General features: G+C 39.2%; 1 protein-coding gene across 1 annotated transcript; it reads right to left on the bottom strand.

Moving 5' to 3' along the window:
• Positions 1–76,674: 76,674 nt before the first annotated feature.
• COLEC10 (collectin subfamily member 10) lies at positions 76,675–118,509 on the bottom strand. Its single transcript, XM_084750688.1, has 6 exons — positions 118,182–118,509; positions 94,575–94,646; positions 91,897–91,968; positions 83,818–83,871; positions 82,316–82,411; positions 76,675–80,103 (listed from the first exon to the last, which is right to left on the bottom strand). The coding sequence occupies exons 1-6, from the start codon at positions 118,327–118,329 to the stop codon at positions 79,712–79,714; spliced, it is 834 nt and encodes a 277-aa protein (XP_084606814.1). The 5' UTR covers positions 118,330–118,509; the 3' UTR covers positions 76,675–79,711.
• Positions 118,510–144,179: the final 25,670 nt, after the last annotated feature.

The raw sequence follows: 144,179 nt of genomic DNA, 5'->3' as shown, positions 1-144,179 counted from the left end.
TTAATAGTGATGTTATATTTCCTCTTTGAAAGAGATCAAAATAAAACAGACCTGGATAAAAGGGAGACTGTTAACTTAAGTCAGTCTGTGTTTACATGAATTCAACCTGCAGAGCAAGCAGTTAACTTATGTTCTAATCCCACTACATGGGAATAGCTCTGAAACTGGCTGAGACATGAATGTCTAATCTGTTGTTTATAGAATCCCCGCAATTTATTATCAGATGCCATTCACTGTATGACATAAGTGAAGATTTACAGATGTCTTTCTTCTGCTCATACAAAGAGCAGAGAACCAGCCTTAATTGTTCTGTGCATCCTGCACACCTAATACATTCATAGTTTCAGGACTGTATAATGCTTGTCAGAAATTATATATTTTCAGAACAAAAGAACTGGACACTGATGCTGGATCAGACCCGACCAGAATCATTCCTCCAGCATGCTGAGATGCTGACATCCTGCATCCTTCATGTTCCAGCCCCAAATGCTTCGGTTGAGATTCCTCATCAGAAAAGGATAGCTTCAAAGAAGGCTCCTGATCCCAACTGGTCCAACATTTCAGACTGTCCCACACAAGACTTATATTAAGCCTGACATTTCTCAACATGTAGAGACTGGACCACAAATACAGTTCCTAGCTTGTTTAACCATGTTTTCCAATTTTATTTGGGGCCCCCACATAGGTATTATTTGTTCAAATCAGCCTAAAGAAACCTAAAGAGAAAGATACCTCGTTTCCCTTAAGAGGGGCTTGGTAAGTTTTGGTTGCTTTCTTGGGCAATAGATGTATATTGTCATTGAGAGGTATGGAGATAGGGGTTGAAAAGAAAGAAAGGGGAATATAGAAATATATAGGGATGGTAGGATAAAATGTAGATTATTGAATCTACTCCTCAACTTAAGGTCTTAATTGTTACTCACAAATAAGGTTAATTTTAATTCATTGATATACAATTTTGTATATTGATGCAAAATAAGTTTAATTTTGATACATTGAAATAGAATTCTAATTTAATATTGTTCTTAACACATTATATTTCTACTCTAATCTGAGGTATTATACACATACAACTCAATACATGGTTTACTTCCAATACTCTGATAGTGCTATTACAGACTGTTTAGGATAATTAAGTAATACAAGCCAATTGTTAGTTGATCAACTCATGATCATGTCAAACACTAGTATAATTTTGTCACAGGAATATACATTCTAGGTTTAATAGATAGGTATGATTCTACAGATAGATATGGTAAAAAATAGTTAGATATGGTCTTCAAAAACATCAGAGACTTACAGAATATGGCATTTAGACATGTTTTTATTATTTTAAGGATTCTTTGATAATAAGACAGATTAACTCCTGACAATACCCAGCCTACCTCAAAGAAGATGATGAGCACTGAAGAAACTCCTTGCAGAGATAGATGGCTTTGTGTGCGGCAAACAAGTCACTGGACAAAAATGTCCTTTTATCTGCTATAGATAAATTCTGCCTAAAATGGACAAGCTTGGATGCAGGAAGAGTTGATGGCCAGACTCCGCCAAGACTGGGTAAGCAAGTCCTCAATAGTTCCTGCTTAACAAATATGTCTGTCACATATATTGGGCCAGAAGGCTGAAGACGATGCGCCAATGTAATAGAGAGTTTTGGGTCACTGTTCAGGCAGCAAACCGTCATTTTTTTTTCAGTTTGGAAGCACTTCCTGTTTATCAACCTTCTAGTTTAGCGGGGGATCAGACATCAGTGATACAAGTATTTATTTTAAATTATCTTAAGCATCACGAAGCGTATTAGTCAGGGTTCTAAACTGCATGTAACAGAACTTGAATGTAGAATATATTTAAAATGTATTTAAAAAGAAATAAATTTTACTGAGACTTGTAGAAATCCACAGACTTATCATGTAGGGTAGAAAATCAAACTCAGAAAATGGTAGACAAAATAACAGATAGCTACAAAGGCAAAGTCACAAAGTCATTTGAAAATTCAACTACAGGGGTATTCTAACGCTGATGATATTTCCTTCTCTTTTGTTTCTTTTTTTATTACTCAAAGCCTTTACAGCCCAAGTTGGCCTAGAACTCACTGTATAGACCAGGCTGGCCTCAAACTCAATCTCTTCCTCCTGCCTCAGCCTGCTTAGAGCTGAAGTTGTGAGTGTGAACCACCACACCTACCCAGGACACTACTTTCTACTCCACTAATGACCAGAGTCTGCGACTTCCACTCTTGTCATAACTGGAGTCTTGATGCCACCACTGCACAGTCCCATCACCAGCCATGTCTCCATAAAATTGGAGGTTGGTGGAAATTTTGCCACCTCCTGGAAAATATATCCTCTTCCAACTATACTTCTGAGTGATGAGTTCTTACTCAAAGCCAGAAGCCAATTTACCCGATCTGCTAAAGCTGGTTTATGCACCTGTAGTCCGGCTGAAAGGACAATGAGGCACACGGGTCTCTGTTTTAGTCTTACATAATGAGAAATGGCTTCATGGCTCAGTGTAGCTTCAACTTTGAAAAGTTGGCCAGATAAACACTTGGTCTGTCTGCTGAGCTAGCTGCCAAGAAGACAATGGCAGATGTTCTTCACGTGGACAGTATGCAGATGTTTAGCTGGGTATCTTCATCCAATATGGGATCCTGTGGAAACCTTTAATCAGTAAATGAATTAGACCCAAAGATGAACAGAAGCTAATCAGAAGGGTAGAGGCAGCACTATTTTACAAAGTGTCTGGTAGATGTGTGCAAGAAGGTTCTGCACGCGCAGTGAGCATCTGTTGTGTGCTAAACATCATAATTATAAAAATCATACCTGAAAAACATAACATTAGTTTTATATCTTGGCACTTACCTGATTTTATCCTGTAGACAATTGTTTTAGTATACATGAAATAAAGAAACAGATTAATGGGGCTGGAGAGATAGCTCAGTTGTTCAGAGCACTGTCTGCTCTTCCGAAGGACCCGAGTTCAATCCCCAGCACACACATGGCAGCTCACAACTGTCTGTAACTCCAGATGCATGGGATCTGATTCCTACATACCAATGCACATAAAATAAAACTAAATAAAAATTTAAAAAGAAACAGATTAATGTTAATATAAAAATGTTTATACAAGGGAGAATGATTGTTGCTGAGAGTTTTACTGAAGAAAAGCCATTTCAAATGGCCAACCTTTTACTGAGCACTTTGTCACACCAAACGAGAGAAAGAAGTGTTTCCGTAGGGATTTGTACTACTAATGTTCTAAAGACTTAGGCATAACCAGATTCTACCTTCTTAGAAAATTATACTGTGATAGATATGGCCTATTAAGCCAATTCTCGTCTATTTATATTACATTTGTAAGTGTAGCCTCTAGGCAGATCGTAGCAGATTCGAGAAGCTTCTGACGATGTAACATTGTTCCTCTATTAGAACCATTTTAGGTTCACAGCAGAACCGAATGGAAGGTACGGAAGATTTCTCACATACCCTCCGGCTTCCACACCTCATTATCACCCTCAGCTTGTGGTTAACTTCAGAACTCAGCATCCCAGCTGTACATCCTGCGGATCTGGGCAAATTGTGTGAGGATTAATGTTCTCCACTGTAGTATCACACTGAGGAGATTTGCTGCCTTGAAAATAGTCTATGTGCTACCTGGGTGACCTTCTCTCCTCCAAGTGCTTGGCCAACCATTGATCTTATTCTATCGCTAAAATTTTGCCTTTTCTAGAATATCATACAATACAGAAGCCTCACAGATTGGCTTTCTTCTACAAATGATGTATGTTTAAGCTTTTCATAGCTTAATAATCTTTAGTTCTAGTGCTGAGTAACATTTTATTGTCTAGCTTACAGGTTATAAAAAAGAACTTGCTTAAAATATTGTTTGTAAAGGAGAAATACAATTTACTGAAAAATATGGTAAAATGATAAAAATACATAGCATGCGTCATACTACTTTTTAAAAATTGTATGTATGTGCATGTTTTGCTGCATAAATGTGCATGTTCCCTGGTGTGTGCCTGGAACATGCCTGGTGCTGGAGGAGTCAAGAGGGTATTGTGCTCTCTGGAACTGGAGTCACAAATGGTTATGAGGCATCTCCATTGGAAGAACAGCCAGCACACTCAGTGGCTGAATCATTTATCCAGAGCATCACACTGTTCTTTTTTAACCCAATCTTTCTTGAAGCACATGGTGCTTGAGGGGAGGGTGGTTAATATTCATATCTCACAAGCATAGGTCAATATCAGGTTTTATGTTATCAAAAAATTGTTAATTTGGAAGTGGATTGAGGAGGCAGGAAGAAAAGATATCAGAAGACCTATGTGACAGAGAGAATAAGAAGAAAGTTCTAGAAGGGTTAATCTGGGTGGGTTATTATTGTCTTGGAGAACTCAGGCTATGTGTAATGGAGAAGTAAGTATAAACTTGGCTAAGAATGATCTCACATAAACTGGGCAATATTGTTAGGATGCTAACTTTAAATGATAATAATAAGCAAATATGTTGATCCTCTTCCAACTTCTCTGCAACCTTTATGTTCATTGTCTTTACCTATCTTTGGGTTGTTACAATCTGTTTTACAGTGTGAATAATTGTTAGAAAGCAGACCTCTTTTTAATTCAACATATTCCATTACAGTAACTAGTCTGCTATGTACTCATTAAGTGGACTTATCCATTCTTTTCCCTAACATTGCGTCTGTTTCACAGACTTACACCGTCTCAAGGCTCCTCCCATGCTGAGTATTCACTACCCTTCTCTTTAAAGGCATCCTCACTTGAACATTAATGGGCTTCCTCTCCTTTTCTGTTTTTCACAATGGAGCCAATATTATCCAGATGCCCTTCTACCTACTCTACACGTCCACGTGACAGCTGAGTTTTGGTATTTGGTTACGAACTGGTTTGTTGGCTGTTATCACTAGTGGAGATCAAAATATCAGTTGCATGGGATTGAGATGAAAGTGTTTTTATAGTCTCAATTTCACACAATTGTTATTTTTATATCTACCAGTGAAAAGTGTTGGAAAAAAAAAAAGAGTTTTGGTGAAATCATGATACTAAATTTTACATATTGAATGAGCATTTACATCAATATAACTAATCAGCTATATATGATATATTTTGTTTATGGAATGCAAAGCATATATTATATATATAAAGATATATAAATAAATGTACATGCATCTATAAATGCTGCAGGCATATATATGTACACACACATGCACGTACATGCGCGCGAGTGCACACACACACACACACATATATGAAGAGAGAGACAGAGAGGGATAGAGAGAGACAGAGAGAGAGACAGAGAGACAGAGAGAGACAGAAAGAGAGGGAGAGAGAAGGGGCAATTGCTTGGCAATAGATTGTGACAGCTAAGCCAGCTGTTAAGTTAGAATTCCCAAGTTCCATCACGCATGTGACTGCAGGCAAATATGTTTACTGTACAGTGCCGTAGAGTTTGGGATAGAACCAACAACGTCTGTAAAAACTTTAATTAGTGAGTATTAGTATTTAATCAGGAAAGGAGGAACTTCATGGCTATTACGGAGTAAACGATAAAAATGAGGGTAGGAGGGAGAGAGGAGAGGATAATAGGTTTGAACGTAACCACTGTAAATGGATGAAGGAGGCAGGGGAAATAAGTAAAAATTAAGAGAACAAACAAGCTGCAACAGGACCAGTTCTTATTTAGGAAAATGCTCTTAGGCATTCAAATTAATCCAGCCATGGGAGGAACATGCAGAAGCAGAGCTATGAAAAAGATTATAAAAAAGCTGTTATGCAACCCTGCCTGGGGAAGCAACTAGGCAAGGCCTAGCTACTGTAGAAATGTATGGGAGGGGACGGGTAGCTATGGCTGCTGGCTCTGGGAGTTTGCTGTGGGGCGCTTTGTAGTATGTGTGCGGGAGTTGTATTCCCAGGTAAACTGTGGAAGAACTCCATCAGAGTCAATCTGGAGCTTAGATAAAACACAGCTATTTGGTGCAAACATACTCCAAACATTGATTCTTTGAAGGTAATTTCTGCGTAACTGAAGTTCACCTTTAACTCAACATTCTTATATTTGTATTTGCTGAATCTGGCAGCCCTATTCTGTGGTCAGTTTTGGTTAGTACAGCCAGTAGCGGGAACAAAGAACTAAGCACAGAAGAGGGAAAATCAAGAATAGACCAGAATTCTTGCCGGATAAGGTATTCCTTGCTAATATTTGCCTGGATGATCTATTTTATTTCTGATTTCTCAGGCATGTAGCTGACTAACTATGTCAGAATAGGCTCATATATATCACAGGGTAGGTGGTGCCTTAACTTCTGCCAGCAACGCCAGTTCTAGCAGATACTGGGGAATTCCCACAAAGACGGCGCCTTCCATTTCTCCAGCCTCCCCTCTCCTTCCTCTGTCTCCCTGCACCTTTCTCTTACCACACACATTTCATTCCTGTAAAGTTCACTACAATATCTTCCTTGGAACTGCACCTGCAAACGGTGTGACATGCTAACAACTTCAGGGCTATCTTAAGGTGGGCGCCAGTGGTTTGCTTGTTTACAGACTATTTCATCTTTTTGGAAACAGGCCTTTACGTCTCTCAGTGAGCCACAATTCCCTAGGTTTAGGCTACGCAGCTGCAGTGGATTAAAAGCGTGTTTCTGCCTGCAAGCTGGGAACACAGAGGAACCTACCAGTCTTCACATCGATCCATAACCCAGAACGAGTCAGTGAGAGGAAATCTCATGGCTCCATTGCTCCCACAAAGCTGCTACGCTAGGGTTTTCTTTATTTTTCTTTTTCAAATTTATTGTTTTACTTACTGTGTGTGAGTGTTTGGCTACATGCACCCATGTGTACATGTAACGTGTGTACACTTGTGCACCTGGGTCCTCAGAGGCCAGATTAAGGAGGTTGGATGCTCTGGATGGGGTGAGCTGCCATGTGGGTGCTAGGAACCAAACTACAGGTCCTCTGCAAGGACTACTTAGTCAATAAGCTGTCTCTCCAGTCCTTACCATTTTCTTTCTAATTTAGTGTGTGTATGTGCACATGCGTGTATCACAGCTTGTTTGGACCTCAGAAGACAAGTTTGATTTTGAGTTCTCACCTTCCATCCTGTTCAGACATAGTCTCTCTTCCCGTCTTTGTGGCTGTACTGTTTACTCCAGGCTAGCTGGCTAAATCTCTGCCTCCTCCTATCTTGCCGTAAGAGAGCTGAGATCACGGATGCGTATCATTGCATGTTGCCTTCTACATGAATTATAGGGATTGGACATCAGGCTAGTATGGCTTGCTTATCCATCTTCCCAGCCAAAGACATCCTTAAATCTGGGTATGCCCAAGGTCAGCTGATGGAGTTAGCTGTGCCAGAAAGCAAAGTCTATTCAGGGATAGAGAGTAGGGAAGGAACTTACGACATAAAGGCATTTGAGTTCTGAGATATACTGTTCTATTCATTGCTTACTACATTTCTCTTTGTCTGGACATGTTTGATTAGACACATATGTGAACCTAGACAAAGCGGGAGCCAAGACATTTACCTGACAGTGCTACAAGAAACTGGTAAAGACAAAACACCTGGTAGATTCACTGAATCACACTTAAATTTCCACAGTAAATTACTTACAAAAATGGAAAAAAGTAAGTCAAAGGTGTTGGGTTTCTGGCACATGTTTCAGAGGTATATAGCTATTTACAAATATATCAGGTTTGTATAATTGACATATAATCATTTGTATAGCAGAAACCTTAATAAGAAATGCAATGTAATATGATTTAAGGGTTGAAAGATACGCTCCCCACCCAGGAAAAGAAAGCAGATAGAGAACATATTTCCGCCAAAGTGAGATGAATGAAAACAGATATAGAGTTGCTGAGGAAATAATTATCAATAACAGCTAAGTTGTGTTCTACTTTGTACCTGACTCCATAAGAAACCAAAAGAGGCAAGGAAGGACAGTGTTTAGGCAAGTGGCCTGAGAGCCAATTCCCAGAAACTGTCTATCTCATGCTACTGGAGAAGTGTATGGTCTGTCAAAACTCTGCAAGGCTGAGTTCCAAGGCTTTGTTCATGTAGTACATGCCTGGACTCCAGAAAACCATGTTGTACCCCATAAGACCCCAGTGACAGATCCCTCATTGTGGATACATTTCTTTTCTTCTTCTTTTTAAACCATTGGTATAGGAATCTCCTTCTCAAAATTAGAAAATCATCCCACCTTATGATACAGCCTACTACTCAGCTCAGAAGCTAAACATTCTAGCTACTCATGAACTGTTAATTTGTAATCTTCCTTGCCACTGAGGCTAAAGGTAATGGATAGATATGTCTTACTAGATATGTCTGCTTTGGAGTTATCACAGACTTGAATGTGAGAGCACATGGTGCCATTCTGATAGGCTGGCCATTTGTGCCCTGATGTGCACATATCCAACGTGATTGGCTTCAACTGTTAGAGTTCCAGGGCCAGCTTCATTATCTGTGAAGCCAAACGCATACAGTGAGCCCAGTTGAGGCAGTAGTGTCCCCAGAGTGATTCATAGGGTTTTGGGTATGTTTCTTTCCAGCTTTACATTCTGATTCACTGAGCTACATCATGTGCTTTAATACAACAAGTTTATGCTTATAATACAGAGTTAATCCCTCAGAGGCAAATAAGAATCCTATAGATATATCTCCCAGGACAAAGGTTTCTTGGCTTGCTTCCCACCTACCTCTTAACATCTATGTTTACTACAATTAACCATAAGTATATGATTCTTGATTCTCAAACTCTTTAAGAACTACAGAAATGCATTTCTAAAACATATCTTGGGTAACGTGTATAAAATGGCATGCATCCATCCTAGTGTACAATTACTTTTCTATTGCAGTGATAAAACACCACGGCCAAGGCGACTTGTAGAAGAAAAGGTTTACTTGTCTTACCATTCCTGGGAGATGATAGTCCAGGGTGGGGGAGCAGAAGGAGCAGACAGCAGGAGCATCAAAGCAGAGCCCAATTCCAACTGCAAATGGGAGTCAGAGAGGTGGGGGTGGGGGCTGGGAGTGGGATAAGTGGTGGGGAGGGTCACTAAAACAGCAGATGGCTTTCAAAACCTCAAGCCTGCCCCTTGTGACATACTTCCTACTGCAAGGCCATGCCTCCTAAATCCACCCAAATAATGTCACCAACTGGGAACCCATTATTCAGATGCCAGAGCCTATGGAGTGGTCGGCATCTCATTCAAACTGAGCAAACACAGAAAACATAAGTGTGAACTATGGTTATGTATAGTCACAACAGTAGACATTTCTTTTCATTGAACTTGTTTTCCTCCATATATTTACATAATGATGCTAACAGTGTGCTGACAAACTCTCAAGGTGGTTAGTTTTATGTCAAGTTGACACAGCCTAGAGTCATCTGAAAGAGGGGAACCTCAATTGAGAAAATGCCTTCATAAGATGATGTTGTAGGCAAGCCTCTAGAACATATACTAATTGGTGCTGGATAGTTCTTATTAGTGCTGGATAGGGCTGAGGGCAGCCTCTTGCATATGGGCTGATGGTTCTGAGTTCTATAAGAAAGCAGGCTGAGCAAGGCAGAGGGAGCAAGCCAGCAAGTAGCAACTGTCCATGACCTCAGCATCAGTTCCTGTTTCCAGGTTCCTGCTCTGTTTGAGTTCTTCTCCTGACTTCCTGTGATGATGAACTGTGATGTGGAAGTGTAAACCAAATAAAACCTTTCCTCACTAAGTTGCTTTGCTCATGGTGTTTCGTTACAGCAATAGTAACCTTGGCTAAGACACCTCTTTCATTCTCTGTTAGGAGATACTATAAATATTTCTTGTGCTATTTTAACACATTCAGATAATTTTATTCTGGTTGTGTGTTCTAGACTCTTTTAAGTTTGTACTGTTATAAAAAACCTCTGATGTTAAATACCTTTATTAACAAGACCTTTTCCAAAAATCATTTTGTCAAGTAAAACTTTTCAAATAGCCATGACACACATGTGGACTTACTTCCCAGAGGGCCTTTCGTGAGCTGTGTATGTGGGCATGTATAGGGTCATTTGTGTTAGTCAGTTTTTATTGCTGGGATGAATCACTTGACAAAGTCAGTTCAGAGGTGAGTGCATAGTTGCCTGGCTCCATTCCTCTTCAGCCTGTGATGGAGCAAAGTTATCATGACATGGAGATGTGGCAGAAGGAAGCTGCTTGCCTCAGGCAGCTGGAGAGCAATAAAAAGAATTTCCAAGTCAAATACATTTCACTAAAAGGCATATCACCAATGAACCTGTCCAATTAAGAGTACCCCAATGTATTAATTTATTGATTAGGTCAAAGCTCTTATAATCAAATTCCTTCTTAGAAGCTTCACATTACATTGAGAACCAAGCCTTCAATACATGGGAAAAAAAACATGAAAACACTTCAGAAATTACTAACTCTATAGATTAAATTATATTTTAAGTAGATAAATAGGCATGAATGTAAAGAACAAAACTGTGTAACAAACAGATAAAAATATTGAAGTGTACTGTTAATAAAAACGTGTGGCACATGCCTTTAATCCCAGAACTCAAGAGTCAGAGGCAGGTAGATCTCTAAAAGTTAGAAGTCAGTCTATATAGTGAGTTCTAGGCCAGCTAAGGCTACATGGTGAAACCATGTCTCAAAAACAAGCAAGCAAAGTAAAAGGGCCAGTAAGAAAAATGAAAGTTGTACTGATATTTATGATTCTTTGAAATAAGGAATTCTAGAACTACTTGCTTTTCTTGCCTGTACCTGCCTGGAAAGAGAAATGCACATGATTTTTAAGTATTTAATCAGTCAAAACAGGTCATGTCTCAGGCCATACCTCTGAGGCTTTGGCCTATCTGCTCTTTTCTTCTTGTGAAATGACCTCGTGGGGTGTGGATTTGCTTCTTATTTTAAGTGTCTCCACTAAAGACAACATACTTGATGTTAGTGAGACATGAGTTTTAAGGCAACAGCTTCGCTTTTCCAGACCACATTTGTCTTTGGTGAAGAATGACACCCCCCTCCGATTGTCCCCTGTCTATGATGTAGGCCAGCATTTTTATTTGTTGTTATAAAAGAAACAAAGAAATCTCTTTGCATTGGTTGCTTCTACCAACTTCTCTTCTTGATGCACATTTGTCTGAATATGTGTTCTTTCTGTTTTTAAAATGTAATTTTACAAGTTTCTTCTTCCTTATTTGCTTCCTTCTTCCTTCCTTTCTCTTTTCTTCTTCTTCTTCTTCTTCTTCTTCTTCTTCTTCTTCTTCTTCTTCTTCTTCTTCTTCTTCTTCTTTTCTCTCTGTCTCTGTCTCTGTCTCTCTCTGTCTCTCTGTCTCTGTCTCTCTCTCTGTCTTTCTCTCTGTCTCTCTCTCTGTCTCTCTCTCTCTGTCTCTGTCTGTCTCTGTCTCTCTCTCTCTCTCTCTCTCTCTCTCTCTCTCTCTCTCTCTCTCTCTGCTTTTTCAAGAAAAGGTTTCTCTGTATAGCCTTGGCTATCCTGGACTCACTTTTTAGACCAGGCTGGCCTTGAACTCACAGAGATCCATCTGCCTCTGCTTCCCTGAGTGCTGGGATTAAAGATGTGTGCCCCCACACCTGGCTCCCTTCTCTCATTTTGAATGTTATTCTTTTATTATCATTCAAATTTTTGTTCTCATTTTCATTTCTAGGAATGGCTCCAAGCACTCCACCTTTAAGCTCTTGAATGTTTAACGTTTTTTGTTACCCATATTAGCAGCCTCTAGATCCTTTTTTAAAAAAAATTAATTTGTTTAGATTACATTTCAATTGTTATCCCATTACTTGTATCCTCCCATTCCTCCTTCCCTCCCACTTTTATCCTATTCCCCTCCCCTACGTCTATGACCGAGGTGTTTCTCCTCCCGCAATTTATGGTCATAGGCTATCAAGTCTCATCTTGGTAGTCTGCTTTTTCTTTCTTTGAGTGCCACCACGGGTCCTCGCCAAGGGGAGGCCATCAAATATGAGGCATGAGAGTTCATGTCAGAGTTAGTCCCTGCTCTCCACCCAACTGTGGAGAATGTCCTGTCCATTGGCTAGATCTGAGTAGGGGTTCGATGTTTACTACTTGTAATGTCCTTGGTTAGTGCAATAGTTTGAACAGACTCCCCTGGACCCTGATCCACCCATTACTATGTTCTTCTTGTAGGTTTCTAAGATCCTCTCTATCTTTCTATTTCCCCATCTCCTATATTTCTCTTACCAAGAATCCCAGTGTGATGTCCTCACATCTATCCCAATCTCCTGGTAAGTGAAGACTTTCATGGGACATGCCTTTTGGGCTAATGCCCAATTATAAGTGAGTATATACCATGTGATTCTTTCTGCTTCTGGGTTAACTCCCTCAGTATTATTGTTTCTAGTGCTATCCATTTGTCCACAAATTTTGGAATGTCCTTGTTTTTTAATAGCTGAGTAGTATTCCATAGTGTAAATGTACCATATCCAGGTAATACTTAGGCTCTTCTCCCCACCCCCTTTTATATGGAATCTCATGTATTTCAGGCTGGCTTCCAATTTCCTATGTAGTAAAGGATAACCTTGGCCTTCTGGACCTTCAGCATCCCTCTCCATAGGGCCAGGGTTATGGGGACATAGCACCACTCACAATTTGGTGCTTAGAACTGAACTCAGGACTTAGTGTAAACATTTTGCCAATGGAACTATATCCCAAACACAATGTTTACATTATTAAAAATAAGTTGCCAATGTTTAAATATGTAAGAGAGGCCGGAAAAGATGCCTTGGTGCTTAAGAACGACTATTGCTCTTCCAGGGGACCTGGGTTTCATTGCCAGCACCTACATGTTGTTTCACAACCATTTATCACTCCAATCCCAGGGTCTCCAATTCCCTCTTCTGGTCTCTGTGGGCATCAGACATGCCTGTGGCATATAGACATACATGCAGACAAAACACTCATATACATAAAATAATGTGATTTAAAATGGTGGGACTTTATTCACAGTATTACGGTTCAGCTTCTCCTTTCAAGAAAACCTAGGAAAATACTGGAACAACAGGCTGATATTCTTCTAAGTCAAGAATGCTGAACATAATAATGGTTGTCTGCCCCGTCAGGGTGGTCTTAGGCTCTTGGATATCTATTCAAAGAAAGAAAATATGGGTTCAGCCCTTGCCCCAGCTACACTGTAAAACTTGCTTCTACCTACTTGATAATTGTATATTCCTAGTGAATTTCTGTGGCATTAGGTGCCTTAATGATCTTTCTACAAAGTAGAGATAAGAATGCCCATCTTCTGAGGCTCTTGTAAGTGTTAAAAACACTTAGGAAACTATCTAGACTGGGGCCTGCATATATGTGTCAATGAACTTAGGCTTGCTATTGTTAGCCACCTGAACTTTGTAACAGTTGAGTTTACAGTGGGTGTTATAAAATCTGTAAATATGGCTTGAGGCTGCTCTGCTTCTCCCCTTCCTTTAGACAGGGTTTCTGTGTGCAGCCCTGGCTGTCTTAAAACTCACTCTTTAGACCAGTCTAGCCTCAAACTCAGAGATCTGCCTGATGGAAATCCTGTGTGTGTGTGTGTGTGTGTGTGTGTGTGTGTGTGTGTGTGTGTGTGTGTGTATACCATCATGCTTGCTGTTTCCTAATATAACACACACACACACACACAAACACACACACAAAGAGGGGGAAGAGAAGGAGAAATAGAGACAAGAGAGAAAGAAAGAAAGATAGATAGATAGATGATAGATAGATAGAGACAGAGAGAGACAGAGAGACAGAGACAGAGACAGAGACAGAAAGACAGAGAGACAGAGAGAGAGAAAGAGAGACAGAGTTGAAGAACCTCCTGGTGTCAGGATTGATGGTTCTAAGCTTCTAAGCAGACTGAGAGATGTCTGAGTGTTGTGTCTCCCACCAGTGCCCACCAGCCGCTCCTGGACTGTGAACTAAATTCAAAGGCAGAATATTTGTTTTCTATTTCTTCTGTCTTTATTATTTGAAAGGAAGGGCCATCAGGACTGATGATAAGCCAGGCATAGTGGCTCATGCCTTTAGTCTCAGCATTCTAGATGCAGGTGGATCTCTGTGAGTTTGAGTACACTCTGTTATGCACAGAACATTCCAGAACAGCTAGGGGTACCCAGAAAAACCCTTCTCGAAAGACAACACAAACACACCTCCCCTTCCACTAGTGAGTCGTAAGGTTAATCGCCTTCACTTCTCTAGATTTCATTTCTTTTCATGTCTTTCACTGTGAGCTCTTGTTTACCCTCTTCCTCCTCTCTCTTTTTCTCCCTCCCTCCCAACAGGCAATGGAACTCCATTCTCTGCAGTAATTACTTTGTAGCCTGAAACATGAGATTTGATCATTCGCATCTAATCTTGGACCAGGAAACACATTATGATTAGTTAACAAGTTATCTATATTAAAAAAAATACCAAGCTCAAACTATGCTATGCAGTTGGGGGTGCTACACAGGAGGTTTCAAATCAAATGTTTGCCTCACGGAAGACCCCCTCCCATTGTAAAAATCATGCAAGTCCCCTTTTCAGAGATGCTGAGATACTTTCTTCCATATAATAGTCTATAGTATGAGCAGCTCTGGGTGAGAAATAACTTCACTAGTCTCCTGAAGTTTAAAAGTATGCCATGTATCATGAAATCTCATTCTCTGTTTTGGCCTCTCTTTCTCTCTGTTTCTTTTTGTCTGTCTGCCTGTCTGTCAATTTTAACTATGTTCCAGCTTGAAGGGGAAAGGCAAGGCAAACAGCAGTTCAGAAATTCAGATTTGTAATTCTCTGTATTTCCTGACCTCAATTTACTCATACGCTTCCTTTTACTGTGTGTATTCCATTTGCAAGAAATGATTGGACTTAATTGGATCCTGGAACCTTAGTAAAAACAGAAAGCATCAATACTTTATCATGAGGATCTTTGTTATTTATTTTGGAATGTGTTTTGAAATACTTGATGGCACAGGAGGAGAAAACAGCACCCTCTAAAGGTTTCTCTTATAGGAGGGTCTGAGAAGGATTGACACGCCTTTGACTGGGGTGGAGGGCATCCAGGGCTTTGGAGACTAGATAGAGTTAGCTCTCCTGTGTGGTGATATTTGGCAGACAGAGAGTTGGGGAGAGGGACAAAATGGGCCTAAAATACTGAATGTAGGTGAGCTGTTTTGAGCTGGCTATAAACCAAAGAGGAAGTATACACAGGTGGGTAATCAGAAATCAGGAGGCTGCAGACACCCAAGGGCAAAGCAATATGAGAACTCACTCCAAAGTCTGACTGGGCAGGCAGCCATCAACCCAGAGTGCCACAGGGAGGGAAGGGCAGGGACAGCTGGGAAACCAGAAACTGGACAGGCTGCCTGAGCCCTGGCCCTATAACAAAAGACCTGGATAACAGACACCAAACCCTGTTTATGATGTAGTTGGAAAGGCATGAGCAAAGAATCTGTCCTCAGATCCCTCCCAAACCAGGCATGGTGACCCAAGACAGCTCTCTGTGACTCAGCCCCAGTGCCTGGCATACAGGAAGTGGAAATGTTACACGCAGAGGCAGAAGGTCTCTGTGCAGAACGGAGGTTTTACCTACCTTACTTCGTAAGGATCAAAATGAATACAGTAACAGTAGCAGTACAAAGCCAGCATGCCTTGGGGCAGGTGCTCTGTGAAGAATCGTTCTGCCATCTCCTTTTCAACAACATCTTCCACATTTACTTGTAATGGTTAACAGGAGTCGGAAAATAATAAAAGCAGTCGAAGGCCTGTCCTTCAGGGAGACTCATACTGACAGAGGTGGCAGGCATTTGCCCCAAGTTCATTCCCCAATTTTTTTTTTTGTATGTGTGCATTGGAAGTACAGCTGTGCAGTTTTGCTGGATGGTTGAAAACCTGTTTGCCTGCTTCCCCTTCTTTCTGTGTGCTCCCGGGTCTCCCTACCAAATCGGGGGAGCCAGAGATTGTGTCAGCTGACTGGAAAATCACAGCCCTGGCAGTTTCTCGCCTTCCTGTTTCTCAAGGCAACTTTCTGTTCTTTTTCTAAAGTACCTTTTGTGTGCACCTCACCTCCTTCACTATTGTCAGGATCGTCCCTCCCTCTCACCCTCCCTCCCTCCCTCCCTCCCTCCTTCCCTCCCTCCCTCCCTCCCTTCCTTCCATTTATGGAAGCTCTGCATCCTGCCTTTAGCTCAACTTCACAGACACTGCGCATCATCAGAAAACCTCCTCTTGTACATCTTGTATTTCAGCCTCTCAATTCTTTTTTTCCTTTAAGATCTAAATCTGTTCAGTGTCTTCTGACTTCTAACACAAGACTACAAAAAACAAAATGCCCCTACCATGATGCCTCCTCTTAGTTGAATGTTTCTTTCCTTCCCATTGCTAGAAACCTTTAGAAAGAGAAGCTTCTGTCACCTACTGTGCCAGTTTTATTCTTCACTCATTTCAACTCACATCCTTTGCTCACGATGAACATTTATTTATTTATTTATTTATTTATTTATTTATTTATTTATTTTATAACATATCACAATTTCTTATTGTGAGGCAAGATCTCACTATACAGCCGTGGCGGGCATGCAACTCACTTCATAGATGAGGATGGTCTTACACTTGAAATCATCCTCCTGTCTCTGCCTCCCACCAACACTGTTTAATCTGAGTTCCCCTGCTTTTCTCAATGTCTACAATTACTAAATAAAATAGTTCATTTCCCCCCCCTTTGTTTTTTTCTCTTCTGCTGCACTCATTTCTGTAACTCCCTTCCCTCCCACCCCATGCTCCTCCTCAATTGTCTTCGAACTTTGTTTTTTTTCATGGTTTCATTGCTGGTCTTTGTTTTTTGTTTTGCTTTGGTTGGTTTGTTTGTTTTAGTCAAGCCTTGTAAGTGAAGCCACTCATTTGCATACTTCTGAGTGCCTGAACCCAAATGAAAATATTCCAAACCTGATGTCATTTTGAACTTCTATATTTTAAACGACTATAGCTATCTACAGAGGATGCTCCACGTTTACCAGGTGAAGGTTTGTTCTCTGTTCTTATGTTCTGGAAGGAAAGTAGTTTAAGCAGAAATTCATTCAGCAAATCAAATCAAAATGAATAGTGTATTCCAGAGGAAGACTGGAGAAGGCTAACTCAAATGTGAGGAAGACCCCTTCAGGTTTGATGTTGTGGACTGTAAATCATTTTGATGAATGGTTATAAGGCAGGTGGCATATTTATTGTAGTAAGGCGATCCCTTTCCCCTCCAAACCATGGTGGACCAAATCTGCCTTTCAGATTTTCCCCCCAACAATCCTCTTGAAAATTCTGCAATGGGGAGGGAGTGCATTGGCTAATTTTATGTCAACTTGACACAAGCTAAAGTCATCAGAGAGAAGGGGGCCTCAAATGACAAAATGCCTCCATAAAAGCTGGCAGTAGACAGGCCTGTGACGGATTTTCCGAGTGGTTGGTGGGGGAGGACACAGCCCACTTTGGGTGGTACCAGCTTTGGCCTCGTGGTCCTAGGTTTTATAAGAAAGCATCCAGAGCAATCCAGGAAGAACAAGGCGGGAAGTCATACTCTCCATGGCCTCTGCACCAGCTCCTGCCTCCACGGTCCTGCCTTGCTTGGGTTCCTGTCCTGACTTCCTTCAGTGATGGACAGCGATGTGGAAGCGTAAGCTTAATAAACATAAACCCTTTCCTCCCCAAGTTGCTTTGGTCGTAGTGTTTCGTCACAGCAATAGTGACCCTAAGATGGGGAGAGTACAAATCACGACGCACACGATAGTATAATAGAGCTAAAGCGTGTCAGGGATGCACACCCTTCACTAGTGTGTTTGTGTGACAACTCAGAAAGTCCTGGACTCATGTTTTCTCACTCAGTAGACAGAGGCTAAGTGAAACTTCAAGAATGTGGGTGTTCTGACTTCCCTGAGACAGAACTTGCCAAGGTGCTGCTGCTGTTTCCTTGGCTTCATCATCCTGAATGTCTTGCCCACCTGGTCTTATATGGGCACGCCGGATTCAAAGTGTCCGAAACCAAACTCAAGTTTCCCATAATCCTATTTGTGTTAAATAGGTTGATGGACAACAACACCTTTACTTCAGTAGAACTTTCAGTAGAACTAGAGCAAGTCAGAAACCCTGCTTCTTAAAACGCCACCTGTGTTTATAAACGAGAAGGGGTGTGGCTCTGACAGGGGCCATATATACTTATTTCATTTGTAGTAGAACCCAGAATTAAAAAGAAAGAGTCGTTGCTTCCCAGGAACTCCTGTGTTATTTGTGTTGGATCTCACTGAATGAATCTCTTTACTGTCTTGCAGTCTGTTATCACCCCACTAATTACATATGTGGTCTTTGTTCTAGAAAAAAAACCATGGCCATGCTTACTGAGGAATTGGATTTCTCTTCTTCCGGTGCTCGTCCTTCTCATTTGTTTCTGGTTGGGGAGGCTTATGTTCTCTTCTCTTGGATCCAGGGGAGGATGTTTTTCCTTACTGTCCTTCACCTCGGATCTGCCCCCTTACCATTCTCCAAACTCGGAAATTCTGCTGATTTCAAAGCACTACACACGTTCCTTACTTTTTTAGCTACAGAGTTTTTGCCGAGAAAAAAAAAAATCCAAAGTCGCTGTTTAAGGAGTAGTGAGATTTGTTTCCCCCTAGTGACTATGATCTTTTGGTCTCAGCTTGCACACATTTATTCATTCTTCTTTTTTCCCCTAGTGACTATAATTTGTTGGTCCCAGCTTGTACCTATTCATTTATTTAAAATTTTTTAAATTTAATTTTTAAATTTATAAATTTTTTTTTGCTGGTTATTAATTGTTCATCTGACGAATTGGTTTTTTTTTTTTGTCTTTTTACAATTAATTTGCCAAAGTTGAATCAAGATCAGATAAACAAATTAAATAATTCTATTTCTCTTACAGAAATAAAAGTGGTTATTAATAGTCTCCCAAGCAAAAAAAGAAGCCCAGGGCCAGATGGTTTTAGCACAGAATTCTATCAGACCTTCAAAGAAAGAGCTAGTAACGACACTCTTCAAGCTATTCCACAAAATAGAAATGGATGGAACATTATCAAACTCCTTCTATGAGGCCACAGTCACCTTGATACCTAAACCTCACAAAGACCCAACAAAGAAAGAGAATTTCAGACCAATTTCTCTTATGAACATTGAAGCAAAAATACTCAATATTAAATTTTTAAAAATTTTATCTTGCAAGTAAGATACATCCTGCATTTTAAACTGTTAAATTTACTGTCACTGACTGTGTTCTTAGGAAATCACATTGTCATTTACTGACGGAATAATGTCAAGATCATGGTTGGAGAGGAAAATAACCCCAGTGAGAGATAAGTATAGTGACATTGCAAAGACGGCAGTTTATGTAGCTTCAGAAACTTTGTTAGTGACTCTAGGGTCAGTGCTTCACTTTATCTGGCTTTGGCGCTCATTTCACAGTGTGTTGTCTCCCCCTCTGAGAGCGGTCATGTGTGGAGAAACTCACTGCCAGCTCAGGCTTTGGCTAGTGCTAGTATTTTTCTCCTGCATCTGTTCTGGGGCCTTACAGAAAAGGCTCACCAGCATTATGAAAATTAATAGTCAATGAACCAAGCTCTTGCCAACCCAATCTCCACTCTAGTTGATAGATTCTCCTGCCTCGTGTCTGGAAAGCGTTTTAAATAATAATCAAAAATTGGTGTTTTCTATTTTTTTTTCAGTGTTTTTCTTGAGCCAAGTTGTGGTGGTTTGAAGGAAAATAGTCCCCATAGTCCCATAGGGAGTGGCACCATTAGGAAGGGTGGCCTTGCGGGAGTAGGTGTGGCTTTGTTGGAGGGAGTGTGTCACTAGGGTGTGGACTTTGAGGGTTTCAGAAGTTCTAGCCAGTTCACTTCCTGCTCCTGCGTATCCAGATGTAGAACTCTCAGCTCCATCTTCAGCACCATGTCTGCCTGCATGCTTCTCTCTACGATGCTAATGGGCTACACCTGTGAAGCCTTAAGCCAGCCCCAATGAAATATTTTCCTTATCAGAGCTGCCATGGTCATGGTGTCTTCTCAGCAACAGCACCCCAACTAAGACACAAGGTCTCTCTATTATGTAGCTCTGGCTGTCTTGGAACTCATGATGTAGGCAGGCTAGCCTTGAATTCACAGAGCGCTTCTTGCCTCTGTGCCACAGTGCCCATTGTGGCATTTTCATAATGTTTTCCTTGCTCTTGACTCCCCTCCCTACTGCACACTGCACCCAACCGTTTCTATCGTTTGTATCTTTGTGCCCATCACTAGTCTCTTTCAATTTTCATGCCATGTGTACTCTGCAGGGACCTAGGCCGGCCTGGGAACCACAACAGCAGTCTTGAAAACAGTGGTTATACCATTAGAGAAAATGAAATCCACTCCCCAGTAACCATTGACAGGTTGTATTGTAGTATACATGGTATTAACTGGAGCTAATTGTCTTGAACCTAGTAGATAACCACACATGTAGTGAAACACATTAACCGTCTATGTAAATCATTTTGTGAGAGACATCACATTTAAATGCACGTAAGGGTTTATTTGTGTGTATGTGTGTGTGTGTTGGGGTGTGTGTGGAATTAATACATCAAGAATCCTAGAACTAGGGGGTATAGAATAGGGACTTATTAATTCTGCTGATCAGTGTCCTTGAGCTGTTCCTTAAGCCCACCAAGCTTTCCTTCCAGTTCTTTCCCATGAAAGACAAATAGCATTTTTATTTTTATTTTTATTTTTTCTTTTTTTCTCTCTTTTATTAATTTATTCTTGTTACATCTCAATGGTTATCCCATCCCTTGTATCCTCCCATTCTTCCCTCCCTCCCATTTTCCCCTTATTCCCCTCCCCTATGACTGTTCCTGAGGGGGATTACCTCCCCCTGTATATGTTCATAGGGTATCAAGTCTTTTCTTGGTAACCTGCTGTCCTTCCTCTGAGTGCCACCAGGTCTCCCCCTCCAGGGGACATGGTCAAAGGTGAGGCACCAGAGTATGTGAGAAAGTAATATCCCACTCTCCATTCTACTGTGGAGAGTGGTCTGTCCATTGTGATCTGGGTAGGGGTTTAAGGTTTACCGCCTGTATTGTCCTTGGCTGGTGCCTTAGTTTGAGCGGGACCCCTGTGCCCAAATCTGCCTATCATAATGTTCTACTTGTAGGCTTCTAGGACCCTCTGGGTCCTTCTACTTTGCCTTTCTCCCATGATTCTCTCATCTAGAGTCCCACTAGAATGTCCTCCCCTCTATCTCAGTTTCCTGGTAAGTGAAGGCTTTCGTAGGACATGCCCCTTGGGCTAATAGGCAGATATAAGTGAGTATATACCATTTGAGTCTTTCTGCTTCTGGGTTAACTCACTCATTATGATCATTTCTAGTTCAATCCATTTATCCACAAATGTCGGGAATTCCTTGTTTTTAATAGCTGAATAGTATTCCATAGTGTATATGTACCACAGTTTCTTTATCCATTCTTCTACTGAGGGACACTTAGGCTGTTTCCAGGTTCTGGCTATTATGAATAAGGCTGCTATGAACATGGTTGAGCAAATTTTCTTGTTGTGTGCTGGAGCATCTTCTGGGTATATTCCAAGGAGTGGAATAGCTGGGTCTTGAGGAAGCCCTATTCCCATTTTTCTGAGATAGCACCAGATAGATTTCCAAAGTGGTTGTACTAGTTTGCATTCCCACCAGCAATGAAGGAGTGTTCCTCTCTCCCCACATCCTCGCCAGCATGTGGTGTCGCTTGAATTTTTGATCTTAGCCATTCTGATGGGTATAAGATGGAATCTCAGCGTTGTTTTGATTTGCATTTCCCTGATGATTAAGGAGGTTGAGCATTTCTTTAAGTGTTTCTCAGCCATTTGATATTCCTCTGTTGAGAATTCTCTGTTTAGTTCCAAGCCCCATTTCTCAATTGGGTTATTTGGTTTGGTGGTGTTTAATTTCTTGAGTTCTTTATATATTTTGGATATTAGACCTTTGTCCGATGTAGGGTTGGTGAAGATCTTTTCCCAGTTTGTAGGCTGTCACTTTGTTCTCTTGACAGTATCTCCTGCCTTACAGAAGCTTCTCAGCCTCATGAGGTCCCATTTATTAATTGTTGACATTAATGTCTGGGCTGTTGGTGTTCTGTTCAGGAAGTTGTCTCCTGTGCCAATATGTTCCAGGCTCTTCCCCACTTTTTCTTCTAAGTGACTTAGTGTCTCTGGTTTTATGTTGAGGTCTTTAATCCACTTGGATTTGAGTTTTGTACAAGGTGACAAATATGGGTCCAGTTGCATTTTTTTACACATAGACATCCAGTTAGACCAGCACCATTTGTTGAAGATGCTATCCCTTTTCCATTGAATGGATTTGGCTTCTTTGTCGAAAATCAAGTGACCATATGTTTGTGGATTCATATCTGGGTCTTCGATTCGATTCCACTGATCAACCAGCCTGTTGCTGTGCCAGTACCATGCTGTTTTAATTACTATTGCTTTATAGTACAGTTTGAGATCAGGTATGGAGACTCCTCTGGAGCACCTTTTATTATACAAGATTGTTTTAGCTATTCTGGGTTTTTGTTTTTCCATATGAAGTTCAGAATTGAACTTTCAATATCTTTAAAAAATTGTGTAGGTATTTTGATAGGGATTGCATTGAATCTGTAGATTGCTTTTGGTAGGATGGCCATTTTTACTATGTTAATTCTCCCGATCCATGAGCAAGGAAGATCATTCCATCTTCTCATGTCATCTTCAATCTCTTTCTTTAGAGTTTTAAAAATTTTTTCAAACAAGTCTTTCATTTGCTTAGTTAGAGTAACTCCTAAGTACTTTATATTGCTTGTGGCTAATGTGAAGGGTGTAGTTTTCCTAATTTCTTCCTCTGCAAGCTTGTCATTTGTGTATAGGAAGGCTACAGACTTTTTGGAGTTAATTTTGTATCCAGCCAATTTGCTGAAGGTGTTTATCAGCTGTAGGAGTTCTCTGGTGGAATTTTGAGGGTCACTTATGTAGACTATCATGTCATCTGCAAATAGGGATAATTTGACTTCCTCCTTTCCCATTTGAATACCCTTGATTTCCTTTTGTTGTCTTATTGCTCTGGCTAGAACTTCGAGTACTATATTGAAGAGATATGGAGAGAGTGGGCAGCCTTGCCTTGTTCCTGATTTTAGAGGAATTTCCTTGAATATCTCACCATTTAGTTTGATTTTGGCTATTGGTTTCCTATATATAGCCTTTATTATGTTGAGGAAAGTGCCTTGTATTCCCGATCTCTCTAAAACTTTAAACATGAATGGGTGTTGGATTTTATCAAATGCTTTCTCTGCATCTAAAGAGATGATCATGTGGTTTTTTATTTTCAGTTTGTTTATGTGGTGGATTACATTGATGGATTTCCATATATTAAACCATCCCTGCATGCCTGGAATGAAGCCTACTTGGTCATGATGAATGATATCTTTGCTGTGCTCTTGTATTCGTTTTGCAAGTATTTTATTTAGTATTTTTGCATCGATGTTCATCAGAGAAATTGGTCTGAAATTCTCTTTCTTTGTTGAGTCTTTGTTAGGTTTAGGTATCAATGAGACTATGGCCTCATAAAATGAATTTGGTAATGTTCCATCCCTTTCTATCTTTTGGAGTAGCTTGAAGAGTATTGGTATTAGCTCGCCCTTGAAGGTCTGGTAGAATTCTGCACTGAAGCCATCTGGCCCTGGGCTTTTTTTGGTTGGGAGACTATCAATGATTATTTCAATTTCTGTAGGGGAATGGGACTATTTAGCTTGTTTATCTGTTCTTCACTCAACTTTGGCAAGTGAAATTGATCAAGAAAATCGTCCATTTCCCTTAGATTTTCAAATTTTGTGGCATATATGCCTTCAAAGTAGGATCTTATGATTCTTTGTATTTCTTCAGTGTCTGTTGTTATGTCTCCCTTTTCCTTTCTGATTTTGTTGATTTCAATACTGTCTCTCTGCCTTTTAGTTAGTTTGGCTAATGGTTTGTCTATCTTGTTGACTTTCTCAAAGAACCCGCTTTTGGTTTTGTTGATTCTTTGGACTGTTTTCTTAGTTTCTAATTTGCTAATTTCACCCCTGAGTTTGATTATTTCCAGACGTCTACTCCTTTTGGGTGTTTCTGCTTCTTTTTTTTTCTAGGGCTTCCAGTTGTGTCGTTAAGGTGTTTATGTGCGATGCTTCCAATTTCTTTTTAAAGGCACTTAGTGCTATGAATTTTCCTCTTAGCACTGCTTTCAATGTATCCCACAAATTTGGTTATGTTGTTCCTTCATTTTCATTGAATTTCAGAAACTCCTTGATTTCTGACAAATAGCATTTTTAAAGACAGAATGGATCAAATAACTTTGCTTCTTTGCCTCTTCCACCGCTTGGTGTCATACTTCCAAAGAAATAGTTCTGTGATATAAATTATGTTCCCTGTGAACCATGCCCTGTATGCCTAGCCTTATCTTTTATCTCTTCTCCACTTGTATTATACTCTATGCCTATTAGTAACTCTGTGTGTGTGTGTGTGTGTGTGTGTGTGTGTGTGTGTGTGTGTAAGCTCAGAAACAACACTGAGTGGCTTTCTCAACTTCATCTCTATTTTTGAGACAGGTTCTCTCACTAAACCAGGCATTCACTAACTAATTAGGCTTGCAGGCTGGCAAGCCCTAGAGAGTCTCCTGTCTCTCCCTCCTCACTGCTGGAATTGCAAGTGTATGCTGCCTTGTCTAACTTTAACATGTGTGGTAGGGATCTGAACTAAGGACCTTGGGTATGGAAAGCATGCACTTTATTCACTGTACCATTTGCCCAGCTCCAGGGAAGCCTTTAAAAAAGTCTTTAAGTATGCTATAAATGCATGCTCCTCCCTCTGTGCCCACGTTAGTCTTGCAATAGGCTTGCCACTAGAACCAAGTTTTATACAATTCTTAATTAAGACATTCTTTAAAAAAGTCAAAAGTGAAAGCTCTAAAGGCTAAGATGTTTCATGTTTCAGTGACCCTTAAAGATGTGTAGGAAGTATTCCTGAAGCTATCTCTGGATCATCAGCTTTGTGAGGACAAGGTCTGCTGTGCCTTGTTCCTTAGACATCCACAAGCCTTTGCCTAGAATACAACACATTCAGTTATATGGATATACCCATACTAGACCATTGTCAAGTCCATATGACTTAACTAACGTTCTCAATGAATAGATGATGAACACACACACACACACACACACACACACACAGACAGACACACACACACAGACAGACACACACACACACACACACGTATATACAGAGAGAAAGGCGGGGGATTAAATAGGTGCTTGTAGGAATTCTATTCTTGTCTCCTGCTGTTATCTAACCAGAGAAATAAGGCAGATAAAATATAGGAGGATTATTACAACTAAAACCTCACATTCCCCCCACCAAGTTCTTGCCCTGGGAATGCAACATCCATGCCTGGAATATAAATAATGCCAGAGTTATGAAAATAGGAAGAGGGATACGTATCTTATATCAGAAAATATTTGGGTAGGATTAGCCCATTCATGCTGTCAAGATCCCCAGAGGTAGATGCTGTTTTTAATTCTCACTTTACTGATCAGGAAACAGAGAGAGAGAGAGAGAGAGAGAGAGAGAGAGAGAGAGAGAGAGAGAGAGAGAGAGAGAGAGAGATATTAAGTAGTTTTCTTAGGTTAGATTTCTTGGTAGTGGTCCAGATTCAGGCTTAGCAAGGCGATTCTAAAATCCACCCTCACTGCCTTTGCGAAACAACAGTCCTGATAGAAGCAGGGCTGGGCAGGTTGATGTAGGAGCCACTTTTGTCTGCCTGTGCTTGTTGGGATCAAAGATTTTTGAGCCATGTCATGCTTGGCAGTTAATATCTTGAAATCCATTACATTTTTGTGAGAAAACTGGCTGGTGAAGACTTTTGCTAAGAAAAAAAAAAAAAGCAGTAACTTACGCTTTCTGCAAAGACTGGAGCTAAAACTTCTTGCCAGAGCACAGGCATTTTATGAGACCTATAAACTTAAGTAGTTTGTGAAGGTCATGGGAAACAAGCAGAAAGAACGGGTTTAGTTAAAATACAGTAACACGGTGGCTCAGTGGTTGAGTCACTTGTTGCTCTTTCCAAGGATGCACCTTTTGCTTCCAGCACCCAAGTGCTGCTTCAGAGTCACTTGTAACTCCAGTTCCATCTGAATCCTTCTTCTGGCTTCCCCAGGGACTAGACACGCATGTGGTGCACATACCTACATGTAGTCCAAACAGACACGTACGTACATCTAAAGATATAACACTTTTGAATAATTAAAATGCCAACAATCCATTATGTGCACATAGCATATTAAAATGTCTTATCATATTTACCTTTAATAATTTGACATTATTAGTTTTCTGAAACTATCATTTTAATAAATCAAATATTCTGGTGCAAACATAGTAGGCAACTTTTGAATAATAATGTTGGTGGATATATCAGGGTCTTACTTGTAACTTGGATGTGGTAATAGAGAATTGAGGATAATTGATAATGGAGGCTGATGACTTAGTCTTTTGGGACAGTATGTGGATGCTGGTCCATTTCTCACTGCAAACGTTTGACATTAATTTCTAAAGTGATCATTCTTGTGCATTTTGCAGAACTTTTAAATATCAAGAGACCAACCTTACATGGTGAATGGAAGACATTGAAGGTGAGATGCTATCTTATCTCACCACAGAGTAATATCCTTTTTATTATTGAAAGTATCAGCAATATTCAGGCTCTCGTGCAGTGTGCAGTTGCAATTTACTTACTTTTCACTCTAGAAATAAGACAGATGGCAAAGGATACTGTGGATCTCCTCTTCCAAAATGAACAGCACTGCACAAGCTAAATGGAACTTTTGATTCAGTTCATCCAATAGTGGTCGGTGTTAAAGACAGCTATTCACAAGACACACTGGCAGTCACTGCAAATAGCTAAAGCTGCTGCTGTTTGCTGTTATTTAATGTATTCTTCTGGAGTGGCTCAAAAGCAGAATGGGCTGCTTCTGAGCATTCTACCAGGATGCAATTGTGTGAACAGTTGACAGTTGTCTATACTCATTGATTCATTCAAAATGAGTGAGTTTGGTACGTATTTATCATGGAGCTGTTCGGTCAATATGACTGCCATATAATCAGTTCAGTGGCTGTTCAGCAGTTAGTTAGAGTGCCGTCCATGTGCTAGGTGATGTCCTGAGGCAGGGGCCACAATGTAGAGCAGCCATACAGTCCCTGCTTTATTTCCAATGGAAAGGTAGTTCTAAAAAAAGGCACAGAGCCTAGGACCAAGTCTATTTCCAGGGCTGGATATTTTCTTATGCAAACTTTTTCTTCTTTTTCTTTACTCTATTCCTCACCCAGGATTATCTGTAATTTCACAATAAGGGATTCCCTTCCCCGTTCCCTGCAAAGTGCTATTGGCTGAGCACTAAGAAAAGATGGAAGGTATGACAATAGAGCGATCTCAATGTCTTCTTCAGGAGGTTGTTACAGACTACCACATCTGCAAATTTAGCAAAACTTACACTTTCTTTTAGGTAGTCCTGCCCAAACTGTCCTCAAAGTCAATTATCTCTTTCATTCCTTTTAAAAAATGCGTTTAATCACTTTACATCCTAATAGTAGCCCCCTCCCTCCTTTTCTCCTGGTCCCACTCTCATCCTCTTCCTCCCTCTCCCTCCTCTACCCCTCAGAAAAGGGGACCTTCCCCAGTACATGAAGTCACACCAGGACCGAGTGTATCTTCTTCCTCAATGGCCTGGAAAAGCAGCTTTGCCGGGGGGTGGGGGTCAGGGGCAGAGAAGTGATCGAAAAGCATGCAACAGAGTGCTTATCAGAGACAGGCATTGTTCCCCTTACTAGGGGAGCCACATGAAGATTAAGGTGCCAATGGAGTACCTAGGGGGCCTAGGTCCAGTCCACGCATGGTACTTGGTTGGTGCTTCAGTCTCTGCAAGGATCCTGGGTCTAGGGGTTAGTTGGCTCTATTGGTGTTTTTGTGGAACTCCTGTTACCTTCAAGTTCTTCTATTCTTCCTCCCCATCCTTTCACAAGACTACCTATGCTCTGCCCAATGTTTTCCTGGGAGTCTCAGCATCAGTTTGGATCCATTGATGGGTGGAGCCTCTCAGGTGACAGCTATGCTAAGATCCAGTCATCAAGCATAGCAGAGTGTCCTTAATAGTGTTAAGGGTTGGCTCACTCCCATGGTGTGGATCACAGTTTGGGCCAGGTGTTAGTTGGTTATTTTCTACATCTCTGATCTATCGTTATATCTGTATACCTTGTAAGCAGGGTAAATTTCAGGCAAAGTTTTTGTGGGTGGGTTGGAATTTCTCTCTCTCCTAAGACTCCTGTCTGGTGAGAGGGTGGCCTCTTCAGTCTTCATCACCCCTGCTTCTAGGGGTCTCAGCTCGAGTCACCTCCATGTCCTGCCAGGAGCCTACCCTGTCGTAGGTCTTCAGCTTGTCTCAGAGATGCCCCAACCCACGGTTTCTCTTCTCTGCAAGCCCTTTGTCCTCCCATCCCTGGTCTCCCTACATCCTCACCCTCATGCGCCTCCATATTCCCTCTCCTGTCCTGTTTTCTCTCTTTAACCACTTCCACTGTCTATTCTATTTAACCTTCTGAGTGAAATTCAAGCATCTTCCCTTGGACCCTACTTGTTACTAAGCTTCTTTGGGTCTATGAATTGTAGCATGTTATCCTGTACTATATGGCTAATATCCACTTATAAGTGAATACATACCATTTGTGTCTCTCTGGGTCTGGGTTGCCTCATTCAGGATGATCCTTTCTAGTTCCATCCATTTGCTTGCAAAATTTTATGATTTCCTTGTTTTTAATAGCTAAGGTACCCATTTTCTTTATGCAATTTTTGGTTGAGAAACATCTGGGTTGTTTCTAGTTTCTGGCTATTAAAAACAAAGTTGCTGTGAACATAGTTGAGCAAATGTCCTTGTGGTATGGTGGAGCACCTTTTGGGTATATGCTTAGGAGCAAGCTGTGCCTTGAGGTAGAGATATTCTAAATTTTTTTCTGAGGAAACACCAGATTGATTTCCAAAGTGACTGTACAACTTTGCACTCCTTTCTCTACATCCTCACCTAGATGTGCTGTCTCTTGAGTTTTTGATTTAATCATCTTGATGGTTGTGAGATGGAATCTCAGAGTCATTTTGATTTGCATTTATCTGATGAATAATGGCATTAAACATTTTTACGTGCTCCTCAGCCATTTGAGATTCTTGTGTTGAAAATTCTCTGTTTAGCTCTGTAGCCCATTTTAAAATTGGATTTTTAAAATTTCTTGAGTTCATTATATATGTTTTATATTAGCCCTTTGTAAGATATAGGGTTGGTGAAGATCTTTTAAAAATTTATAGTATATCATTTTGTTCTGTTGGTGATGTCCTTTGTCTTACAGAAGATTTTCAGTTTCAAGAGGTCCCATTTTTTATTGTTGGTCTTAGAGCTTGAGCTGTTGGTGTTCTGTTCAGAAAGTTATCTCCTGTGCCAATGAGTTCAAAGTTGGTTCCCACTTTCTCTTCTAATAGGTTTAATATATCTGGTTTTATATTGAAGTCTTTGATCCACTTGGATTTGAGTTTTGTTCAGGGTGATAAATATGAATCTATTTGCATTTTTCTATGTGTAGAGATTCAGTTAGACCAGGACCACTTATTAAAGATGCTTTCTTTGTTAAAAAAAATCAAGTGTCCTTAAGTGTGTGGGTCGATTTCTGGGTGTTCTATTTGATTCCATTGATCAACCAGTCTGTTTCTATGCCAATACCATGTAGTTTTTATTACTATTGTTCTGTAGTACACATTGAAGTTAGGGATGGAGATGCCTCTAGAAGTTCATTTATTGTACAATATTGTTTTAGCTATTCTGAGCTTTTTGTTTTTCCAAATAAAGTTGAGAATTTTTCTTTCAAAGTCAGTAAAGAATTGTTTTGGCATTTTGATGGAAATTGTATTGAATCTATAGATTGCTTTTGGTAAAATGGCCAGTTTTCCTATATTAATCCTACCAATCCATGAGCATGGGAAATCTTCCCATCTTCTGATTTTTTAAAATTACTTTTTTCAGAGACTTGAAGTTCTTGTCATAGAGGCATTCCATTGCTTGGTTAGAGTTACACTAAGATACTTTATATTGTGAAGGGTGTGGTTTCCCTAATTTCTTTCTCAACCTGTTTGTTATTTGTATGTGGGAGGGCTACTGATTTTTTGTTGTTGTTAATTTTGTATCCAGCCACTTTGCTGAAGGTGTTTATCAACTGTTAAGCGTTCTTTGGTAGAATTTTTTTGGGTCACAGCTCTGCATAGTAATACTTTGACTTTTTCTTTTCTAATTTGTATTCCCTTGATCTCCTTTAGTTTTCTTATTGCTCTAGCTAGAACTTCAAGTACTGTATTGAGATATGAAGATAGTGGGCATCCTTGGTTTCCCTGATTTTAGTGGAATTGCTTTGAGTTTCTCTCCATTTAATTTGATGTGGGCTATTAGCTTGCTGGATATATAGCCTTTATTATGCTTAAGTATGGGCCTTGTATCTCTCCATGTATCATGAAGTGGTGTTAGATTTTGTAAAAGGTATTTTGTGCATCTAACAAGATGATCATGTGTTTTTCTTTCAATTTGTTTATATGGTGGATTTCCTTAAATGATGTTTGTATGTTGAACCATCCCTTCATCCCTGGGATAAAGTTAACTTGATCATGGTGGAAGATGTATTTGGTGTGTTATTGGATTTGGTTTGTGAGTATTTCATTGCATATTTTTTTGCATCAATATTCATGAATAAAGTTGGTCTGAAGTTCTCTCTTTCTTTGTGGAGTCTTTGTGTAGTTCAGGTATCAGGGTGACTGTGGCTTCATAGAATGAATTTGGCAATCTTACTCCTGTTTTAATTTTGCAAAAATAGTTTGAGGAGTATTGGTATTAGCTCTTCTTTGAAAGTCTGATAGAATTCTCCACATCTGGTCCTGGCTTTTTTGGGGGGAGACTTTTAATGAGTGCTTCTATTTCCTTAGTGGTTATAGGACTGTTTTTCTTTTTTATCTGATCTTGATTTAACTTTGGTAGGTGAAATCTATCAAGAAAATAGTTCATTTCCTTTAGATTTTCCAGTTTTGTAGAATACAGGCTTTTGAAGTAAGATCTAATGATTCTTTGGATTTCCTTAGTGTTTGTTGTTATGTCTCCCTTTTCATTTCTGATTTTGTTAATTTGGATACTGTCACTTTTAGTTAGTTTGGCTAGGGGTTTGTCTAGCTTGCTGATTTTCTCAAAGAACCAACTCCTGCTTTCATTGATTTTTTTGTATTATTTTCTTTGTTTCTAAGTTATTTATTTCAGCCTTAAGTTTGATTATTCCTTTCCAGCTACTTGTCTTAGGTGTGTTTGCTTCCTATTGTTCTAGAACTTTTAGGGGTGTTTTAAAGTAGCTAGTATGAGAACTCTCTAATTTCTTCATGAAGGCTCTTAGTGCTATGAACTTTCCTCTTAGCACTGCTTTCATTGTGTCTCATAAGGTTGGGTATATTGTACCTTCATTTTCATTGAATTCTATAGAGTCTTTAATTTTTTAAAAATTTCATCCCTGATCTAGTTGTCATTGAGTAGAGAGTTGTTCAGTTTCCATGAGTTTGTAGGTTTTCTCTTGTTTCTGTTGTTGTTGAGGTCTAGGTATAATCCATGGTGGTCTGATGATATACAAGGGACTATTTTAATTTTCTTGTATCTGTTAAGGCTTGCTTTACATCCAAGCATATGGTCAGTTTTGGAGGTTCTGTGATGTGCTGAGTGAAATGGTCTGTAGATATGTGTTCATTTGATTCAATATGTCTGTTTTTCTCATCATTTTTTTGTTTGTTTGTTTAGTTTCTGTCTTGATGATTAGCCCATTGGTGAGAGTGGAGTGGTGACATCTCCTGCTATCAATGTGAGGGGTTCAATGTGTTATTTCAGCTTTAGTAATGTTTCCTCTACAAATGTGGTTGCATAGATGTTCAGAATTGTGACTCCATCTTGGTGGATTTTTCCTTCGATGAGTATGAAGTATGAGTATGCATCCTTCCTCATCTCCTTTGATTAACTTTGGCTGAAAGCCTATTTTATTAGATAGTTGCTGTTCCAGCTTTCTTCTAAGGTTTATTTGCTTTAAAAAACTTTTTCTAGTCCTTTACTCTGAGATACTATCTTTATTGCTTAGGTGTGTATCTTGTATGCAGCAGAGTGACGGATACTGTTTTTGCATCCATTCTGTTAGCCTGTGTCTTTTTATTGGGGAAATTGATTCCATTGATGTTGAGAGATATTAATGACCAATGATTGTTTATTCCTACTATTTTGATTTTGGTGGTTAAAGAGTGTATGTGGTGCGTGTGTGTGTGTGTGTGTGTGTGTGTGTGTGTATGTGTGCTTCCCTTCCTTTTGTTGATGTGGGGTTCTTTATTTCTTGTGTTTTCCTGTGTGTAGTTAGCCTTCTTGGGTTGGAACTTCCTTCCAGTATCTTCTGTAGGGCTGGATTTGTGGATAGATATTATTTAAACTTGTTTTTGTTGTGGAATATCTCCCTCTATGGTGGTTAAAAGTTTTTCTGGGTATAGTAGTCAGGGATGACATCTGTGGTCTCTTAGTGTCTGTAAGATATCTATCTGCTCATGCAATTCTAGCTTTTAGAGTCTCAGTTGAGAAGTCAGGTGTGATTCTGATAGGTCTGCCTTTATATGTGACTTGGATTTTTTTACTCACAGCCTTTAATATTCTTTCTTTGTTCTGTATATTTAGTGATTTAATTTTAATATGGCAGAAGAATTTTCTTTTCTGGTCCAATCTATTTGTTATTATTTACGCTTCTTGTATGCTTATCAACATCTCTTTCTTTAGGTTGGCAAAATTTTCTTCCCTGATTTTGTTGAAGATATTTTCTGGATCTTGGAGCTTGGAATCTTCTTCCTCTATTCCTATTATTCTTAGGTTGGATCTTTTCATAATGTCCCAGATTTTTTGAATGTTTTTTTTGTGTGTGTGTGTGTCAGGAACCTTTTAATTTAACATGTTCTTTTACTGACATATCAATTTCTTCAATTGCATCTTCTAAACCTGAGATTCTCTCTTCCATCTCTTTTATTCTGTTGGTGATTCTTGTGTCTGCAGTTCCCTTTCTGTTCTCTAGATTATCTATTTCCAGAATTGACTCAGTTTGTGTTTTCTTTATTGATTCTATTTACATTTCCAGATCTTGGACAGTTTTATTAAATTCCTTCACTTATTTACTTGTATTTTCCTATATTTCATTAAGGGGCTTATTCATTTCCATCACCTGTTTGATTGAATTTTCTTGTGTGTCTTTAAATGATTTATTAATTTCCTCTTTGAAGGCATCTATCATCTTCAGAAGGTTGGATTTAAGGTCTTCTGCTTCTTTTGCTTCAGCTGTGTCAGGGTGTCCAGGGCTTGCTGTAGTAGGATAGCTGGGTTCTGGTGATGCCATGTTGCACTGGCTCTTGTTGATTGTGTTCTTAAGCTGACCTTTAGCCATCTGGTTGTCCCTGGTGTTAGCTGCATGTTCCTGAGGCTGATAGGATTCCTCATGGAGCCAGGCAGAGCCTTGGGCCTGATAGTGGAGCTCACTGGAGGTGAGCTTTGAGGTTTCAAAAGCCCACACCATTTCCCCTAGTTACTTCTCTCCCCATGCCCTTCTCTTTGTCTCATGCTTGTAATCCCTTAATTTCTGCTCCAGCACATCGCTGCCCGCCTGCTGCTGTGCTTCCTGTTTTCACAGGAATGGACTCAGCTTCTGAAACTGTAAGCCCCCATAACTGTCTCTTCTATAAGTTGCCTTGGTTATCGTGTTTTGTCACAACAGCAGAAAAGTAACTAAGACAAGGTGACTTTGAACTATTGCAGATATTGCAGTGTTGACACAGAGGGTGAAAAAACATTCACACTAAGAATAAATGAAAGATGAGTGACAGCAACATTACTAAGTCTTTGAAAAGTCAAGAGACAATTGCCTTCTCAGTTCATATCCCTGTGTCAACATTCAGAAGTTACAAGGCCTTGAATAGTTAAAGCAACCCCCTTAATCCTCATTTGATCATCTGCATGATAATGGTAAGATAACAGGCTAAAATAATTTCATTTGCATTAAATAATTGATATCAAAGATTGTTGAAGAAGGTCTGTATACTGGAGATAGATTACTTAGGGCAAGTATATTTTTATGAGTGTGTGTATGTATGCTTTGGACTTCAATAAAAAGGAACAATAGTTGTGGGTATCAGTTTGTTTGACTAAATGATATTTATAAGTCAGAAATATATAATAAAATACTAGGAAAGTAAAGTGGAAAAATTAGCCAATATAATATTGAGTCAGACTAATTTGAGTCCTTGATTAAATTAGAATGTACTCATGTCCAAAAATAATATCAAGGTATTCTATATAAGCATTTTCTGTATAAGAAAATACCTGTTCTGTATCATTTCATTTTCCCATTGCTATTCAGAGAATGTTTTTAGTAACCAAATTTATATTTCAGATCTGGATACAATTCTGGACTTGGTGAGTATGAACAAATAGGAAAAGTGTCTCTGATTTTATTTTATTTTCTAGACCACATTTTTTCACAACTTAACGTAAGTTAAGCATAAGCTTAAATTAGTATTGGTTGTGTCCATATCATATTAATTCTTTCAAATGTCAGTACCTGGCTCAGTGAGTGCATCACAGATGCATGATTAAGTAACCAGAAAATTGGACAAGGGAAGAAAAGGAAAAGAAAAGACAAGTTTTCCCAGCGTGGATGTTTAGCACGGCACATGAGAACAATCGTGTAGGCTCCAGACCCTGCAGGTGAACTTAAATGCTGCATTGATGACTTTCAGACTGAAGTGTGCTCATAGCTACTTTACAAACTGTTCAGAGCTGACTTGTGACCTGTGCCTAGTGTTCACCATAGTTGTCACTTTTATATCTTGAGAATTGATTTAAAGTTTTGATCTGAGGAATACATCAAAGGTGGCCCACTATACTTGGATTGAAAGAAAGATGTGAGTGTGTATTCCTGAAGCCAAATGCAAGGTTATCACAGTGGATGGGTATTAAATATAAGATGATATAAAGGAGGGTTTCAACAGTATTCTCTGGGTCCAAGTGAGTACTGTGTCATCTTCTCTGTGTGGGATCATTTCTGGGCAACTGCTATTAAAATCCAATAGTATTTGATGAGGATCCAGGACCCAGGAATCCCAGGAATCCTCTACTCTCTGGATAAACCTTAGTGAGTTTTTAAAAAGGCATTATATCAAAGGGATAATCTTGGGAAAATATACTGCTCATTTCTAGAAGATTCCCCACCAAATCCCCATAGTGTCTTCAAGCTACATGATGCTATCAGAATACTGTCAGCGTGTACTGTGCTCAGCAGGATGGCTGGTCTCGTTGGCCTAATTTCTCTAGATCTACACCCTAATCTCAACACAGGATAGTGAATAAAACTGACCCAAAGGAAAGAAAGGAGAACATTTATTTATTTATCCTTGTACTAAAAAAAAACCCCAAAGTAATATGATCTAAATGTATTGGGCTTGGTTCTTGTAAAGCACTAAATCTCTTTTGTGCAGGAAAGTAAAGATGAGCCCTGTATACCACATGCTATTTCCTCACAGGCATACTCACAAATCCTGTCTGTTCCTTCATTGTTCCCTTTCCAAGTGGATACAAACAGGGTTTCAATTGCAACTCAGTCCCTACTATCTGTATCATTTTGATGCTATTATTTAATATTCCCCCAGTAGTCACTTGTTTAACTGGAATTGGAGAGCACTCACTTCACAGCAATTTAGGAGAGGAAATAAATGATTATAGAAGATATATCTGAATATTGGCTAATGTTCACATAGTCTTGATTCTCCCACAAACCTTCTTTCAGACATACCTGTTTCTTTTTCTTTCCACCCATCACTTTGGTATTAAATAAACTTGGTTACAAACAAAAAGCAGGGATCTAACAGGTTAAAAAGAAAGATTAACACACCGATGGTAAGATGCCAATTAGATATCTGTCCCTGTGTACTAGGGTTTCCTGGTCTGCCTGGAAGTCCTGACTTCCTGCTTGCAGAAATAGGTTCTGGACATTCATCTCTCTTTCTAGGAAATGGTCAGTATTCCGTAATCAATACATTAAGAATGTGACCAAAGAAATCTAAAGTGACATTGTGGCCTGATGTTATATAATAACAAAGGAGTTCTTCATTCAACCTGGCCATAGTGGGAATCCTGCCATGTGATTTTAATTCAGAGAAAGAGACAACAGGGGTCAGTCATATTCTGATGATGATGACACAGAATGCTTGAAGAGACCATGGTTCCTCTTTGTGGGAAATTCCTATGTAAGGAAAAAATGAACTCAGTGTGTGGAGAAGACAGACAGTGGATTTAGAATACAACGCGGTTTCCTTTCCAAGTCAGATCCTGTCTGGCATTTGCTCTTTTTGTTTTTTTGAGTATTCCAATTAATTTTTGTGTTTTTCCTTTGCTTTCCCTGGTTTATGGGTAGCTTGATGTTACTTTCACCTAGAAGAAAGGTTAGTTTAGAAGACAGTTTTTAAAAAGGAAGGGTCTCATAAACAGGCAAACAGGGGTGGTAGAATCTGTCTAGACAGAAGATCCTGCAGTTAGAGTTGATTCAGCTGTGGATACTGTTCTGGTCTAGCACCACTCAGAATTCAATTAGAGGGAATTGAAATTAAGGACAAGAGACAAGCTGGGAGCCAGGAAGATACCGAGGTGAAACTGGCTACCATGGTAAGGCAGCATCAAAAGTGACAAACACTGGCAGGCCTAGTGGCACATATAAACATTCCCAGCATTCAGGGTAGAGGGAATAAATAAAGTAGGTAGAGGCAGGAGGATCTTTGTGAGTTCGAGGCCACCCTGGTCTCACATAGTGAATTCTAGGGCATCCCAGGGTTACCTACAATGACGCTGTCTCAAAACAAACACAAATCAGAACAGAACAAAACAAAACAAAAACAACCAAGCAAACAGACGAACCTAATCAAAGCCAGTCTGCCTTTAATGAGAAGTGGATTCAACTCAGCAACTAAGTAGCTATGGCAACAGGGGTGATTATTAGGCACAGCTTTTAGCACAGACAAAGAAGTTCTGGTAGTAATACTCTATAGAGGCTAGCACCAAATGAATGTGCGATTGCTACTCTATCTGCAGAAAGAAATGTCGTTGTACTGGGTGATATGAGTGTGGATGGAATATTTTGCTACTCAAGACAATGAACCTACTCAAGGAATAGCATATTAATTATTCATATATGTTGTCTCTTGGTCCAATGTAGACAATTCACATTTGTGAATAAGCTCTTAGGTTAAAAAAAAAAAGTCCTAGCTAAGCTAAATTCTTATTTTAAGCAAACCAGTCACATAACATTTCAAATGTATACACTAATTTAACACTGAAGGGATTTTTCATTCTTCATCTATGTTCTGCATTTACCACAACGTTTCTTTAATCAAGAGTAGCCTCTATCCACTAGAGCTAAACATGAGTCAATTTATATGTAGCACTTCAGGAGCTATCTTATATGAAGAAAGACAAACCAATAAGCCCAAATAACCTTCCATAGGCATCTATAATCTTGAAAAGTTGAATATGCTGTTCAGGATATATAAGAATTCAAGGACTGGATGCAAGCCTATCTCATCCCAGAGGTGTGAATTTACTTTACTGTTTTGTCAGTTCTCAGATGTTCTGTTCACTTGTACTTAAAGTCAAATGATCTTAGGCTCTTCAGGTATGCCATTAGAACGTTCCACCCAGGGGCATGAGTTTACTAACCCAATATCAAGGATAGCTATGAGGAAAAGAATAACCATCATGTCTTGGATCAGAATGATCCTTTAGAGTTGAAAATTTTTTCCCACTTGTTCCTATATGTAAGCCTTATTACAATCCTGAAAAAAGAGAATTATAGATTAGGGGTTAGCAAAACACCATTAGTAATGTATGTTTTTAAAAGGTTTATCCAGTCTTGTTAGGGACATTAAATAACTTGCCCAAGGTCCTATGGGAAGACTCCATTATGAAGCTAGGGCCTGTATTCCATTCTTATATTTTCCTTTCTAAAATGCTACAGCAGCTACACAGCAGAACACCATGTCTGTCCTTGAATGAGCTGTCTGAAATAACCTGTAAATGAGAGTAACAAAGCCACTTCAGGCACTTTGCAAGCATGATGCTGCATAACTGGCCCAGTGTTGAATTTCTTGAGACTGTTTCAGAAAGCAAAGCTCATAATGTAATTCAGATAGTTTCTTATTAATAGAGGTCCAGTGCGCTCCCCATTGCACCACAGGAAAACCTCGGTTTCTCAGTTACTCGGCATAAAACTTTTCTTGGATCTTATTATTTTGCTGATAAGGGACAGACAGACATTGCTCACTGCCTATTTGGTAAGTTAGCTACAACTGTTAGCTCAACCTACCCAGCAAAATTCATTTCTCTTACAGTCAGCTGAAGTATATATAGGTCAGAGAAAAAGTTTTGAGTCTTATTTTTGCATGAATAAGTCAGGAAAGATATTTAAAATCATGAGCATGAATATTTTATTTCATTTTCAGAATTATCATTATATATAATATATGAAATATATAGTTATTATATTTATAATTGTATGTTTTGCTTTATTGAGAAAATCCTAGGCTGGAAATCTTCTAGAAACTAAAGACAATCATACAGTACCAAGTTATACTTTTGCCTCAATTTTGGATAATTTGGGAAAGAACAAAATGCATTCAACCTTGTCAGAAATACAATTTTCTCTGTTATTCAACACTGGAGAATTTTAGAATGGTCTTATAATTTCATAAAGGAACAAAGCAGAGAACCAGTAAGACAACTAACTAGTCTGTCTCATAAATAACTACAAGGAAACAAATTGTTTTTAGTCATTCAATTTCAATATACCAACTCATCTTTCTAAATTAGGAAGTTTTAGTTATGCATGAGAACTGCTTGAATGAGGAAAAGGCTAGAGTTAACACTTTTTTCATATGGTTTTATATGCTTATAAACTCTAAATAATAATAAAAATGAAGCGCTCATTCGCTTTATACCAAAGCATGTTGAAGAGCAGCGTTCAGCAGCCACCAGTGTCTAAGATTTATGATAATACACTCATGATAATTTTAGTGCTGCTTAGAGAATTCTTTAATGGGTGTATGCTCTCTTCCAATAACTTGAATCGGCAAGAAGATAAAGAACGGCTTGTCGGGATAGTCTTGTTTTAACGGTTGCTTCCAACATAAGCTCACACTGTCTGCAGAGTTATTTGCGTGGGCTTCTCAGCTCAGGCAGTGTATGTGAATCCACCTTTGATTTATTACTTCATTGTAGAGTTGTTAACTGGACTAATTACAAGAATGCAAAGCTTTAAAAAATCCTCTCATAATGGCTGTTGGCTTTGCTCCATTGCCGTGTTGAAATGTGCAGTAAACTTTCCAAACACATCTCATATTTTCAGCACAGTAGCCTTCATACCTAACCTCATCTTAATGTAGAAAATCTAAGCCTTTCATCTATCAAGACAGACACTCTCTCTAGTCACAGAATGATGTTGGTAAAACACTACAGCCGTGCACATTGAGTGTACATGGTTGTTAGAGGAATTTTTTTTTCACAGACATTGGATCCATCTTCATGGCCTTGAGGTGGGTGTCTCTCAGTGGAAACCATCCCAGTTCTGGCACTACATCTTGGAATGAGATTTGTGTGGGTTAGACTCCAAATGTTCATAAAGTTGCCTAGCTACCACATTTCATCAGAGGAGAGACTGAGAATTTTGACAACATTTAGCTGAGCAGGAAGCTAACCAGTCCTCTGTTCACAAGTAAGTGGTAGGGAGCGTGTAGTTTTCACCTCTGTGTCCTCTCAGAATGAGGCTGACTGGTGCAAACACTTAGCTGTGTAGTGCTTTCCCCCTACTCCCAACTCATACCAGTACTCAGCAACATTCTGTTTAAAATATGGATCAAGGTCTAATGTGACAGGTCAATAGACAAATACTTTTGAATTATTTGATATCCAGGGACAATGCAGGGGATTATGATATCAAGGCATGTGAACTCTGATTCCAGGGAATGGGGACAGCACAGGCACATTCATCATGGGGGGCTCACTCACCTGAGGCACAGAAAAATGAAGGTCCTTAAAGACAGGAACCTCAAGAAATAGAACAGAGAATGTTGATGAATATCAAGGAAACAAAGGTTGAGAAGACAACTGCTTGGGAGGAGAGCGACATAACTCTGGGCCAATCCATTCAAGGACTTAAATATTATTTGGAATGTGTCCTAATGTAATGGTTGTCAACTTGTGGGTTGTGACCCCTCTGGGGGTTGAACTGCCCTTTTACATGGGTCTCCTAAGACTGTCTGCATATCAGATACCCACATTAAGATTCATAACAGTGACAAAACTGAGATAACCATTATAAAGTAGCAATAAGATAATTTTATGGCTGGTGGTCACCACAACATGAGGAACTGCATTAAGGGTTGCAGCATTAGGGAAGTTGAGAACCACCATCCTAAAGAAAAGAAATTGGAAATTATTGAAAGCCATGACTACAATGAGAGAAAATCCTTGGTGACTTAAGGAGACAACATTAGATGGAGCAGATTCATTGTACCATGACCCAAAGAAGATGATAAAGACACAAAACAGGACAGTGTAGATACAATGTAAATGACAACTGAATCAAGAAATATTTCAGAGGTACAACCGAACAAACTGGGTGCCTGTCTCTGTGAGATCATGAAAGGCAGATATGGAAGAAGAAAGAATAGGCATTCTCATAAAGACATATGTGAAAAACAAGAGTGGCAAGTGTTTTTATGTTATGTGATTCTATCTATCTATCTATCTATCTATCTATCTATCTATCTATCTATCTATCTATGTGTGCCATAGCATACAGGTGGGAGGCAGCAAACAACTTGCACATTCCACTTCTACCTTTTCACCATGTGGAAGGTATCAACCACAAGCACCTGTACCTGTTGATCCATCTCTACAGAGAACACACTCTTATGGCATGCTGACTTCCTTTTCTTTTTGCTTGAAAAGTTCAGATAGACATTGGATTTACAGGACATAGACTCAGACATGGGGGTGGGCTACAGATATATACAAAACAGAGCGAATGGGATATGACTTTCTCACGTACTCTGGTGCTTCACCTTTGACCATGTCCCCTGGAGGGGGAGACCTGGTGGCACTCAGAGGAAGGACAGCAGGTTACCAAGAAGAGACTTGATACCCTATGAGTATATACAGGGGGAGGTAATCCCCCTCAGGAACAGTCATAGGGGAGGGGAATAAGGGGAAAATGGGAGGGAGGGAAGAATGGGAGGATACAAGGGATGGGATAACCATTGAGATGTAACAAGAATAAATTAATAAAAAAAAAGGAAAAAAAAAGAGAGTGAAGATCATTGATTAGAAAGGGAGTTTGTGAATACTGGACTGAGCCCAGGGAATTCTGATGATCAATTGCAATGTGAAGGAATCTAACTCCATAATAAAGATTTCTTTGGGTAGAGAGAGCCAAGATAAAAATTAAAGGCAGAAGTGCCAAGAACTACAAATACAATGTGAATTTCAGGGAACAAAGAATTGCCCCCGTTGAATGAGGCCATGAGATAGAATGAGAGAGAGCTGGCAGTATATTTTAGTATGGTTTGTTTTAGGAAGGACACATTTATCAATAGTTAACTTTTAGTGACTTGTCAATAACAGTGTTAGTAGAATGGGTGGAGGAGAGCCAGGCATAGTGGTACACATCTGTAGTCACAGCACTCAAGGCAGCATAGACAAGCAGATCTCTATGAGTTCTAGGCCAGCCTGGTCTGCAAAGTTAGTCCAAGACAGCCAAGGCTACACAAAGAAACCCTATCTTGGAAAAAAATGAAACTCACCAAAAACAAGGAAAAAAAAATGGTTGGAGCAGGATGCAAATTAGGTATGAGAACTGAGAAACTGGAAAGGAGTGAATGAGATAACTATGAAATTTGTCTATGGAGAAAGATTGTTCTTGTGTTTGTTGTGTGCATTTGTATGTATGTGTGCAGGTGTGTCTGAAGATGTAAATAAGAAAGATTAACAGAATGATGAAAGGTACAAAATATTGAGTTATAATCAAATTTTTATGTAGTTTTCAATACTGAGAATGATTCATGTGATGATCTCTCATTTTATCCCTCCTTCACTATTTGGGGGGGGGGTCACTTCAAGTATTTTTTTTCTGATTTTTTTTGAGACAGAGGTTCTCTATGTAGCCTTAGCTGTCCTGGACTCACTTTGTAGACCAGGCTGGCCTCACACTGACAGAGATCCACCTGCCTCTGCCTCCGTGAGTGCTGAGATTAAAGGTGTGCACCACCACACACATCTTGCTTCAAGTCTTTTGATGAGAAGGAAAGATGAAACATTAGAAGTTTGAGAAAAGGAGTATCTGAGTTCATTCATATTGCTAGAACCAAATAGCGAAGACTGGACAGTTTGTAAGGGATAGAGATTTATTTTTTCCAGACTTCTGAAGGCTTTGACTTAAGATCAAGTCTCCAGGATGCATTGTCTGGTGAGTATCTTGTATTTTTTCCACCTGGTAGAAGGCACAAAAATTCTCACAACAAGCTCTTTGAAACTTCTGTTATAAGGGTATTTACCATTCACAAGACAGTCTTCATGGGCTAGTCACCTCCCAAAGGCCCCACCTCTTAACACTATCATATCAGAGATGAGATTTCAATCCATGACTCTGAGAACCATGTTCACACCATAGCAAAGGTGATGTGTATAATAAATAGGAACACAGAGCTGTGCTTCCAACCCATGCTTATTAGTGAATACTGGACCCAGACTCTTAGGAATACTAATTTTCTTATTAATAGAAATTTACCAGCAGTACTCACTGACCTGAAGCCACCACAGAGGGGGCTGCTACAATTTTTGGTGTTGGTTGGCTATATTGCCATAGAGGAAAATGAGAAGAAAGAAGAACAAAAAAATTTTGGCTTTTAACCAAAATTATTGGTGGAGTTAAAAGGACTGAATCTAACCTTGGCAAAGCATCCTTAAGTTTTCTGTAGCCTTAAAGGATCAAATCCATTCAGTGAGCAATGAAGAGAAGACATCTCATTTAGAAAAATATCAACGGCCACTTACTGTTTTGCTTTGGATATCTTATGTGGCTCTTGTTTCTTTTTGTAATAGCTTTCCCTAATAAACTACTGGCACAAGCTGCAGTTGTGGATTTTGGAGGAAAAGAGGCACCACACCTTTATATAATTTCCCATGTTCTCTTTTCATTGTTTGCTAGCTTTAAACTCTCATGTGTCATGGTTCTCCTTTCTCTCAAGATAAGCAGAAGATTGTTCCATACATAGATTCTTATTGATAATATCTTCCTTTATGTCCTCATCATGAAAAAGGTATTGTAAGTAATATCTATGATTCTGTACTTGTATCTCCCTTATGCTAACTAAGACAACCAATGCTCTGTTCAAATGCTCACAATTCAATAACCAAATCCAAGGTCTGAACATATCCTCAGATCCAATTTCTGAAGTCAGAAGCAATTGCTATATACTCTGTAAAGCCTGAGCCTTTCCCTGTGATTATATCCACAATCTCTGTTATGAAAAACCTCTGATTTATACTAGTTCTGTCTGGTTCACCTGGTTCAAGGCACAATGGCTTATTCTTATCTATAATGGTCCAATGCCTGATCACTACTTTTCTGGGGGATAAGAATGGGATTAGGATGTAAAAGACCCTTCTTCCTCTCCACTCTTTAACATTACCAGTCATTAATTTTCCCATTTCAGATCATCTATATCCAAGAATGTGAGGGAGAAGATGGTAGGTTGTATAGGTGAGTTTGTGATCAGCAGGTTGTTAAAGGAAAGGAACAGTAATAATTTGTTTACACACACACACACACACACACACACACACACACACACACACACGGAGAGAGACAGAGACAGAGAGAGACAGAGAGAGACAGAGATAGAGGCAGAGAAACAGAGAGAGACAGAGACAGAGAGAGACAGAGAGAGAGAGAGACAGAGACAGAGAAACAGAGAGAGACAGAGACAGAGAGAGACACAGAGACAGAGAGAAAGACAGAGAATATAAACCAGGACATAGAGGTGAAGTATAATGGTAATAAAATAAAGAGGAATTTTTGTCAACATGTGTGAAGTAGGAGAAAGAGACTATATGAACAATGGCTGTGTCAGACATCTGTATCGCTAGTAAGGTAATGAGAAGGGCAGGTGTGTGAAAAAAGAAAATGGAACCACAAGTTCTTCTTAGGATATGCTACATTTGAGATGCCTCTGAGAAAAAAACCAAAGATGCTGTGTCCTGAAAAGAGGCTGTGTAGATGTCCTTCCTTATACCCATCTTAATAAAATTAGCAGATGGAATTCTTTTGATGGGAGTATCTTTGAAAATTCTTCATGGGTCACCATAAGTTACTTTTCAGATACTTGAATATTCTCTTTTAGCTATGCATTTGGATCAAGCTACTGCATTTGTACCAGGCTCCAAACCACATCAACAACAGCCAAGTTGATAAAGCTAATGCTAATCAGTGCTTTTCTTTTCTTTGTTTGCCATCCTAAACATCTAATCTAAATCCTTATAAAACAGGTATGTGTACCCACAGTGTAGCTCAAAAATACATATGCGAAACTTAAAGTGAAAGAATTCAGCCACATGTGTTCAGCTGATACTCCTACTATGATTGGAATCAACTGTGAATACCAGAGTGCCGTGGTGACTGCTGAGGTAATGTTCCTGCAGACCAGATGGTTTGCAGGTTGTCGTCTGGATTTCTATAAGGCATTAACACTTTTTTTTATTGCTCTTTCAAAATCAAAGGGTTAAAGAAAAAGGAAGCATACTATTTAGCTATGTAGGCTATCTCTATGCACCATCAACTGGTAACTGTGTGCACTGTCAAAGACTGAGGTCTTCGTCTGAGAAATAATAACTTCATAGTTACTGCTGCTGACTCCTAGCAGAGTGCTAACTACACAAGAAACTCACTAAGTGTGTTTAAAATTCAGCTTATCTGGATTCTGGCCCTGCGAAAGGAGGGTACACACATCTGCTCCAGATTGTGTAGGATTGAGAGTAATTTGGGGATAAAGAATTTGAAATTAAAACTAGCATGGATTTGGCCAAAAGTGGATAAAATTTTTCCTTCCCTAAAGTGAGTCTGATTTAACTACGGTTTTTAAATGGAGGAAATTATTGTTTTGAGTATGTTAAAATTTGTAAGCCTCCCTAAAAGTCACTTAAGAATTGATCAGGGTAAGGTACCACATGCTATAATCCCAAGACTAGTGAGGCCATGGCAGGACAATGAATCATGCAAGCCAGTCTATGCTATATAGCAAGTCTCTAAGAAAAAAAAATCATTTAAAATTTGAATGCACAGCTGCAGAGATGATTCAGCAGTTAAGAACCTATAGTAGTCAGGATTCTCTAGAAGTACAGAACTTACAGAATGAATGCACACACATACACATGCATGTGTGTGTGCTCGCACGTGCGCGTCAGTAGAATGTCTTGCAGGCTGTGGTCCAGATAGTCCAACAATAGCTGCTTATCAACAGAAGTTCCAAGAATCCAGTAACTGTTCAGTCCATGAGGCTGGATGTTTCAGCTGCTCTTCAGTATACATCAGAATTTCTAAGAAGTAGGCTTTAATGCTAATGAGAGACTTTTTAGGAAGAGCAAGAGTAAGTAGGCAAAGAAATAACTACTCCCCTTCTTCCCTGACCTTTAACATAGGCTGCCAAGGAGAAGGTCAGATGGGAGGTATACCTTTGTACATTAGAATATATGGAGTAAGGATTTATATTCATATCTCAAGATCTGCATTAGGAGTGGGTCTCCTCACTTCAAATGATTTAGTCAAGAAGAACAATCCCCTATAGATATGCCAAGCCAACTGGGTTTTAGCTAACTCTAGATGTAACTGACAGCCTAGGATAGCCATCACAGAACCCATTACTGTTGTTTCAAAGTCCCCAAACTCATAGTGTGTAGATCATAGAGCCTCCATCTCTACCTCCAGAGCATCTGATGCCTTCTTCTGGCCTCTATACGCACTACACTCATCTGCACATATTCCTATCACTACCACTCAAACAAAAAAAAATAATAAACGAACACATAAATGAATGAATTAAAATTGTAATAATTGATTATGTACACTCAGAAGGCAAAGGCAGTACGGTGGCACATTAGAGGCCATCTAGCCTTGGATAGAGTATGGTCATGTCTCAATAATGATAAGAAATGAAACAAATGGAATATGGTGATGTTGAGATCTTAAAAAGAAATATTCAGTAATCTCTAACAGTTTTTAAAAATATGTTCCAAGATGCACAGTGATGGTGACTTATGCTTTTTATATTAATTGTATCTCAGGAAAATGTATGTAACAGGCCCTCTATACATGTAGACTTCACAAGTTGGGGATTTGTCAAGAAAATAGAGAGAGGCAGCAATGAACATGTCAAAGGTATTTTCGTTCTTTGTATATCAGATTCTCAAATCTACATGAAAATGGAAAACATCGCTGTAATATAACCTTATAAAAATTCTTGGACTAAAAAATGTGTGAGAAATTTTAAGTTCCAAGACTAAGCTGATACAAAAAGCTACATGAGCCAAATGAAATAGCTGGGTAATAAAAATACTTGCTTAGTTAGAGTAGGGCTGGTATTATCACAACAATGCCGTACTTTAAGGCCACCATTTCCCTTTTATTTTTCTAAATGAAAGAATCTTTATTTAATACAATTTTTAACTTTCAACTGAAGCGTCAGACATGTTGACTTTAATAAAACCAAAATTAAAGAGAACATTTGTGCTCAGTTCCTTTTCATTAAATTTTATAAAGCACATAAAACTAATCAAACCAGCTAGTCCGCATTCCTGGTAAAGCATTGCCTGTTTCTTGATACAAGGAAGTAAAAATACCTAACATATGTAGAGCAGTATTGGATCGCGTTCATGTGCTTTACCACCCTTACTGTCATTTTGAAGCCAAAGACCTGAAAACCCCTTTCTGAAAATTTGTTTGTATCATGTATCTTAGTAAATGAAGATGTTAATAACACCTGCAAACAGAAGCAAAGGCTTAGTGTAATCTCAGAAGAGGAGCGATACGGAAATGTCTGTGGGTGAAGGATACCCTTCACATCTTTTCAGAGCAGGGATAGCTGCAAGCTTGTGCAGAAGGTAACTAGGTGTCTGATATGGAGAAACTGGGATGGGTTTCTGTATGGGTGGGAAGAAGGTTGCTGATGTGGCTAAGACTTGTCTGAAGAGTGCTGGGGCTAACACAACTGTCTCACCATGCCAGTTATATCCTAATTTGAAAAAGTTGGCCAAGTTTCATAATGACAGATATCTTCTGATTATCTGAAATTGTATCTATTATAAATGTTCTTTAGGAAGAAAAATTATAGTTGCTTTTAACTGATCTTGGTACCTTTCAATATATACATAAACACACCTCTTTTTTTTTTTTTTTTTTTTTTTTTTTTGCCCCCTCTCCTGCTTTTTAAGAACAATCTATTTAAAGGAGATTTCTGCCTCAGGGTATCTGGTAATTGGGAGTTATAACTGAATAGACCAATAAAAATTACCATGTCCATTAGGACTGAGTTGGAGAGATTGCATTATGTTATGTGTGCCAAAGATCATAAGAATGAGCCAATGCTGAAGATGACAGAGAAAACATACCAGTGTCCAGTTGCTCTTTTAACACAACAATTTTAACTAACATCAACATCAACTTTATTCCAGTTTAGAATCCAAAGGTTGGAACTGGGCTTCCCTAGGCTAAGTCCTACGTTGTGGCTGCGCTTTTTCTGAAGGCTCTAGATGAAAATCCTCACCTTTGTCTTTAAGTTTTACAGAGCTTGTGCATTCCTGGCCCCAGGCCTCCATTCTCTGTGTTTGAAGTCAGCAGGGTAGATCCTTCACAGACTCCTTCTCACTCTGACCTCCCTTGTTCCTCCAAGTCCTACCAGAGTAATCTTTCCATCTCAAGATCCTTCAAGTAGCCACATCCACAAACTCTGGTGTGCCAGAAGGTAAACAAATTCACACTAAAAGATTCTGGAGAATAAAACATGAGTATATTTGGTCAAATATTTTTTTCTGTCTATCAGTACAAAACATTAAAGTCATAGAAATTAATGAAACAAATATCAAAGATAGAAAAATGTAAAATAAAAAAGAGTAGATCACTTTACTTTTTAAGACATAAAGACTACCTTTAGTAACATGTCAATTTAAATCCACATATATCAAAAAGCAATTTCAGAAACTTCTAGGATTGAGAATTAGGAAAATTACAGAAATAATTATTCTTATTAATAAACATGGACAAAGGGAATACTGCCTTCTCATAGATACTTAAACTTCACAGAAAGTCATCTAACAATATTTATAAGTTAATTTTGATTTTAAAAACACAGGAAGTGTGAAATTGTATTGAATATGTGTGTGTATATATGCAACTACATATCTCTGACCATCAGCCAAAAATCCTTTGCTGAAATTATAAGGGAAATCTCATTGAAATTTATAATAAAGATACCAGTCTTCCTTGGTATTATTGGATACATGTGACAGACATTATGATGTAGACCATTGAAGAATGCCTTTTTTTCTGGATGAAGGACTAATACAGAATCCTTGGCTGCCAACATGCTTCAGAGATCACCTGAGTTGAAGAGACTTGCCTCTTCCTAAATGATATACTATCTTCCAGATGGTAGCCTGTATGCAATCACTTTGATAAGCAAAACACACTTTCTTCCCAATTCTCTAAGAACAATAACCTGTTTAAATAACAAAGCAATAGATACTTGGTTTATGGCATACAAAGGAATGAAACTTATGACACAATGCATTACTTATATGAGGATAGTAAATAAAATCACATTTTATAGTTTTTACAATAAATGTAAAAGGATGAATTATTAATTAAAAGGAAAACATGGAGCTGAGGGGATCAGTGGGTAAAGTGGTTGGTACGGCAGGATGAGGATCTGTGTGTTTGGAACTCCAGTATCCAGATACAAGTTGGTCATGGTATTGGCTGCCTGTAAACCCAGTGTTAGGGAAACAAGAGTAGGTAGATTCCACAGACTTTCTGGCAAGCCTTTCTGGTTAAAATAGTGAGCTTTTGGTTCCGTGAGAAACTCTGTCCCATGAAATCAGGCAGAGTGAGAGAGGAAGCTAACTGGGAATAGCATAGTCTTTTGAAACTTCAAAGTCCACCCCCAAGGATACACCTTCTTCAACAAGGCTATGCTTTCTACTTCTTGCTAAACAGTGCTGCTAACTGGGAGCCAAGTATTTAAATACGAGCCAACGCTACCCACTCTCATCCAAACTAGCACATCTAGCTAGATAACCCTGGTTAAAAAGGAAGTGAGCAAAGGAGGAGAAAATGTGCTAACGGGCAGATTTCAGGCTTCCATCCAGGCTTTGCACTAATGATGTTTGAACCAAAAGCAGAACTGAACCAAAAGCAGTGGATGGCAATGAAAGGTCATTAGACAAACTGTGTTAAAAAACTACAGAAAAACTACATCACATAAACATTAAATTTAGAAAGCAAATATATCTATAATAATCTGAAAGCAGAGTAAAACAAGGGGGTTATGAGTTCACTGTGAAGGATAAAAGATTACTTTAGCTTACATTTCCAGGAGAAGCAATTCGTCATGGCGGGGAGAGTGTGGTGGCAGGAGCAGGAGATGTCTGGTTTCCTTCCATTGACACCCAGGAACCAGAGTGATGAATGCCTGGGTTCAGCTGGCTTTCTCTTCTGCATTCATTCTAGGACCTGGCCCACAGGATGGTTTAGGGTAGGCCTACCCACCTCAATTAGCATAATCTAGAAAACCTCTCACATGCATACCAAGAGATTTGTTTCCATGGTGATTATAAGTCTCATCAAAGTGGCAGTTTGTGATTAACCATCACAAAAGTCCTGAAGATGTGCATGATACCGAAAGCATCCTCAAACGCCTGACTTTATTGATGTTTGCTGGCATCACACTCAAGAAAGCACTGGGGAGGTTGTTGAGGTAGATTGTATTTCAGGCCCTGCAACAAGTCTTGCTTGAGTCAAATAAATTGAAATTTTACAGAGTATGTTCTCTGAACAGAGGCGTCCAGTGTGGTTCATAAACTCAACAAAATTAAATTAGAAGTTAGTGATCATAAGAGACAAGTTCCACATTATAGAAGTTGAGAAAGTAACATTTCAGATAGCGTGTGAACAAATGAAAATGAGAAGAACTACAAATTCTGAATGGAATGATAAAGTCATGACATTTAAAAAATGTGCAGTGGTTAAAACTGGACTTATTGTGAGATTTATCACTTCAAATGCTTAATATTACAAAAGAAGTGGCCAAAGGCCTATGTTTCAATCACTTGTATGTAGATAAAATTAAATCAAAGAGGGCTGCAGAGATGGCTTAGAAGTCAGATCTTCAAGGGTCTGGAGTACCGGTTAGAGGTTGAATAGTTACTTGTCATATAGGAAACCTTAGGGACATGAGGAAAAATAATACAAACAAAAAACACCAGATAAAATGGTAACAAGACTGCTTAAAAGGAAGGAGAAAAGAAAGGAAGACATATAGACACATATACACAGAAACACAAATACTGATATTCAGAAAGAATGCAGGGCTATTATTGCATATTTTCCAGATAAGAAAGGATAAGGGAATATGTTGAGGAATAATTTTCTATCTCACTTGAAAATTTGCAGAAAATATTTTTCTTTTTTTTTTTTTTCTTGTCTCTTTTTGGTTTCTCTGTGTAGCCTTGGCTATTCTGGACTCACTCTGTAGACCAGGCTGGCCTCAAATTCACAGAAATCCACCTTCCTCTGCTTTCCAGAGTGCTGGGATCACAGGCATGTGCCACTACACCCAGCTACAAAACTAAAATGCAACATACTACAACTAATAGAACATATTACATAGTCCTTGATTATTGATGGTAGTAAATATGCAAGAAGAGCAAACTTTTCTACAAGGAATGTCCAGGCCCATTTGGTGAGAGAATGTATGAATTCTATTAGACATAAGGGAGAAAGTAACACTTACTACAAGAGTTCTTGCATAGAGGTAGAGACAGGCCTGCAAAGTTGACTCAGTGGTTAGGAGCACCTGTTGCTCTTGCTGATGATCTGGGTTTGACCCCCGAGTACCCATGTAACAATTCACAATTGTCTATAACTTCAGTTCTTGACATCTGACACTCTTTTCTCACCTTCTGACCTTGGTAGGTACCCAAGTATGCACATGGCATAAATGCAGCAAAACACTCATGTGCATGTAACAACATGGATTTTTATTGCTGTTTGTTTTTTAAGAAGTAGAGGGATATTTCAGCTATAAGTGAGTTAACCCAGAAGCAGAAAGTGTCAAATGGTTTATACTCACTTATATCTGGACACTAGCCCAAGGGGCATGCCCCATGAAAGTCTTCACTTATTAGGAAAGTGGGACAGAGGGGAGGACATTCTATTGGGACTTTAGGTGAGAGAAGCATGGGAGAATGGGGAAATAGAAGGATCCAAAGGGTGCTAGAAACCTACAAGAAGAACATTATGATGGGCAGATCTGGGCCCAGGGGTCCTGCTCAAACTATGGCACGAGCCAAGGACAATACGTGCAGTAAACTTTGAACCCCTACGCAGATCTACCCAATGGATAGGACATTCTTCACAGTTGAGTAGAGAGTGGGGACTGGCTTTCACATGAACTCTGGTGCCCCATATTTGACCATGTCCCCTGGATGGGGAGGCCTGGTGGCACTCAGAGAAAGGATAGCAGGCTACCAAGAAGAGACTTGATTCCCTATGAGCATATACAGGAAGAGAAGATCCCTTTCAGTCACAGTCATAGGGGAGGGGAGTTAAAGAAAAATGGGAGGGAGAGAGGAATGAGAGGATACAAGGGATGGGATAACAATTTAGATGTAATATGGATAAATTAATAAAATATATTTAAAAAAGAAGTAGAGGGATAGTTTGTACCTTGTTGTATAAAGCTAACACAAGCTCAGCACACACACACACACACACACACACACACACACACACACACACACACACTGATTCATAAAATCAGCACTTATGATTTAAAGATGGGAAAGCTTGACTCTAATTAAAATACTTTATCACATAATTCATTCATTTCCCTTAATATGGGGACCAGAAAAAGAGGCTTATTTTCAGTACTTTCACCCAGCATTGCATTGGAAACCCTAGTCAAAATACTGAGGACAGAAATGAAGCCACCGAGATTAGGGGGGAAAAAGTACAAAATTTTATTCACAGATCCTATGCTATATAGAATGAACAAGGGCTGTGCAGCCTTCTGAGTACTAACAAACACAGTTAGCAAGGACACAGGAGATCAAAGGACACATGAGATACAAACCTTGAGCAATAGACAAATACACAATATGATTTACAATGTGATCTAAAAATGAATTCAAAATCAAGTTTCTTGAAAAAGATCAATAAATGTTTATTTTATTTGTTTGTATCTGTATAATTTATACTTGGTATACTTGAAGTTATTTAAACATTTTATTGAAAAGTTCTATTGGACTGGAGAGATGGTTCGATTGTTAAGAATACTTGTTCTTGTAGAGGACTGGTGTCTGGTTCCCACTATCTACATGGTGGCTCACGTCCATCAGCAAATCCAGTTTCTGAAGATCCAGTGATCTCTTCTGGCCTCTGTGTGGATCAGAGATACTTGTGGTGTACAGACATACGTGTAGACAAACCACAGATACTGGTTAAAAAAATCTTCACAGGAATGTGTGAGTATTAAAGTTATGCAATAAGTCTGATAAGTAAAGACTGCCTTGAAAGCAAGCCCTGACTCGAGAAGAAGGACAACACCGAAGTGTCTGTGATTTCTAAAGGTGGCTTCCTGTTCTCTTTCTTCAAGCATCTGAATACTTTCCCACCCTCTGTGTGCTCACTCACTATGAGTAGTCACCTTTCAGCAGTCCCAAGCTATATACAACTCTCCATGTCTTTCTCTCTGAGCTGCACTCTTGCCTCTTTGCTCTTGTGGGTATCTTCAGCTGAGTGGCAGGTACCTCAAACCCAACATTCTAGTATTGGGAGTAATTAACAAGGAATCGCCTCTAATTTTATCATCCATGCTGGCTTATCTTGCAAGCCAGGGTATTAACAGTTCCCCTTGCTTTCTCCTTTACCACTGTAACCTTTACCTGGTTGCGGTCACCTGAAGAGCTGTGACCAAAAAGGTGCCTAAGGGCCTCTCATACTAGCCCACAGCGTTTAGTCAGTAACCTGCCCACTTCTCTGCTCTCATCTTGACCTTCCTCATGTTTGCACTGCCAAAGGTACTTTATCAAATGCAAACTGGTTTTTGAGTAGGATAAAGAACAATGCAACTTTGCGGGTACTAGTCAGACCACAAGTCAGATGACGCTCTCTGCTTACAATGTGTAACCTTGGGCAAGTTACTAGCTTCTATTTCCTCCTCTGAGCAATGAGGAAACCATAGCACTGAGTACTGGGTGCTTTGGGAACTAGAATGATTCGGTAAATAGTGTATGCCTTGTTTGAGAACTTCAACTAACTATTTTTGAATTATATAAGTATATTGAGCACATATAAGCATAAATACACACATATATATATCCTCATCTATGTATTATGTATGCATAATGGCCAAATATTACTCTTTCCTCAAGTTGGAATACAAAGTCCTTTGTTTTTGTTTGTATTGATTGTTTTTACTCTATGTGTGTCTCCATGGTGTTTATGTGAGGGTGCACATACCATGGCATGGGTGGTATTTAGAGGCCAGATTTTATAGGAGCCAGACTTCCTCTGCCATGGTTTGTAGCAATCACACTCAGGTCCTCACATTCATCCTGTAAGCATTTTTTACCTGTCCATCCTCTTATCTTCCAGCTGCTGGCTGCACAGATTTAAAAAACATTATTTAGCTTGTATGTTAGTTATCTTTGGGCTTTCTTCTTCCGTAAAAGCAAGATGGAGTTTGATTTTATAAAGGACTATGGGCAGGGCCAACACCTTGACCTTCTTCTGTGGCAGGACTTTTTATTTACTACCTGCATTCCCTAAATTCTTTAACATATTCTGAAATCTTTACATAGGCCAGTGTGACTTTCTGTGCTCTGTTTGCTGAGTTACATCATATTACCCAGCAAAATACATAAAGTAAACATGAAGTTTCAAAGAACAAACTATGGGTGAAGCATGATGCAGTTTGTGTGCTCTAGAACCACACCCAACCAAGCTCCTTTCCTTATGTGGCTGGTGAGGTCACCTAAGTTCTCAGTGATTTGTACTGATATGGATAAAACAAGTTCTGGCCAGTAATGATCCCTTCCCCCTTCTCTCTCTCTCTCTCTCTCTCTCTCTCTCTCTCTCTCTCTCTCTCTCTCTCTCAGCTCCCTTTCTCTCACACTCCTTCCTTCTCTCCCTTCTTTTTTCTTCTCTGCCTCCTCCTCCATTAAAATATTTTTTCTTCTTCCCTTTCCCCATCATCTCCCGAGAAACTGTTCAAACTGATTTTCACTCTTCACTCATCTCATAGTATCTACAGAAGCAAGTGATTTCCTTACCTGTAAATTGATGTGTAGTATACTGGTGTGAGAGTTAATGCATGAAAAGCATACAGCTCTTGGTTGCCTTAGATCTTAAATGTTTAAGACTTGGTCTTTAGCCTATGACAACACTGGAAGGTAGTTGAACCCATGTATTCTAGTGACTTGCAGTTAGGTCACTGGAAGGTATTCTGTCAAAGGGGGTTTTGGGAATCTGCCCTCCCTCTCTGTCTTTTACTTCCTGCTGTCATGAGGTAAGCCACTTGTTCTACCACAAGCTTCCTGACATATGGGCTGCATTGCCAAAGTAACAACCCACAGGGCCAACCAACCATGGACCAAGACCATCAAGCTGTTAATCAAACTAAATCTTTCTCTAACTGGAGTTGTCTCAGATATTTTGTTACAATCATAGGAAGCAAGTCACTAACACAGTAATAAACCATAAGAACTCAGTAATTGCATATATGTATAATTTTGTTATTCCCATTATTATTTGATATTGTCAGGACTAAACTCTACGGTGTTGCAAATAGAGCACTGCAGCGGGCTTATGCACATACATTGATATGACTGTTTGTTTGTGAACATAATGTAGCATGTAGAAAACATGCCAAAGGCTGCAAGTTAATCTCCTTTGTTTTAGTTTTAATCTCCTTTGCATTCAACAGTTTGTATATTTTTAAAATAAATGATGGCAGGATTTTGAATCACTTCCCTTGTTCAGTTTTCTTCCATTCTGTATCACTGAGATGCCCATGTGACAGACACTTTTTTCAGCATTGTCATACAGGTCAAATACTTGCTAATATAGCTTTGCCATATGGGGTTTAGAGACTGACACAGTCAGGCTTGACAGCACAGGCCTGGATTCATCCCAGCTACTCACAAGCCATAAGCATAAGGACGGCAAGTTCAAAGTCTGACAAGGCTACATAGGGAGTTCAAGGCTACCTTGGGCAACATAGTTAAGCCTCATTTCAAAACAATTGCTAAATGAACAAAATATCAAGCTGCTTTCTAAACACCTAGCTATGTACCCATGTGCCCTAGACACAGAGAGAAGTGTCTCTTCTTCATTCTTCCACTGGACACGGGTTAGTGTAGAGACTCACAACTACTAAAAACACAGACAATAAGAGACTGTGTTTAACAAGTAAGACATCTGTGTTACATGCCCTACCCCCAAAGGTCAGGGAACCACATGGGCAGGGAACCATGTGAAAGGAGAGGCAGAGAGATTGTAAGAGCCAGAGCTCAAGGAAGACTGTCTTGTAATCATCCTTCTGGACATGTCAAAGCCTTTGCAATCATGAACTCAGAGCAGCTTAGCTTGATTGCACAAGACACATACAACATCAAGGCATTCAACATTTCAGCACACACGCATGTGTGTGTGTGTGTGTGTGTGTGTGTGTGTGTGTGTGTGTGTGTGTGTGTGTGTACAAAGGCCCACCTCTAACTGAGGAGCTATTGGTAGTTGATGGCTGTTAGGGGCTCCACATGTGTAGTTATTGGTATGTAGGCCACACTACGGTAGATGTTCAGTCTTACACCCATGTGCAAACAAGCAGTACTAATTGGATGCTGTATCATGTTTTTAAAAAGAAGGGCTCACAACCATCTATAATATGATCTAATGCCCTCTTCTGGCCTGCAGGCAGAGCACTGTATAAATAATAAATAATTTCTTTTTTTTTTTTTTTAAAAGAAGGGGGAGTGACATTGTAGGAATAGTTTCAGATAGAAGTAAGGAGTGGATGCGGTCAAATGTATACATGTATGAGATTCTCAAAGGATAACTTTCAGTTAAGAGGGTTGGGATGTGGCTCAGTAGAGTGCTTGTCTAGCTTTTGCGAGACTGTCAGGAAAATTCTCAATGAGCGGGCCAACAAACTAGATGACAGTTTTTAAAATTAATGTTATATTTGGTGACAAAAAAATTAGCCATTTTGGGCTCCATCTGCCCCATTGTTAGGGGATATCATTAGGATCACTTTCATATATTTTAGGAAGTTTCCACTGCACCAGGCTTCCATACCACCCTCAAATACCCCTAGATCCCACCGGTCTCCCCTCATATTCCTTCCCTCAACTCTACATCCTGTTCCCTACCCGATCTTTCTGTTCCAGCCCTCACGCCCTCAATCCAACTATAAAATCTATTCTATTTCCCCCTTCCAGGAGATCCCTGGGTCTTTGCCTAATCTCTTTCTCTATACCCAAACTTCCTGAATCTATGGATTGTAGGTTGGTTATCATTTTTAAATGGCTAATATCTCTATATAAGTGACTATATACCATATTTATCTTTCTGGGTCTGGGTTACCTCGCTCAGAATGATTTTGCCTAGTTTCATCTATTTGCCCGAAAATTTCTTCATGTCACTTTTTAAACAATTGAGAAATATTCCATTGTGTCTGTTGTTCCTGTTCTCTTCCCTATGTTTTCCAACCCTAAGATTGCCTCAGCTTGTGCTTTCTTGCTGCTTCCAATTCCCTCTTTAGGTCTTGAATAGTGTTATTCATTTCTTTCTCCTGTTTGATTGAATTTTCCTGTAATTTCTTATGGGATTTATTCAATTCCTTCATCTGATTGAGTGTATTTTCCTGTGTTTCTTTCAGTGAATAATTTCCTCTTTCAAAGCTTCTATCATTTCCATCACCTCAGCTTTAAAGTCTTCTTTCTCTGTTTTGTGGGTGTTCATATCTCCAGTGCTTGCTGTGTTAGGATCACTGGTTTTCTGTGTTGTTATATGTCTCTCAGTTTTGTTGCTAGTCTTCGTGTGCTGTCCTCTAGTCATCTGGTTGTCTCTGGTGTTAGCAGGCATAGGGATTCCTCCAATGAGGTCACTATCTGTGTCCCGCATTGGCCAGGCAGATTGGGAGCGTGTAAGGAGAAATCCAAGCCAAAGGTTGTTTGCTAGGGCTCCCCAGAGGCCTCCTTAGGATGTTAGACAGTGGGTGTTAGAGCCTGCACCCAGCTCAGCTCAGCTGTGTTCCCTGACTACATTCCAGCTGGGTTGGGCAGGGGAGGATTGAGCTGATATATTTTTAAGCCCAAAGTTGCTCAGGAACCCTACAGTCCTTTTCGAGATGGCGGAGCTCTGTCTATCTGCTGTGTTACAGATGGTTCCCTGTGCCCCATTTGGGTGAGGCCAATGGAGGTAGATTAGAGTTCCAAGCTTCTCACGAAACAGCAGCAAATGTGGCGCCAAATGTGGGCTGTGGCCTGCACAAATCTCTGGTCTAAGTGGATCTGTCCAATAGGCTGTAGGTGAGCGGGGTGAGATCAGGGCCAGATGCTGTTAGCAGGATTTCAGTTAATGAGTTAATGGCCCAAGCTGGTCTCTGCTCAGTGGGCTTGCCTTGTGTCTTAGCTGTATCTGAGCGGTATGCTTCAGGTGGGTGTGCATATACAGATCAAGGCCTGAAGTTGCTCGTAGGATGGTGGCTAATGTGGACTGTGGCTGGAGCTGGATTCAGCTCCGCCAGCCACAAGGTTTGTTCCCAGCGAGTAGGCAGTTGGCTGTGTTATAAGAGATCGGGTCTCCAAGCTGCTCATAAGTTCCACAGGCACTCTTGGGATGGCAGGGGTATGTTTATCTGCTCTATGACTCAGCCAGCCTAGGCTGGCAAACAGCTGGGGATCTGAGATTTCAGAGCTCAGGGGTAAGTTGGGTGCCCCCCACTCTTTTTTCCCAGAGGCAGCTATTGTGGATTGTGTCCCGTGCCAGGACCAAGCTCTGCCTGTTCACTCCCTATCTTGGATCCAGCAAGCAGCAGACACAGGGCTGGAGGGGGGAGTGAGAGCCCAGAGCTGCAAGTATATCCCGGTTTTTCTGTCCATAGCCAGCAGTGAGGGCCCGAAGCTGCAGGGATTTCCCACAGTCCTTCTTAAGATGGCGGCTAATGTGGGCTGTTCCCAGGGATTTTTCCGTGGGTTAGCTGGGCGGCCAGGGGTCGGACCCACCGGTGCTCCACACAATTTGGGTCCCTCTCATCTGAAAATCAGAAGCACTGGTGTTTTGTAGTTCTCAGCTTGGTCTCTAGGTCTCCGTGCAGTCCGGTATTTCCTGCTAACCAGGTGCCATATGCAACTGGTGCCTCCATCTCCAGCTTCTACTGCCAGCAGCCGGTGTCAGGTCCTAGCAGACCTGCCCCAACTGTGGGCTGATGCAGCTAGCCGCAGGGCCGCATTCGTGAGAAGAGTTTTAATGTGGATGTGGGGGTAGAGGGAATGGTCGTTCTTCTTACAGCTTCTCCTTTAAATCTATACTGTACTCTTTAAAATTTTTATAATGGTCTTTTGGGCACAGATCTCTTACAGATACGTTTTATTCAAAACTCAGTAAATATTTTGGGTTTTAATTCACTGAATAACTTAAGAGGGATATTTTTTTCTAATACTTTCATCTGTGTATCCATATCTTTGTGATCTCTTCAGCCAGGTGCCTAGCTATGCATTTGAGCTTGTGGAAGGGTAGCAGTCATTATTTACAAAGCTTGTTTTGGAGCACCTGCTGTGCAGATGCCAGGCTTGTCAGCTTTGTCCCTGGGCTCAGTGAGCCGCGTTCATGATTTCAAAGCAAGTCTCCAAATAGTATAAAGCGCCTAAGTCATTCAGTGACTCAAAGTTGCTCAATTTGCATGGTTAAAATTTTTTAGTTCTCCTGACTTGGAATGACCATAGATCACACTCTGGGGAAAAAATATTTCTTCAACCAATTAAAACATTCACATATTGGGTTTTTTGTTTGTTTGGTTGGTTGGTTGGTTTTTTGTTTGTTTGTTTTTGTTTGTGTTTCTTTGCCTTTTCAATACAGGTTTTCTCTGTGTAGCCCTGGCTGTCCTGGAACTTACTCTGTAGTTCAGTCTAGTCTTGAACTCAGACATCTGCCTGCCTCTGCCTTTTGGGTGCTGAGATCATTGGGTGTGCCACCATGCTCAGCTGTACATATTAATCATTTTATGGTTGGAATTTGAAATTCAAAGCTATCATTTTAGTTATGAAGGTTACAATTTCTGGGTTGAAGTTTTTTGTCTTGATTGTTTTCATTTTTACTCGATACATCTTCAACTATATAAATATAATTATACTTGTCCATTATTAAATAATAAACTAAAATGCTACCCTTTACATAGCAGCATGTATGTTTTATATCTTGTATATGTGCACTGTGTACATGGTTTATTATCTGAATGCACATGATGCACAGACTCATGTGTTGAGGGTTTATTCTCAACCTAATGGTACTGTTTTGGGTGGTTCTGGGAACCAGCTGGATGCAGCAGATAATTTTGGGCATATTCTCAGTCACTGTATTTTGTCCTGGATGCCTCTTTCTTTCCCCTCACTTGTCTGTCTGTCTGTCTGTGTGTCTGCCTGTCTCTTTCCCCTCTCCCTGACCACCACGCAGCAATATTCTTATTAGTATGATATTCTACCTCATCTTACGTCCACAGCTGACCTTAGACTAAAATTTCTGCTGGAGCCATGAGTCCTAATACATCTTTACTTCTTCCATTTTTTCCCTTAGGCGTTTGTAACAGTGGCAGGAAAGTCTAACAGCACCATGTATAGACACACATACATATGTACACATATGGTAGTCAGTATGTACTCTAACACCAAACTCTAGGCTGTCTTTGTTTCAGGGAATCAGATACAGTAACAAACACCACACCTTAGAGAGCCAATGGGCTTTATTGCAGGGTGTCTTTAAGCTTCTATTCCTTAATTCCAATTTGTTTGGAGTTTCTCTTTCTTTAAGGAATAAAATCTCAAGGGCAATAGTGATCGTTTACTAAGAGCCTGAAATGCCCAGGCAATACTATGAGAAAATCTGATAACCTGGTAGAAAGGGAAAAAAATTAAAATTCAGACGTCAAAATTCTGAAAGTATAGATATCGATGATCAGTGAGAAAATCTACTTCATAAGTTGCCATCTCTTTCCTACTTTATCATGCATAATAACCACTCCAACTTCAAGGCTGTTTTTCTTTCTCACTTATACTTTGAAAAATTATGACAAATTAGGTTTATAAAACGTACCTTGAAATATTTAACTTAGGTCAAGAATTGAATTGCAAGCGAGGCTTCATCACGCTAAGCACGTTTAATGGTTTATTCTCCACAAATCTCATTAAGTAAAGTTTTCATTCCCTTTCACTGGGATCTAATTCCCCATGTGTGTGTCTTCCTGGAGCTTTCATTTACGTTGCCATCTGTTAACAACAAGAGTGCCTTATTCCCCAAATCTGTATATGATTGGCCACATTTAGGCCATGTATGCTTCTGGAACCAACCACAGTGGTTGGGGAAAACAGTTGATCTAGTTGGGGGGCCTACCATGAACTTACCTGTGGAAGAAGAGTCAGTTTGCTACCTGCCTCCTCATGACCACAGGGAAGCAGAAATATTGAGTGATGATGTAAGTGCTTCACCCCAGAGTGACAGCCGGACTCCTCTAGTTTCATTTGTTATACAAAAGACATAATCCCACTGTGAAGGTGCTTATATGTGCCCAAAGCTCACTGTGTAAGCATGAAACTTTCTACTGTCTTTGTTTTCTAAAGAACATGATAAATTGTCACCCTGAATATAGATTGACTTTTGAAAATATATAAATATATGTCTGTTGATAGTGCCTAACAGTAACAAGTGACAGCATATACACCAAGAACATGCACATCATTATTGCCTAAGAGTGGAACCATGAAAAAATACTGAAATCTATTTTAATCCATTAGAAAGGCTTGAACAGGGAACAGTAATGGGTTTTACAGCATCCAGGTCAGAAACACCAAACAAGCTGCTAGTTCACTATGCAGGATCCATTAATCATTGTGCCTGCAGACCTGGCCTTTTTAAAATGGACCATACTTGTGTGGGGGAAGATGCTGATCTGTGGAATGTTTGGACAAAAGTCCACACAGATGTTAACCACTAGCGGCAGCTTACATAAACAATTAAAGGTTGCAATACCATCATGAAAAAGAAAATAGTAGGAAAAATGGCTGAAAATATTTTAGCCAGACAAACAATTCTTCATTTTTGGTACCTTGCAAAAATAGTCCCATGCTCAGCATAAAACCAACTGCCCTTCAAATCTGATTGGCTAGTTTCACTGATTGGCTTTGTCACCTGCTGAATCACAGTGACCCTTTCCAGTGGCTTCAAAACTCTTCCAGAGGTAGGCATCTGTGTTCCACCTGCATGCGTCAGCTCATACCCACTGATGCGTGTGTTGACTCAAATGTGTTTTGTTCTAGAGCCTGCTTATGCTAGCTCACTTGTTACTGTAATAAAATAACTAAATATTAATGAAGGTGAATGTTATTAACTTACAAAGATGGTTGTTTCTGAGAAAACTTGGGTTGAATCTAATGTAAAATCTACTTTTCAAAAGTGCATTGTAGCACTGAGGGGCTGTCTGCATTGCCCACCCAGAGTCGGTCCACTCAATGTTACCTCAAATGATAATGGTACCAAGTTGCCTCTTTCTTCTGGTCTCACCCTTTCAGAATTCAGCTGGATTAGGAAGACTAATTAACTTCTTAAAAGGCTCTCTTGTTGTCTGTGGCCTCCACATGTTTGGGACAAGGAGAACCCTGGGAGGGGATCAAGGGAGGTTTCGAGTATTTATTCTTCTTCTCACACCTTTCTGTCGAGTCACACTAGGCTATCCTAAGACCAGAGTTATCACTTGCTGATATGCAGCTATCTCTCTTTGGTGACCACACCGTCTCACCTCCTCTCAGGCATATAGGTGCCAATGCTGCTTCATTTTTGCCAGCTCATGACCTCTGTGTCTCTCCATGCTTTGCCTATGTTTTCACTATCTCTCCCTGTATAAGCGCAGTCACCGTGAGCTTACTATCTGTTTCATCCAGGACTCGGGACCTGGAGAGAGGTTAAGAAAAAAAAATGTGTCACCATCAGTCAGTCCTGGAGGCAGTTTTTGGCTTCATCATTTCCTATGCTGATAGAAAAAGCAGAACATCAAAGGAAACTTTCAAACTCCATTTTCATATTCATAAGCATGTGATTAATAAGTTCTTTACAGACACTTGTTCTGTTCCTACTGCCGCAGGGGGAACCCAATTATTTATAGCTTTGTGTAATTCACTGTCTGGCACCAAATTTAATAAGTACTCATTACTGGTATTTCTTGAAATTTGGTGAAACAATAGCTTAATTTAGGATTAAAAGCAATATTTTTTTTGAGATGTTTGCCCTGATCAGACATCTTCTCCATGAGATTTAGGAAGAATATTTGTTAGACACAACTAGATTGCACCATATAGAAAAGCTTTATTCGTGTCTTTTAACCACAACAGAATTGAAGTAGAATAAAAGCATGCAAACATAAATGTGTTAAAATAACATGAAAATGAATGTTATTTTGACATTAGAGTCTGTTGGGTTACATATATACATGTGCATATGTCCATCTGACTTCCTAATCTATTAGAAAACACCATATTTTCTAATTATCTTCTGTACTGAGTACTGATCTTTCAACATTTTTCTATGTGACACTTAAAGATGTCTTTGTGTGTGCACACAGATGCGTTCCCATGCAAGTGCATGCCGTTGTGCATGTGGAACGTGAAAGGATGAGCTCAGGGATCAGCCCTCACCTCCCCCTTCACTTGAGGCAGGGTCTCCTACTGCTCATCACTGTGTGTGCCACGTTAATTGGTCTGCAAGCTCCAAGGGTTCTGGGGTTCTCCTTCCTCTGCCTCCTATTTTACCCTGGAAGCCTTGGGATTTCAGTCACTCATTACTACACAGAGCTGTATGCAGCTTCCTGAGATCTGAATGAGACATCCACACTTGTGTGGCAAGCATTTTACCCACTGAGCCATCTCCTTAGGCCCAGAAGTGACATGACACGTTAAAAGCCACATTAGCACTTACTACATATCGTAATTTTCTCATTATTTTTTATGTATAAGACCTATGACTTCTAGCATGGCAAGTTCTTCTTTCTCTACATTTTAAGGGAAGGGACCTGAAGCACAGAAGTCGAATGATCTCTTTGAAATCACTGACTATACACTTAGCCTGGAGGTTTCAGGACCATTACTATCACAAACTTGGCACTCTTTTATTTCTGGAGCCCTCAGTGGCCTTCCCTAGCCACCCTATGCTGAAAACATTTAATTTGTCTCATTTAAATTGTCTCATGATTCATTTTTATCTTATGTATTTGTTTATAGACAGGTTCTTACTGTGTAGCGTTGGCTGTCATAGACTTCATTGGGGTGGCCTCAAACTCACAGAGAGCCACCTGCTTCTGCTTCCCCAGTGCTAGGATTAAAGACGTGTGCTACTACATGTGCCAGATGATTCGTTTCAGATCGAATTCTCTTCAGTGGGAAAAACATTAAAAGAAATATTTGAGTTTCTGGGGACAATGGGCCATTTCAATAACAATATTTTGATTCAGTTGATAGGAATAACTACTTTTCATCTCAAAAAATATTATTGAAGTGTGTGTGTGTGTGTGTGTGTGTGTGTGTGTGTGTGTGTGTGTGACTCAACAAAGGAAAAAAGGCCATGAGTTTGAAAGAGATCAAGGATGCCAGGGACAGGGGTTGGATGGTACATGGGAAGGACTGGAAGAACGAAATGGAAGAGAGAGAATAATGTAAGTATATTTTAGTTAAAATATAAAGAGGTATCATCTTAATAATATCCATAGGGTTCTAATCTGAATTTCATCAAGGAATATCCTTCTATTGGGCCGAGTGATGAAATCCTATATGGAGGTACAGATGCAATGGTCCTTCTATCATGCCTTCTATCACTCACCTATAAACACACTGTCCCTCTAAGCTTTTCTTCCTTTTCTGTGGCAACTTAGGAGGTTAAAGGTGTCATATTGGATCCATATGAGATGGAAAAAAATGCCTCTTCTGTTCTCACCTGTAAACTGAGTGAAAATGATCTTTGTGTCACACAAAGACTGGAGGGCACATTTGTGTAGATATCACATGCTATTATCCTGACGGAGACAGAAATCGGTATTTTTGAGCCAGACTATTTGAAAGAAAACCTGTAAAATGGAATTCGTGTCATTGTTGGCAACAAAGAGGTCCCTATCACACACTGGGATGGATGAGAAGCCAAGTCTTCATTTTCTTCTGTGATGTCTAACCAGAAAGACCGCTGCCACTAGTAACTAGAGCAGAAAAGGTGCCTTAGCTTGTGGTTTTAGAAATATCTGGATAGGGCAGGAACACCAGTTTTTTTTTTTATCATTATTGGCCACCTTTGCAAAATGATGACAAATGCATGTCTCAAAAAAGAACTAGGCGGTCCACAAGTGAGTGGAGAGAAGCAGAGTGTAGCAATCAGAGTCTTGCCACGTAAGAAGATGCTGAGTCGTTGATGATGAGAAGGCACAAGAAACTGAAGAAGGCTCTAATAGCAAATATCATAAGGACATAGACTGATAACTGTGGTTCTAGAGATTATCCAATATTAAAAGGCACTGGCTTAAAAGAAACTGTGGTAACAGGATGGGTAAGGTAAGTACTGAACCAGGAAAAAGACATACATGGGGTTTGAGAACTCTTCTTGTCAAAGAACTCAGTGGTTGCACCTAGGGCCAAAAGTAAGCAGATCAAAAACCCACTAACTTCTAAAGAGTTTATATTGCTAGGGAAACCACAACCCTGGTCTTTAAAAAATTGATTGGGCTGGAGAGATGGTTCAGAGGTTAAGAGCACTGGCTGTTCTTCCAAAGGTACTGAGTTCAATTCCCAGCAAGCACATGGTGGTGCATAACCATCTAAAAGTGAGATTTGGTGCCCTCTTCTGGTGCGTGGGCACACATGCAGACGGAATACTGAATAAATAATAAATAAATAAATAAATCCTTTGATCCTATGAGACCTGGAAGTACTTTTAGGTCCCAAAACCTTTGAAGAAAAAAAGAACAGAGCTGCCAAGGCTGTCAGCCCAAGTGTAAAGCATGATCTCCAATATCCACATTAGATGTGGCAGATGAGAAGAACGGACAAGGAGCATGTCCTTGCTATGGACCCACAGCTGGCAGAGTGCTGTGATTGAAGACATTCTCTCCTCCCAGAGAGGAGCACTGATGATGCGGTCAGCAAAGTGAAAGCAGATATGTGCATTTATTCTAACTCCCAGAACAAACTCAAGTTTTCAAATTGACATCGTTGTCAAGTTTCCAGATATAATGAGTCATCTTAACAGCAAAATTGTGGCTTTAAGTAACAGAAACAAACATCATCTCATCCCTGAAATGTCAGCTTGAAGTAAGTGTAAATAGGCAATCATGATGGGCATCGTAACAATTTGAAGTACCTCATAGAGTCTGCATGCTTGCTCTGTGGAAAACTGTAATGGCTAGCTCCCCAGTTGGGAAACTTCCACTAACTGTTAAAACGCTCAGGGAAACTAAAATTTCAGGGAATTTGAAAGTGATCTTGGCATTGTAGGATTGATTTCAGGCCAGAACTTATATCCTTAGGGTCTTGTCCTTATTTGATTTTTGTACATACAGTAAGCATAGTCTTGCCGGCTGGATTGAGGCTCAAACCAGTGTGCTAAGGAGGGGCAGGGCAAAGGAAAATGTTGCCCATATTTTTTTTTTTAACTACCAGCTTGATCTTTATTTTAAGGCTGAGTGGCCTCATTATTTTACACTAAAATAAGTGCCCTGTGCTGTGGAATAATATATCACATCTCTTAGAAGGAGTCTTGAGATGAGATGTGTAACTGCAAATGAATTCATGCTTACAGCAGTCATAACTGACAAGCAGCTCTGGGCCGATCTACTTGGCAGGAGTAAGTTAACTGAGAACGCGTGAGAGGGAGCAGAAGGAAAGTAGGAGTGTAGGAGGCATTCTACAATTTAACAAGATGGGGAGTGATGCCTTGTGATAGTTTTATATAAAGCCCCACTGGTCTTAGGACATAGAGTGGAAGAACTGGATGGTGACAGGACTTTTAAAGATAGAAAGCACTGAGTAACTATCATGGTGGAGCCATAGCTTGCATAGTCCAGTTAATTGCATTTAACATAATTAACTCCCTATTATTCATCTCTGCATTTGAATTTAACACAGCATGTTTCCAATACTAATGCTTCATATGAGGACTAATGTATCTACTCTAGAGATAGATAGATAGATAGATAGATAGATAGATAGATAGATAGATAGATATGAAGAATATATCAACTCTGTGAGATAACGAATTCCTCTACCATACCCTCACACTTGTCATTATGGTGTATGAGACCATGGCCCAAGAATGAAGTTATGTGAGGTGAATTCTTAATGCTTGGAAGAAAACTCCAAGAAAAAAAAACATGAGTCTTGTGGCCTCACTTTCTTTAAAAGTACACAGTTGTTCTTGAAATGTGTTCTCATACTGCTCCCAGGTGTAGCAGATTGGAGTGAGTTTACTTTAGATTATTCATCACAACTGGCTGTTGTGATTTGCTTATAGGCCTCTATGGGAAAACGTGGTTTTTTGGCCACATGCAGCTTGTCTGCCCCCATGTGACTTGTCCACCATGTGGAGCTTGTCCTTGTGATTGTATACTTTACTCACGTGACTCTTCTTAACTCCCAGGGTATAAATTGTATGATGCTCTGAATAAAGTTGGCGATGACATGACACTTTAGTCGGCCTCATTCATTGACTCCTAAGATCCCATTGCCTTTGGAGCAGTGACAATGGTGAACTTAAGATGAAGACCAAGCATTTGGAGCAAACACAGGTCATTGTGTCATGCTCTAGGATGCACTGTTTGTTTGTCTGTTTTTTTTTCCGAGCTAATACAGAGGAATAGTGAGAGTCTGAATATGTATATCATTTCTCCTCTAGTAGGAAGAAAAATTGAAAAAAGGAGATGGACAAAGACTAAGATAACCAAGGGCATAAAAAACACTGGATCCAGAAGTGCCATCATCTCATCATGGCCCTCCCTCCCGTTTCCTTCTTTGCATCACTTAGTGTGGGTTGGGTTTTTATCTCTTGTAATTGAAATTCTTCTAACTCGACATAGCTTCATATATTTTCTATGACATCAGGTTTTTATCACTTTTCCAAGCTTTTTACTCCAAGCCACATTAGGACTTTCCATATTATTCATAGTGTCCTCTGCTTGCTGCTCTTTGGATTTCCTGTATTTTCCTCATTCTTATAGAAGTGTTCCTCATAGGCAAAGCTTAGCCTCTCCTGGCTGAACAATCATGCTAGGGGTTTACTCTGTTTTAGCATTTTATATGTCCATTTAATTTTGTCTCTGTCTGGCTCTACCTTGCTTCGACACTCAGGAGGCTGAATTCTGTATGACAAATGGGTGTATTAGTCCCTGGCATCTGCTTTGGGTTGGGTCAATGGGCAGCACATAGGGGGACAGAACAGAAGATTCAGGACAACTGGTGAGCTTTAGGTTTCTCTCCCTGGCTGCATGCAGGATATCATCTTACCTCATAGGCAATCTCTGCCAGCCATCTCTTGTATGACTGTCTCTAAGGGTCTGTAAGTTGTTTCCACCACTGGCTGCATAGACCACGACTTCCTTCTGTGTTCATTTTCCAGTGAAAAGTCTCCTCAGGAGATTTGTAAACACATCACATTTACTACTCTTCTCCACGTCCTTGTTTACATGGACCAGGTTTCTTAAGGTTTGCATAATAGCATCTTGCACAAGGTAGGACCCAGAAGTACCAGCGGTTTTACATTCTTTCCCCAGATTTACACTTATGAAGTAGCTATTGGGTAAACATGAATCTATTACTTGTTATATCCTGGACACTTGGCTTTGACCTTTGTGGTATGAAGACGAATGAGGTACCACGAGAAGCCATCCATCTAAGAACTTGGACCTCAACTTTGACAGACACAAATCTGCAGCTACTTTCATTTGGATTTCACAGCCTCTAGAACTATGAGAAGTAAATATCTTTTGCTTATAAGCCACAACATTTATTTTTCTTTTTTGCCACCAGATTTCTCTGTGTAGCTCTGCCTGTTCTGAAATTCATTTTATAGACCAGGCTGGCCTTGAACTCAGGTCCACCTGCCTCTGACTCCCTCCTGAGTGTTGGGATTAACATTGTGTGGCACTATGCCTGCATATAAGCCACATAACTTATGATATTTCATCATAGCAACCCATTTGAAGTAAGCAAGTAGACAATAGTCAACAATACAGCAAACTAATGAGCATAAATCCACTTTCTGTGGAAACTACTAATAGATATATAGTTTTGAAATTTTGTATCTAACAAGGGATGGCCAATGATGGTGGTGAGATTATAGGCAAGGTTATAAATGATGCATATTTGTTTGTTAGCTTGCTTATTTATTTATTTATCCATCAAAATGTAGGTTTTGGAGATGTTAAGAGTGCAAAACTTTATTTTTGTATGGTTACCTAACAGAGAAAATGATTGCTGCCATGGATATATTGGATGCCACTTCATATAACTAACTAACATAATTATAACATAACAATAAATACAGCTAACATAGCCTGGTACACACATCATAGTAGTAAGAGAGGGAGACCGGCATCGTTTTAGATTGATGAAGGTCACTTTTGACTCTAGGATACTATTTCTGCAGTAAAGGACTTACATGTTTTTAGAATCCCAAACAAAGGATCATTCCTTAGACTTTCAGCTAAGATCAAATGTAGAACCCCAAAGAAAGCACATCATGTCCCTCCCACTGTGTGCCCATAAGTCTCTGCTTTCCTCTGGCCGCACTCACAATGCTCTTTAAGAGGGCCCCGTGTTCTTCATCTTCCTGTCATCCTCTACTCCAGTATCCCATTGCTGTGGCTCAGGGGACTCCCATCCATCACCTTCCCTCTTCTGTCTGAGCAGTCGCCTCTCAAGTTCTTTTCGGAAACTTTATCATGTCTGACTTTAAGTGTTTTCAACCAAGTCCCCTCAGAACACTCTATCTCTATTAAAATCAATTCCTTTATGTGAGGCTGTATTTTTACTTGCCTTTTGAGGGACAGGGGAAAAGAATAATCTTCAGAATTCTTGAAATATCTATTTGTTCCTTTTGAGAAATGGATGAAATGTCCTGAAGTTTCAAGCCTACTCATGACTGATGGAAATGTTGTAAAGTAGCAGTGTTTTTCTTCCCTCATATATCCATGAATAGATGTGCTGTACATGCAAATAGCAGGCTGAGAAAGAGCTGAGAGAAGTCACGTAGAACACGACTGGCAAAGGCATAGTATAAACTCGAAACCTTGCAAATGCCAACATCATATGAAGAGCCAGAATAGTGCAATGACTTACTAAGACTGTACTGGATAAACTGGGGCATTGAAATCTTGACAAGGTGACTTTAGGGTGTACCAAGGTGGCCTCGGGGTGCTACTTAGTCTTTGTGTCTCAATTTTCACAATATAAAGTGGAAAATGATGATGGTAATGATAAACCTGTATCACATGTACTTTTTTGAATACTAAATGAAAAATTCATGTAAAAGTCTTAGAACCATGTTTACATTGTAGCAATCATTAAAGTAATTTCTCTTTACCTGTGGGTTCACTTTTCTATAATTTCAAATGCTTGGTCTCAATATGGTTCACAAATTTTGCATGGAAAATTCCAGAAATAAGTAATTAGTAATTTTAAACTGTTTACTGTTCTGAGTAGTGTGATCAAATCCTATGTGTCCTCTCTCCTCCCAATCTAGAACATAAATAATCTCTTTGTAAAGCATACACACACTATACATTATTCACTCATCTGTCACTTGGCAGCATCCTTGGTTATCTAACTGTCACTGCTTGTGGTCAAGTAGTAACTCTTATTTCACTTAATAATTGATCCAAACCATGAGGCCATATATACTGAAAATTTGGATATAATAAGAAGAAACTGTAGTTTACAGCCTTTATTTAAAAGGATGAAAAGTCTATGCCTAATAAGAGGTAGCTTTGGTGAGAATCACTCTTCTGTCTATGAAGTTGTAATACTAATCCTGGTTTTGTTGCTGCGCCTCAAACTGCAAGTGTTACAGCCATAGGACAGGATAAATGTATGGAAGAGGCATTGCATTTGTGGATGTGCGTAGTGGTGGTGGATGCTACAAATTGGGTTAGGCATTGTCTTTGGGTTGAGGCATCGCTTGAGGTCTCAGATTGTAAGCTGTGGAGCTGAAGGGGAGTCACTGCTGTGTTTCCTGGCTGGCATACCCAGGCACCATTCTTGATTTTGTTAGTTCCTCTACGAGCAAGCTTGCAAAGAATATTACCTATGGATTCTTCCTTGACTTCTTACATCTAATTTTCTCTTAATTTTCACTTTATTTTGTCTTCTACTTCCATTGTGATATTGATAAACCCAATAGAAACTTTTAGCCATTTTTATACTTACATTTCCAGAGAAATTCAATATAATTGATTGTTTTCTTCCTTGAACATTTTTGAATATATTGCTACATTTCTGGCTGTTATTTGATTTTGTTGTTGTTGTGTGTAGGTTTTTTTTTTGGTCTTCCTAAAGAAAACCCCTCATTTTTTTCTTTTTTAACTTTTTAAATGCCTAAAAGAGTACCAATACTCCTCTCAATCTTCATCTAGAAGCTTCTCTTTGCAGTAGATGGTGACTAACACAGTGACCCACTTCTGGCCAAGGTACAGAGAAGATTAGACTGCAGAATGCTCAGCCCTACAAGTAACATGTATATTGAACACCACCACCCAAAGCTCAGCAGCCATTGCTGAAAAGGAGGTCAAAATGAGTGTAAGCGCCAGAGGTAGTGGAGGAAAACAAAGAAACACTATCTTTGGGACACAGCAGGGCATCTGCACATATAAATTCACAGCAGCTGTGACAGCACATACCACATGCCAGCATGGAGAGGGGATCTAGGCACACAGTCCTACAGTCAGCCATGGAGTTGTTGGCAATTGTTAGTGGCTAAGAGAGGGAGAAGCAGTCATCTCTAAGAAGGCATCCCTTGTAAGTCAACTACTCTCCAGTGGAAGGCCGCATATCGAGTAATATTTAGGTAACACAGATCAGTTTTGAAGGATTAAAAATAAAAGAGACACAGACTTGGGTAGGTGGATCTAGAAAGAGTTAAAGGAGACAGGAGAATATGATAAAAATCTAGTACATGGACCTCTCGAAGACCCAATAAACATATTAGAATAACTTAGATCTCAACCTACCTTTTAAATTCAACATCTTTTCTTTAAGCAATCCCACTCTCATTTGCCCCATCAAGTCCTAATCTACGCTCATGATTTCTGTACTACTCCATAGCCAAACTTGGGAAGTACCAGAAAGAATGTAAGTGGAAACCATCTTGGTTTTATGACACATGCTCAGATAATAAAAGACTGCAAAGTTGACACTAACAAAGTGTGAATCTTTAGAATGTGGTCTTTAGTTACATGTGACATGGCTGCTGAGTAGCAATATCAAAGTCTTCTGTGGTAATGTAAGTTGCTTCTGACAAAGCCTTTTGAAGAAGAAACTTGATTGCCCAGGGCCTCTCCACCATGTGCTGCCCCTCTCATGTGGGTTTGCTGAGCATCATCAACATGAGTGAATCCTAATGAGTAATAGATAGAAAACTTGCTTAGATGTATAATTTGGTAGCTATCACTCTTGATTAATTAATCAAGTGTGCATGAGTTTTATGTCTTTGGCACTTTAAGTCACTCCTTGCTTCTTTGATCTAGGTCTAAGACATTCTTAGCATATAAGTTAGATAGTAAAAAGAATCAAATAGCTGATTGGAGATGAAAGGAAACAAGGATAACATACCCTCTATGTCAGAGTGGCGTGGTGGGAGATGAGCCAAAGGCTTACTGGGCGCATTCCACTAATGAGGAAAAAGAGAATTTATCTTGATGTTCTTGAAAGGTGGATCAGAAACGTATTACTCTCAGCTCCCATGGGATAGTCGGAGAGAATGATTTGAACACAGAGATAAGGCTTAGAGAAAGTGAAAGCAGAAGCCATGATTACTTCCAGCACATCAGTGTCCTGTGGAACTGTTGTCTGAGACAAACTGCCACCATCTCTATCAAATCAACTGTGCCCTTCAGTCACCAAAATCCACTTGGTGGTATAATCCTGGCTGGGGGTGGGGGTGGGGGACAGAGACAGGCAGATCTCTAGGGGCCACTAGCCAGTCTGCTTTTCCTATTCGTGAGCTTGAAGCCATTTAGAGGATCTGCCTCAAATACCAATATGTTTAGCTCCCGAAGAACCATACCAAAGGTTGTCGTCTGGTTTTCACATGCACATCCTGTGCCTCTCCTCAGCCAATGTATCTATACACAGACACATGCCCCCCACCATTACAGAGACACACAGCAGTTTCTAAATAAGTTGGGTTTTGTTTGTTTTGTTTTACAAATTTAAGAAGTCATCATAATTTTTGTGTCTCTCTCTTTTTGAAAAATACAAAGGAAGATAGTACAGGGCCCCGTCTCCTTCAGATATTCAGCATTATTCCTCTAGGGGTCTCCAAAAAGGCTTTTGTGACACACCCCTCATCCCTACATTCTTGGAAATGTGATAGTTTGATTCGTACCAATGTTTGGACTCTACCAACTCCTATTTCACAAATTATCCAGCTATTGTTTGTACAATGATATTACCCACAAAGCGAAGGCTGTAACATCAACAGTCAACTCACAAGCCCTCAGTTCTGAGTGGACAGAAACCTCTGCCTATCTGCTTCCTGCCATTCGAATCCTCTGGGAGTGCTTGCCATCAACTTCTTTGCCTTCCTGAGTAATTTGTGAGCATGGGATTTGGAATCGTTCTTGCTTTGATCACAGTTTTACTTTGCCATTAATTCTTGGGCATTACCAGCCTAGTACTGTTTGAGAATATCCTCAGCCTTTGCACAGTGGAACGGGCATGGACTGGCTGGGATGATAGGTTCTCTGTTCCTTTGCTTTTGACACAACTGCTGTCTTTGTTACCGATTACCAGAAAGAACAAAGGGTGTCTGCCATGACCATTAGAAGTTAGCCCCTCCTCATTGAGCTTTATGGATGCAGTGGCTCCTTGTGTTAAAGGGCCTGAGTTAGTTTCAGCCTTTGAACTGAGGGATTTCTTTTACTGCAATTCGTTGACGTCCACCTTAGTCCACTCCACCTGGATAGGTGGTGTTTTAACAGGTGTCTATGTTTTGGGGGGAGAAGGCAGATCTCTCTTCCTTCTCAGATACCTTTGTCGAACTCCTTCCACAAGAGCAGGCCGGAAGCTACTGGCTGTGAAGATGGGCAACAAGGAAACCACTCCATGTCCTGGGAGACAGCAGAAGCCACCGGGCATCCATCAGGCAATAGAAGTCTTCGAGAACTAAATCTTCAAGATTTTGTCAAGTTTGATCCTTTTCTGTATTATATTCTATTTTCTTGGAAATTTCTCCAGAAACTTCATGTTTGGTCAACTATATTTCCACTGAAAATAGTTAGTAAGCTCATGACTTCATCACATAGGAGAATAGCTATTTGACATACTGCCTCATTTGGTTTACTGATCTGTGCAAGAATTTTTAACTCTGGGTGGTTGTGGTGATGGGTACTGGGCAAACTCTTAGTTCTTTCTTCTAAAGCCCTGGACACAAGCCAAAGTTCAATTTCACTAAATTTCAGGCCGGGGAACCAGAATTTGTTAGTGCTACTTGCATAGTATGAGCAAAGGTTCTGGCCAGAAGCTTGGGTCATCCTAAAGCAAACACACTGGGAAGTGTGCTCCTGCTAGGACCCTGTTCTGTCTCAGCTCCTGACTGACCAGATGTAAGATGTCACCAACAGCTATATACTCCTGCTAGTAGGCTGTCAACCTCCATGCCTTCCCTGTGCTAATGGACTATATGCATCCTAACTGTGACCCAAAGCGCACCCTTTCCTCTCACTAATTGCATGGTTAGAAGGTTGGTCACAGCTATGAGAAAGTAACATACTCTCTGTATTTATTGACTTTTTTCTTTTGTGTTCTAAGCTTCCTTTGGGGGCAAGCACAGCATCTCTGTTATGTGAAATGGGGAGCTATGGGGCATTCAAAGCTAGTAGAATAACCCGTCAATAGTCTAAGAATGTGAGTCTCCTAAAAGTACTGTAGTTAGAAAAGCCAATGATAAACCCTCAAAAGAAATTTGAGGCAAAGATTTTTAAACATTACCATTTCTGAAAGTGTTCTTTCTAAAGCACATCTTTTCTGCTGGCAAGCTTCCCCTAGGGCTCTGTTATGTGAGTTGGCTCAGTAAATAACTAGTAAACTCGTGGGCTGCCCGGGGAAAGGTTCTCATTCCTTAATTTTGTGCCACACAGACTAGGCTTCTGAGTTTAATATTTACGATCACCTTACTGGATGGAGGAGGAAAGTTACATCATTTTCTCAAGACTTGTCTATGCTTCTGTGACTTTCTGGGTATTTTACACAGGAGTAGAATTCTATTTCCAGGAGGAGAATTCTCTCACTAAATCCAAGGGTGGAGCTTAAGCAGTGCCCATCTTCAACTCAGCTCCCAGAGGCACAGTTGACCAGATGTATACAAAAAGCCGCAACTAACTATGGATAAATTAGGCTAAGATTCAACACAGATGAGAAAGGGCTTTATATTTTTAAATTGTATTGATGCACAGGAATCTTTTTTCTCAAACTGAATGGCTCATGTTATGTAAAGTTTGCTATACTCACAGCTTAGTCAGTTATACACTCAGGGAATCATTTTTCTACCTGCTTCGTATTTCACAATAAAACTGAGAATTCGGGGCAAATCAGAGTTTTGCTGACTGTCAGGAACAGGTCAGGAGGATGATCAGGAAAGAAACATTTGCCAATTGTCAATGTGCATTCATACACAACCAAAAGGATGTATTTCATCTTGTAAGGAAATAACGTGGGTGGCTGTACGCATTGACATGGGAACTTCGTGTTCACACGAAAATGAGTAAGCTAAAGTAGATGAATTCATATATTTGAACAGATGTGTCAATGTTACTCTTTGAGAAATGGTGATGTAAATCCTCCTACAAATATTCTTCAGCCAAATTATTTTAGCATACTCCCGAAGAGATGTTATGTTATAACAACACAGAAGTAAAGCAGCATGCCTTTATATAACCTCGGCAGTGTATTCAATCTTGAACCTCGTTGTCATACGATTGATGCACAAAGAACCTGAAGTAAGTTCTGCTCAAGAGGTTGAAAATCTGAGCTGTCCTCTTCACAGTTTTCAACACGATACCATCTGAAACATGTTAGACACACCACACTATGTGTATTCTATGCTGAGGTTAATGAATTTTGATGTTACTCTAAACACCATTATTTAACTACTCCCCCATGGAGGCTTCATGCTTTCATGCACATGGACTCTGATTTTGACTCCATTCTCCCACTGATACTGGACACCTGTCCTTAACCCTTTCTATGAGGTTTGCAAACCATCCATCTGTCTATAGCATCTTCCTCAGTTGTTAGATCCTGCATAACCTATACTCATTCCATCCCACTGAGCAATTTATCTATGATCGAGATGCCCAGTTCAATGAGTACTGTGCATACTTTTCATATCTGCCTCTTGTGATTATGAACACAATTTGAATTAACTGGTTATAATGCAAAGATTTGGTAATGTGGTGGTATTTTATGTCACTTGGATGATGTTTAGCATGGCAAAGACAGTTCTTTCTTCTGCATTCCTTTTCCTGAAGAGCCTGCTGTTGGTTGCCCAGCTGGTCTCAGGGCTTCTCAAGTATAAACATCAAAAAACAGAACAAGGACAATGGATGCAACTTAGATGAAATGTATTTTAATTTGCTGTGAGGGCTTATTAAATTGCCCAAAGCATACACATACAGACTCAATGAGCATCTGTTAGAGTTGCTCTTATATAAAGGTTTGTGCTTCTTCAATCCCCATTGAAATAATATTTCTCTCACATATGAAAGGATTTGACTATAGTATAAAGACCTAATAATCTAAAGGCATCACAGGTAACAGCTTTGTTTTTTAAAAAAGGTTTGCTTTACTTTTACCGTTATGTGAATATACGTTCATCTGTGTGTGAGACTGCACACACGTGAGAACAGGCGCCCATGGCCTCTAGATAAAGGTGTCAGGTCTCAGGTCCCCTGGTGTTAGAGTTATGGACAATCGTTACAAACATATTGTGAGTGCTGGGAACTTACCTGGGCTCCCTTGACAGAGCAGCATGGGTTCTTAGCCACTGAGCTTTCTCCAGCCCTCAGTGATTTTACTTTAATGTTACAAAACTCACATTTTATGTGATTAAATGTAGATTTTTCTATTTATAGGTTTTCTATTTATAATTTTGGCATATTTGTTTAAGTGGTTTTTATATATTTCAAAATATTCTCTCTCATGAACCTTACAGTGCATTAGGTTAGTAGCAGTTAGTAGCAGTGTGGCACCCATATAGTGTGCCTCGCTAATATTCTTCCAAAGACCTCACCACAACACCTTCTTGCTTGTCATGGCTCTCTATGAAGAGAACAGGGTATGAGAACAAGGTGAAGGACATTTAAGTTATTTCCATAATACAGCTAGTGAGGGTCACAGACAGCAAAGATGTTTAGGCAGCCATGATGACTGATCGACAGTGTGAACTTTGGAGCAATGCTGTCAAGCTTCTGTCACTCTGAAGGAAACTGCATTACCACCTTCTCATCAGCGGTAAGAGCTGCAGAAATCCCGTCTCCCTGTAGACAGTGCTGAGAGTGATGCTTCTTCCCTATCCCGCCCACATTTTGCTACCTTCCAAACATGCAATCCCGGGAGCTGTCAGCTTGGACGAGCAAGACTGAAGCTTCCTTTTCTCTCAAATGCACCGATTTTGTTAATATCTTTGCTTCCTGGAGCTGCAGTATTTTCACTGAGAAAAAAACGGCAGTAAAAATCCCTGCCTTTTACACCTCTCATATTTCATGTACCAAATGACAAAGGAGGTGCAAAGGCTTTTATAAAACATATAACATGTAGTAACGATACATTTTCAGCTGGGCATGGTGATGCACACCTATCACCCACGAGGCTGAGGCAGAAAGACAGTGCATTTGAGGAGAGCCGGAGTCATACACTGACATGCTCACTTGAAGGAAAAATAGAAAAAAAATGAACACATTTTCATCATAGTTCTAAAGTGTGTAATGTCTTAAAGGTTCCTTAAGGCAAGGCTACAGGATAGATCCTTTTCCTTGGAACTGTCACCTACTCTGAGAAGTGTCTTCCAGACTGAGATAAGTTTCTGAAAGAATGAATTAGCATTATAACATTTATAATAGAAATGATAGCATTTGCCATATGTGCAAAATATTCAACTTCAGGGACTCAGCAATTGGGAACACAGATCCAAGGAGCCGCCCTAGGCTGTGTTTGCTCTTGGCTGCCTCTCTCTGCTCTCAGCCCTGTCTTTTCCTCCACATGTTTCTGGGTGTTCCAGTTCTCTGAGATCTTGGCTGGCATTTGGCATGCTGCTCTGATTTGTAACTGTATTAAACTGATCAGTCTTCAAAGTACCCTAAGCCACATTCTCAAAAGAGACTCTAACTCATTTTATCACCTGATAAATGTCAAAGATCCAATGAATTTCTCCTATTGACCTGAACTGACTAAGGCAACCATGGGAGACCTGACTTTGATGCTGTCGTCTCCTAATGACACCTGGCACAATGAGAACTTTCAGAACTTTCCCCAGAGAAGGAAATGGAAAGTTCAGAATTTGGCTAACAGATGTTTGTAGGTCATAAATTCTAGGTTAGATATTGATTAGTTGTCAACATTTTAAAACATGGAGTTATAAAGTTCCGGCCATCTGACTTCAGTTCAGTTGTCAGGATACTGGCTTGCAGTGATTCTGGGTCCTGCATGGCAGCTACAGCAGTGCCTAAGGAGTAGTTGGCCCCTTCAAAGAGTAGGCTGTGTTTAGTGGATCAGGGGCCTCAGGCCTTCCAGGTCATCTATTGATGTCATTTCTCTGGACTCTGTAGGACATGGATTTGTGACTAATGATGGTCAGTCTCATCTCACAACCGGTTAGTCCTGGGCACAGTTCTGAACAGATGGTTTCGGGAGAACATATGTTGTTAATCTGTCTCTCTTGTTTCATTAAACGCTTTTGCCAGCATTTTAGACAATCTAATCATGTGTCACCACCCGTAAGTGGGGCATCGGTTTATAGGAAGAGAAGCTGGAGTTTTGTCTCACTGTTTATTTTCAAATGCTAGTTGAAAGCTGCTCTGAGGTTTGCTCGGCAGCTCGAGGCACGCCATTGCCAATTCAGTGAATGCGTATTTGATTCACGTTGCAAATGTTGTGCCTGGCATAGGTCTATGGTGTCAACATAATAGGGAGAGCATCTCCAGCAACATTGATTTATAGAGAGGTGTAAAGGCCACCCAGGAAATTTCTCCATGAGTGACAGATCTGATGGAAGGGGAAGATGTTCTGGAGAGGGCAGCCCTTTTAATGCTTTTAGAGTTTTCTGAAGGCTTTAACCCCTCCCTCCTCATTTTTAACGCAGAAAGTAAGGAAGGTCTCTGTGAATACAATTATGAAAACAATGGAGTCATTAATAGCAAGGGGTAGTTTAACAGAAGGACTATAAGTTGTATTCTTTAAGAACAACCTTTCCCTTTTGAGTTCTGGAGTTTTCCTTCCATCAAGTCAGAGGGTTAAATAAAGATGTGACATGTAAAGAATCCCCAAGATTGGCCCAAGTAGACATCATGTACAAAAATGCCCCAGTTGACAAGGAAGAAGGAAGAGGAGACAGCACCCTGATGCCATTTTAGCAAGTGTAGTGTAAATAGGAAGGCTAAGATGGATGGCGGTAACTGCTGGGAGCTCTAGGAAAAGAGGGAAATTATCTTCTCTTCTTGACAAACTCACAGACGAAATACATGGTAAGATGACACTCTGTGTCGTTCCACCTGCCGGAGCTCAGCATCTCCACGCAGTCCTCATGGCCATAGGGGTCACTAGGCTCCCCTTCCTTCCAGTTGCTGTAGTTCTGCAGTGGGGTGTTGTCTGTGAACACGTACTGCCCCTCCCTCTCGAGGTCGTTAACCCCAATGAACACTCTGAAGAAGCCACTCTTGGCAACATAGTCAGCAATAAGAGTGTTAACGACTTCATCCTTAGGCATGGCTAGCATCCCTCCCCGGATCCTGCAGTGGGTCAGCGATTCCCTGTAGTTCTTCTCCTCCCGCACAATGTAGTAAAATTTCTCTTCGGTTTCTCGGATGCCTGCTATGACTGTGGGGTGGAGAGGAAGAATAACATAATGCGTCTTGACACAAGAAGCAAATTCCTATATGATATTGTCAGATTTCTATGTATTCACTCAGCATTTGAGAGCTGTTTTGCAAGGTCGCAGTGAGGTAGTTACCAGTTTAATTTCTTCTGTGCCTTTCTGTTTATCAGGTGAAAAAATGAAAGTCTACCATTTGATCTCCCCTTCGTTCCTGCTCAGATTCCTATACATCTGCCCAATAGAACCTTGGTAATAAAGCCCAGTGAACAGGAGCTGCTACCTGGACTATCATAGCCCAGTTAACATGAGCTGCTACCTGGAGCATCTCACCATTTTTGTATCAGATATATGAGGCTCGCTTTCTTCCACACCCACACCATCACGCCTGGGAAGACTCTGCTGGTCTTTTAGTTCCCAGAGAAAATGAATTTTCCCATATGAAGCTTTCCCAATGCTCCTTGGCAGACATGGGGTCTCCTAGGTTCACATTGTCCTTTCAAATTTCCCTTTTATACCACTCAGCACATTGCATCCCTTCAGCTGTGAATGTCTTGAAGTCAGTGCTCATTTCTGACACTCTTCAACCCAGTGACTAGAACACTCTAAGAAATGCCAAATGCTTATTAAAAGCAAACCCGGTGGACCATATGGGAATAATAAAGAAGTTTGTCCACATAAGGACACGTTTCTAGAATACGGACACATATAGTGACTGAGATTATCCACTGTAGGGGAGACCTAACTACTGACCGAGTTTCAAGATACAACTAGATACTGCAAATAATCTGTTAAATTTATGATTATGTGTGTATGTCTCTCTGTGTTTAGGCCATGTTAGGTGACGGTTTCCATGGAAATAAGAAGATGGTATCAGATCCTCTGGCAGTAGAGTTACAGGCAGTTGTGAACTGGCTGACATGAGTGCTGGGAACGGAACTCAAGCCCCCTGAGAGAACAGCACAAGAACATACAAGTTCTTATGTGTGACTTACAACTAGAACTTAAAACCAATTCAGTTGCTCAGTTAAGCTTTGATATTTCCTGTGCCTCTATCATTACATGGTGACTCTGAACACAAGATGGCACTTGTTTGCTTCCACATACATCCGCATTACACTAGTGTTACACTAAGTGAAAGTTTAGGTGGATGAAATCAGCCATAGTAGTCACTGCACCAATTCCTTCAATAGAACAGTCTCAGTAGATTCCTGTCCAAGCTGAGGACTTCTCTACTCATTAGTGTGGAAAAATGAACAAGGTGCAAGAAAAATGACCAAGCTGAAAGATCTATAGAAACACATTAAAACCTATACTGAATGTATTATTGGAAGAGGGGGTCAGGAAAAAAAACCCTACTATGCTATCTGTCTCTGCAGGCAGGGTCTTCTCCAAGCTTCGGGTGACTCACAGCACTGTGACGTAATAATGACAAACACTAAATGCTCTATTGTCAGCAGTTGTGTGCTACCCCAGGTACTCAAGGAAGTAACCATTGCTACGGCTGTGTTCTCAGAGATGCCGTTTCTGCTCGACACCTGTCTCCCTTTATTCTTTGGTATAGCTTGCCCAACTCTGCTCATTTCTCCTCCCGCTTGACGGGCCAGCCTGACTCCATCTTAAGATCAAAAGCCACCTTGTTGCAAGGTCAAAATAAGTTCATTCTTGTTTCTGTAAAACTTGGATTTGACCAGGTTTTGGCCCATTTTCTGGAATTTGATATGTTCTACGCATTGTACCCTGACCTCCACACTGATAAGATGTTCTGAAAATAATTGTGAAGTGTTCTTCTCAGTTCATACATAACCCAAAACCCTAGGAAACACTTTAGCTTTGCAGTTTTGGGGGCTATATAAGCCCTATTTTTTTCCTATGTTCGATGTTATTCTCTCAAACCCTACTTTAGAGAAATAGACTTGTCTGACAGAAATTAAAACTTGCTTAATTTGACCAAAGAATTCGGGTAACGGTCTTTACTCCTATTTGGTGGGATTAACAGCCACTTTTAGCAAAGTCCCTTTCCTACTGATGCGCCACACATATTATTGAATCTGTGTAGTGAAACTAAAAATATTGGAATCTGAGAGGATAATCAATATTTTGAGAGACTTTTGAATTGTGAGATTTTGCCTGACCAGAGGCATTTCTTGTTAAGAAATGTAGGGTTGAAAGGCCAAGTTAATAGGTATGGAAGAGAGCAAAGTGGTGACTGTTTACCATTCTTGATGAACTTCATTGATGTCTTAAGACGAGCAACACTAATATCCAGTTGTCCAACCACTTTCCGGTATCTCCCACAGTCACAGATGGTACCTTGTAAAAGATAAAAATGTGAGTTCATGTTGAAGTCCATGAAGGACCATTGGAGTGGACAATTTCTCTCTTGTCAGTGTTTTCAATAATTTTTTAGCTTGGTTGTATCTCTTTAGGAAGCACTATCTATTTAACTTTTCATTTAAAACAAGGTTTCCAATTTCTTTTATCTTAAAGAATTCATAAAGCATCTTTTAGAAATATTTGGAATGAGTTTTTTTAAAAATACAACTCTAAATGAGAGTTTTACAAAGAATGAGTGGGTCGTAGACAAGGTGAGCCATTTGGCATTTTTTGTCGAGTACAGAAACAGTCTGCTCAATTTCGGAAGAAACTTTTTACAGCTTCCTTAAAATGTATTTGCAGCCAGGCTTCTCTTCTGTTACTGGGTTATTCACGAACTCACACAGCTCTCCCAAGATAGAACAAACTTTGCATGATTCAATCACACATTAACTCTGATTATCCATGTAGAGTATAACTGTCAGGTTTCAAGGACTATGCTTAAATACTGTGACTATATACAATTTAAAATTTAAAGGGCAACTGTCCAGCTTAGGGGTTAACTATTATTTTAACTTGATGTGCAGCTCCCTTTGCTCACCCAGCTTCCTAACTGCTTTGTGTTGTAGTGAGGAGAAGCAGAATCAAAGAAAATGGCGGTAAATTCAAATAACTCTCTTTTATTTCTGTTTTGTGGTTGCTGCCTATAGTTTCCCACTTCTTTATTGCTTGGCAGGTTAAGAAGTTAAACTGATTTTGTTAGGCACATGGAAAAATACCCTGTGCTTTAACTGATCCATGTACACAGATAAATACAAGGAATATAAGGCAATTCTTTGAGTCTTCACTAGAAACAGCTGGAATTTTCCCTCCTAACAGTCTACTTGCCTTCCTCACATCAAACATTACCAGCTGAGCTCTGTAAGGACACTTCCAGCTCATGCATATCAGGCTCTGTAGCCAGGTAACCTTAAAGGCTCCACACCGGAGGCCAGCCTCAAGCCAGCATTTAGCTCAGATGCTCTGAACACAAGGCATGGCTGCTGATGCAGCTTCTGCTGTGGATTTTCCTCTTGGATCCAGACAGCAAGCTCTACTCCCTGATAATGCTGGACTCGCTTCTTGCCATGAGCAGGTCAGAGATGGAATGTGCCCTCATTTCCTTCCCCAGGGCTCAGAAAGTCACCAGTAGGCAGACAGGAAAAATTCTCTTTCTCCATGTCCTCCATCCCATGGAAATGAGGGTGAGTGCATGGAAAGGGGCTCTATTTGTTTCAGAAACAAAAAACAGAAAACAAACAAACAAATAAACAAAAACAAACAAAAACCAGTGTAGGTTTGAGCTGGACACATTTGTTGTAGCGCCAGAATCAATGAGAACAAGATGAGCACGTCGTTCATACCTGCCTTGCCTTTTTCTCCAGGAATCCCAAGCAGACCCTTTTCGCCTTTGTCACCTAAGTAGACACAGAAAAAAAAACCACAGTGAATAAATAAATAAATAAATATAGATAGATAGATAGAAAGATAGGTAGATAGATAGATGTAAATAAATAATTATGACTAATGGCTAGGTTCTTAGAAAAAATATACAGAAAGACAAGATTCAACTTTAGACTTCAAAGCATTTACAGTTTTTAGGAAAGAAACACCACATGCAAATATCTGCCCTGCAGAGTCATATCGCATTAGACTGAAATGTCAACCTTGGTAATTTTTCTTTCTGTTCTTCTTTCTATGGGGCCATTATCTTACTCAGTCAGAGGCCTCCAAAAATAATTCTCAAAGAAGCAGGGTTTTTGAAACAGATAGAAAGAAACAAAAAAAATCTTTTATTTTTTTTAAACTTCAAAATAACTCCAGAAGCCCACATCAGACACAGTAATTGAAAGGGAAAGCTTTTGATTTACAAGAGAAAATGTTTGGCTGAGGTTCTTGAGGATCAAAAGAGAAGACACTGAGAGGAGTGAAATAAAGCCTCATACTTTAAAGGTGATCTGGCAGTATGAAAAAAAATTATGAAGAATAAACTCAGGCTGAAGGTCACCCAGGCTGAAGGGGTAGGATGGAGTCCTAGCTGGATAAGAAATAATGGAAGGCAGGGGTTGAGTGTATGACCCAGTAGGTTCTGCTCCATGGCACCACTCACAAAGCCACTGCAAAGTGTGTAATGTCCTTATGTCATTTGCTCCAAGGATGCCATTAATTATTCTCACCGCTGTCTGCTGAGTACTTCTCACTACGACTTTCTTATATGTTGAAGAAAGCACATTTAATGGAAATTCATAGATGTCGCAAACCTTTCTAAATTTATCTGTGTGGACACTTTACAGTGATGTCAGACATTTAGGTGCTTGGCTCCCAAAAGGAAAAGAGGCCCTTGTCCTACTGAGTGATGGTTAAGTGTGAAAGTGGAAGTCTCAGAACTGGAAGTTACGGCACTGAACTGTAGGCGTACATAAGATGGCAAGTCTGGGAGAGATCCCTCTAACAAAGATGGTATACTTAAGAGGGAGTCAGAAGAGATAGGGCGGAAGTAGGAAGGATGGAATATTTTGCAGTTAGGCATGGCTACCAAGAGCTTCAGCAGCAGCAGCAGATAGAAGGGTATGGACAGCATAGAGGTGGTGAGAAACAAAACAAAACAAAACAAAACAAAACTGCGTGAGAGCATGTCATTAGCCTTGCTGAGGAAGCTTGCTCACCTCTTAGTTGTTTCCTAAGGATTCTTCATTTCATCATATGTAAGGTAGAGAAGATAAGATTGTGAGACTATGTGAGTTGTAGAAAGGGGATGTGCATTTGCTACATAGAAATAAGTTGCCAACCATTCCGTATGCTTCACACATACTATCGTAGTAAATAACGAGAGGCGGGCAATCTGACTGCCTTTCTGTTACACTGGAAGGAACTTGGGTTCATGGAGCCAAATGACATGCTCAAAAGTTTGAGTTGGGAGTGTTGGTTTGTAAATCCAACTATTTCTGGTTTCCCAGTTTATAACACCTTGCAGATGAGTTGGCCGATGATCTTATGAAACGAAATAAAGTGAGAGTGTTATCAAAGTGAAATAAGCCAGGTACAGAAAAACAAAAACTACACGATCGGACGCGTACATAGAACTGAAAAATATATTGGTCTCGTAGATGCAGACAATAGGAATAATGGTTAGCAGATGATGGAGAGGGTAGAGTCAGAAGTTAGAAAAGGCTGGTCCAGGGGAATGAAGGTAGAATTAACAGGAGCAAGCTCTGGTGTTCTGCTGCACAGCACGACGATTGTTGTCAGTCGCAGTGTACTTTCTACTTGCAAGGAGCTGGAGAAGAACTTGACTATTTCACTACAAAACAGAAGTTAAGTGTTTTGAGGAGATATGCTAATTCCATTGGCTCATTCCACCATGTACATATGCATCAAAATATTACAGCATACCCCTCAAGTCTGTAAATGATGTCAGGTAAAAAAAAATAAGACAAGATAATTTCTGAAGAAAATAGCTATTCTTTGTCCTAAAATTTTTTACTTAGAAGATCATGAATATACATTTAGAAAATCTAAAGTCACCATCCATTAGTGCAATTGTGCTATTCTGTGAATGTGGGTTTAATGTTTTATTTTCTTATAACTTACATTTTGATGACACTTAGATCTTTTAAGTAAGTATGAACTGAACATGGATTCTAATTCTGTTATAATACCTATTCTGGGTATGGCTTATAACAGACATAAAATAAGTAGAAGTAGCAATAATCTCCTCTTACTGACTGTTTTGAGTTCCATAGTTTCACTTCCCTGTGACCAATTATACCTCAAAATTATAAAATAGAAATTCCAGAAATAAACAGTTTATGAGTTTTAAATTACATACTATTCTGAGTCGCATTAAAAATCTCATTTTAGTTTCCTGAAAAATGAGTCATTGACTTGCCTTATATCACTCTGTAAATGCCATCCATATACCCATTAGCTAATTGTTTCCTCAGTTATCAGATGGATTGCCACATTACAATGTTTTTAAATAACACTTATAGAGCATCAGGATCACGTGTTACAGTGCCTGCTGTGTGTTTGCCTCTCTCAGCTCATGTCTGGCATCATGCTATTTCACATCCTTACAAGAAGGAGTGCACTTCGCGGTAAGGTATTTTGAGACAAAGCAAAAAGAGGGACAGCGTTTACCAAAAATTCTCATAATATATTGCAATAATGTTTCTTGTTTAAATTAGTGCCCTTAATCTCTTATTTTCCATGATTTATAAATTGAATGTCATCATAAGACTGTATGAATTGAGAACAAATCTACAGCAAATAAAGGCTCTGGATTACTATCTGCAGCTTTGGCATCATCCATTGCAAATCTTGGATATTTCTCCTAGGGATAAGAATGGTCTGTATTTGCTTTGGAAGAATGTGGGTTTTTAAGGAAATAAAAACATACAAGAGAACAAGGATATTGGTGTCGTGATGTACTAACATTTCAAAATAAACCCAAAGCCCACTAGGCGGTCAGAACAGGAAAAGACCCTTGTGAACCACAGCAGAAATGGCCACAGGGCGCCCTTAGCCTGGTCTGATATTTGTGGCTTCTAGAACTGGTATGTGGCCTCTCTTATGAGAAACTGTAAGCACTGTGGCTACTTTGAAGCTTCTTGGTATGAAGTTCTTTCCTTTTGTGTGAAATTGGAAGACAACGCTGTGAAAGTGAACTCTCCATGGGTTCAAATTCTGTACCTGGTGCTGTGTGGACAGGTGGTTCAATTAAGTCCTTAAGCTTGTATTTTTACATCTTATATGAGAATAATGGTACCTAAAATGATGGGGTCATTTGGGGAACAGATGACGTAATCCCATCTCATAATCGAATCTGTGCTGACCTCCCATCAGAGGATGCTGAGCCATGGGTCAGAGCAAAGCATAGCAGACTGTGTCCTTAGCTCACTTCCTGAGGATTTGGGCTTAGTGCATTTATCTTTACAGAACTAATTATGATTTCAAGTCACCCACAAAACCTTGTTTGGGCCAGTGAGTGGGAATATGTCTATAACAAGTGTGTTACGTAAAGAATTAGAGGTCACATTCGGAGAAAGAAAAGAAATCAGAATGCTTTCAGTGTGCCGGGAATATTGGCCTTCCGTAAAACATTTATTTTGTTATGAGATTGGATTTTCCTCTAGTAAATCATTCTTATTTCTTATTCCTAAAATGAAATATTGACATCTGGAAAGCTACCTTAGCTACGCAGGTGACAGCATTAAGGTCAGCCTAGAAAGAAAGTTGAGATTAATCCAAGCCAATGAAGAACTTAGGCGGGCCATGGCCAAATGAGGACAATAAATTTCCAAGTACTGATTAAAAATGAAATTAATCCAGGTGAGCCAAAACACTGCCTCTCTGTTTTTCTTAAGACATGCTCATAAATTCTGGTGACACATCTCTAGATGGGAGAGAAATCTTAGCAGCCAGTGGTGGAATTGGTAGAAAAGTGGAAATAGCATGTTTTATCATTCATTTTTTTACATATAACTATGTATACCTGGGAATACCTATGCATGCTAAACATGTGTGTGCTTCTGTGTATGAAACCCAGAGCTTGTGCTAGGGAAACTTGCTACCAGTCAGCTATATCCAGAGTTAGTTTTCTGTATTCGTTAAAAAAAAAAAAATAACTCACTTTACATCCCGATAATAGCTCCTCCCTCTTTTCCTCTCAGTGCCACCCTTCCCCCTCTTCCTCCTATTCCGCTTCCCCACTCTTCAGATAAGGGGAGCCCCCACCACCACCAACCCACACCAGCCCATCAGGACTGAGAGCACTTTGTAGCCTTACAAGGGAACTCTGCCCCACCAGGGGGAAATGATCTAAAAACGGGCAACAGAGTCCATGTCAGAGACAACTCCCGCCCTCCTTTTAGGGGGACCACATGAAGACCAAGCTGCCCATCAGCAACATGGGAGTTGCCTAAGTCCACTGTATGCACAGTCCTTGGTTGGAGCATCAGTCTCCGAAAGCCCCTTGGGCCCTGGTTAGTTGGCTTTGTTGGTCTTGTGGAACTCCTGTTCCTTCTCTTCTTTCCTCCTCCCAACTCTTCCACAAGTCTTCCTGCCCTCAGGCCCAATGTTTGGCTGTGAGTCTCAGCATTTGTTTAGATTTGATCCACTGCTGGTGGAGCCTCTCAGAGGACAGCTAAGCTAAGCTAAGCTCCTGTCTACAAGCATAGAAGAGTGTCTTAATAGCGTCGGGGGTTGGCTGTCTCCCATGGGATGGGTCTCAGCTTGAGCCAGTCATTGGCTGGACAGTCCCTCAATCTCTGGTTTTCTACATTCTTAATGCAACAAATGATTAGAAACATTTTACTGTGTTGAAAGCATAAAAGTAAAATTATAGTCCTCAGGTAGTTTGTATATGAAATTATACATGCAAATGTGTGTGTGTGTGTATTCGTGTGTGTGAGTACAGCACATATGCACCTGCATGTGTGAGTATGCATGCCTGCGTATGTTTGCGCTTGTAGTAGCCAGAGGAGGACATTCTTTGCCTTATTCCTTTCAGACTAACTGGTGGCCAGCAAGTCTCAGTTATCCTCCTGTTTCCCCTTCCCCTTCCCATCACCACAATGCTGGGGCGGAGGGGGGGCGGGATTAGCAGTGCCAGTTGCCACGTCATCTTTTAAAATTGGTCTTCAGGATTTGAACCCAGGTTCTTGGCTTGCTCAGCCAGTGCCCTTACCTACATGTCATCTCCCCAGCTTCTTATTTATATTTTTCAGTCAACAGACGCAGTAAATATTTTATTCATGACTTACCGCCTGTGGTGGTGTGAATAGGAATGATCCCCCTATACTCAATGTGTTTGAACGCTTGGCCCTATAGTGAGTAGCACTGTTAGGAGGTGTGGCCTTGCTGGAGTAGGTGTGGCCTTGCTGGAGTAGGTGTGGCCTTGCTGGAGTAGGTGTGGCCTTGCTGGAGTAGGTGTGGCCTTGTTGGAAGAAGTCTGCACAGCCGCATGGGCTTTGAGGTTTCAGAAATATGCCAGTTTACTTTCTGTTGCATGTCCATCCGGGTGTAAACTCTCAGCTCCTTCTCCAGCACCATGTCTGCTTGCTCACTGCCATGTTTCGCACCATGATCATAATAATGAACTAAACCTCTGAAGTTATAAGCCAGCCCCAATGAAATGTTTTCCTTTCTAAGAGTCGCCATGGTCACAGTGTCACTTTATGGCAATAGAAACCCTAACTAAGACACTCCCAGAAAGCAGTATTCTACAGGGGCAAATGTGAGAATCAGGCAGTACAGCGACAGCGGTGTGCTCTGGGTGCTGCGCCCAGGACTGATAAAGGGGAAGTAGGAATTGACCAGAAGGAGAAAGGTTAGTTAACCCATCATTTCCAGACTTAATTAGTCAACATTTCTGGAAGTCCATCCACTTTGGGACTTAGCTAGTCAGTCTTCTTTTTCTATGCCGTGTACTACCGAGTTTCTTAAATTGTGGGTTGCTACCACATTTGGAGTTGCATAAGTAAATGTAGGTGTCACAAAAAAACTTAGCAAGAGCAAAAGGGTTCTGAGAATGCCAAGAGCAAAAGCTAATACAAAATTCCTCATATTATCAATCTGAGGTGCTTGTGGGCTGTGTGCATGGACACTGCATCCTGTGACTTCACTGCAGCCTTGGTCTGAGCATACAGCACACGCATTTTGCAGTGTGTGCTGTCATTCCACACAACATGGTTGAACACCATCTGGAATACATTGGATCAGACTCAAGATGACTGTAGGTTATGGGTTTTAGCATTTTTAATGTATATACAAAGATATATAGACATAATGGTTCCAGGTATGGAAAACAAGGACTACAATTTCCTATTGTCATTCCTTAGCATGTAAATATCAATATAGTATAGCTTTTGATTGTATAGCGTTAGAAAGTTTGATACTTAAAATTGCTGTTTGAATTTCACAATATATCACTAAGTGAACTTTGGCTTGAGGTTTGGAAAGAATTCCCAACAATTTCTGAAATGATGCTTCAGCCATTTGCACTTTATATTTATGCAAAGCAGCAAGCACCATTATACACGGAGCTCACCTCATTGGTTCAACTATTATTTTTAAACATGAATATACAGTTAGCCCAGACTATTAGTGATAGGTTGCTGATTTTCCATTGAAAAACAGTATCAGCCTTGCATAAACCAAATTTGGATATTTCTGGATTCTATTCATTTCCATTAGTTTGTTTATTTCAATATTACCTTAATACTATAATTTCACAATAAATATTCAGTGGCATTTGGAGACATGGGTGGGCATCTCTCTTGTCTTTCCACTGAAGGAAACTCCTTAAGGATCAAGGTACAAAAGTGTCGGGTGAGAGGGACAAGAGGAAGTATGGGGCCTCCGAGGTGACACCAGAGGCCAATGCCTCAGCTCAGACTCCTGACAACCTGCCTGTAAGAATCAGGTCCTGGGCACCACGAGGCACTTGATCAGTTATGACAAGGCCTGAATGTTTATGATGGTGCACTCATCACAACATAAAAAATGCATTATTATAATACTTACGGCACTGAGCTTCTCTCCAACTGAATCTTCATAGAAGTATTTCTTGCAGTTCCCTTAAATGTCGCTTCCTAGTACCTATAAACATGTTGCCATTCCTTAAGGCCTATTTCAGTTTCTCCCCATGTCCATCTTGCCTTCCTTCCTCATTTGGTGCCTCTAGTGCCTGTGTTGCTTGGCATTATAATTCTTCCTGAGAAAACCTTATCATTCTGAATGATCTCTGAGTTGCTGGCACTGTGTTTTGATTCTCTTCAGCTTCGTATTTCCAACCAAGTGGAACAATGCCTGTGTATATATATATATATATATATATATATATATATATATATATATATATGAAGTGCTGAATATGAGGAAAATTCTGAGCTGTTACTATTGTGAAGCCTTATGAGACGGAGGCAGGGAAGGAGAGATTAGGTAACAAAAGCAACCATCTGTTTTCTAATACAGAGGCTGCAGTTATAGCAGAATCTGTCTGAAGAGGTGGGCATTTCTGGATATACTTTAGTTTCCTATCTTGATAATGAATTATGGAGAAGTTATCATTAATTTCTCTTATATATGTGTCTACATTGTGTTCTATAAGTAATCGTGACAGTATTTGAATCATTATGTCATTGGGCCATAGCAAGGGTTAGCAGCTAGCCATAGGTCCAGGGAAAGAGTTTAATATAGAGCCTACCAGAACTTTATACTCGATTCTGTTCTGAAATCTTGTTTAGTTTTGCTTTCTATATATACATTTTTAAAATTTTGAGCTATGGGATATATGGGATTGTATAAGATTCAAGTTAGGGAGGCAGAACAAACACCATTTAAAAAGCAATCATTTTATGACATAAAATATAAAAAATGTATGTGTTCACTGTGTGCTCCCTTGCTTTAATTTGCACTGGCAAACAACATGGGCAACTCACCCTTCTTGCCAATGGGGCCAGACTTGCCAATATTGCCCTGGGCTCCCATATCACCAAGTTCTCCTTTAACTCCTGAAAAACAAAGCATTCCATTATTATAACATGAGGCCTTTTCTTTCCTCTAAAGCTGTCACCATCATTATCTTTAATTAAAAGAAATAGTAATATATATGTGCATAGATATACACACATATAATATAGGTAGAATATATGTATATGTGTATATAGAGTAGATTATATATATATTCTATATATAGGTATCTAGGTTTATTATGTATATTATATATATTAAGTAGAATAAATAGTCTTAATATTAAGTAGGTTAAGTAGTAAATATATATACTTATATAATATACTTACACATAAAATATGTAATTATAATATAAACATTATAATTATAAATAAAAATATATTTATATATTACACACACACATATATTGTGCTAACTACCAAAATATCTAATTGTAGTAGATTGTTTTCTCAGAAGTTAGGTGGGCCTGTGGGCTTATCTGTAGATGTTGTCTTGATTGTATTCATTGAGGTGGGAAGACTCATTCATTGTGGATGGGATGATTCCCTGGCCTTGGGTCTTAGATGATAAACACACACACACACGAAAGGAAAGAGTGAGCAGGGCACACACACAGCTGCATCCCCTGATCTCTGTTCCTGATTATGGATGCAGTGTGAGAAGCTCCCTCAAGCCTCAGCTGCAGTGGCTTCATGCCTGATAGACTGTAAATTAGAACCATGAACAAAAGTCCTTCTCCCTTTAAGTTGCTCTTATCATAGTGTCAGGGAATGAACCCAAGACGCTAATATGTATCTTAGATTACATATATTATGTTTAAACATGGTTAGAGTGTGTCTATTAGTTAACATGTGAGCGATTCTGACAATTCTGGGCATGTTGGTATGAAAATATTTACTGCAGCAGTATTCGCAGATGCCCACAGCAGAGGGCTTGTAAAATTAAGAGTAGATGAATAACAGAGTGGGTTCACCTCTAGATACATTTCTGGGTTTGCTTTAGGATTGGTTTCTTTCTCTGCTTTCAAAGATCTGCCAGTCTTAGCTACTTGAGGACAGGGAAGAGAATGTGTAGCCATCAATCCTAGTGACCAAAGAGGTGCCAGAAGTTGTCCTGCTGACATTCTGTTGCTGGTGTTTTGTCTTTAGAGGCAACATCTCACAATGTAGCCCAAGCTGACCTGGAGTTCAGCCTCCAATTCAGCAGTTCTGCCTCAAGCCTCCTGGATGCTGGGATTGAAGACATTATCCACCACAGCTTGCTTTGATGCTGAGATCGTAATCCTAAAAGTAATCATCAGGGACCCTTAGAGTATTTTAAAGTAGTTGCTTTTAAAACGATAATAAAGGATGGGTGTGATTGCACACACCTTTAACCCTAGCACTCAGGAGGCGGAGGCAGGCAGATCTCTGTAAGAGGACAGCTTGCTCTACGTACCAAGCTTCAAACCAGCCAAGGCTCTATTGTAAGACCTTCCATTAAAAAAAAAAAAACAAGCAAAAATCCTAAAAAACAAAAAGCATAAAAACAAAAACCAAACCCAAAACCAACACCTAACAGATAAGAAACAAAATGTGATCATACAAAAACATTTCTAGTTACAAATCTTTTTTTTTTTCCAAATAACTTAGCAATCGACCTAAGAACTTTTAGAATGAGCATAAGTCAGTCTTTTTCAGATTAAGGTTCTCAGGGATTGAAGGATTTTTTTTTACTCTTTACATTATCCACAACTTTAAAATGAGTGTTCCACGGAACCATTTGGGGGCAACTTAGCTGTTCAGAAGATACATGGTGACAACCGAGGGTTTTACTTATTGATGTCATTTTGTTAAATTATTAATGTTTATTCAATTTTATTAAATTAATTTATTCTTCATGAAAACATCCAATTTTTACATTCATGAAAACATCCAAACAGCTTTTGGGTTACGGTTGTCTGTTTTCCTGTCATTCCCTACAGGACTCTCCTTTGACCTGTTGCATCAGTCTCTATTTTAAGGAAAGAGGAGTGAAGAAATACAGAGCTTGGGGAAAGACAAGTATTTCAAAAGACCAGACAGCCCTTTCTGTGAACATAACAATATTTCTTTTTTTTTCCAACATTTTTTTTATTCGTTATTTGGGAATTTTACATCACGCATCCCAATCACACTCACTTCCCGGTCCTCCTATGTCTGCCTTCTACCCTTATGACCCCCCCCAAAAAAAGAAATAAAGAAAAACAAGTCCAATTTGTGTTCTTCATATATTCACTTTAGTATACTCAAACTCCCAGTGGCCAGTCCCTTAAAGAAAACTGACTCCTTCTCCACCTACACCCGCACCAGGAGCCATCAAGGTTATGATAGCTGCATTTTTAAAAAACTAAGCATCTTATATGTTCTCAGCTACTACTACTCCCTCAGCCACAGAGTGTGAACCCCTCTGACGAGCCTTAATGATACAGCTTGAGAAATATGACAGAGTCTATCTATCAGGCAAGCCCACAGGAGCCCTTGCCTGGCCAGGTGACTCACCTCTGAAACATATTATATGTATCTCTGTTGCAGAGAGCATTGTGAAACGGCTCATTTCCAAGAAAAGGTCCAGGAGAGGGAGAGAACATTTGCACATTAAAGTGGTCATTTCAGACAGGATAGCCTACCTTTCGGTCCCCTGCGTCCCACCTTGCCATCCTTGCCTTCTTCTCCCGTGTCTCCTTTTTCACCATCATCTCCTTTTAAAACAAAGTGAGAGACAGTAGATCATCTCAAATAAGGACTAAGCTCATTCTTCCCAGGGGAAAGAAACCATGGTCAAAATGCCATTGCAACTTGGATATGGCACTGTACCCAGGCCACAAGGATTGGACAGCTGAAAAGAAAGAACATCCATTACAAACATCACAGCAACTGTGGCTACCTGCGCTGGGCCCACAGGAGACTGACTGTCCACCGTATGTCATGGATGGGAGAGGGGCTCATGGATCTCTGTCCTTTATTATTGAACTGTTGGCTATTGGCAGATGCTGGAAATCAGGAAAGGATCATTATTTTCACCTGTGAACCTACTGTTGCGCCCACAAGACTCTGATAGCTCCAAACTCACGGTCACAGAGTTGGTTAGACACAGTGGGTAACAGAACACAAGAAATAGACATGGATGTGAGAAGTAGATTTGTGAGGAAGAGGAGAGAGAGAGAGAGAGGTAGGGGTGCGAAGAGGTTAAGAGATGTTAGAGCATTGGGGCAGCAATCAGGTACTCCCTACATCTGTCAAACTGTCAAATAACTGATCACTAAATTAAAAGCAAAAAGAGAAGAGGGCTGCAGTATATGTTCTCCTTTTGTTTTTCCTCTATCAGCAGTAGAGGGACCCCACAATTTGAGGCATGGGCTGGGGAGCTAAGAATAGGAGTCTAGGAGTAGCCAACAGCTGACAATAGTTGTCTGTGATAGTGGCTGTCTTCGTCACAGAAGAGTGTAGCATTAACACCTTGAACAATTCAACCTGATTGAATGAATAACTTGCTGAAAGGTGTCTTGAATTATGAGTTAGAAGACGTAGATTATAATGCGGTGGGGGTGACTGATAGTTTGAGTGATCCTTTGATAAGTTGCTGACAGAGCTTACTGGTTTTGGAGGAAGAAAGGTCCAGACTTGAGTCCTAGCTACCCGCCTCCCCTTACCTATTTGGAGAAACATCAGCAGATGATCTACTTTTCTGACACCCACTTTTCTAAAGAGTAAAATGATAATGCATGCTTGAGTGGGCTCCCAAGAAGTTTCCATGGATTAATAAACACAGAAGACGAGGGCACGACTTGTGTGTAATGTAGGTGACTACTGGTTACTCTCTCCTGTATTCTGTGTTTCTTTTTTCACTGCCGTGGTGAGATATTACCTGGCCTCCCCAACTTGCCCAGTTGTTTTAGAATCAACAAGGTAAGAATGTGATTGTGCTGTGCAAACAAAGAACACAACACGTACCATGTTGTGACTCGATACCCTCATTATCACCAAGGCAATCTCGGGACAGGGAAAGCATGAAGAATGATGGGAAAATCGGGTTCCAGGTTGTGAGATTATCCAAGCATCATGGCTATTTTAAAAGACTGTCTGCAGGATCTTTCTGAAACTGGCTTTTACACAATGGGCTTTGATGATTTCTGCATCAGACGAGAAGAGTAGAGTTTGAACTGGATGCTGTTTTCCAGGGTCATGGGTATTTATTTAGCAAGATTACTATGTGCTGTGCACTTGAGCTAAGGATTTTGACATGGAATTGTGGTAATTCCAGGAGGCGGAAACTATTCTTGATCTATTTCTTAAGTAAAAACAAAACAAAACCCCTCACCAAGATCCTGTATGGGAAAGGTCCTTCCAAATTATCACAGAACTTCTGAGTGTCTCAGTGAGAATTCTCCCATGTCTGTTTCCGCCCTCTCAATGTCAATTTGGCACTTTCATCATATGCTTCCATGACTCCTAGCAGATGGCTGATTGTAGAAAACTTGGCCTTTTGTCAAGTTTTTCAGAGAGAAAAGGGAAGTAACCAAGAAAAAAATTACAATTGCTGTTACCTTCTAATGAAGAAACATAGCAGGTACCATGTTAGTATTTCCATGACTTAAGTCATATAGAATGTACACCTGAGGTAGATTCATTGAGACCTGGGATGGCCACACACTAGGTGAGGGATTCTGCATCCCGGGAGCCCCTTTATCTTTCTGAGTATTGTTTCACTCAGTGGCAGAATGGAAAAATTGTGTGTGTGTGTGTGTGTGTGTGTGTGTGTGTGTGTGTGTGTCCTTTCAGTTTTTTTCCATTTCTTCCTTCCTTACCTCATTTTTCACCCAAAGCTATATTATGTGAAAGATGACTGTCTTTCTTACCATTACCAGACTGAGCTAAATTCTTCTGATTACCTCTGTTGTTAAAAGTATCTCTTTATATTCAATGTGTCAGCTCATTTCTGCTTAGAACTTACATTCAGTCTGCTGTGAGCCATTCTAAACAATTTTTGCTTACACATAAAGAATTTAGCATGGCTGATGCTTGAAATATGATGGAATTGGCTATACTTTGTATGACCCTTGAGACACTTTACAAATGTTATGCTTGTGTTATTGACTATTATGAGCCAAAGTGTCCATACTACCTGACATGCACTCTATCATTTGGTCCCCATTACAACCATTCAGAAGGATGCTATTCTCAGCTCCATTTTACAGATGAGGGGATGAGGTCAAGCAGAGATGATACAACTCCTACATGGCTGCAGCAATGTGTAAGAGCAAAACTGGGATTCAAATTTTGGGTGTCTTTCTTCAAAGCTCATATTCTGTACAAGTGGAATGATTTTGAATGGATTCTGCATTCTTATTCCCTCATTCCTGGCATCTGGACCTGCATGGGTCTAAAGAGACACTTCCTGCTCAGTAAAGAGCAAGATCCTTCAGCCATGTGGATGGGAATATCAGCACCGTTATTATTTCTCATGCTTCCTCTCCTCCCTGTGACTTCATTTATTTCTCAATCATTTCCAAACAAGCATGTCACTGGAGGATGCAAGATGCATGGCTTAGTGATCTGCTGCTCCCTGGTGGCTCCTGGTGAAAGATCCTGGAGGAAAGAAATGGGACTATGGTTTTTGTGACCTACATGACTGCTAGCTAGAGCTGAAGTAAAAGCAAAAACAAAAAGAAAAAAGCTTGCATCTTTCCCTTCCGCTTGGGTCCTGGTTATTTAACCTTTGAGAGCACTCCTTTAACGAAAACAGACGGGAGACATGAAGCCAAGCACTGGAAAGGAGTCCCACGTCTCAGGATTGTCTTTCTGTCTCTTGGAAATATTTCCATGAGATTCCTTCATTTAAAAAATAGCCACTTACATTTCTTTTAAAAAGAGGAAAAGCTAAGCTACAATAGACTAATTTCAAGTTTCAAAAAAACCATTCACTCGGGTCCATCCAGGCCATTGGCATTCTCTAATAATCTTTCCAACAGAATTCCACCAAAGCATCCAGCTGACCGCATTTTCTTGGGCAGGATTTACTTGAAATTAAATAGCAGAACCCAAGTCTGTACCATGAATTCAAATGGAGTTAAGTATGTAAAAAACAGCATTACATTCATTTTGAAAATGCTAAATAAAACCACTGGAAATTGTGTCATATCTGTTGTCAAAATAATCTTAGAGACAGGAGAGAAGTTGACAGTGGTCTTTCTCCTGACTAAAAAAAAAAAAAAAACCAAAACTCCTCACCCCACCCCTCCTTGCATTTTTCCCCCAAACTTGCGGTTCCATTTCCTGTTTGAAAGCTTTCAGTAGAAGGCCAGGTTACTCCTGAGATGCCCCCTGGCAGGAAGGATGTTATAGTGGACCTACACTGTTCCTTCTCCAGGCACTTTGCTGAAATACGTGGGCCTTCTTGGCACCTGCAATTGTTTGCCTTGCTCACGTTCAGCTGTTTACCATTCCCTCATGTCCCTCCCTGTCTCGCCCAAGTCGTTGCAACTCAACCTCTTCTGCACAGCTTGCCATTAGGTGGAGGGGCCGCACTGAATTGTTGAAAACTCTCATCTCACCTCTCCGGGGTTTTCTTATCTGTAAAATGGGGAAAATCTCACCTACCCCATAGGACAGTTTCAAATGAAAGGTGTGTCATTCAATGGCTGAAGAGTATTCAGCTACTTGTTTGGTGTGCTCCACAGTTTATGTTTTAATGAGGAATTAAAAAGTGATTATCCCTACTTCACCACCTCAACCCCTACCCTGTAGCCTTCATGACATTCTTACTTGACTAGAAGGTCTTTAACTTTTCACTATGAAAATGTTCACATGCAGAAAGATGAAAGACATATACTCCAGTACTAAGTTACAACCACTAGCTTGATGTTACAGCTTTAACTATCTTTTGCTGATTAAAAAAAATCCACTTACAGACATGACAACATATCATGCTTAAACATGCCAACAAATGTCTAAAAGATATAAATAGTCATCCAGTCTCTGTGGCACATTCCTGTAATTCCAGCAACCAAGGAGGCAGAAGCAGGCAGATCTCCATGAGTTCAAGGCCAGCCTGGTCTACAAAGTGAGTCCAGGAAAGCCAGGGCTACCCAGAGAAACCGGTCTCGAAAATCAAACAAATAAACAAAAAAGAAATAGCCCCCCATGTAAGCATGTTACTATTTCAACAATATTATTTTTTATTCAAGGACTTGATAAGCTCCACCTCATAGAATTCTGTACTTTTTTATTCCTATGCAAGACTCCCTCATACTGAGCGCAATTTCATCCATCTACAACATACGACTCTGTGAATAACTTGAAGAGGTTTGAGATGGAAATTGGCAGGAGAGGAAGAATGCAACCAAATGCTTCCTATTTATTGCCAAATGCAGTGCTGAGGCATGGCTGTCCTTCCTGGACTGTGCCCTTCAACTGTCTAAAAGACCATGTACTCCAGCGGTGGCACCAGTCACTCAGTTAACAAGAGTCAACAGAAGAAGGTAATGTGTAACATAAAGTTCACCTTGAAACCAGGAAGTGGGGTTTGCTGGCCTCCAGAGGGAGTAGTGGATGTGCTCTGTGGAGATTAAGGGACCATGGTGATGTTTCATCACAGCTCTCTCACCGAGAGGAAGTTTTCTTCACATTTGTTTTTAGAAAATCATAGAAAGAAAGCATCAAGAGACAAAAAGGCTGCCCTGCAGGGTTTACAGGTTGGTTGTCCATATCTCTGCATAGCAGCTAGTGTGGATAACAGGGGGGAAGCCAAACCTTGGCTACTGAATAACAGCAAACAACACTGTGCTGACCAGAATCAGAGCCAGGATTTCCTTGACTGTGGGGTAGGAGTCCTCGGGGAGATTTCCCCAAGATTCTCACTGAACTTTGAATTACATTGTTGTACTGAGTGTGCACCAGCACCTGGTTCTACTCATGTGGAGCCATCCATGAAGAGTTCTCCTAGCATAGTTAAAGTGTTCCAAAAAAATATCAATTCTTCTAGGCCAATGCTGAAAAAGAACCAACTACGCCTTAATTAACTGGAGCTCTTGTCCTTAAGTGTAAAGGCTGTTCCAGGGAGAATCTGACAGGATAGATAGCAATGCTTAAAAAAAAAAAAGTGACTCCGTACTACCAATTCATGAAAAACAACAGTCTCAGTGTGGATAATGATGAATTCAAAATATTGATGCGCTCTGAAAAATGTCAGTTTACGGATTAGGTATCAGGAAAGAATGGAGCCATGGTAGATCCATGTGCTTGAGCAACTTGTTTTGGGATCACTTCCTGCCTCGGCTTTGTGCTCGTCTATGATTGGAGAGAGGATCCATTGCAGATGCTTGACATTCAGCAGAGTCACATACTTAACCAATTTTAATTTTCTATGTACAAATAAACAAATACATCTATTTAAAGAGATGATATAATTTGTCAACGGCTCCAGCCTTGGGAAGCACATGTTTATTAAGTGCTGGGATACTCATTTAAATATGTATATATAAGTACACATTTATGTATATTTTGGATATAAGTATACACACACTATAAGTACATATACAGATAGGTTCAAACCCCGAACTTCTCAAATAATAGCTATTTAATCACATGCTAAATAATGTATACTTCCAGTTCATTCAATTATTGTATTTAATAAATAATTGAATTATTATAATTTTAATAAACAACTTGTCAAATTATTTAATCAATTATTTAAACTTAAATTAAATCTTATAGTAAACAATTAACTTCCTTCTTCAGAGATTTTCATTGAAAATGCCTTTCTTCTGGAATGACTTGAAAATTATATGAGATTATGGGTGACAAAATTCATAGTGGGACCCTTGAATCAAATGTGCTCTATTTATAAATACTGTGTATATAGTGAGTAGGCCTCCATTGATTTTAGTCTCTAGGTAGTTTTTCTTGGGATGCTGGTAACAGCTTCACAATGTTCTGTAGTAATCCACAGTCATTCTGAGATGGTATGGACATTAATGGATTCAATAAATTGGCATGTGACCAACTAAGAAACCACGAGCCTAACTTTAAGGATTTTCATTAGAACGTCCAAAAACTAGAGAAGGATCCATCTGCCTTTAGGGGTTTCAGACATGAATCTGAGTATATCCTAACGGCACAAGAAAGTACAGTAACGATAGAGGAGACCACAGCCAAGGCAAGAAGCGTGAGCTCAGAACAAGCTGCTCAAGCGTGTGGATCTAGCATGGTTCTACTCTTTCCTGACAGCAAAGTCTGCAAATTGACATTTTTTTGCCTCTGCTTGCTGTCTTGGCTTGTGTTAGATTCTTCCACTCACCAATACAACTGATACTATAATTACTAGACAGTGGTTAAGACAACAACATACTTCATGGCAAGAGCACAGCCTCAGGAAGTCAAGAGTTACTGTAACAGCTGCTAAAAGAATCTGTTACAGGAGCAAGGAAGAGCCACCTGCCTGTGCCTGCCTACATCTCAGCTCTTCCTTGCCTTTCCTGGGAAGAATCTTTAAGAGGGGTTTAACCAAGTAGATTTAAATCTAAGACAGGCATGCAAAAACGAGCTAGCATACAATTTTGTCGGTATATTTAAGGTAAAAGTGTGTTAAAATGTTCTCACCAATAAAAGTTCATGTGAATTTCTATATTCTATTGCACGATACCTTGCTAGCAGGCCCATGTCAAACATCTTCTATGTGCAGGCATGCCTAGATCAGGTGCACTGCACTTTAGCAGAGAGAACTAATGATGCTCCCTGAAGGGTATTTATTCCTCTAGCACTTTGTAGCTTCCTACCGTAAGGTGTCGTCCAGGATTGTATCTATCTGCAATGACATGTTGTCTTCCTTGCATTCCTAGCACTTGGTGCCAACTCCAAGCTGCAACAGGTGCCTGCTCAATAAATGTTCTTGAAATAAGAGGAGTAACATCCCTAAAGACAAGATGGATAAATGTGAGCTTAATGGCTGTACCGTCAAATGAATTTCTGATTGATTGAAACGTCATTCTCAATACTGACTGATTAATGAATTGGACTCAGTCTGTGGTAACAGCTTATAAAGCAACAAGGCAGCCAAGGAAAAATACACAAAAGACTACTCTTGCTACTGCCCTGCAGTTGTTTTTGTTTTTGTCTAATTTATTTCCACCATGTTTCAATTTTCTCAGGCTCAACTGTCAAGCCAGTTTTGATAATTTATACTTCCTGAGGCCAATCTTGATTCTTACCTTTTCTCATTTTCCACCTCTCCGCCCCCCCCCCGTCTCGTTCTTTTTATCTCTGTCTTACCCATCCCTTCTTCATGCTCCAATTTGTGTCCATTATAGGCGATTGTTAAATGGTCTTCATGATGCTTAATTAATTGATGCATAAAACATAATCGAAACAGTATCTGTTCAGCAAACACTTGGAATACAGGTTTACATGAATCTGCATTTTGCTTTATTAAACAGTCTTGCAAATGAATCTTAAAGGTCACATCTTCCTTGTTACTCCCTCATTCAAAATGTTCTAGCGGTTCTGTTAGTAGGAGAAGGCCACACTTAATCTAGTATTTGGCCTTTTAGACTGTGATCAAGGGCACTTTCACAACTTGTTTTATAGTCTTGATTTGAATAGTTTTCTCTTGCCAAAGTTATTTGTTTCCTGATCATCAAAATGCCTCTCTACTCTTGTCACCACTGAATGAATGGCACATATGTCTTCTTTCTTTGTAAAATGTTTCCACGTAAAAAAGAAACCAAAAGTCATAAAAAAAAAATAGACCAGGCATAATGGCCTGATGACAGTTTATATATATATGTAAATTTTCAAAGTTTATAAACAAATAAATGGCAAAATGAAGAGTGAATACTTGACATAATAAATAAATAATTGTCATAATATACAAATAACTTAGGAAAATTCCTTTACAGAAAGGCAGTCAATGATTTTAAAAGATTACAAAGGTTTAAATTACAAATACTTGATAAAAATATGTGTGTGTATATATGCTATATACCTCACACTATATATTATATACCACATATAATATCATGTTATATATTTCTATACAAACAGCTATGCTATATTTTATACCAGATCCAAAGAATATATAGGCAAAAAGAGTTGAAGTTTCTCATTCATGATTCTTGACAATGGAAATGCGTCTAGAAAATAATCTGAAAGTAAGACTAAAGTACAGTAAAACTATAGGCCTGAAATCCCAAACGTTCTGGAGGCTACTAGAGAAAGATTACAAGTTTAAAGTCTGACTAGGCTACATAGAGAGCTAAAGCTCAGCCTGAGCAAACGAATGAGACCAGGTAAAAAGATAAGCCAGCAGGTGGGCGCACTGAGTAAAAGCACCTGCTGCCAAGCTTGAGGCTCTGGGTTCCATTCCCTGAACTCGTAATGTGAAAGGAGAGGGGCTACTGACTTCTGGAAGTTGTCCTTTTATTTCTACACATGGCATGGATACATACATAAATAAGTACATAAATAAATGTGAAATAATAACAGTAATAATAATAATAATTAATAATAATAATAATCTAAAGTAAAAAGGAGCTGAGAATATAGTTAAATAATAGAGTTCTTGCCTAGTATGAGTAATATATTAGGTTCAGTCCCTAGTATTTGAAAAGGAAAAGAAATTAAAATAGAAAAATACAATACTCTAGTTTACCTTAAGGCACTTAAAAAAACACAATTAAATACACATATAAGAATGTGTAGATTAAAAAACCAGGACCGTAAACACCCCAAAATGCATCATTATGAGATAGGTTGAAACAAAAAAATGATTAACATTGTATTGCAATAATTACAGTTGTACTAAAACCCAATACAGTTTTATGCTGATAATAAAAATGACGTTAGAGAGAGTGACCTGAATTCTAGTATGTGTATCATGACTACTAGGGAGTATACTGTGGCACTGTGCAGAAGAAGGGAAATAATAGAATAAATATACAGAAAATCTCAGAGAGAGAAATGGACTCAGAAATAGAATGTAGCAGAAAAGGAAGGATCATTAGCTTTCTTTTATTCAGCTTTACTTTGAAATGCTCTCACAACTTGAAAAATATGGCAAGAATATTGTAAAAAGGTTCATACTTGTTCCCTTTCTTTGTAAATTCCCTTGTTCCCTTGTTATAAATTATCTTAAGTTAATTATTACATTATTCAAAGTTGTTGATAACATTGTGTCCTTCATAATTCACCACTTTGTTCCTTGTTATTACTTTCTAATTGCTGCCTTGACACATTATTTAAGTAATACATGCTTATTTAACTGTATATTAATGTCCATTACTTAATTTGACTAGACTTTTTTGTGTGTAACACTTGGATATCAAGTGTCACTCATTTACCACCTCAATGTTACTTACTCATTCATTGAACAAATAGTTGTTGCATTTCTGCTTAGTTAGCTACCAAGTTCTGTGTTTGGCTCAAAGGAATTGAACAGCATCTTAAGTAAAGCCGATCTGCACCTAAGGCTTTCATGGAGAATCTCTTAAACAGTCTTTTAGTGATGTCTAACAAGTGAACCTTTGTAAAGATCAATGAATCTGGAGTTAAGACCCTGTCTATGAGACATCATTGTTGAGTTCAGTATAGTTGATCACCCTTCTAAAGACCACTCTTCACCCTATGCTCAAGTATCCTCCTATATTCTTAGAATTAAAACAAGAGGACATTGGGGAATATAGTGATGGGATGAATTTGGATCCACAGTCAGTGGATAACATGGTTCCTCCCCTCCTAACTTCTCGACTCATTGCTGGAATTCCCTGAGAACCCACAGGCCATTCTAGCCAGGGAAGGAGGTAGGCTAACTGCATATTTTCCCTCCTCTTGAGTCCCCCAAATAGAATCCCTCAGCCTCATCCCCAGATCTGCAGCAGACCACTTGCTATGGCCCCCCCTTCTCTCTGTCTGCTTCTCCAGTGGAGCACACAGATCTTCCCTCCAAACTTGCTTTGCCCCATTCTTTGCTGTATCCCACTCCCCACCTCCAACAGTCACAACATCTGGAAACCCCCAGGCCACTGGGTCCAGAGAAGCAGCTAGGATTGCTGCATATCTTCACCTCTACTTCCATTCCTCCATGTCCAACCTGCTAATCTCATCTCCAGCTCTATAGCAGAGAGATCTGTTATTACGCCCTCATTTCCTCAGGACTATGCAGATTCTGGTGGGACACCCAGCGGTCCTCCATCTTGTAGACACTCCAGATCTCCTCAGCCCATTCCAATTCCTTAACTTGAACTATTAATACCTAGACACACATTTTACCTGGAACCCCCCAATGGCCATATTTATCAAGATCCCAGAAAATTTTCTTCCAGGCAATATGCAGCCACCCATCTCTCCTAAGAATCAGACAGGGCAAGAGAAACCAAGGAAAGAAAATCACCACAGACCAAAGCCAAGAACAAATATTAGCATCTTGAATTACAATCTTCCAAAACCCAGATGCCTACATGCCAACATAAAACGACAATGATACCCAGGACAACATGTCTTCAGTAGAGTCCAGCAACTCCATCACAGTGGACTCTGAGTATTGCAGCATAGCTGAAGCACAAGATAAAGACGTCAAAATACACCTTTGAAGATGGTAGAGAAAATAATAAAACCTCTTATAGAGATCTATGAAAATAAAAACAAAATAAGATAAAGGTTCTTAAAGAGGAAATGAATAAAATATTTCACAGCTTGAAAGCAAAACATTTAATTAACAAAGAAAACCAAAACTTCAGGAAATCTGGAAATGAAAAATTTAGGAATCCAAACCTGAACCTCAAAGGCAAGCCTCACAAACAGAATACAAGAAATGGAAGAGAGAATCCCAGGCACTGATGAGACAGTAGAAGAAATGGATACCTCAGAGAAAATGTCAAATTTAAACAACACAAAATTCTGGCACAAAACATTGAGTCAATTTGAGACACAATGAAAAGACAAAATCCAAGAATAATGGGTATAGAGGATGGAGAAGAAATCAGAGTTAAAGGCACAGAAAATATTTTCAACAAAATCACTGAAGAAAATTTCCCTAACTTAAAGAATGAGATGCCTATCTGCAGGCTTAGATTACCAAAGTACAAGAAGCATACAGAACACCAAATGACTGGGACACAAGAAAGTTCCTTTGCCACTTAATAATCAAAACAATAAATGCACAGAACAAAGAAATAATATGAAAAGATGCAAAGAAAAAAGACCAAGTAACATATAAAATGGACTTAGAGTAACATCAGATTTTTCAGTATAGACTCTAAAAGGCAGAAGGTCCTAGACAGGTGTTCTACAGTCTCTAAGAGACCACATATATGAGCTCAGACTACTCTACACAGCAAACCTCTCAATCACAATAGGTGAAGAAAATAAGACATTCCATGATAAAAACAAAATTTAAACAATATCTATATACAAATCCTGCCCCCATAGAAGGTGTATAGAAAGAAACCACTAACCTAAAGTGGTTAATCATACCCAAGAAACACAGGCAATAGGCAAACCCAGACTATGAATTCTAAAGAGAAGAAACACACCCATCCACCCACCCACACCACCACCACCACAAACAACAACAACAAAATAAGAAGAATCAACAAACACTGTCCTTTGATATCTCTTAATATTAGTGGACTCAGTTCCTCAATAAGAAGACAGAGTAATAGAATAGATATAAAAATCAAAATCCGTCTTTCTACTGCAGCAAAGAAAGACATTTTTAAGTCAAGTATAAATACCACTTCAGAGTAAAAGGGTGGAAAAGTTACTCCAAACAAATCTACAAAAGAAGTAAGCTGGTGTAATCATTTTAATATCTGACAAAATATGCTTCAAACAAAAACTAGCCAGAAGAGATAGGGAAAGACACTACATACTTATCAAAGGAAAACTCTACCAAGAGGCTGTTTCAATTCTTAATGGGGCACAATGAAGGCTAAGAGGATCTACAAGTTCATTGCCCTAAGTACCTACATAAAAATATCAGAGAGATCCTATACTGGTAATTTGACAGCACACCTGAAAGCTATCAAACAAAAATAAGAAATCACAGCCAAAATGAGTAGATGGTAAGAAGAAAAAAAAATCAAATGCAGGGCTGAAAATATTTGCAAGCAAGCAAGCAAGCAAGCAAGCAAACAAACAACAAAAAAAATGTACAAAGAACCAGTGAAACCAAGAGTTGGTTCTCTGAGAAAATCAATAAGAGTAAATAAAATGTGCAGAGAGAATATTCACAAAATTAGAAATGGAAAGAGGACATAATAACAAACACTGATGAAATCCAGAGAACCATAGGGCATTTTATGTCCTTTAATAACTGTACTCCACCAAACTGTAAAATCTAAAAAAAAGAAAGGATGATTTTATCAATACAAACCACTTACCAAAGTTATATCAAGATCAGATAAGCAATTGAAACAGACCTATAATCCCTAGTGAAATAGAAGCAGCCGTTTAAAATCTTCGAAGAAAAAACAAAACAATACCAAAAAAAACCCCAAAATAACAAAAATCATGGGTCAGATGGGCTTAGTGCAGAATATACCAGATTTTCAAGGAAGAGTTAATGCCAATATTCCTTACATTATTCCACAAAATAGAAACAGAAGAAATATTGCTCAATTTGTTTTGAGGCCACAGTTGCCCTTTTTACCCAATTTACATAAAATTCAACAAAGGAAAAGAATTACAGAATTATTAATTTCCTATGTGAGAACAGATGGAAAAATTCCCACCTGAATCTAAGAACACATCAAGATGATCATCCACTATAGTCAAGTAGGCTTCATCCCAAAGATGCAGAGATGGCTCAACAAATGTAAATAGATTGATATAATCCATCATATAAACAAAGGAAAGACAAAAACCACATGATCATTTCATTATATGCAGAAAAGCCTTTGAAAAATTCAAAATCTCTTCATGATAAAGTCCCAGAGAGATTATGGATACAAGAAACGTACCCCAACATAGTACAGGCAGTTTACAGAAAGTCCACAACCATTGTCAATGATAATGTAGAGAAAGTCAAAACAATATCACTAAAATTAGGAAAAATGCAAAGTTATTCACTTTCTCTATACTTATTCAATATAGTATTTAAAGTCTCACCTAGAGCAATAAAACAACTGAAGGAAAGAAAACAAGCACGTGCATATATGTAAGTGAAGCTAAAAATTCCACCTGGGAACTTCTAAAGCTGAAAAACATTTTCAGCAAAGTAGGTGGATAAAAAACAATGCACAAAAACTAGTAGCCCTTCCATTTACAAATTACAAACAGACTAAAAAAGAAATCAGGGAAACAATACCTTTCACAATAACCTCCCCACCCAAAAAAAATCCTGTGGTAACTCTAATCAAGCAAGTGAAAAACTTGTGTGATAAACATGTTAAGACACAGAGAAAGAAACTGAAGAAGATATCAGAAGATGGAAAGATCTCCCATACTTGATAGGTATAGCATCTGAGTGGCTTCTCCTAACAACTGATGAAAATAGATGCAGAGACCCATAGCCAAACATTAGGTGACTTGTGGAATCTAATGGAAGAGGGGGAGGAAGGACTTAAAAAGGTAGAGAGGTCAAGGAAACCACAAAAAAACTTACAAAATCATGTAACCTGGACCCATAGTGGTTCACAGAGACTGAATCATGAACCAGAGAGCATCCATGGGATGGCTCTAGGGTCCTCACACGTATAGAACATATGGACAACTTGGTGTCATGTAGGACCTCTAACAGCAGGAGCAGGGGCTGCCTCTGACTCTGTTGCCTGTCTTTGGATCCCTTTGTCCTAACTGGACAGCCTTGTCTAATCTCAATATAAGATGCTCCCAGTCCTACTTGATATGCCAAGGCAGCTTGATATCCATGGGAGGTCTCCCCTTTACTGAGAAGAAGGAAGGGCTGGGAGGAGATGAGGGGAGGGAAGAGAAGGTATGGGATTTCCTACCAGGATTTAAAGTAAATAAATAAATTAATTAATGAAGAAAAAGACCTCCCTAGCATGCTAATGGATTGGTAGGATTAACATAGTAAAAACAAGCATTCTACCTGTATCTACAGAGCCAATGTAGTCCCCATCAAAATTCAAGCTCAGTTTTTCACAAAGTTTGAAAAGATATTTCTCAACTTTATATGAAAAAACAAAAACAAAAACAAAAAAGTCCAAGATAGCTAAGTCAATCCTGAGCAATAAAAGAAATGCTAGAAGATTCACAGTTACAGATTTCAAGTTGTAGTGCATAGCTATAATAATAAAAACCACATGGTATTAGCATAAAAGCAGACATGTTGATCACTAGAATTGAACTGAAGATGTGGGCATACATCCACACATCTACGGATGTCTGATTTTTGATAAAGAAGCCAAAATAAACAGTGGAAAACAGCATTTTCAAAAAATGATGCTGGTCAAACAAGATGGTTGCACGAAGAATAATCCAAGTAGATTCACACTTATCACTCTGTACAAAACTCAACTGAAAATGGATCAAAGACCTCAGTATAAAACCAGATACACTGAACCTAACAGGATCAAAAGTGGGAAATAGCCATGAACTCATTGTCACAGGAGAAGACTTTCTAAACAGGACAATAGCTCAGGCACTAAGATGAACACTTAATAAACGGGACTTCATGAAACTGAAAAGCTTCTGTAAGGCACCATTATTCCAAGTGGCAGTGTGCAGAATGGGAAAGATTTTAATCAACTCTACATACCATAGAAGACTAATATCCAAAATACAAAAAAATATAATAAAATAACTAGATATCAAAAATGCAAATAATGCAATTTTAAAATGGTGTACAAATGTAAACAAAGTTCTCAAAAGCTTAGGTGGCTGAAAAACACTTAAAGAAATGTTCACTTAAAGAAACAAATGTTAGTCATTAGAGAAATGCAAATCAAAGCTGTTTTGAGAATTTACCTTACCCGAGTTAGAATGGCAAAAATTAATAGAACTAATGACAAGTCATGAAGGTGAGAATATGAAACAAAGAGGATACACATCCATTGCTGATGGGAGTGTAAACTTGTAGAGCCTCTATGGAAATCCATGTGGCAGTTTCTTAGAAAGATGGGAATCAATAGACTTCAAGATCTAGCTATACCACTCTTGGGCACTTAGAAAAGAAAGATGTGGCATCCTACTACAGAGACTCTTGCTCAACACTGTTGTTCTATTTATAATTGCCAGATATTAGAAACAACCTACATGTCCTTTAACAGAAGAATAGATAAAGAAACATGTGGTACTTTCATACAATGGACTATTATTCACTTGATAAAAGAAACAAAATCATGAAATGTATAGCTAAATGGATGAAACTAGAAACAATCTTTCTGAGTGAGATAATTCAAACCTGGAAAGACAAATATGATATTTGTTTGATTGTATCTGGATGTTAGCTTTTAAATCTTCAGTAAGCAAGCTACAATTGATGCTCATCTTAATTTTGAAAAGAGATTGTCATCTTAAGTATGCTGCAATGTAGGAGAACAGATTGTGTCCACTGTGTTCTGACTTTCCTAGTATCCTGACAGTGAATTGGTCCATGTGTTCAGTAATGGCTTTGCCGCATGATCCCTGATTGAGTATCTGCATTGCTCCTTGAGGAGTGAACTAAGTAACAAGATGACAAAGATGAATTAATACTTCCAGACGTCTGTTTCCTGAAGGGACTTTCAGTTTGGCATCCCGCATATTCCTAGGCCTACCTCATCCCATCTCAATTTAGCAAAGACATATGCGTCTCCTGTCTTTATTACCTTGTTATTTGGTGACCCAGAACATGGTCCAATGACATAGAGATGACTTCGTTTCAGTTTTTGTCTCTGAATGGTGCTGTTTTCCCCAGGTACTGGTTCATTGTAGGAGAGGCAAAACACTTCTATTAAAAATATTGTTTCACCAGACTCTCAGACTCACAGCCAAACATTGGGTGAGGTGTAGGGAGTCTTGTAGAAAAGTGAGGGGAAGGATGAAAGGACCTAGAAGTGACAGGAGCTCCACAAGAAGATCAACAGAGCCAACAAAACAGACCCCTACACAGATGTAGCTGTTGAGCAGCTCAGCCTTCATATGTGTCCTCTCATAAGGGGAAAGGGGCTGTCTCTGATATGGAGTCGGCTGCCTGTTTTTTAATCACTTCCTTCTGCCAGGACTGCCTTGCCAGACCACAGGGAAAAAGAAGGAGCTCAGCCCCGACGAAACTTGATGAGCTGGGGTGGGTGAGCTCCCCTATGACTGTGACTGAGGGGGACCTCCTCCCCCTGTATATGTTCATAGGGTATCAAGTCTCTCCTTGGTGACCTATTATCCTTCCTCTGAGTGCCACCAGGCGTCTCCATCCAAGGGACATGGTCAAATATGGGGCACCAGAGTTTGTGTGAAAGTCAGATCTCCTTCTCCACCTAATGCTGGAGAATGTCCTGTCCATCGGCAAGTCTGGGTAGGGGTTCGAAGTTTACTGCTTATATTTTCCTTGGCTGTTGCCATAGTTTGCGGAGGATCCCAGAAACTGTGGTACATCTACACTATGGAATACTACTCAGCTATTAAAAACAAGGAATTTCCGAAATATGTGGACAAATGGATTGAACTAGAAATTATCATAAATGAGTGAGTTCACACAGAAGCAAAAAGAGCTAAATGGTATATACTCACTTATATCGAGACACTAGTCCAAGGTGTACATCCCCTTGAAAAACTGTACCTACCAGGAAAGTGGGTCAGAGGGGAGGACACCCTATTAAGACTTTAGGTGTGAGAAGCATGGGAGAATGAGGAAATAGAAGGATCCAGTGGGTCCTGGAAAACTACAGGATGAGCCTTTTTGTAAACTCTAAGATGATGTGCATATAATTTGCTAAAAAAGATACAAGTATTGTCAAGTGGCCACAAGAGGCCTAAAATGATGCTTATGGGGTTCTCAAATCAAGCACAATCACAGTAAATAACACAAAATATGAAATTACTTAGATGCCATTTCACTTGAATATCTGCAGTCCAGAATTTGACTGTCCATATTTACAGTCCATCTCTAAAAGAACAGAGATAGCTATAAAATAGAATTTAAGAGACTCTTATGAAACAATAGATTGAAGATCAAATAATTGATGCATAAAAACAAGCAGACTCATTAGGATGAAATGACATGAGCTGTGAGGGTTGATGAAAGCATTTGAAGAGAGTTACTGGGTTATACAAATTAGGGCTCATGGGATAAATTGAGAAAAGTAAGAGATAGGTAAGTTGTCTGACCTCACAATAGTGACAATGGGACATGCTGCCCAGGATAGACAATAGGTTTCTTAAAGAAGAGAAAAAGGAACAAAAATGTAAGTACCAGTCTCATTCTCCATTGGCTTTTGCTAAACATTGTATTTGGTCACATTTACAGAGTCCCTGAGGCAGTGCCAAATATCACACTAAGTCTTTCATGTGGCTCAATTCATTCTTTGTTACCAGGACAACATGAAGTAGTTAGAACATTCTTTTTCCCACGTTACCGATGAGAAAACCCAGGCTTTGATTAAGTGTTTCCTGAAGTTCATTTAATCCCCATTACAAGCCCACTATTATTTCCACATTAGTAATAAAAGGGTGACAAGTCCAGTTAGAGAACTACAGAAAGAAGGAAATCCAAGTGAATGAAATCCAAGTGGGGTCTTGGGTTTACGTGCCACACAATACTAAAAGTGAGTTTGAGGTGGAACTAGCAGCTAATATGAAGTTTTAAAAGGAGGCAGAGAGTGATGAGTTTTCATAGGTAGAGTTGTATTTGGAGAGCTAATTTGATAAGCCTATAATTTTTTAAATGGAAGTAAAGAGAAAGCAAGCTTATAGTGACCAGTACGAGCAATAGAAGGAGACAGAAGAAATAATGATAGCTAGGCTACATGCTAGATTTGGTTTTAAAATAAGCATTTAATATCTAGGGTAACTTTTTATCCCTTTTAAAGTTGAGGATACCAAAGGTTTAAGGTGGCATAGCTAAGTAAAATACAGAGATCAAATTATATGTGTGTGTGTGTGTGTGTGTGTGTGTGTGTGTGTGTGATTTGTACACAGTGAAATAGTTACATAAGAGAATTGGGGAGATGTACAGAAAAAGTTATGCTTTTATTAAAATGAGTCAAATAATTTAAAAAATCCCTACCATTCACTACTCCTGACTCATCTTTATACTTTTATGGATTAGGAAAATCTACTCCCTCTCCTAACCTAGCTTTGAAGTGTTTTCTTGGCATCAACTCAAGGAAAAGAGAAGAAAAAAAAATGGTTCCAAACACACGCAGAGTGGAAATAAAAGTTACAGAAGCCAAGCTACTTGCTTAAGTGCTCTATGAAAGTCATTTGCTAAGAACTGGCAGCTTACTATGCAGAGCTGACCTAACCAATGGGATCCTAGGCCACGTCATACACTGAACTCACAGATCTCTTTTTCCAATGCTAACTTGTCAACTTGAAGAAGCCACGCACATACACTGAGGACGTGGATAATGAAACAGATGGGATGAAGCAAGTCAAGGTTCTCAGGTCTACTTGTACCTACCTGGGCCACCAGTGCCGGTGAGCCTGGCAAGACATTACTGTGCCTCACTGGACCTCATATTCACAAAACTGGGATCAAACCAAATGATTGTGGAAGGTTACAAGTGATAAGCTTTTAGATTTGGAAAACGAGAGGTTGAAATCCTCCTGGTCATATCTAGCCTTGTAAATGAGGAAGGCACAGGAAGCCTTCCTCTTACTGGAGGTTGAGAAAAAAATTTTTTTGGAGAAATAACCAAAATTGTCTCGATTCTGCTATATAGAGCCATGTCAAATAATAAACAATTTGACCACATATATGTTCCTTTTCTATGGTTAATGGATTTATGAGAAAGTGCTTATTCCTCCCAGTAGGGGTGATCTCCAGCATGGCTTCTCTTAGGGGGAAAAAAGAACTGTGGCAAACATACAGTTTGTGCTCAGATGTTTGTTCTCATTTCTTTGTGCATGAGTTCTTCATGGGCCAAGGAAGGTTTTAAGTAAAACCCACAGCAGCAAATTTCTGGTCCCATACAACACTATGTCACACTCAACATGGCGTAAGGGCCATGGTCTCCCTAGCTAGAACATTCAGCAGACTGGACTGGAACAGAGATTGCAAGTGGAGCTGTCTTGAAGCCAAGTCCAACCTGTCCTCTCCAGTTCAGTGGCATTGGACTAGTGACACAGCAACTGTGAACCTCAGTTTTTTTATATGGCCAATGGGAATTACATATCTTTTACAAATTTTATGGAGATAATTAAAGTGCTGTAAATGGCGACACTCTATTTAACACGCGTTACTAGAGTAAAATAAGGCTTGCTTCCAAATAAATGAAACAGCAGTGTTGTTATTAATGAGGACATAGGCATCATTTTCACGTAGTTTAGTGACTAATACAACCAATAAGCTGAGATGATTTGAACTCAATGTCCAGAGATAACGAAGGACCAGTTATTATCACAAGAAGGCAGCCAGGGACAGTATTTTAAGAGTAATATATGACTAATACATGGAATGACTAGACCTGGACAAGAGGGCAAAGGTCAAGTTCAAGCAGAGCTAACTGTAGCTCTGATTGAACTTGGGAACTCCTCTTGGCCTTTCTAATGATTATTTCCTTCTGTGTATGCTTAGGATAGCTCTGATTGAACTTGGGAACTCCTCTTGGCCTTTCTAATGATTATTTCCTTCTGTATATGCTTAGGATATTGATACTAGATATATATGCTGTGAAAATTAAACAAAATAATGTATTGAAAATTTACTTGCAGTTTGACAAACAGCCTCCAAATACACCTTACAAATTTAAAAGCCTTTACATTTTTTTCTTTTTTCTTTTTTTTTCTTTTTCATCCATGCTGTTCTCAACTAAAACCACCAGAGGTCAGAATTTCACACAAGTTGTTAAAAGAAACTGCCATGGTAGGGGAAAGAAAAAAAAAAGATCAAAGAAGACCATTTCCTGCCAAGTAGCATAAAATAAACATTTCAGGTATAGAATGAAATATAATGGGGACCTTCATAAAGGAAGTCTTGGTAAATAGAATGCTTAACACAAAAATTGTTACTCAGTGCCCTTGAGAGGCAGACAAAAGAAAGAGAAGCATGTTTAATATGCATTAATGATTGATATCTGCACAAGATTAGTTTATGGTAATTATTTTATCTTAAAAATAAGGTATGTGTATGATAAAGGCCCAGTTTTCCCATTGAGAAGCTGGAGCCTGCTTAGATCAAATAGAATCGTGTGCCTTTCCTCCGGCAGGATGCTCTTCGTCAACGACGCTGAAAAGCATGTCAGTCTATTGAACGGCATATTCTATAACTGGGTAGTATTATTGCTGTTTCATCTGCAAGTATAAATAATTTATTTAGTTTCCATTCTCCGAAACCAATTTAGAGTTAAGTTCCTTTAATTGTTTGTTTCTCCAAGAATCTGGACGTTTCTGAGCACAGTACTGCTGTGCTGGTAAACACGGAAATGAGATGATTAGCCACGGAGGAAGACATGCACTGGTTTGACTGTAAGGAGAAAAGATTCTGAAGAAAAAAAAAACTATAATTTGGCCCTATAAAATGTCTACTTGTCCATCACAGCTTCCCCACCCTGACCCCTTTGTGAGGAGTTTAGTATTAAGGCAGGCCTTCCTTGGAGTTGGAGAGGAGCCATTGTAGTTCACGCAAAAAATGAGATGTAATTTACATTTGAAAGAAGGTCCCAGGTACCTCCACTTCTAATATGGTGCCCTGAGGAGGAAAGGGAGCAGCAGCAAATAAGCTTAGGTTGTTGTAAAGATTAGGACAAACATAGGTTCCTTAAGTTACCTTCAAACCCAAATCATGTGACCTGGTGCTTAGAACTGGCCAAGTACTAGGTACCTTCCAGAATCACGGACTCTCTTTACTGAGAAAGGAACTTAGAATGTTTGCTGTGGTGCAAAAACCGCATGCTCCAGAACAGGAAACCATATCTTCACCTATAAGATGTGAAGTTTTGGAACACAGTGTTCCAAAGCACCCCGCTTTCAGCTCCTCCTTCAAGGCGCGCTCATGTCTCCTTCCTTCCACAATGGCTTAGGATCTGCACACAGTTCTCCCTGGGAGAGAGAGCTAAGCTATCACGCTTTGAAACTATACCTGAATCTCTAATAAGCAGACTCTACCTTTGCACTAGGTGTAGAAATGAAAAAAAAAAAAAAAGACTCATGGGTGATACTGGCTTTCTTTTCTTTTTTCTTTTTCTTTTCTGTGATGTATACATGTTCATTTATATTATACACATATTATATTATACACATATATACAGTAAACTACCTACAGCAAGAAGAACCATGAAACAACCAGGAATTATATAAATGTTACATCTTTAATGTTTTGGCTATTTGTATAACTATATAAATTGAAATGATAAAGTGAAATAAAGTGCTTTAATTTTGTTAGAGAAGCGTCTTGTTTGTTTTTCTTTTTCTTATAAAAACTTGTATTTTTTTCTTAAATTAATTCAATGTCTGCAGGTAGACAAGAGTCACCCTGAACTTGCAATTCCCCCTGCTTCAACCTCCTGAATGCTGTGGTACCTGACTGATTTTGCAGAAGTTTAAGATTTCACTGCATACTGTATGCAGCCTTTGAAAAGCAAGAGTTAATGAGTGCTTTTCTCAAGCTCTTTCTGCAGACTTGTATGAATTCTGTCCTCATCTGCTCTTATAGAATCATGCCTGAGCCTCACTCAGTACCTTCTCAGAAAGCCTATGAAAAACAGTGCATCTCTCTATTACTCATGACACTAATATATTACTTAGTGTACTGCTGTGCCTAAACAGGGCCTGACAAAACATAGTCAATGTCTCGTAGTTGACTTGCAAGACGCATAGTTGTTGGATGGGAATGTGGTATGTTTAGGGTATTTAATTAAGAGCTTCTTGCACAGTCTTATTCTATTTGAACAGTGAAGCTTTTCTTCAAAATAAAAACAAACAAACAAACAAACAAACAACAACAACAAAACCAACGCAAAAAAACTCATCTAAACTGTCTCAGCTGGCCAGTTGAGGAAGCCTTCAATATCCAGTCTTCATGACACCACAGGGAAAACACAGTTTCCTTGTATTCTGTGAAAAATCCAGTAATGGATTTAAGTAAATACTATTTCTAACCAAAACTTTTCTTTCTGAACACTTGCCCTCACATTATAAATTTATTCACCCAAGAAGTTATTGGAAGCCCCAAGGTCTCCTTGTAACTTCCTGCATTTATTTTATGGTATCAAAGGTTAGGAGTTGGATTGCAATCTTAGGAGAAAATTAATTCACTGATTAAGAAAAATGCACTTTAAGCAATACAAATTTAAATAACTGACAAGAATTGAGCCACGGTTCTTTTCTTTCTTTCTTTTTTTAAAATTTTTTTTCTACTTGGGATTTCAATCAGCTGCAAACCTTCTTTCTACCCAATCGCCTCAGGAGCACAGCCTGAATAACTAATGGGCAAGAACCAGTCTGCAGTGCAGTGGCCACTTTCAGAACACAAGGGTAACAGGGGAAAACGGAAACACACTTATTTAAAAAGCAAGAAAACCCAACAACAACCAGTGCTGGAAGCGTATTCGGACCTTAGACCTTGACTCTACTTGGGGGAAGGATGGAGGGAGAAGCAATATTCTAACATTCTACAGCTGAAGGCATTTGACCTCCGAGACTCCATTTTCAAGTAAAAAAAAATTATTCATTTATATACTACTGTTGATCCTTAATTAAAAAAAATAATCTTGCTCACTGAAACTTAGGAGTCCATTAACTACAAAATACTTTGGAAAAAAACTTATTTTTTGACCTCCTAGATAAACTCTTTCCTAGAATCAATGTGAGTGAGGAAAGGGAGGAAGAACCACAGTGCTAGGATAAAGGAAGGTGGTCTAATCAAGGTAGCTGTGAATCCTCCCTCCCTCTAGATGCGACAGAAGAGTGTCTCACTGTCCTCAGTGGTTGCCATCAGACTCGTATCCCAGGGTTCCACCTATCCCCCCTCCCTCTGTTACCCACAACCAAAGGAAGCCTATAGTAACTAATTTCTACTGATTTCCAAAATAGGAAGTCGGAGGACACTAGGGAGGAAGGGAGAGAAGTCACATAGCATCTGGGGAGGGTTTGAGGTGAGGAAAGAGATGCTGCATATGATGTAAAAGCTAAGGCTTCTTCCTCACCTTTAGGTCCTGGTGAAATTGTGTGTGTGGCACAGACTTCTCCAGCTGATCGACTGTCCATATCCAGACCCAGACTCTGAAACTGCAGGAGAAAGAGTAGCAGCAGGATACATTGGCTGCTTCGAAGCAAGACTCTAAAGCTATTCATGACTGTGGCTCTTCAAAAGAGGGTCTCCAAGACATGGGAAATAAGCATTATTTTTAAGTAAAAACCCTCTGCTACAGAGAAAAAAAAAACCAACGAAGTCCTCTGGAAGTGCATTCCAGAAATGGCTGCCAAGACACACCAGAGACATTCCCTTGGTTGTTTATTTTCTCAGGATCCCAAATAGACCATACATTGTCCAGACTGCTTCTTTTCAAGTGACAACAGTTTATTGAAAATTATCTCTACACTAAACACACTTGGGATGTGCAGGTCAATAGAAACCTCCCCATGAGCAGAGAAAATTGGGTTGACTGTTGCTTAGACCTCAAGCTGGCTTAGTTTGCATTGAGTTTAAACACTGCATTCCTGGAGTGTGGGGGGAGGTTGTGACCTGAGAGTTCTGCATAGTTTGCAAACACCATGCTGGGCTTTGAGCTTTTAATAATGTGATGCTCATTATTAAATGTGGCAGTTGACCACAGATAGCCTCAGTATTCCTTATGACATAGCTCTTTCTCTCAATACCATAAATTATCCTGAGAGTAAGCCCCAAATGACTGAATGACCAGATTTGCTGGAAGTCAATCTGGTAATAAGTATGAAAGCTATTAAAAACACTTATAACTTTTGGCCTGGTAATTGCTCTTCTAGTACAGTCTCTCAAGGAAAGAGCATGAAATGAAGACAGCTTTATTTGAAAAAATGTGACAAAATAGGAAAGCAAATGATTTGTAATTGTTGACAAATTGTGGTAAAATAGAAGTGTGTGGGTATGATGTCTGTAGTAACTTCTTAATTGTGGAGAAAGTGTCTAGTTATGTTTCTTAAAAGAAAAGAAATTTATATAGACCATGGCTTTGGTATAGACATGTACACATGACTATGTGATTGAGGTCTCTTCTTCTCTATGTACCTCTGTTCTCGTGTATCTATTTCACTATGAACAGTCTAGACTTAACTATTCCTTAGTGGAAAAGTAGAATCAGTCATTTACATTGGAGAAACTCCTTATATTCTTTTTTTTATTCTTTCAGTCTGTGTCTCTCTGTTTCTACCTACCTCTCTAGCTCTTTCTCTGCTTGTCTGTGTGTGCACACATGCATGCAGATATGAGTGCATGCAAACATGTGTGCATGTGGAGGCCAGCAGTCAACATTAGGAGTCAACTGAGCTCTAAAGTTTTGAGATAATATCTCTAATTGTACATAGCCCTTGTCCATTTGGCTAGGATAGGTTGCCAACAAGCTCATAGGACTCCCGACCTCCACTCCTTGAGCACTGGGATTACAGGTGTATGCCACTGTGCCCAGCCTGCCTTTTTATATGGATTTTGGGCATCAAACTCAGAACCTCAGGTTTTTTTTTCTTTTTATTTATTTATTTATTTATTTATTTATTTATTTTCCTTTATTAATTTATTCTTGTTACATCTCAATGGTTATCCCATCCCTTGTATCCTCCCATTCTTCCCTCCCTCCCATTTTCCCCTTATTCCCCTCCCCTATGACTGTTCCTGAGGGGGATTACCTCCCCCTGTATATGCTCATAGGGTATCAAGTCTCTTCTTGGTAACCTGCTGTCCTTCCTCTGAGTGCCACCAGGTCTCCCCCTCCAGGGGACATGGTCAAAGGTGAGGCACCAGAGTATGTGAGAAAGTAATATCCCACTCTCCACTCTACTGTGGAGAATGTTCTGTCCATTGGCTAGATCTGGGTAGGGGTTTAAGGATTACCGCCTGTAATGATCATAATGAGTGAGTTAACCCAGAAGCAGAAAGACTCAAATGGTATATACTCACTTATATCTGCATATTAGCCCAAGGAGCATGTCCCACGAAAGCCTTCACTTACCAGGAAACTGGGGCAGAGGGGAGGACATCCTATTGGGACTCTAGATGAGAGAAGCATGGGAGAATGGCAAAGTAGAAGGATCCAGAGGGTCCTAGAAACCTACAAGTAGAACATTTATGATAGGCAGATTTGGGCCCAGGGGTCCTGTTCAAACTAAGGCACCAGCCAAGAACCTCAGGTTTTTATGGCAAGCATTTTACCAACTGATTTATCTCCCCCAGTCATTATGTTCTTTATTATTGAGTTATTATATTGCTAGATATCCTATCTAGGGTTGGATGAAAGGGATTTCCAGCCTATTATGCAGTTTGGGAATGGAAGTCCTTACAGACATGACTGAGAGATGGTCCTTAAGAGACATCACTACCAGCAATGGCCAATATAAAAAAATGTGTGTACACCAATTCCTAAGTGCTGGCATAACAGAGTATCTAAAATTGAGTGCTTAAGCAACAGAAATGTGCACTGCATTGCTTTCTTTGTATGATGGAAACAATTGCTCACAGAACCAAAAGGTTTATAGGGTGAGTGAGCTGTTCACTTCATGAAACACAGAGAAGAGGGAGGAAAGGAACTGATTTTGATGGAAGTCATTATGTTTTAGAGCATCTATTATATATAATTATATCTTACATTGCATATCATTTTATACCAGACATGATAGATCTCACTATTACCTCATTCCAGCCTCAGGTCTACCCTGTGACATAGACAGCAAGCCATCCATTTTGCAGATAAAGTAGCTGGTGCTCAGAAAAACAAAGGAGTTTGTCTAGAGGCAACCATAGAAGAAGCCAAACACACACACACATACAAAATCAAAAGTAAATTATGTCCAGAACTGCTTGCTCCTAAAATACAATTAGGTTTCCACAAAAGTGAATACTCTGAAGTTTTGAGCATGCATTGATTTCCACAGTCACTTAGGATGTGCAGAGTGGAAGTACTTATCTGGTTGACAGTGACAGGAAGATAGTGAGAACAAACACAATGATGCTAGAAGCCTCAGATTCCACATCTGCCACTAGTAGATACATGACGGAGAAAAACGACTCAGTTTCAATTGCCATGCAGCATGTAAAGGGAGCTTTGACTTAATATCTAATGCTCTTTGATAACAGATGGCCTTTGAATTATTTAGCCTAATCTGAATCTATCTCGCTTCTTTTGTTTCTTTTCAAGGATTCTCAGGAACATAGTGAAAACATAGTTGTTATACTTATGCCCAGGGATGCACTGGTTAGCAATCTGAAGGGAAGGCTAGTCCCCAGTATCCTCCCCATAACTTATTTCTTCTATATCCAATCTCCACCTTTTACTAAAAGGTGAATATAAATACCTTTCTATATCTATCAATAGACTGTTACACCAAAATTTACATTGTTACATATTATTAAAATAGTTTACAAATAAGATTATATCTAACCAATACGGTATTGGGGACACTTTGGACCTTATTAATGTTATCAATATAAAACAGACATATTTACCATCTTTGCAGATAGTCTATATCTAATCTGTTTGGCTCTTTAGGAAGGCAAATGCATGTGGTTTGTGAATTCATAGAATGTTATAAACCATAGATTTAAAACAAACAACTTAAGATCGTGACATTTTAAATCCATCTCTCTTACATTTTTAGGTTTATTTCTTTTTATTTTTGTTTTTTTTTTTCGCTTGGAAATTATTTTTTGGTTCTTTCTCACTGAAACATGGAAGCTTATAAATACACTATGCAAAGAGGACTTTTGGATATCAGAAAGGACTCCTATTTTTTAGCTAAAAACGATATCCTCAAAATTATTTCATGGCTTCAATTTAGATGTTTTGAAAACATATTATTTCTACTAAATAAACCTGGTAAAAATTTACTTTTGAAGTTAAAAAAATTTAGGCATTTGGGGTTAAGGAAATACCAGAGTAGAGATTATAAGCAGGAAGTTTGGAATGCAGGTCTCAAGTCTAGGTGGAAGTCTAGAAATTGGCATTTCTTTTGGGGAAACACAGAGATTATAGATGAAAGTAGAGCACTGAAGGAGAAGTTCTAGACTATAAATTCCAAGAGTCATCATTCAAGTACTAGCATACACAACTTGTAATAGAAACCAAAAGACAAGAAAGTTTAGACATACCATCCAGGCCAAGCAAATCCTAGAAGCATGAGATGAAGGCTAATGGGACTTAGGAGTCAGTAATTTACAAAAATAACTAATGATTGTAATAGTCTACTCTATTACATTCATGAATGCAATGATTTAGACAAAAATGCAATGATTAAGACAGTGGAAATGATTTAGACAAAAAGAAAAGGATGGCAGAGTAAGATCCTAGGCCTGAGAATCTCATTACTCAACAGTGATGGTTGTAACAAAACTAGTAACAGGAACACTTAATATTACAGAATATTTGTCATGGGCCTGAGACTGTGCTAATAATTTACTGAGCAAATCATTTAATACTTAATACCAATTTTAAAGGAAAGCAAGTATCTGTTTCACAAAGACAAAAGAAAGTCTGTAAGAAGCATGGTTTAGAACCCAAATGAACAAAGCTGCCATGTCTTTGAATGGTTCCTAAGTCCTGTTGCCTTGATCACTTACTCTCACTGCCTGAACTCAAAGGATTACTTCTTCTTAGGGGCTCTAAGCAGTGTTTAAATAAGAACGCCATTGAACCTAAGCAGCACCACAAAGGAGTCAGTGAAATTGACACTGATTTTTCAAAAAGTTTGTTGAGTAATAACACAATACCAGGAAGTATTGATAGGAGTCTACTTGAGACTCATTTAAGGCAGCAGACATGTATATGACAATTATGCGCATGGAGCCAACCTTCTGCAAATGGTGTGTCCAAGCTCCTCAGTGTCCCAATAAATAGGGCAGAGCTTTTAAAACAAGAGAATTGTGAAATTGTCAAATTATGTTAAACGTGTTTCCTTTACTGTGTTAAAAATACCTCATGCTGCTCAGGGAGCCTTCAACTGGCATTGCTAAGACTTCACTTTCACTTATCCTCGAACTGAAGCTATTGAAAAACTCCAGTCAACACTGATTTTACTTCATAACATTGTTTTGAAACAGACGACAAGCCCAACAAGTTTATAGCTGCAATAAAATTGGAAGGAGGTTAAAGCTAGATCCAAAAAGAAAAGAATCCATGGCTGGTCTTCAGAACTGTCTCCAGAATTCCACATTTTCTGGGCTCCTTTCTTCTTCCATTCTCCAAGACAATCCATTTCAGGCTTAGCATCACCCAAATACGGCACACTACTACAGTGAATAGCATGTAAGCTTTCTTCACTTTATTCTCCTACATATTGTTAATAGGCTGAGTCTCCCCTCAGTCTATGAATGGGATCCTATTTGGCAGAAGTGTTTTACAGATGTTGTTAAGCAAGAAGCTTTAGAATGAGATCACGGATTATCTGGGTTGGCCCTAAGGCCAATGGCAGCCGTCCCTATAGGAGACACCCAAACAGAGAGACAAGCACAAGAGTAGAAACACATGTGAAGACAGAAGCACGAACTGGAATTAGGTAACCTTAGCTAAGCAACAGCTGTTCAACTGCCAGAAGATACAAAAGGCCGGGAAAGAGTGTCCCAACGAGCCTTGAGCATGAGCTCAGCCTGCTGACACCCTGAGCTTGAATCTTTGGCCTTTAGAAACATGAGGTAATACGTTCCTCTTGTTTTAAGTCTACCAAGTTTGTGCTAATTTGTTACAGCAATCGTAGGAATCTGAAATGCCATTCTTGTGATTTTCATGCAAAGTTACTGGAAGAGATGACACATGAAAACATTTGCTCGGTGCCTGACAGAGACTTAGAAACATCTGTTCTCGCGCATTTTAATTATCATGCATCCAGCTTAGATGGTATCTGGAGGGGAAACCAAATCCAAGGTATGAAACGAGCATATCCTAAGGCACACTTGTTTTACCAGCAAAAACAACAAGTAGGGCAACCACCTCATCTCCACAAGGGGTTTCCTGACAAGCGGATAGACCCTGATGTGTAGTTCGCTTTGGCTGTGTCCATTCTTGTGAGCGCCTTATTGGATGCAAGTTCCCCCTTGTGGGTTGACTTAATTCGATGCACTTTGGAATCAATGGAATTCAGTAGAATGCATGCAAATATGCCCGTCATTATTTTACATTTTACATTTCACATTAAATATGGATGAAAGCATGATTTAAAAATGCAAATGGTGTTAGCAGACTCATGAAATAGACAGAAGCTTACAGCTCCTCCCTTTCCACTCCTGATTATTATCATCACAAGGAAACTATTTTAACAATTTTAGAGTCTATTCATTTATCTCCTCTGCATTTTAACTAACAAATAAATAATTATGATATTTTAAAATATAGATACTTATGACTTCTTAATATGAAAGTTAAAATTTTCTTTTCTCTGAGTGCCACTGGGCCTCCTCATCAAGGAGACGTGGTCAAATATGTGGCACCAGAGTTCGATGTTCTGTCCATTGGCTTGATCTGGGTAGGGGTTTGATGTTTACTGCATATATTGTCCTTGGTTGGTGTCATAGTTAAAGCAGAACCCCTGAGCCCAGATCCACCTGTCATAATGTTCTCGTAGGCTCCTAGGACCCTCTGGATCCTTCTATTTTTCCATTCTCCCATATTTCTCTCACCTAGAGTCCCAATAAGTTGTCCTCACATCTATCACAATTTCCTGGGTGGCACTCAGAGGAAGGATAGCAGGCTACCAAGAAGAGACTTGATACCCTATAATCATATAGTGGGGGAGGAGGTCACCCTAAGTCACAGACATAGGAGAGGGGAATAGGGTGAAAGCGGGAAGGTGGAACAGAAGGATACAAGGGATGGGATAACAACTGAGATGTAATATGAATAAATTAATTTAAAAAATAAAATTAAATAAAAAATTATTTTCCTCTTTTACCCTCCATTTGCCCCATACATATTTTTCCTGATTTTAATCTTTGAAACTTACTAGTATAAATTTAAAACAATATTCAGTGTTTATATTATGATAGCCCAACAAAAACTACAGTTGATTCACAAAGTGCATTATAATTACATTTGGTTTCTTATATTATTTTTCCTGATTTTAATGACTATTATTTTCTTTTGCATAGGCTTCTGTGTACCACTCTTAATATACATACAAATGCTTTAAGATTTGTGACTTCTATGGAAATGTAAAATGTTCAGTTAGTTTCCACTGCTCTTCTTACATGTATATCTTCTGGAATCCTTTGGTTTAGTGTGTTATTTAGGCTGCCTGCTTGTTACAGAGCTGTTACGCTGCAATTTCTGTTTATCATCATCTAGGGATCGGTACTACAGTCTACTTTCTGATATTCACATCTTTTTCTCTAGGTTTCATCTCTCATTTTTGTGCATTCTGATCTACAGTAGTTTTCTGGGTCAAAGTGAACTTAGACTAAATTTAGAGATAATATATTTCTGAAAATGCAATAATCCTACCTTTATATCATGTGACAGTTTTGCTGGGTATAGTATTACAGGGTAAAAATAATTTTCATCCTGATGTGTAAAGACATTGGCCTAGTTTTAAAATCGCGACATTTAATGTCATTCAAGTTCTCTACACTTTGTAGAAAAAAATTTTTGACCTATTTTTTTTGAAGATTTTTGAGTTTCTTTTTATATCACATGTTCTGGAGAGTTAGCAATATGACTTTGATGTTGGTCTTTGTGTTTCTTTTTTTAGAATTTTACTTAATTGATTTATTCAGATTACATCTCAATTGTTATCCCCTCACTTGTATCCTCCCACTCATCCCTCCCTCCCTCTTTCACCCTGTTCGCCTCCCCTAGGTCTGTAACAGAAGGGAACCTCCTCCCCCGCCATATGATTACAGCCTATCAAGTCTCATCCTGGTAGCCTGCTTATCCTTTCTCTGAGTGCCACCTATTTCTTTATTAGGCTAGCTGGAGTCTGTTGAGTCTTGAAATGATTTCTCACCAGTGTTACAAGTTTTCTTTTGTTACTTTTTAATAATTGCCTTGCCTTTACCATCAGTCACCATCACCTCCATATGTATTTTCTCTTTCTCATATATTTTCATGAATATATTGATTAGTTTAAACTGCTACTCTAATTAATACTTCTCAACCTCTGCTTTTTAATTCTTCTGCTGAAGATATCTCATATTTTATATTGAAACAAATTAATTTTAAACAATCATGATATTTAAAAGATTTAACTTGTTCAACAAATAATAAATTTATTGAGTACTTATTACATGTCAGTTATGATATGCTTCTGCTCTGTAGGGCCAGTACAAGTGGCTGAAGACAGAGTCTTATGACTATGGTCAGCACGCCACCAATGAGCCACATTCTCAGCCTTCTTTTTTACTTTTTGTTTTGGGAAATACTGTTTCTCAGTTTCTCAAGCTAGCCTTGAGCTTATTCTGCAGCTTAGACAGACCTTGAATTTGTGATCCTCTTGCCTTGGTCTCCTAAATACTAGGATCACAAGTTTGTGCCATTGGTCTTGACTGTAACACCTGTCTTTGTTTCAGTAATTTGTCCTTTTAGTCTCCTGAGAAACATTTTCTGTTTCTTAGATTGTCCCTGTTCATTTCCTAACTTGTTTGTTTTTATGTATTTCTTATCATTGTCTCTGTTAAATTGTATGGTCAATCCATACTAACCCATTCATAGCGAAGAGCTGTGTGCCATGTTATGAGGAAACTCTATGTCTATAAATGGAATTAGTTGGCTGGACTGTGAAGGTTAGTTTTATTTGTCAATGCAATTAGAATCACCTGAGAACAGAGTCTCAGCTAGGGACTGTCTAGATTAGATTGACCTGTGGGCTTGTTCATGTGGCAAATAACTTCATTACATTCTGTAAATATAATTAATAGTTTTGTTAATATTACTTAGTGCTGGTTATTAATACAGTGTCAGCCATCCCTTAACACTCTATTTTATAAATGCAAGACACAGAAACTTATTAGATTTATAATAAGCCATAAAACACTAGAGCTAGGCAGATAGCAACCCTCTAAGTTATCTTGTCTCTTCTCCATCCAAAATCCCCATAAATACTTCCACATGTTCCATTTGGGATGCTTCTGCTCCATCAGGCCCATCCTAAGATCAAGCTGCTCTTGACTAGGTGCTCCTAGTTACCTCAGGGTGACCTCCTCTCCTCCTTCCTCCCTCCTCCCTCCTCGTGGTCCTTCTGTGACTCCACGAGCCCTCAAACCTTAGCTCTGCCTACCTCTCTTCTTTCCAGGCCATGTTGTAGGCAACTTCATTAGCCAATCACAGATAATTTGGAAGGCAAGGTTTACACAATGCCGGTTTTGGATATGTGAGAATTTGCTCATAGGACAGTAAGGATCTTGGGGGACAAGCATTAACATTTGAATACACAGAAGCTCGAGATCAACTCCAGCAATGCTCATCAATGTAGGAAGACCTATCCCACTGTGGGTGGCACCATTCCCTGGGCTTGTGTCCTGGACTGTCTAAGAGGGGGAAAAATTATCTGAGTAATAAGCATGCATGCATTATTCAGTATGATTTTTGACTGTGAATATGATGTGAGGAGCTCTTTTAAATTCTTGCTGTTTTAACTTCCATGTTATGATGAACTGTAACCTGGAAATGTGAGCTAACATTGACTCTTTCTACCTTTAATTGCTCTTTAGGAAGAGACTTTATCATACCAATGGAATTGAACCTAGGACATTAAAATATTGCTACTACAGTTATGTATGGTAAAGTGATAATGGTGCCCTAATTTATGAAGGACCATCCTCTCTTATAATTTTTAGAGCTTCCTCCTGACCTAGACAATTCACTTAGGGTACTCTGTTATTTTGTCCAGTGTGACATACACATCTCCCTAATGGCATTTGATTATGAGTAGGATTTAAATATCTCTAGGTTCATTTTAACATTCTCTTTGTCTTCTGTGGCGCAACATGACCTCAGTTACCCATGATGTTCCCAAACATAGACTCTTTCTAGTTCAGTCTCTCTGCATGAGAGAACCTCAGTCTGTCAAATAGTTGGAGATTATCTTTCCAGACATCCAGAATGATCTGGAGACCCCAGAGCAGAAATTACTCTTTAAAGACTTCTCTTACCTTCTAATTTATCCCCATTCTGCCACGAAACTAAATGGCATCTCGTAGCTTAAATTCCAGAGCCTTCTGGATTTCTGGTGTGTTGCTAACTTAGATCTTTCTGTCACGCTTGGTGATAGATAATTTTCATATCACATTGTCCGGTTAAGATTGTATTTTCAAAACAACAGTGTCACTTCCCTGTTGTTTCTCCTCATTTTTCTCTCTGTCATTGAGGAATGCTTTATTCTATGAGTGCTATTTTGAGAACATTCTGCTGGGAGCAGGGGATAAACACGTAGATTCAATCTGCCATATGGACACAGATGTTCCAAAATCACTTTATGATATAATTGGATGGAACTCCTGTGGGAAAGTGTGCTGAAATGAGGTTAAACAACATATTTTCCCCCCATAAAAATTTGAACCGGGGAGAACATTCCAACAACGGCTATGTAAAGTGCTAAGAGCAGTCTTCCCACAAACATCCATAACACTACATGACATTATGAAAAACAACCATTCCTGAGCTGTACACACTGGCCAGAGTGGGCAAGTTTGTATGTGTTTATTCTTGCAAAGCTGCTGCTGATTTGTGTAAGAACAGCATCATTTAAAGCCTTTTTGTATAAAGCAAGACCACCACTGTGAGCATCTCAGTTGGTGAAAACAGCTATTCGAGGAGCAGGAGTGGCCAGTATATACAGCTATTTTGTTTCTGCAGAACAGATTTAATGTAAAGTGTGGTTTGAAAAGAAGCCAATGGTTATTATAAGCAACTCGTAAGAACAGAAATAAGCATTCGTGGTAAGGATTAATTTGTTGTTAATGGAATACCTGCTGTGGTTTCAATGGGAATTGTTCCCAGCCTCTTATATTTGAGTATCTGGTCTCCAGTTGGTGACATTGTTTTGGGAGATTATGGGATTATCAGGGTGGGAGGCTTTGCTGGAGGAGGTGTAACACTGAGGATGGGCCTAAAAAGGTAGTAGACTGGGCTCACTTTGGCCCAAGGACTTTGTTCTTTGCCTGCCACTGTGATGTGAAGGGTTGAACGTTCCCACCCCCAGTGGTAGAGCTGTTCTAGTCACGACACTGTCCACCATGATGGAGTGAATCTGTAAATCTGTAAACCAAAGAAAACACTCTTTCCCAAAGGAAGTTGTGTAAGATAACTGATCATAGTAACTTAAAAGGACCAAATAAATTCAATGGAGTAAATGACAGCCTTGTTATCAATTGGTACTGGAAGTTATCCACATACAATTAAATGAACCTAGAACCATATCTCATATATGCAAAAAATATGCTCAAAATTGTAGAATAAAACACAAGATCTTCAAGTTCTTTACTTATCTAGAAGATTCATACTACAAAACAAAACCCAAATTCAGAAAATGTTATAAATTATACTACATCAAAACTAGAAACATTAGGGCTAGAGAGATATCTTAGTGGTTAAAGTACTTGCTGCTCTAGTAGAGGACATGAGTTTGGTTCTCAGCATCTATATTGTGTTTTTCACAGCAGGCTATAAATCTAGTTTCAGGAAATCCAATGCACTCTTCTGGCTTGCAAGCATGCCATGCACATACATGCACTAAGCACAAATACAAACACATAAATAAATATTTAAAAATAGAAACATTATTATAGAAAACATCACTTAAAACAAACAGGAACAAGACACAGATTGAAAGAAAATATTTGCAATCATATATCTGTTAGAGAACTTGCATCTGACTACATAAAGAAAATATTTACAAATTATATGTTCAACAAAGGACTTAAGCTCAGCTGAACAGTAATACATATGACCAATTACAAATCAGAAAAATATCTGTACAGACATATCAACAAAAATTAAATAGCTTATATATATGAAAATATACAACATGTCCATTAATTAAATTTCAAAGAGAGATTATTACAAATAGACAAAAGTTTACGTCACCAAAATTAATCTGTTATTACTCAGTGTTTTCAGAGTGAGGTAATCTGAAGTAATCATTGATTGATAGATAGTAATAGCGTCCTTACAGAAAACAACTTGCTAGCTTCTTAGGAAAGTTAAATGTAAACTTCAGTCACAGAGCCAAGCAATTCAACTCTTAGCTATCGATTTAAGAGAAAGAAAGGTATGTTACTACACAAATTCTTGTAGATGAAGGCTCATAATAATAATAATAATAATAATAATAATAATAATAATAATAATAATAATAATAAAAAATAAATGTTGGCCACAATTGCAAGGATACATCAAGCCTTGAGTAGGTTTTTTAAAATGTGTCATTTCTTTCTGGTAGAATCTGAATTATCAGTTATGCAAGGTGGTTAGTGACACATAGAAAAATGAATAGTATTTCTCCAAACCATGCTAAGTGGGAAATGATACAGGTACACATTACAGATTTCCTTTAAGATGAAGCTTATATAAAAAGGTAAGAGTGCATAGTTGCCTAAGGAGAGATCAGGAGTTGTTTGCAAATGATAACTTTTAGAGGTAAGGGCTTTATTATAGAATTGGACCACAGCCAGGCATATACAACTATATAAATGTACTAAAATCAAACTCTTCCCCCAAAATTAGTTAATTGTAAAATATATCATTCAAACCACCATAAAATTATAAAATAACTGTCATAAAATTGCATTTAATGTTCTTGGGAACAATTATGAGCTTTGAGTAGTATTTATTAATGCAGGATCAGTCAATTGGCCACATTCCAGCTTTTGTGAAATGTCCTCTTAGAGTCAGTAAGTCAGAAACCTTAACTTTGTTTTCAGTTCTCTATAATTTGATTCAGTACACCTAAATCTTGTCTGTAATTAGTTTTTCAATCAAGATAATTGATCTAAAATAGATAAAAGACAAACATTAACATGGACACACAACTCAAAATTTATGATTTATATCTAATTATAACATTAATTACAAATTAATTATATTAAAAATCACAAGAATTCCAACCAGCTTTACTTACAAAAGAATCGATATCTTCTACTGATGCTAATGGAATTGGAGGTAAGTCATTGATTTTCATTATTGTTGTTCAGTGATTAATTACGTAGCAGTATTTTGACTTATATTGGTAAAATTAGCATAGATAATTATATGGACACATAATGAGAGTTTGATCTTGAATGATCGTTATGTGTAATGACAATGCTTTCATCCATTCACATAATATTACTTATTAGATACCATGATAAGTTATGTGAATTTTATTTATAACAGTGAATAAAAGTGTCATTTCTGTAAGATATTTATCTTCATCTTATTGAAAGTTCAGGGAAAGATAAAAGGAATTCCCATTAATATGAGGCTTACTTTATACCAGTACAGTATGATATATAACATATTGTATAAATCAAAAATAAATATTGGACCTGTTGTTGTCATGGAGACTCAGCAGTGAGGTACCTTACCTAGGTTTGGTGGGTCAGGACATGTTTTCTATGGGAGTATGGAAAGCTCCTTGGAGTTAGCTGGTATAATGGGGCAAATAAAGGGAAGCAATTTCACAGAGATGAAAAACACATGTGGTGTCTCAGGTGTATAGGGAGAACTAGAGATAGTTCACCAAAGCTGGAATTGGGAACTTGATAGGATCAATGGGGTACAAGGTTTAGTAAGAGATGCTGGGAAGGTGCTGCCCATGTTGCTAAGTTGTTGGAAAGTATCCTCGGAGCAATGGGAACCTGTGAAATGTTAAAAAAAAATTTCACCATGAGAAGTGAAACAAAAATTGTGAAAGATGCATCAGATAGAACTTCGCTGTCATAGAAATATATAGGGATGATCAAACAAAAAGTAGGTTAGCAAATCTACTCTTCAACTTAATGCCTCCACTGTCACTCACAAGGTTATTTTTAATTCACTGGAATAGAATTTTGTATATAGATACAAAATAACTTAAATTTTAGATACATTGGTATAGAATTCAAATTTAAGATTATTTTTCAAACACATTAGATGTATTTCTGCTCTAATATAAAGTTTTGTAACCATATAACTCAGTTATAGTACAAAGCTTACTTCTAATACTTTGAAAGTGCTATTGCAGGCTGTTTAGGATAAATAAGTTATACAAGTTAATTATTAGTTGAACAAATCATGGTCATATCAATTACTAGTCTATTTTTATCACAAGAATATACATCTTAGGTGCAACAGATAGATATGATTCTATAGAAAGATAAGGTAAAGTAGTTATATGATGTCTCCAAAAACCTCAGAGACACATAAAATATGGCATTTAAAAATGTTTTTATCATTTCAAAGACTCACTGACAATGACACATGTTAACTCCTGGCAACACCCAGCCTACCAGAAAGAGGATGATAAGCATCAAAGAACCTCCTTATGGAGATGGCTTCAAATGTGGAAAACAAGAGCTGGGAAAAATGTCCTCATTTCTACCACAGACAGATTTCTGCCTAAAAAAAGAGCAAGCTTGGATGCAGGCAGAGTTGATGGCCAAACTCTGCCAAGACAGGGTAAGCAATTCTTCAATAGTTCCTGCCTCACAAATATGTCTTTCAGATGTATTGGGTGAGAAGGCTGAAGAAGATGCTCCAACATTATAGAGAGTTTTGGGTGACTGCTCAGGTAGCCAACTGCCTCTGTCATCTTTTCATTTGGAAAGCTACTAACGTGCACTCCCAGCATATTCAGGTAATCAAGTTTATTCCTTCTCAAGCCTCTGATGGGGTTGAAGACCAGATAAGATGCTTTAGGTCTAGATAGGTGTTTTAAATGGATAATGACAAGATATGATAGATATTGATTTACATTCAGAATTTTAGACACACAAAGATAGGTAGTGTATTGTATATATGACTAGTAGCCATGCCCTTAAGGAAAACTGACTCTCCCCTTTCTAGAAGTTCACGCTAACTCTCTGGCTAGGGATTGGCACTCCATGCCCAGGCCCCCTCTCTGAACTGGGATTTTGTCCGCTTTGAGCTTGTACAGGTCACAAATGCTGTGTGTTCATACGTGCAATTGCCCTGCTAGGTCTGAGAAACATGGTTTTCTTGTACTTGTTAACTTCCTCTGGCTCTTACAATCTTCCCACCACCTCTTTACTATTGATGCCCAAGTCTCAAGAGGAGAGGGTGTGACATATATGTCCAATTCAAGATGAAACATTCCATGTTCTCTGCACCTTTACCAGTTGTGTGTGGGTGTGGGTGTTCTGGGTTAGTCATCTACTGCAAAAAGAAGTTCCTCCAGTTCTCTGATGATGGGTGAGAGATGTACTAAACTACAGATATGAGGGTATGTCTTTAGGAATCGGTTTGATATTATGTTATTTATCAGAATACTAGTAGAAAGTTTTCCCTGGAGCTGTTGACCTGTTTGACTACAGGTTCTTGGCATTGGTAATGTGCTACGTGTGGGTTTCAACCTATGGGGTAGGGCTTCGATCCAATCAGAAGGTGGTTGGTTACTCTCATGACATCCACGCTGCTATTGCATCAGTGTGCTTGCCTTGCCAGGTAGATCGATACTGTAGCTCACAGGGTTCGTAGCTGAGTAGGAGTGAGAATTCCTTTTATCTTTTGGTAGGATACATAACAATTTTCAGCACTAGGAAATCTAGGAACAAAGTCCATATTTTATAGCTGGGAAATTCTTTGATGCTTTTGGCAGAACAAAAAAGAAATTGATGCTTTACAACACTTTTTTTTTCACATCTTTCAAGACATTTTTTTTTCATTCTTTGTACTCAGCTTCAATACATGATAACTTCTAAATTGCTTTATACTCTCCAGGATAAAAGATGATTAAATTGAATTTGTTTAATAGAAATTGTTTAACAGTTGATGTGACTTGACATTATAGAGACCTGGGCCTAGTTTTCAATTCTATCACAAAGTTTGCTTTTTGGATGATGATTCACTTGTTCTATGTCTTAACTTTGCATTTTGCTTGCAGATATGGAGTCTGTGGCGCGTGCTCTCCCTATGGAGAGAGTTGAAACAAAGGTCCATTGTGTTGGGCTCAGGACAAATGCGCAAATAAAAGCTGAATGCTAACTAGCATCATTGCCTTTTGGCTAGCTGTGCATGGAGGTTAGGGATGAATGTCCTCCCGGACAGTAGCTGCTATCCTCACTCTCTTCACCCATTGTTTCTGAGAAGTCGCAGACAGTGGGGCTTCCACACATTCCAGACAGTGTGAGCCTGACCTGCTCTATTTGATATTCAGCACAGTGGAGTAAAGAGGCCATCAGGCATTTGTTGAGCTGATAAAATGCCCTGTATAACTGATTCCTGGGAAAATATTTTCTGCCTTAAGGAGATAAATATTTATCTCAGCTCTTCTGGGAAGCATGTACTTAATAAATGATGTTTCTTTTTCTAATGGTCTGTTTATATTTTAGAGACTCCACATCACAAATTAGACTATCTTTCATCATATATAACTCTCAAAATGTATTTTCTGTGAAACATTTTCAAGAAGATTGGAATTTACTTATCAAGGAAACATTCCTCAGTTCCTTAGTTCCCATGAATGGATCAAATTTTGACTTCATAACAGGCCTAAATGCCAGCTCACGTAATTACTTTTTATTCCAAAGGATCCGAAAGCTTTCAGGGGCATATTACAATTTATTTAACACCAAGGGACAGATTTAATTTAAAAATGAACATTTTGTTACAAAAGCTTTTTCTATTTCCCTTTCCAGAACTCAAGATTGAACGCAGAGCCTCACAGAGACTAGGCAAGTGGGTTAAGTCTTGAGCCCCTTCCCTCTTTGCTATTTTTAATTTTTTTTTCTTGAGATAGAGCCTCAGAAAGTTTCCCAAAGCTGGACTTGAGTTGGCTGCCCAAGTAGGAGTGTGTTGGCAATCCCCCTGCTTCCGTAGGCAGGGTAACAAGCGGGGTCACAGACCTGGCTTCAAAAATATTTCTGATACCTTTTATACATCCTGATTTCAGGAGCCAGAATATATTCTGGAAAATGGAGACTAGCATCTATCAACTATGTATGACCAAAGGCCCTGAATGATTCTAGAAGGGCCTGTATTTTAGGGTAATAATACTGAGCTGAAGTCAATTTCAGTTTTGTGTTCCCTTCTTCCAATAAAACCCAGCTCCCTGTTGTCTTGCTAAGTAACCTCGTTACAGACGGGCTGCACAAACATCCTCGGTACCCATCTTTCAAAATATAAGCATCCCTGCCTGCTCTGGGTGCAATCTGTTGGTATGTAATAGTTCCCCTAGTGAATAATTACATCCACAAGTCACATTCTTGGAACTAAATGCTTTCAACTAGATTAATTGGATCTAGACAAAGGGAAAAACTAGATGCCATTTTGTAAGTTCTGCTGTGCGCAAGCATTCATACTAGCAGCCTTTGTTTCCATTTTTATTGCCTGTAATCCTGAAAGCCAGGTGTTATCTGCATTTTACAGGTGGGGAACTGACTTCACAAAAGTGTAGTAACTTCCTTACAGCTACAGGGGAAAGGAAACTCCTGGACCCAGCCAGCACTGTTAAGAATAATTGCACACCACCTGCACCAGGCTCCTCACGCTACAGATGGCTGATGAGTTCAGGGTCTCAGATCTTGTGATTTCCTCTTTGTGGATCCATCATGCCTGCTTGTTCCTATGTAAAGCTGTTTTGAGCAATCCTGGTATGAGCTCGCCTAGCCCAGTGCCTATTGTCAGTCTCCTGGTCAGCCTAATTACATGCTGCTGTCCTTTGCTTCAAGCCTTTGGTCCAGTAGTTCTCAATCTTAATGCTGTGGCCCTTTAATACAGGTCTTCAAGTTGTGGTGACATCCCAACCACAAAATTATTCTCATCGCTATGTCATAACTGCAATTTTGCTACTGCTATAAGTCATAATGCAAATATCTGACACGCAGATGGTCTTAGGCGACCGCTATGAAGGGATCATTTCACTGTACCACAAAAAGTCATGAGCCACAGGTTGAGAACTGCTGCCTAAGCCTCTGTCTTCTATCCTTTTCTTTTCTTTCTTTTTCCTTTTTCTTTCTTTCTTTCTCTTTTTTCTTTTTCTCTCTTCTCTAAGGTGATCTAAGATAGACTGCATTTCTTGCCATCAGTTTCTCTGGAACATCACCAGTACCAGGAGGCTTACTGTTCCTTGTTTTCTATTTTCACCGAGGTCCTGGGTACAGCAGAAAGGGATGACCTCAGAACACGTCTAAATACATAAAACTGGGCTTCTGACACTCTCCCCTGCGAAGTTCCCAAGAGAGGAGCTTCCGCTGTTCATCCTCTCACAAGTTGTGTCTCTCCACTTTTACTCTAGAATTTTAGCCAGACGGTACAGGATAAACATACCACAGCTCACAGATGCAAAGACGACAAGTAACAAGAAGGACCCAAGGGAGGATGCTTAAACCTCCCTCAGAATGGAAATGGAATAGACAGCTGTAGAGGTTGATGAGTGGGAACAAGGTAGGAGAGGGGGTGCAGAGAGAAATCAGGGTGGAGAGCAGACCTGTGGAGAGAGGGGTGGATGGCAGGGGGACAGAAGGTCTGCAGAGAAAAGAGGAACTGTGGGTGGGGGCATCTCTGTGACAAGCTGGAGACCTAAATCAGGGTAGGCTTCTGGGAGGATATAAGTGAGACTCTAGGTGAGACTTCTACTAGCAGGGGCCATGAAGACTGAAGAGGACACCTAGTGAAGGGCAGGAAACACCAACCCACCTAAAAAATAATCTTGATCCAAATCTTACCCTGCCTACAAGATGTGCAGGGATAAAGATATAGCAGAGATTGAAGGGACGTCCAACCAATGCCTGCCCAACCTGAGACTCACCCCGTGGGAGACAGCCAACCCCTGATACTATTAATGATACTCTGCTATGCTTGCAGATAGGAGCCTAGCAGAGTTGTCCTCTGAGAGCCTCCACTCCTCAGGGGTTCAAAACAGATTCTATGACTCACAGCCAAACATTCGTCGAAGTGTAGGGAGTCTTGTGGAAAAGTGACGGAAAAGAGGAAAAGACCCGGAGGTGATAGGAGCGCCACAGGAAGACCAACAAAGCCAACTAACTAGGACCCAGAGGAGCTTGCTGAGACTGAAGCAACAACCCAGGACCATGTGTGGACTGGACCTAGGCCCCCTGCACAGATGTAGCCGATGGGCAGCTCAGGCTAATAGTAAAGGGAGTGAGGGCTGCCCCTCATATGGACTCTGTTGCTTGCTTTTTGATCACTCCTCAGGGTGGGACTGCCTTGTCAGGCCTCAGGGGAAAAGAACGGGCTCATTTCTTTTTTTAAAATTAAATGATTTTTATTTTTTACGTATACATTTATATTATTGCACATATATACAATAAACTATCTATAGCAAGAAGAACCATGACACAGTCAGGAATTATATGTTACATTCTTAGTGTTTCGGCTATTTGTATTTGACAGCCTTGAAGAAAACATTTTTCCTATCTTGGTGCATCTAAAATTTTGAATGTAAATCAATGAAAACCCCTAAACAAATAAGCTTAATTGTGACACTAACTTGTTTGGTCTTCAACCGCACCAGAGACTTGAGAAGGAATGAACTTGATTGCCTGAGTATGCTGGGAGTGCAGGTTAGTAGCTTTCCAAATGAGAAGATGACAGAGACAGTTTTCTACCTGAGTAGTCACCCAAAACTCTCTATAACATTGGAGCATATTCTTCAGCCTTCTGGTCCAATATATTTAACAGGCATATTTGTGAAGATATCCTATCTTGGTAGATTGGCTGTGACTTTGCCTACATCCAAGCTTGTTTTTTTTTTAAAAGCAGAATTCTGTCTGTGGTAGAAATGATGACATTTTGCCCAGCTCTTGTTTTCCACATCTGAAGCCAACTCCATAAGGAGGTTCTTTGATGCTCATCATCCTCTTTCAGGTAGTCTGGGTGTTCATTTCTGATGTGACTTGGTGAGCCAGGGTGGTTGGGTATGGTGGGCTTCCATTTTGTGAGGAATAGAGGAGGAGAGAATGGGAAAAAGAGTGGGAGGGTAGGACTGGGAGGAGAGGATAGAGGGGGCTATGACCAGGATATAAAGAGAATAAATAAGTAAATTAATAATTAAAAAATATGCACCTGCACACACATGCAAAATGCACATGGCAGTCCGAAAACAGACAACTAGAGAGAAAAGGGCCAGGGACAAGAGATACCCTTCTAAAGCTTGTTCTTTTCCAACCTCTAATGCTTCCAGCCAGGCCTCACCTGAATTCTATCACCTAGCAATAATGCCGTCAAATTAAGACTTCATCGCTTGTTTAAGTCAAAGGCCCCATTATGTAAACACTTTCTCAAAACTCCACTTCTGAACATGCACTAGGCACCAAGTCTTTAACACATGATCTTGATCTCACTCCTAAGAAGAACCTTTAAGTTTTGTGGATTTCCATAAAACTTAGAAACTGTTCAGTGAGATGTACTCTTTGAACCCTCTTGATTAAACAAAAAACATTTAAAAAGAAATTAAATATATTTAAATTATGGTACTATTCTGATTTATTAAATTAATATGTTAAAAATAATTTCCTTTTTTGATGGTTGAGCACCTGAGTTTTGTGGATAATCATGCAGAATGATGGCTCTTACTTGATGGTAGTTCACAAGGGGATGTAAAAAATGATGGATTAAATTAGTTCAAACTGGAATTTGTCTTGAAAATCAATTTTTCTAACATCTGTGAGAAAAGCTGATTTTATTGGTCTCTCTAAATAAAAGAAGGCAACTCAAACTTCATTTATTTTTATTATTGCTGAGAGCTGTGATTTCATTAATTAGTTTTTTTTTACAGTAACTGGTATGACACCCTTGATGATGAACGTTCAAAAACATTTGTTTCATTCTATTAGTTTTTAGTTCTTTTTTTTATATATGCAGAAAACTTGGAGGCTTTCTATTAGAAAACAGCAACACTTCTGAGCTAGTGCATCGACTATCTTATATTTGCACAAAATTATTTTCCAGAGAGGAATGCCCACATTGATCTTAAGCCTCTCTGTGTTTCTATCCTGTAACCATTATAATCTACCTGGAGCTCGTTCTGTGGTACACCAAAGGCAAGAATCTTTTGAATTGTTCTGGAAAGAGAATAGCTGAATATAGCATACTATATGTTGTAATTTACCATTGCTTAATGAACACATACAGCGGCTTCAGGCAACTGGACATGACCATGCTTTTGGTTTGGAGTTGTGCTCTGAATCTCTACAGCTGAAGGGAGTGCATGACTTTCTAGATGCTTGATCCATTACCTGTGGGGCAAGACTGAGAATGTGGCAACCCATTTCCACCAAGGCTCCATGACATGCAAGTTCCTCCCTTTATGCTTGGATACAAATATACTTTTATGTGAAAGTGTCTCCTCCTTGGTGAATGGTGCGTTACCTTTTTGGAGATGGTGCCCATTTATACCCACATTTCAACAATAATGATAATAATAAAATTTGAATAATGTTGAAGGTAAATGTGTTTAATTACTTAAGAGAGACAAGCCACCATACAAGGTTTTTCCAAAGGTCTGCACTTTCTAAGGATCATAACCTTCTTAGCTGTGTTCTGTGAATGACCAATCATTTCATATGAAAGCCAAAACTATAGTAGCAAGCTGATATCCATTTTCCTTCAATCTGTTAATCAAAGCACATACCATATTTTTTTAAAAAAAATCATGAGATATGAAGATAAAATTACAACCATCTGGATATGCAAGTCATTCTGACCACTCCAGCTTCACCTTAGAGAGTGGATGTATGAAATGTAACATTTAAACTTTGCATTGTTTCTTTAAGAGTCAACACAGGAGGAGATAGCTTGGGCACAAAACTATGGGCAAAACAAGTGTTGAAAATACTTATTTGGATGATAAATCCATGTCAAGAAATTTCAACTTACTGTGCATCTATGAACTTATGATCCACAGCATTAATCATGGTCTTCTTGTAAGAGCCCATTATAACCTGCACAGAATGACCAATGTGACAGAAGCAAGGTTCAAAGACAGGTTGCTAGGATGAACGTTACATATTCCAAACAAAGATGAGTAACACACGTTGGGTAGGATAAATCTACGAATAGCCTAGAGCTAGACATCAGACATGACTTGAGGTGACAAACTTCACATTAACTCAGAGACAGAAAATAAAAGAGGTGGAGACAGACATGTTGTTAACACTATCTGGCTGCATGACTCATTTCCAGAGAAATCAATGCTGTGCTGACATTTTTCCTTCTTCAGAACCAATAAGGAGCCTCCTGTAATTAAGCAAACTTTCTCCCTCCTAGCAAAACAAACTGTTAAGCCACAGAGAAGCTACTGACACATCTACCCGTCAACCAAAGCTATAGTATTTTAATCCAACTACAATGCAAAGACGTGTGAGTCAGTCACTGAACATTTTCAGCAAATACCATGTGTCATTGGAAATAACTTCGGCTTTTCCAAAGACCATAGATTTATTCTGTAGGAGGTTTTAGAAACAAGCAACAATAATTTTAGCTAAAGCAATTCCCCATGTTCACTAAACCATAACCGTCTGAAACTGGTTATTTCTAGAATTACACAGAACTAAAATAGCAAACACGGAAACAGAGATATGGGTTAGAATTCATCAAATGAGAGGAAAAAAATGTTTAGAATTTTAAGGTATAAAATATCACATCTGGTAAGTATTTATAGATTCCAATTTAAGTACATACTTCAAACACTAATTAAAAACATTCTCTATAAATAGAAATCCAATTTGCTGTGTGTACAGATTGAGTAATACAAGCGACTTCTCCTAGATATCAGTTTTCTCTCTATGCAAGCAGTCAAAGAGTAATTGACCCTTGGACTTCTCATTAAAACTCAGCAATGGAGGCTGGAGAAAAAGAAGCTGTGTCTAGTCACACCACCAAGCAAGGTTATAGCCAATCTAATCCCATTGTGTCTGTGTTCACTGGTGTCAACATGACTTGATGAGTTGGACAGAAAACAGAGTTAAACCCAGTGCCCATGCCATGCTTTATACATTGTCTGCATATAGATAGACTGTTTGTTTGCATTTAACTGATAAGACAGAACATGAGTGACACTGCTTTCTGCTGAACATTCAAATAGAGAGATGGTCATCTTGGCTCTAGCTTATGTCATGGGATTATACTAACTCCAGAAACAAAACTCAGGAGTTGACTTTCTCTGTGTTGCTTGTCTCTTTTGTCCTCTAAAATTTTCTCAGGAAACACTTATGTTATCAAGAAGTTGGGACTTGTTTGTGGGTGATATGTAGTGCATTTTCTTAGGAATACATAATATGGTGAAAATACCTTAAGAATTCTGTAAATTTCTCATGAATTTGGAATAGATAAATTGATTCTCTCTCTCTCTCTATCTATCTATCTATCTATCTATCTATCTATCTATCTATTTATCTATCTATATATATATATACACACACACACACACACACACAACGGGCTGAGGCTGGCAACATGGCTTAGCAGGTAGCAGCATTTGCTGTGCAACATAAAGACCTGAGTTCAAATCTCCAGCTTCATGCAAAAAGTAAGGCTTGGCTGCACTGACCTATAACCCCAGCACTGTGGGGATCAGAGGCAAAGGGTGTTGCGGCTTCTTGGAAGCCAATGTCACTTCAGGTTCAGTGAGAGATCCTGCCTCAAAGTAATAAGGCAAAGAGTGAAAGACACTCAACTTTCCTTTCTGGTCTCTACATTCACACCCTGTGTACACATTTGTTCATATAAAAGCACATACATGACACCCAAACACATAAATAATAAATTCAAAAATAAAATAGAGTAAAGGTAAGGTCAACAACATAGAACAGCTAGCTTTCAGGCACGGCTGGAACTGAGATCTGAACCTGAACACCTTAGGTGTGTTTTCTTAGTTACAGGACGGCTTTAGTATTTTCTCATGTAATTCATAGCATTTATTAAAAACACGGTAAACGTAGAACCACAATTCTCACTGAAGACTTCCAACAAAGCACAGTATGCATGCTGATGTCTTTCTGTCAAGGATGGGGTCTTCTATGATCCACACATTTTTTTCTCATGTTCACAATAGAATACCACCCTCCCATTTTTACCTCAAAACTTTTATAGTCTCTGTGCGTTCTTTCTTATGAGAACTCAAGTTTCACATATTTATTTTTATTTTATTTGCAAATAAAATATAGATTTTGACCTTCAACATAAAATTTAAGCTGAAATTAGTATGAAGATATCAACATACACATTTTCTCCCAAGGTAGAATATATACTTTTTTTTTTTTTGGAGAGAATAGTTTCTGTACCACTGCTTATTACAAATAAGCAGAAAGGAGGAGCACACTGGAATTATTCTTAACAAACTCACCTGTATCTGCATATCTCCAAACCATCAGGGTTTCTGTTGTAAGATAGAAAAATAAAAATTCTATATATCCAAGTATTCATTTTATCTGTTTTGTGAGACTTTTATTAGTTACATTTTATTTATTCATTTATTACTTTTAGCCAAGAGGAACTGCAATACCACAAAGTAAAAAAAGAAATAGAAAGAAAAATATGAAATTTGACTTTTAACTGTGAAGTCTTCAACATCGTTGGCCCTTGCTATATTCAATGTTTGAATCCATTAAAGAGAGTAGACATAATCACCATCACACTTTGTCTACCTGTTAAAGTCTAGACTTTCTATTCTTTCCAAGTATTTAGTTCAGGTTTGTGTATGCATATTTACAGCTAAACATACATATCCATCCATACTTTTTAAACCTACATGTCAATTGTGGAAATACTACTGTTGTATAAATATCAAACAAGAAAGCAACAAACTATTGAGCCTGGAATATATTGTTGGTAATATTGCCTAAGAAAGAGAGCAAAATTGTTTATACCTATATTGAAAGGTACATCAAGAGATATAATGTCATGGACACTTAGTGATAGACAAGAAAACCATTTTTTTTCATGTGGAAAGTCACATTAGATGCTGTGATGGTTTGAATGAAAATGCCCTCATAGGTGCATAGGCAGTGGCACTATTAGGAGGTGTGGCCTTGTTGGAGTAGGTGTGGCCTTGTTCGAAGAGCTATGCCATTGAAGTTTGCCTTTTAGGTTTTAGAAGCTCAAGCCAGTTCCTGGCTGGGGCTCACTTTCTCTTCCTGCTGCCTGCTCATCTGGATGTAGAACTCTCAGTAACTTCTTCATAACCTATTCAGCACCATGTCAGCCTTTATGATACCATGCTTCCTACCTTGATGATAATGAACCAAATCTCTGAATCTGTCAGCCAGCCCCAATTAAATGTATTCCTTATTAAGAACTGAAATAAGAGTAACAGCTAAAATAGGAAGCCATCAAAGAGAACTCTTCACAAGTGCACTAAGGATGCTGAAGTGAACCTCTCCAAAATTCACAGCTTCTGGTGGGGGTGTACGGGAGGGGAAGGACTCAGATCTACTTAAGGGGCAAGCCACTGAGAATTTGACTATGCTCTAGTGAGGACATAGATAACACAAATCGGACTTGGTTTTTTTCCTCCTATTTTTTTATTTTATGCTTAATTTTTAAATTTTATTTTTATTTTATCTTTTGACACACTTTTCTTCTTAATTTCTGTTAGTTAATTTTTAAATTATAACTAATCCACATTACATCCTGATGGTTATCCCCTCCCTCTTATCTTCCTGTGCCCACCCTTCTTGTTTCTCCTGCCCTATTCTCCTCCCTTAGACCTCTGATGGGGGGTGGAATATCTCCCCACCAGCTGACAGCAGCCTATCAGGTCTAATCCTGATAGCCTGCATCCCTTCCTCGGTGTGCCCACAGGGCCTCTCTACCAAGTGGATCAAGTCAGGCCCCAGAGTTTATGTCAGAGGCAATCCCTGCTCCTTTCCTCCCTCACCC

Source organism: Acomys minous (assembly GCF_964271855.1).
Source record: "Acomys minous genome assembly, chromosome: 12".
NCBI classification, from domain to species: Eukaryota; Metazoa; Chordata; class Mammalia; order Rodentia; family Muridae; genus Acomys; species Acomys minous.
Note: the sequence above shows the minus strand (reverse complement) of the source record. Positions and strands in the feature narration are given on the sequence as shown.

What these genes read in the sequence shown, in the direction of transcription:
- COLEC10 (XM_084750688.1), bottom strand. Translation starts at nt 118,329, where the DNA reads ATGAATAGCTTTAGAGTCTTGCTTCGAAGCAGCCAATGTATCCTGCTG. An exon ending in AATTTCACCAGGACCTAAAG is followed by an intron (nt 94,647 to 118,181) that starts GTGAGGAAGAAG and finishes TTGTTTTAAAAG; the next exon opens with GAGATGATGGTGAAAAAGGA. An exon ending in TGGCCCCATTGGCAAGAAGG is followed by an intron (nt 83,872 to 91,896) that starts GTGAGTTGCCCA and finishes GTGTCTACTTAG; the next exon opens with GTGACAAAGGCGAAAAGGGT.